Here is a 121,896-nt window from a genome sequence, read left to right as displayed (position 1 = left end):
AATGCAGCCAGGTATGGCCCCCCCAAAATAAAATCCCCCCAAAAGGAGAGAAAAATCCTCTATGAAGAAGAAAGAACTTCTGCTTCAGCTGCCTTGGGGATCTGGCCCAGTTTGGGGATCAGCCAAGGAACCAAAAGTCCCCAAAACTAGCAATCAGCAAAGCGATCGGGGCGTTTTATTCGCTGGAGGAAAGGGGTGTCAAGGAGCTGATTCAGTTCTGGGCAACAAAGCCTGGGGTGTGTGGCCAGAGTTTTGGCATGGGGGAAGGGGTGGAGGGTGGAGGGCCAGCAGTCCGGAGGCCAGTGTGGGGGAAGGGGCAGGAGGGCCTGACACACACACACACACACAGACACACACACCCTTGGGGCCACCCAACGGGGTTGCCACACACACACACACAGACACACACACCCTTGGGGCCACCCAACGGGGTTGCCACACAGACACACACAGACAGACACACACATACACACCCTTGGAGGTCACTGAAGGGGGTTGACACACACATACCCCACACTCACTGGCTCTGCTTTTATCATCATACACACACACACAGACGGACACACACAGAGACACAGAGACATACACACAGAGACACAGACACACACACAGAGACACACACACATAGAGACATACAGAGACACATAGATACAGACACAGAGATACACACAGAGACACACAGAGACATACACACAGAGACACACACACACACAGAGACACACAGACACAGAGAAACACACACAGAGACACACAGACACAGAGAAACACACACAGAGACACACAGACACAGAGAAACACACACAGAGACCCACACACATAGAGACACACATAGAGACATACAGACAGAGACACACAGACACAGACACACACAGAGACACACACACAGAGACATACAGAGACACAGACACACACACACAGAGACACACAGACACAGAGAAACACACAGAGACACACACAGAGACATACATAGAGACATATACACACTGAGACACACAGACACACAGAGACACACACACACAAAGACACACAGAGACACACATAGAGACATAGAGATAGAGACACACAGACACAGACACACAAAGACACACAGAGACATACAGAGACACAAACACACACACAGAGACACACAGACAGAGAAACACACAGAGACACACATAGAGACATACACACAGAGACACACAGACACAGACACACACAGAGACATATACACACAAAGACACACAGAGACACACAGAAACACAGACTCACACAGAGACACATAGACAGACACAGAGCCACAGAGAGACACACACAGAGACACACCCTTGGGACCACCAAAGGGGAAGAGGGTCGCAGATTGTTTGCAGGCCAACGGGGAAGGGGCCGGGAATCCCGCTCACCACGCCCACGAGCGAAAACCACGCTCACCACCAACAAGCCACGCCCACATACAACCACGCCCACCGCGGGACTCTCCCGCCCCTTTCCGCCGAGGAGCACTCCCATTGGCCAGAGCGGCTCCCTGCCCCGCGCTCATTGGCCAGCGCCCGCCCGGGTCCCGCGGCCACGGTGGCGGGCGCGCAGTCGGCGGGCGGGCGGCGGCGGGGCCGGAGCGGGTCGCCGCGCGGCCGGGTAGCGGGGCGGGCAGCGCGCGGCGGGCGGCGGGCATGGCGGGCGCGGGCTGGCGGGCGCTGGCCGGGCGCTGGCTGCCGCGTGGCGCTGGCGGGCCTCGAGCCGCGTCGTCGGCGCCCTCCTGCCCGGGCTGCGGGCCCCCCGGACTCGGACCCGGACCCGGACCCGGACCGGGGCCCGGCGCCCACTGCCCCGGCGCGCCCCGCTCGGCGCCCGCCGCGGAGCCCGGCGCGCAGCTGTGGGCGCGGTACCAGGACCTGCGGCGGCTGGTGCACGGTGGGTGAGCCCCGGGGGTCTCTGGAACGCGGGGCCGGCGCCCTTCTCCCAGCCCTTCGTCCCCCAGTGGGGCCCCAAGGCGGGAACAAAGCCAGCGCAGCTCCCCGGGAGGCCCGCAGAACTTTCCTGGGCACCTCCAGGTGGCTGCTCTTGGGGCTCCCCGCACCCCCAGGGCAGAGCGATCAGCCTGCAAGGAAAAACTGAGGGGCCCCCAGGCCCCCCAAGCGTCCTCTTGCCCCTGAGGGCTGCTGCAGGCTTGGCCCACCCACAGAGCGGCCTCTCTGTGCAGTCCCCGCTGCACCCCTCTTGCTGCTGCTGAGCCCCCATCCAGGCACCCATCCTAGGGGAGTCGCTGGGGCAGACACTTGGGGGTGTCCAGGCTATTCCCAGCCTCACTCACGCCCTGCCCCGGGATGTCCCCTGGCTTTGGGTTTGGGGTTTGGGTGAAAAAACAATTGTAGGCTGTCAACACAGCCCCCCCTACACACACACACACTTTCTTTATGACTTGAAAAGAATCTGAAGCAAGAAGGATTCAGGGGCCCTTCCTGAGCAGCCCCCCACTCCACCCCCCCCCCCCCGTGACGTGGCTCGCATTGTCTGGGACACAAAAGTGACCCCGACCTTTCTAGAAGGTTCCAGGGAGCTGAGGGGTGTGGCCAAGCAGGGGCTCCATTCTTGAGGTGCTGAAGGCGGAGTCATGAAGACACCCCCCTCCCTCTTTGGGGAGAGGAGGAGGAGGAGGAGGGTCCTTGGACCCCTCTCAGAGACCCAGTGGCCAGGGGAGGGTCAGACTTTGGGTGGCATCAAGGGATCCACCGGATGGGCCTGGAGAAGATTTTCGGATTAGCAGCCTGAAAAGCTTCTCCTGCCCCAAATGGTGGTTCGAATCCCGGCATCCTGTAGGGTCCCCCGTGCCTGCCAGGAGGAACCCCTGAGTGCCGCCGGGTGTGACCCAAAAGCAAACAAACAAAAAATAACAAGAAAGAAAGAAAAGCCTTTCCTGTTCATGGGGAAGGAAACTGGAGTCCTGCTGGGTTTTTAACCTGTTAGGATGCAGTCTTCACCGAGATTCTTGCTGCTGTGAAAGGGACAAAGACGCTGTCCAGAGAAGCCACTCTTGCACCTTGGGCTCTGTCTCTGTCTCTGTCTCTCTCTCTCTCTCCTCGGTACCTAGGTTTGGGAGGCAGTGATAGAGATGCAGAGCCCTGCACGCACCACCTAGAGTCCCAAGCCCCACCTGGAGTGATCCAGGCTGTAATAGAATCCAGGAGTAAACCCCAAGCACTGCTGGGCGTGTGCCAAGAACATCCCACACACAAACACAAACGTGCTTACCAGCATGCACACACACACACAAAAAATGCCAGGTAGCTGTTCTTCACTCAGTGCGGTCACACTGGAAGGCCAGGCTGAGAGGCTGGATAGGTGATAGGTGGGGAGACACCCTATTTCCAATCTCAACTCCACTTTCTCCCGCTGGCTGATTGGAGCAGGTGACCCAAACATCCCTAGGTCTGTTTCTTCCTGGGGTCTGGGATATCGAGTGAGGATGCCAACCCTGAAGCCAGAGTGAGGACTGACCACCAGCAAGACACCCGCAGCAGTGGGGCCTGGTACCATGGGTGCCTCGAGACTGCCATGGGTCAAGTTGATGCAGTATCTTTGGCCAGGCCCATAGCTGGGGGAAGGCAGGAGTTGGCAGGCCAGTGCAGGTGGGGGGGCACGGCCCCAGTGCCCTGACTTTCTCAGTCCAGACATGGAAGGACACAGTGGTAGGGCATTTGCCTTGCATGCAGCCAATCTGGGACGGACCCGGGTTTGATCCCTGGCATCCCCTATGGTACCCTGAGCAGCCAGGAGCAATTTCTTTTTTTTTTTTTTTTTTTTTTTTTTTTTTGTGGTTTTTGGGTCACACCCAGCAGTGCTCAGAGATTATTCCTGGCGCCAGGCTCAGAAATTGTTCCTGGCAGGCACGGGGGGACCATATGGGACGCCGGGATTCGAACCGATGACCTCCTGCATGAAAGGCAAACGCCTTACCTCCATGCTATCTCTCCGGCCCCCAGGAGCAATTTCTGAGCACAGAGCCAGGAGTAATCCCTGAGCGCCGCCAGATTTGGCCCCAAAACAAACAAAAATAAACTAGAAAGAGGGTCGGGGGCCTGGCCTTCATTTTGCTTTATTCCTAGGACTCTGTGTCTCCAGGAAACATCCTCGGCCGGGGAAGGGAGAGGCAGGAAGCGATTGTGGTCTCGGTCAGGATTCTACCCACAGGGCCTCCAATGCCAAGTAGACTCTCCTCCTGGGGAGCTGCTGGAATACTCAGCCAGGTCATGGCAGAGCCCAGGAATTGCAAACTGTGGGCAGAGTCCTCACAATAGCTCATGAGGGCCATGCCGGGTGGAACCTCGAAAGCCTTCTTCAGCTGTCCATCTAGCTGTGTGATGTGCGGGGTACATTCCAGCTTCACCTGCCTGGCTACGGACAGCTGCCAGGTGTAGGCCATCTTGGAGTCGCCACTGGGACCTACTGTTCCCACACCCACACACCCCGCGTTTGACTCCTAAAGGAGGGGAGAGCCAAGGGGAACTTTTTTACTTTTTTGGTTTTTGGGTCACACCCGGCGGTGCTCAGGAGTTACTCCTGGCTCTGCACTCAGAAATCACCCCTATCAGGCTTGGGGACCATATGGGATGCCGAGATTCGAACCACAGTCCATTCTGGATCTGATGCTTGCAAGGCAAACGCCCTACCGCTGGGCTAGCTCTCTGGCCCATCAAGGGGAACTTTAAAAGAACCTCCGCAGAGCAGGGCTCTGTGCACAGAGATGCCTTGTGTGTGCCAGGCCCACTGATGCCCAGGGACTGCCCTAGGGCCTGTATCCTCAGAGGCGTGAGGGGCTCAGCCACAGGAATGGGAGCGCAGGCCAGTCAGTGCCCTGAGCACTTTCCTCTGAGTCTGCTTTTCTGTGTTCCCCTTTCCCCCATCTCCTGCTCCTTGAGTCAGAGTTGGGGGAACCAGAAGAGGGGATGGCCTTCTGGTCCTGCATCTGCTGCATGCAGCACACGGTTGGCTGTAATCACATCCTGGAGGGCCCAGAACACCCCTCAGACACCACATGGCCCGTCAACTGTCCTTAATGTTCTCAATATATGTGCCATGTGGGCTGGCGGCAGCTGCAGTTGAATGAGAGAGGCCTCACTGCACAGGCCAAGGTAGGTGCCCAGATGCTCCCCCAGCCAGCAGGCCCTGGGAAGGGGCAGGAGAGCAGAGACAAGGGTCTGAGGTCTCCGAGAGCGTGTGGCACAGCCGACACCAGTGCAGGACCCTGATCCTCGCTGTGCGACCCCCAGGAGAGTTACACCCCAACTTGAAACAGTCAGTGGCTGTCCTCCTCATCCCAGTTCTGCTCTGTTCTAGATCTGCTGCCGCCTGAGGTCTGCAGCCTGCTCAACCCCGCCGCCATCTACGCCAACAACGAGATCAGCCTGGGGGGTGTGGAGGTCTATGGCTTCGACTACGACTACACCCTGGCCCAGTACGCAGATGCGCTGCACCCCGAGATCTTCAGCGCCGCCCGCGACATCCTGATAGAACACTACAAGGTGGGCTGAGCGAGAGAGACGGTCCGTGGGTCCCGCTTGGCCTCGCCAGCAGCTGAGTCTTCGGGGCTCCTCTGGGATGGGGGTGGTGGAGATGAACATGTTTATCTCGGAGGTGCTTGACTGCACAGCCAACAGGCTGGCAGTGACTGACTTCAGCCTCCATCCCCCATAGTACCCAGAGGGGATTCGGAAGTACGACTACGACCCCACCTTTGCCATCCGGGGTCTCCACTATGACATTCAGAAGGTGAGTAGGGACCTAACAGGACACGTACGTTGGCACCCCATCTGCAGAGGGGGCTCCCCTCACCCCGCCATTTCTTCCTATGTCCCCAGAGCCTTCTCATGAAGATTGATGCCTACCACTATGTGCAGCTGGGCACGGCCTACAGGTCAGTGTTAACTCTGTCCTGTCCCATTCCTCTCTTCCAGCACTTTTTTTTTGGGGGGGGTGGCGGGGGTTGTTTCTTGAGCAACACCTGGCGGCCCTCAGGGGTTCTTCCTGGCTCTGCTTAGAAATCGGTCCTGGGAGGCTTGGGGGATCATATAGGATGCCGGGAAGCAAACCCGGGTATGTGTGAGACAAATGCCCTGCTGCTGTGCTATCTCTCCGGCCCCCTCCCCAGCTCTTGAGTCTGACGGGGTCTGTTCTCCCATACAGGGGTCTCCAACCTGTGCCCGATGAAGAGGTGATTGACCTTTACGGAGGCACCCAACACGTCCCACTGTACCAGATGAGTGGCTTCTATGGCAAGGTACTTGCCCTGTCTATCAGTGCCCAGAGCAGCTTGCTCGGGGGCTCCCTGGCAGGCCGCACCCACCTCACGATCAGTCGCGCCCTCCTCCCCGCCTGGGTCTCTGGGTCAGGGAGCGGTCATTCTGGGAGGACTCACTAAGGCCCACACCCCCGTCCTTAGGGCCCCTCCATCAAGCAATTCATGGACATCTTCTCACTGCCAGAGATGGCCCTGCTGTCCTGCGTGGTGGACCACTTTCTGCGCCACGGCCTGGAGTTCGACCAGGCACATCTCTACAAGGATGTGACAGTAAGGACTGTCTCTGGGGTGGTGGTAGGGGTAGGGTGGGAGAGTCCCAGCTCCCCTTCATCGTCCCTCCACTCCTCCCTCCACCCCAGGATGCCATTCGAGACGTGCACGTCAAGGGCCTCATGTACCAGTGGATCGAGCGGGACATGGGTAAGGATGGGTCCTGACTCGGGCAGCCATAGGAGGGCACCCCATCATCCACGCTCATGGGCCCCTTTCTTCTGTCAGAGAAGTACATCCTGAAAGGGGATGAGACCTTTGCTGTCCTGAGCCGCCTGGTGACCCACGGGAAGCAGCTCTTCCTCATCACCAACAGTCCTTTCAGCTTTGTGTGAGCATGGGCCCCGGGAGAGGGGTGCGGGGAAGGGGGTCGAGGAGGCACCACCACGGCCCCTTCCCCTTTCTGCAGGGACAAGGGCATGCGGCACATGGTGGGCCCCGACTGGCGCCAGCTCTTCGACGTGGTCATTGTGCAGGCAGACAAGCCCAGTTTTTTTACCGACCGCCGCAAGTACGGGCTGTGGGCAAGGGGAGCCTTCGGGGAGCTGGCCTGACCTGCCTGGCCTTGGCAAAGTCGGGGAGCAGGGGGTGTGAGGCAGCAAGCCCCTGCCTGAGACTGGGAGGTGTAGCCCTGCGCCTCTATTCCAGGCCCTTCCGGAAACTCGATGAGAAAGGTTCTTTGCAGTGGGACCGCATCACCCGCCTGGAGAAGGGCAAGATCTACCGGCAGGTGAGGGCCTTAGGGGGCAGCCTCCCTCTAGATTTTCGCTCTGCTCGGCGGTCAAGGGGGGCTGGTTTTCTGGTCTGTGAAAGCGGTCTGAGTTTCCTACCCCATGGCATGAACCACCCTTGCTAGAGCCACACCAGCCATCATGCCACTTCGTTTCTTTGTTTGGCTTCTGGGACCCGCCAGCAGCGCTCGGGGTCTTCTCACGGTTCTGCACTTAGGAATCAATCACTCCCGGTGAAGCTCGGAACCAGGTGGGGTGCTGAGATTAAGCCATAGTCGGCCACATGCAAGGCAAATGCCCTGCCAGCTGTGCAGTCTCACTCTGCCACCACACCTGGAAGCACTCGGGTTACTCCTGGAGCTGCTTGGGGGACCATATGGGATGCCGGGGGTTGGACTCAGATCGGCCATATGCAAGATAAAAACACTACTCAATCTGCACTCATTCTGCCCACACCCCCACTTGCTGCTTTAGAATTCTCAAGTTTGTGAGGAAATTCCTAGCCCTTTCTCATGAGTTCAGGACCTGAAGCTGGGAACGGTGAGGTCACGGACTGTTAGCAGACATCCAGGCTCACCAGGCAGGTTTGGGGGTGCATTCTTCATGTTCATTCCACTCTCTGACCCCTTCTGCTAGGTCGCCTGCTCTCATCCTCTCTACTGGAGCTTGTTTCAACAATTGACTTCTTCCCATAGCTCTGTCTGGGCCTTGCCTCTCCCTGTGGGCCCTCATCGGCTGCTCTCTCTGATGGCACCTGCCTGGCAATTGCCCCCATAACTGGGATGGGGTTCTGCCTGCCACCACCGGTGCTTCCTGCTCTTGCCTCTCCTGTCCTGCTCCCCTCTGAACTTTCCCTGTTGTGTTTGAGTCTCACTGTGCATTTCCCGTCTCTTCTCTGGCTTTGAAGCAGGAGAGACCAATGAGCTGCAGTGGTTCTGCTTCAGTTCCCTTTGGACACAGCCTTGGGAAGCCAGGAACAGGCTGAGGACGGGGGAGTGTTTCTCGTAAACTGGTGAACTCGGGTCAGGAAGATATTCTAGAGGGCTAGCACATATGCCGGAGCCTCGCAGCCCAAGTCCCTGCATGATCCCTTGAGCACAGAAGTGACAAGGATGAGGCTGGAGAGATAGCACAGCGGTAGGGCACCGGTTTGATTCCCGGCCTCCCATATGGTCCCCCAGCCTGCCAGGGGCGATTTCTGAGTGCAGAGCCAGGAGTCACCCCATGATACTGAGCCTCTGAGCACTGCTGGGCTTGGCCCCAAAACCAAAAACTATACTAAAATAAATCAAGGAACTCACAGTCACGACCTAGCCTGGGTGGGTGTGAGGGAACAGCGGAGAGAGGCCCAGTGTTGCGGGGCTCTACCAGCTCCTGTGCCCCTCTCTCAGCAGGCAGGCAGCCCCTTCTTCCTGTGTGAGGGAAGTGCGTGAGGCCAGGAGCCAGAGGCGGTGTTGAGGCCGCGGGAAAGGGCAGCCCGGCATCCTGCTGGCGGGCCTGGCCGTCTCTGGGGACCTGGGAGGTCAGCTAGGGAACAGGGCTCTGCTCTGCCGCCCCCCTGGGAACCCTCAAGCACACTCAACTCTATGCCTGTCCGTTCTCCCCTTTCTTCCCAGGGGAACCTGTTCGACTTCCTGCGCCTGACGGAATGGCGTGGCCCCCGCGTGCTTTACTTCGGAGACCACCTCTACAGCGACCTGGCGGACCTCATGCTGCGCCACGGCTGGCGCACGGGTGCCATCATCCCCGAGCTGGAACGGGAGATCCGGATCATCAACACGGAGCAGTACATGCACTCGCTGACCTGGCAGCAGGCGCTCACCGGGCTGCTGGAGCGCATGCAGGTAGGCTGCACGCTCCAGCTGGCCTTGGCCAGTCAGGGCCCGGGGGTGCCAGCTGGCATGCCCACACGGACCCCACCCTGTCTCCCCCAGACCTACCAGGACGCGGAGTCTCGGCAGGTGCTGGCCACCTGGATGAAGGAGCGGCAGGAGTTGAGGTAGGTAGATGGCATCGGGGAAGATCTGGGTCCGGTCCCCTCTGCACGACGGCCCCCTGAGCACCCATCTCCCTCCCCAGGTGCGTCACCAAGGCCCTGTTCAACGCTCAGTTTGGGAGCATCTTCCGCACCTTCCACAACCCCACGTACTTCTCCCGGCGTCTCGTGCGCTTCTCCGACCTCTACATGGCTTCGCTCAGCTGCCTGCTGCACTACGACGTGGACTTCACCTTCTACCCGCGCCGCACGCCCCTGCAGCACGAGGCGCCCCTCTGGATGGACCAGCTGTGCACAGGCTGTATGAAGACCCCCTTCCTCAGCGACATGGCCCACATCCGCTGAGGACGCCTTTATTCGTCACACGTACACAACATGAACACACACTGGCATCTGTCCACTTGGGCAATAAAAGTGCTCTCGCTCCCTCGCTCGCTTGCTCTGTGCCTGTGCCACCTCTCCTCTGTCCAGTACCCTCACTTGACCTCGAGGATCCTCTGGGTGTCCGGGAAGTTGTCCTCTAGAAGTGAGTCCTGTAAGGGGGCCAAGGGGGTTGGGGACCAGGCCGGGACCAGACCCCGGAGCCCACATTTTCCACCCCTTCCTTCCCTTGCCCTGTGACTCACATCAAAGGGCTCCCCAAAAGCATCGTGGCTGCCGTACACAGGGTTGGGGACCGAGACCAGGGTGGGGCTGGTCCCCTCCTGCCACGGGGAGAAGTCATCCTTGGCGTCTTCTTCCACCTAGGAGGAAAGGGGTTGGCAGGGAGGGGCTTTGAGCAAGTCACAGGCTTGGGGCTCCCTCAGTGCCCCCCCACTAACTCCCATCCTACCTGGAACGAGGAGAAGCCAAACCCCGTGGTCTTGCCTCGGGCCCGGAGGTAGAAGGCTCCAGCCACGAGGCCCAGCAGGGCCCCGACAGCTAGCACAGACCCGACGCCTGCTGCCACGGGTGGGGCCTCAGGTGCCACCACAGCCCGCTGCAAAGAGAACCGAGCGGGTGTCCGGGACTGGGTCGGCACCATGGTCGTTCCCCTGTGTGATCCCAGGCCCCCAACTTAACTTACAGGTTGTGGGGGCGCCAGGAGGGGGCTGGCCAGCGCGTGGATGATGCCATTGAAGGCCATGATGTCCCACACGATGACGTGGTTGACCACCACCGTCCCTGGGGCCTGGGGAGAGTGACGCTGGGTAGGACCACGCTCACGGCCATGGGGGCAGATGGGTGGCGGACTGGACGGTGGGCAGGTGGCAGCGGACTCACCGCAGGGGCCCAGGAGCTGTTGGCGCCCGCGTCCCCGACCACGAGGCTGAGGCCCGAGTGGGCAGGGAGCGAGGTGGCCCGGCTGGCGTTGGCACTGAGGAAGGTGGCGTTGGAGGCGTGCAGCTCCAGGTCGGGGCCGCTCAGCGTCTGGGGGCAGAGCGGGCACCGTCGGGCCGGGCTGCGATGGGCTGGCCAGGGGAGGCCCGGGGAGCCCCCTGCCGCCCTGGGGGGTCTCCCACCATGTTGTCCTTGAAGCCTTCGTTGATGGGCACGAAGAGCGTCTTGTAGGGGCGCTCGAGGTCCAGGAAGTCCAGGAAGGCCAGGCCCCTGGGGGTGGCGTTGGCGTAGCTCAGCAGCATCTGGGGTGGCGGTGGCGGTGGGGGACAGGTCGTGTGGGTCCAGGGCCTCCCTCCCCCGCGGGGACCCCCAGCCTGCCGCCCCGCAACCCACCCCGTAGAAGGTGGAGAAGTTGGCGGTGGCGGCCAGCACGTCGAGCAGCTTCCCGTTGCACGTGCTGGTGCCGTCGCCCACGAAGCCGCCTCGGCACTGGCAGGACACGTCTGCGGGACAAGGGAGGACAGGGAGCGGGGGCTGGGGAGGGGCGTGGTCTGGTACAAGGGGAGGGGCGGGGCCTGGTTGGAAGGGAGAGACCTGGTTGGACAGACAAGGCTGTGGGGCGGGGCCTGGTGGGAAGGAAGAGCCCTGGTTGGAGGGAAGAGGCTGAGGGGCGGGGCCTGGTTAGAAGGGAGAGATCTAGTTAGAAGGATGGGGCTGTGGGGCGGGGCCAGGTTGGAAGCGAGAGACCTGGTTGGAAGGGTGGGGCAGTGGGGCGGAGCCTGGACAAAGGGAAGAGGCGGGGCCTGGTTAAAAGGGAGAGATCTGATAGGAGGAATGTGGCTGTGGGCGGGGCCTGACAGGAGGGGCGGGGCCTGGTTTGGAAGCAAGAGTCCTGATTGGAGGAATGTGGCTGTGGGCGGGGCCTGGTTAGAAGGGAGAGACATGGTTGGGGGGGTAGGCTGTGGGGGCGGGGCCTGGTGGTGGGGGCGGGGCCTGGACAAAGGGTATGGAAGGGGCCTGGTTTGGAAGCAAGAGTCCTGATTGGAGGAATGTGGCTGTGGGCGGGGCCTGGTGGTGATGAAGAGAGCTGGTTGGAGGATCAGGGCCACGGGGCGGGGCCCTGCCTGAGGGGCGGGGCCTGGCCGCCACGCACCTGTCAGGCGGTAGCAGAAGGCGTCCCAGCGCTCCGAGCGGTTCTGCCGGTGCCCCAGGCTGACGATGCCCACCTGGCCGTTGCCGCAGTCGGGCGCGGGAGACACCACGGGGTGGGCCGCCGAGCCGTTGGCCAGCCAGCCCACCAGGCACTGGTGGAAGCCCAGCTGCGGGGCAGAAGCGACGCTGAGACCCGGGGGCTCCCCGGGGAGCCCCTCCAGGCCGGCATCCAGTGCCCCCGCACGCCACGCACCTGCTGGGCCGCGGACAGCTGCTGGAGGGAAGCCAGGGCCGCTCCCTGGGCGCCGCAGGCCGCCTCGGCCTCGGAGAAGTTGAGGCCGTAGGGGCCGCTGGGAGCCTGCAGGTGGAAGACGCCGGCCCGCTTCTCTGCAGGAGAGGGCAGGGGCGCCTGGGGGTGTCGCTCCCCTCCCCGACCTCCCGCCTTGCCCAGCTCGAGGCACACCTGCCCACATCTGGCCGAAGAGGGGTCCTTGCTTCCAACCAGGAGGGGAGAGGGGGAGAGGGCTGGGAGAGGGGGCTCAGCAAGAGAGGTAGGTGGGTAGCTGGGAGAGACAGGTGTGAAGGCAGGGCTGCTGATGGAGCAGGCTTGAAAGGTTGAAAAAGCTTGGGCCTGAGAGCTAGCATGGAGGTAAGGCGTTTGCCTTGCATGGAGCAGGACAGTGGTTCCAATCCCGGCATCCCATAGGGTCCCCTGAGCCTGCCAGGAGGATTTCTGAGCACAGAGCCAGGAGGAACCCCTGAGCACTGCGAGGTGTGACCAAAAACAAAAAATAAAAACAAACCAAAAGAAATAGAAAAGGTTGAAAAAGCTTAGGAGCCACACATGGTGGCTAGGGCCTGAATCAAGTTGATGTCTCCTGAAACCTGACTGCCTGTGGATCATTTCCTCGCTACACCACCCTGAGACCGCCGGCTAGAAGGAAGGGGTTGCAGGCATGAGGCCCAGGCTGGCAGAGAAAGGCCTCTCTAGCCATCCATCACACCATCCTCCACCACCATTAAGGACTTTATAACAGTGGGCGAGGGGGCAGGTGGTTAGGCCAAGCAGGACAAGCGCAGCAGCTGCGAGAGCTCACCCTGAAAGTGCAGGTCCGTGCAGATGGCGTCTGAATGGCACGGGCGGGGTTGGCTCAGGCAGCGGTCCACAGGCGGCTGGGGTTCCCCCACACAATGCAGCCCATCGCCCACATAGCCAGCGTGGCACGTACAGCGCCGTGAGTTCTGGGGACAGAAGGCGGGAGGGTGCAAGTTCAGCCCAGGGAGAGTTTCTCTGCAGGCCCGCTACACAGAGTCTCCCGGCTCCTGCCGGCTCACCGGGCCAGTGCTCAAGCAGTCGGCATGCTCGCTGCAGCCCCCTCGCTGCCCATCGGCGCAGGGGTCTCTGCCTCGGCAGCTCCAGCCATCACCCTCATAGTCAGGCAGGCAGGTGCAGGTGACAGCCGTTCCGTTCTGGCTGCAGGTGGCATGCTGGCTGCAACCACCATTCCCGTCCTGGCACAGATTCGCCACTGGAAGCCACCGAGACAGAGTGGTGGGTCCAGGTGACAGGAAGGCACCATCCCACCTCCCATATCCCCACCGCCCGCTCACCTGTGCACTGGTGGCCATCCCCTTCGTAACCCAGGTTGCACTCGCAGGAGTTGCCCACACGACACACAGCCTGGGGTGCGCAGGGTGGGGTGCATACAGGCTGCAACTCTGCTCCCCAGGACCCCACACACACAGTTAGTAGCTGTCGCCCTAGGTTCCCCAACCACCCTCTCCTGCCCGCTTCACTACCTAGCTACGTGAGGTCAGGAACAAATGCCAGGGCTACTTACTCAGCTGTACCTCACAGCGAGACCCTGTCCAGCCCTCGAGGCAGAAGCAGGAGCCAGAGCCCCCAATGCCCTCATCACAGGTGCCGTGGGAGGTGCAGGCACAGGCTGAGGGGGACAGGCAGGAGGGTGGGATCAGCGCAAGGAATCGTGAGAATTGACCCCATGGAGCAGGCAGGGTGGGGGGGGGAGCTGTACCGTTCCACCCACCTTGGCAATAGGGTCCAAAGTACCCCGGGGCACAGAGTTCACACGCTGTGCCCTCAAATCCTGGAAGGCACTTGCACTGCCCGCTGCCACTCATGCCATCCAGACACACACCATGTTTGTTACAGGGCCTGCTGGCACCACCTGGGCAAGCTAGAGAAGATGGAGAGACAAGAGGAGGAACCAGGGCTTAGAGGTCTCCTCATGCCTCCCCCCGTTAGGGTCTTCCAGAAGCAGATACCACCCCAAATGCCAGGTCCCTGGGTCCTAGAAACCCTCCAGGTCCCCGCTATGTCCTGTTTTATGGATATGCATTCACACACACACACACACACACACACACACACACACACACATGCACTTTCTTTTTTTAAACTTTATTTACTTACTTATTTAAACTTTACTTATTTAAACTTTATTTACTTATTGATTGATTGGTTTTTGGGCCACACCCAGCGGTGCTCAGGGGTCACTCCTGGCTCTGCACTCAGAAATTGTCCCTGGCAGGCTCAGGAAACCATATGAGATGCTGGTAATTGAACCGGGTCCCTCCCGGTTTGGCCGCATACAAGGCAGATGCCCTAACGCTGTGCTATCTCTCTGGCCCCACACATTACCCTTTAAAAGCCAAACACACGGGCCCGGAGAGATAGCACAGCGACGTTTGCCTTGCAAGCAGCTGATCCAGGACCAAAGGTGGTTGGTTTGAATCCCGTTGTCCCATATGGTCCCCCATGCCTGCCAGGAACTATTTCTGAGCAGACAGCCAGGAGTAACCCCTGAGCATCGCCGGGTGTGGCCTCAAAACAAAAAAAAAAGCCAAACACACACACACACACACACACACACACACCTTAAAAGCCAATGTTTTCCAGAAAAAGGCAGTTGCCAAACCTGTCCCTGACCTGATGGAAAAACCTTCTCTGAGACAGTGGTCAGAGGGCAGCTGTGAATTGAGAAGGGAACATGGCATCTCTGCCTCCATCAGGACTCACCTCGACAACTGCTGCCATAGTGGCCGGAGCAACAGCTGGGCTTCCAGCTGGTGGTGACACAATTGCGATGGCAACCCCTTCCCAGGTCCCAGAACTTGGGTCGGGCCCAAGTACTGCGCATGCCCTGTGAGTGGAGTGGCGGCGCTGACCAGAACTTGGAGAAGAAGCGCAAGCAGGTCTCGGGGCTGCCCTGGGCCAAGAGAAGTTAGGCTGAAAACACCTGGGCTGGCAACCTGGGGCCTTGCCAGGACCTCGCAGCCAGCTCGAGGCTGCTTACCTGCTCCTGGGAACCCTCAGGACATGGTGGCTCCATCCCGCAGATACTGCAGTCCTGGAAGAGAGGAAGGGAAGCCAGCATGGCAGGATTAGAGAACTGGGTAAAGTAGGGGTATGGGAAGTGGGGGAAATTTGGGGGATTAGAGTGAGAATGCAGAAGGAAGGGTACTTGCCTGGCATACGGGCAACCCAGGTTTGATTCCCAGCACCCCATATGATCCCCCAAGCTTATCAGGAGGGATCCCTCTTCTCATAACTAGGAATCCAACAGTCAGTCCTAAGCACCACTGGATGTGGCCAAAAATAAGACAGGAGGCTTGGGCCCCACCTCATCTGGCCCTCACCAATCGCAGCAGCAGAGTCTCAAAGCGGTCACAGCGGGCACCAAGGCCAGGGGGTTCCAGCAGTTGGTCGATGCCATAGGCCAGGCCACCGTCGAAGGGCAGGTACCTCTGCACAATGCGGGCTTCATCCTCTCCCACCAGGAGCTCACCCTGCATGTGGAGGGGGTTTTTTAGGGGAGTGTCAGGAGCTCTGCAGGGCCCCTGCCCACCTCCCTAGTGCAAGCTGCACTCACCGGCCGAGCTCGACTGCAGGAGAAGGAGATGGGGGTCCCGTGCATGGTCCGGAGGGAACCCAGGTTGGGCAGGTCAGATGCCAAAGCCTGGAAAAATAAAACCACAGTTGGAAGTGTGCAGTCAGGCTCTGTGGCACCATGGAAACCAGGGTCTGGTGGTACACCGACCTCGACGTTGCGGATCACATGACCCCGCAGGATGGCTGCCAGCTTGTCACGGTGGTCCTCGTGGTACAGCCAGGCCTGCCGATCTGGCGGCAGTGCCTTCAGGGCCAAGTCTGTGGGCCACAGCATGGTCAGGGGCCTATGGAAACCATCACGCAGCATGGGCAGGAGGCCGGCTTTCTGTTGGGGAAGAGCAGAGATGCGGCAATCCCCAGCAGAGACCAGTGGGCAAGGACAGGAAAGAAATCCCGGGATCTGGGCAACCCTCCTACCAGTCATGTCATCCCAGGTGGGCACACTCGTAGGCACTCACCTCAACTGGCAGAATATGGGTACATATGTAAGCAAGCATTCATCTTTGTGCTCACATGGGGCTGGCACAGAACATGTGCCACACAAAGAGAACAGGATAACATGGGTGCCTGGGCAGAGGTGCAGACACACAGACAGTCACCCATAAGAGCTGTACCTTCACAAGGCCGCTGAAGATCTTGTACCCAAAGCTCTCCGCAGCAGCAGTGACATTTCTCTGCGGAGAGATGCCCATAAGCCTTGGGGTCAGGCAGGAGGGAAGCAAGACCCCCGCAGACCAGACCACCTTCTAGCTCACAGAGCCATTGAGCCAGGCCCAAGTCATACCCTCGGGGTGGGCGCTGTCCTGGGCTCCCAGTGCAGGGCTTCGGGTGGCAGCAGGACACGGTCGATGAAGTGCAGGACACCGTTCACGGCCTCCTGGTCACTGTTCACCACACGGGCGTACTCATTGATGTAAATGCTGCCCTGGGAGCATGGCATGGTAGGTTGGGGGCGTCGTGTGAGGCATGGCACGATAGATTGGGGTGTGGCGTGGGGATGTGGTGTAGCATAGAAAACATACAGCACGGGCGTGGCACGGGGCTTATGGGCAGGGCATGTTGTGGTAGTGGTGGCTGAAGCCAATTGATGGGCCCCGGGGGTGGGGCCTAGATAGTGGAGAGGTGGGAAGGGGCATGTGGGCAGGGCCTGGGAGCATAGGGCACGGCATGGAAACACGGGGAGTGGCATAAGGAGTGGCATGGGAGCATGGAGCTGGGCATGGGGTGTGTGGGCGGGGAATGTTGCCATAGAGGTGAGACTTGAGGGTGGCTGAAGTCAACTGATGGGCCCTGGAGGAGGGGCCTAGATCATCTTGAGACTGGGAGCTGGCATGGGGCATGTGGGCTGGGTCTTGGGTATGTGGGCGGGGCATGTTGTCTTAGGAGAGGGGCTCTAGTTCGCTGAAGCCAATTGATAAGAATAAGGGGCAGGGCCTGATAGGCTCAGAGCGTGTGGGTGGGGCATAGGGTATATGGGCGGGGCATATTGCCATGGGAGCAGGGCTCTGGTTGGCTGAAGCTGATTGATAGGCATGGGGGCGTGGTCTAGAGCGGCTCAGGGCGTGTGGATGGGGCATGTTGATATGGGGCGGGCTCTGGTTGGCTGAAGACAATTGATGGACACTAGGACGGGGCCTAATAGGCTCAGGATGTGTGGGCGGGGCATGGGGCATGTAGGTGGGGTATGTTGCCATGGGAGCAGGGAATCTGATTGGCTGAAGCCAATTGACAGATGCTGGGGCGGGGCCTATATGGTCTCAGGGTGTGTGGGTGGGGCCTGTTGTGGGGACGGGGCTCTGATTGGCTGAAGCCAATTGATGGGTGCTGGGGGCGTGGCCTGGTTGGGTGGGTCCAGGTCCAGCACCTGTCTGTGCTTCAACTGCTAGGACAGGGCCCTTGGCATGGCCGGTTGCAACCCCTGTCTCTGCCAAAGCCCACCCAAGACTTGACACCAATCAGGGGTCTTCCACGCAGGGCCAGCCCACCTCCCGTTCGCTGAAGCGCAGCGAGTGGCCCGAGAGCGCCGTGGCGTAGCCCTCCTGCAGCAGGTCCTGGCTGCGGAGCCTCCGGCAGCCCACCACGTGGTAGCGGAACACGAGGGAGCGCTGAGCCCGAATGCGGGTCAGCTCGTCCTGCAGGGAAAGGGGTGGGATTGAGGGTCGAGGGGCTCTCCCCACTGCTACTACTAGCAGCTACTACTGCTAGCTACTCCCTCCTGGCCCTGGGGGGCTGGGGTGTCACCTGTGACAGGTTGGCCAGGACACCTGCGTGGGGCACAAAGATCGTGAAGGGCCCATCTCCCTTGAGCTCCTTGTATTCCTAGGAGGGGACAGTTTGGAAGAAGACCAGAGTCCGACACCCAACCAGCTCCCCTTCAAGTGAAGACAGAATTGGGGGCCGGAGTGGTAGCACAGTGGTAAGGCATTTGCCTTGCACGCAGTCAACCTGGGATGGAGCCAGGTTTGATGCCCAGCTTCCCATATGGTCCCCCAAGCCTGCCAGGAGCGACTTCTGAGCACAGGAGTAACCCCTGTGTACCGCAAGGCATAGCCCCAAAACCAAAAAAATAATAAAAGTAAAGACAGAACCCCAGAGAGGCAGGCCCAAGAGGCCGTGGACTGAGGAAACGGGGGTTTGTGGTCACTCACCAAGAGGTGAAGACTGAAGAACAAGGCTTGGCTGTCTCGCAGGAGCTCCTGAGAGGGCGAGCATCATCTCAGATTTGGGTGGCCACATTCAAGGCCCAAAGCTTCCCATCACCTATGGCCCAAGGTCTGGCCATAGGCAGAGATGGGGAAAGGAAGCCTGTTTGGGGTGGAGTTGGGTGTGGGGTGTCTGAGCTGGGCTCAAGATATGTTTAAGAATCCTAATTCATGAGTTAGGCCTAGAGAGAATCAAGAGGCCATGGCCACAATCAGAATCGAGATGAAAGCCGGAAGTCTGACAGAGGCTGTGGATAAGGGTGGTGGGGTGGAGTTTGTTCCAGGAGTGTGGGTCGGGGTGGCCTCATTACCAGGCTGACTCGGGCACGGCAGGTGAAACCATCCCCAACAGTTTGGGCTGGGTTGCAGGTGCAGGTCCTCTCGCCATCTCCCGTGCTCTTGCACATGGCGTAGGGGCTGCAGCCCCCATTCCGCTGAGGCAAGACAGGTGAGGGGGCATCAGAGGTGCCTCTGCTCCCACCAGCTCAACAGAAGAAACCTCCCCCCACTCGCCCTCTACCCGTTTCCCACACCTCACACCACCTGGGAATTGCTGGTTTCCTCTACACCAGGGGTCTCAAACTCACAACCTGTGGGCCACAAACGGCCCTCCGTGCAACATTTTGTGGCCCTGCCCTAGAGAAATCTTTTTTTGTTTTGTTTTGTTTTAGTTGTTTAGGTCACACCCCCCCCAATGTTCAAGGCTTACTACTGACTTTGCACTCAAGGATCACCCCGACTTTGCCTCCTGCGGCCCCCAGGTAAATTGACTTTGAGACCCCTGTTCTGCATACATGTGCAAAGAAAGGGACAGGGCTAGGGCCTGACCTGGGTGCAGGGGTCCAGGAGCTTGCAGGTCTTGATGCCGTCCCCACTGTATCCATCGCGACAGTTGCAGGAGACCTGTCCCAAGTCCTAGTCAGGGGGTGGCCTTCAAGGGCCAAGATCTAGCCAGCACCCCCTCTCCAGGCCTGGTGTGAGGGTATAGCCCACCCTGGCGGGAATGGCCCAGACACTCTGTAGTCCCCCTCCCTGCTCTCACCTGCTGGGGGCCGACGGGGATGCAGGCTGCGTGTTCATGGCAGCCCCCATTGTGGTTAAGACAGTTGTTAACTTCTGTGGAAAAGACCTGCACTCAGGGGCAATTCTGAGAAGCCCCCATCTCTGTCCAGCTGTGCGTTTAGGTGCCTCTGCCCCCCAATCGCCCATGCCCCCTTGGGGCCCTGGTCTGATGTGGGGCCCCAGGCTCACCCTGACACAGCTCCCCATCACCCGAGTAGCCATCCTGGCAGGTACATGTCCGCTGTCCGGGTGCCACCTTGGTGCAGTTGGCATGGGGAGAGCAGCCCCCGCGATTGTGGGCACAGGGGTCCACCTCTAGAGAAGATGACCCCCAAAGAGTTTTGAGGAGGGGGTGGGGAGGGCCCAGGAGAAAGGAAATGGTAGAGGCAGAGAGGAATCAAGGTAACAGCACTATAGGACCTATGGGAGTGGCCGGGGTGTACCCAGAATTCCTGGTGGGTCTGGCAGGAGCCCAGAGGTTATACCTGAGCAGAAGGTGCCATTGCCGGAATAACCCGCAGCACAGACACACACGGGGTCTGCCCCTGAGACCTGGAGGCAGCTAGGAGGGAGAGACAGGCAGGGCTCAGAGGTCTGCCCCACCCCTCATCTGCCCACCTGCCCCAAGCTGACCACTCACTTGGCGTTGGCATCGCACTGTGGGCACTGAACGCTGCTGATCTCTAGATGGTGAGAGCACGGTTCTCATCAGGATTTGAGTTCCCACCCACACACCCCCTCCCAGGCTCAGCCCCCTTCCCTGTGGGAGACTCACTCTCGTCACAGCGGAGACCCTGCCAGCCCACGTCACAGACACATCTCCCGTTCCCTTGTAGTCCCTCCTGGCACAGCCCATGGGCACAGCGACACTCTGGAAGGGGGCAGGCAGGACAGGTGTCACCCACGATGCCTCCAGCTGGCACCTGCTGGCCCTCCAGCCTTCACCCCTGCTGGGATATCCGAGATTGAAGTCTCTGCTCACCTCCGGTGCAGTTGGGCCCGTAGCGACCCACCTCGCACATCTCACAGGCTGTCCCGTGGAAGCCCTCGCGGCAGCGGCACTCCCCGTTGCCCAGGAGCCTGTCCTGGCACTGCCCATGGCCTGAGCACACGCCTCCGAGGCCCCCAGGGCATGGCTCACACAGCACCCCGAAGAAGCCGGGACAGCAGTCGGGCACCTGTGGGTGGGGGAGCACAGAAGAGACGCCCACAGGCCAGGGGAGATGTCAGGGGGGGAGACATGGTGGCATCTGGGGGCCATGAAGCCAGTTGGGCCCAAGGACATAGAATGGCCATCCACATCTGTCCTAGGAGAAGCAGGCAAGGGCCAGACCAGACCCCAGGCCCCAAGAGAGAGCAGAGTAGACCCCACTTCTCCCACTTTCTGGGCATGTAGCCCTGGGAACAACCAAACTTTCTTATCTTTTTTTTTTAAATTTTATTGATTGATTAATTGATATTTTTTGGGTCACATCCCGAGGTGCTCAGGGGTTACTCCTGGCTTTGCACTCAGAAATTGCCCCTGGCAGGCTGGGGGACCACATGGGATGCCAGGAATCAAACCGCATCCCTCCTGGGTCAGCCACATGCAAGGCAAATGCCCTACCGCTGCACTATAGCTCCAGCCCAACAAACCAAAACCGAATTTTCACCTTTCTCCTAATTCTGATTCACATCTGCCCTGAAATCAAATCTGACCACACCGAACAGTCCCCCCACCCCATCTCTGGTCAGACTGGAGCAATAGAGGTTGAGGGCAAACCTTGATCTTCCGGGCACAGGTGTACGAGCAGCCCCGGGAGAAGGAGTAGCCAGACCGGAACATGCAGCTCTTCTGGGGGGTGTTCTGAGATGGGGTAGACGTGGGTAGGCAGTGAGTGAGGGACAGACAAATGGACAGCAGGTGTCAGTGGGTGAGACTGGCAGGCAGGACGGTGGAGGAGTGAAGGAGAGCTGAGGGGGACGGGACAGGACAGAAAGGCCCCAGCCAGGCCTGGGCTTTATGCAGGAGCCCCTTCTGGGCCCTTCTCCTGGCATCTGGGTGAAGCCTCACCTCCAGCTGGTAGCCCCGAGTGCAGCGGAACTTCCGCGAGCAGTTGACACATTTCTCCTAGGGAGAAGGAGGTGGGGTGTCAGGCAGTGCCGGGATCAGGACCCCTCCTTTCTTTGTGACCAAGTGTCCCCTGTCCCACGCCTTCCAGGCCAGCCTACGCCCTCTCTCACCCTCAGGGCCTCCGCGTGGCTTTGGAGACAACGACTTGAACCCACTGTTAGAACTCCCGAAAGGCCATAGAGGGAGCAGCCAGGGGACTCCAGCACAGGGCCTTCCAGGGGTACGTGGTTCACCTCCGGCTGCAGTGGGAGAGGGGAAGGAGGAAATGGACCCCTTGATGCCCCACCACCCTTCCCCAGAGGCTGTGTGGTACTTTGTGGCTGGCCTCTCTCCATGCTGGTCAGGGTGTCTGGGACAAAGATGGAAGGGTCCCAGGGCAGGAGGCTGAAGATAAGGGGGTGCCCAGGCTGGGGATTCTCGGTAGTCCCTCCACCCCCAAACCTGGCTACTGTGGTTGTAGAAGACAAGCCAGTGGCTGGGGCCCAGCAGGGAGTTGCGATGACCGCCCCTCTGCAGCGTCTCTGTGGATAGTGCCTCGCCCAGAATCACATGGTGGCGCACGGTGTCGGCATCCTGCAGGGAGACAAGCCTCAGTTTACCCTGTGTCCCTCCAGGGCGATCCATCCTGAGCCCTTGGCTGTCAGTGGGTTCTCACCCTCTGGTTCTCCAACATCATACACACATACTCTTTGTCTCTGTCTCTGTCTCTCTATGTTCTCTCTGTTGTCTCTGTCTGCCTCTGTCTCTGTCTGTCTCTGTCTGTCTCTGTCTCTGTCTCTGTCTCTGTCTCTGTCTCTCTCTCTCTCTCTCTCTCTCTCTCATCCCCGGCCTCACCAGACTGCTGCTGTTGTCATAGGCTTCCAGTGAGTGGTTGGTAGGCACAAAGATGGTATAGGCAGTGGCAGCTTCAATCTTGGACACCAGTCCATGGCGCTGAGAAGAGAATTGCTCTCAGCCCTCACCCCATGGGGAGCCAGCCAGATGCTCTGGATCAGACACCCCCTCTCTATGCCCTTACCTGCAGCAGCTTGCCAAAGAGGTGGAAGGCAGGCACCAAGTTCAGCTGCTGCAACAGTCCCTGCCTGGCTGGTACGTCTTCTCTGGGAGGCAAGAGGACCTGCGAGGAACAAGGGGGCTGGTTAGTGTGATCTTCGAGTCCTATCAGGAAGGTTCCTGGGTGCCCCTCCCCAACTCTACCTGGCTGAGAATGTGCAGGACACCGTTGGTGGCGAGGAGGTCGGCCACGTCCACACTGGCATTGTGCACCCAGACCCTCTAGGAGACAGCAGGCAGAGTTCAGACCAGAAGGTCGCAGGGGACACTCAAGAGCAGGTGCGGGACTTGGGAGATGGCTCAAGGGCTGGAGGGGCATATGGGGGCCCTAGACTCTGTCTATTGCATCAGTGGTCTCCCAGGTACCACCAGGAGAGAGCACAGATCCAGGAGGAGTTCCTGAGCAACACCAGGTATGGACCCAAACCAAAACTAACAAGCAGAAATAAAGGTGGATGAGACACCATGGTCCCTACCCCACTCTAGCACTGCCAGGTATGCCCAGCACCAACGGGCTCAAGTGACACCGATTCATCAGACCCAGAGGCTGCTAGGCATACAGATCCCGCTGGTGACCCCCAGACTGGCCCAGACACCCTCAGACTCAGAACCTGCTGGATGGGCACAGAAAATCCACCACACCCTCAGCCCTGAGGATCAGAACTTGAGTCCAGGTATGCAGACAGGAACGAGAGGAGGCCTGGTAGGATATTCACTGCCCAGCAGCAAAAGTGCCAGCCCAGGAAGGACAAGGGGACCCAGAATTTATTCCTGGAGATTCTGGTCTAGAATAAGCAATCACCCGAGTTCCTTCATTTGCCTCATGTGCACCTCTCCTGTCAAAAGCTCTGCATAGGGACCAAGGGATGGTTGGAGAACTGGAGCACTTGCTTTGCATGTGTCACCATCACTTGGTCCCCCAAGCACCGCCAAGAATGACCCCTGAGCAAGGCACTGGGAGTAATCCCTGAGTGCCACCATGTGTATTGCCCAAAGCAAAACCCATCACATGGAGGTGGGAAATAGTTCAGTCAAGGCTGTGAGGTGGATCTGGCACCATCAGGGGTGCCTGAGTGGCAGCACCTCATGGTCCAGGGAGCCAACCCATTGGGTCACAGTAACTGCCAGAGGCCTGGCACCCACCCCTAAAACTTGCTAGGTATACACTATTAAAGAGAAAACAGATTAGTCAACGAACAAACAAAGGTTGCCAACATACCCCGCTAATGTTGCGGATCTCCCAGCGGATGGTGGGGCTCAGGGTAGCCACTTTCTGCCCACCCAGCTGGGCCAAGTCCTCCTCAGACAGGGCACCCTGGAGAAAATGGGCCCTGAGGGGCACCATGGGGTGTGGGCAAATGGTTTGTGTCACCTTCTCCATAAGTACCCACATTCCAGCCTGTGCCATTACTGGGGGAGAGAGACTGGGTTTCTCCTAGAACTCATCCCCCAGGCTCCATTGGCTGCCTACCTGACCAGCTGTGGCAGTGTTCTGGGCTGCAGCCAGAAGGCCTGGTCCTCGGAGCTCAGCCTACGGATGGCAGACTCAGAAGGCACCAGTGCGGTGACACGGCCGTCGGCGGGGAGAGTGATGCCAGCATCCTGCCGGGCACAGGTTAGGGGGGGCAGTGAAGGCAGCTACCCATTCCAGCACCTGTCCTAGCCCCTCTGCCCACCTCCCCACCTCCCATGAGCATCCAGTGTCCCACACTGTCCTACCTTCACCCATTTGTAGAAGACAGAGAAGTGGGCATTTGCTTCCAGCTCCTAAGGGGAGGCAAAAACTGGGATGGAGTCAAGGTCTTAGAATAAACCCCAGTCTGTTGCCCCCCAAGACCCCAAGCACGGCCCCTCATGCCCACCCATGTCACATACCCGGAAGATGTCTCCATAGCAGCTGAGACCATCACCGCCATAGCCAGCGGGGCACGTGCAGACTCTCTGGCCGCCCCCCACTGTCCGGCAGGTAGCCTGGGAGAAGACAGGGCCTCTCTAGTCAGCACCGTAGTGACCAGCAAGTGCCCCCTAGAGCTGTTCGCTGTGGGCCTCCATTACCCTCTCCAGCCCTCGCTCATAGGCAGGTCACTCTTGGGGGTGCCTGATCTGTTCCCCCAGATCCCTGGGCACTGCTAGGAGAAGGGTCTGGGCCCTTGGGAGCGGCTGACTTCAGAACAGGAGGAGCTAGGTTGGTGAATGGCATGGTCTGGGTAAGCTGTGGTGGTGACAGCAGAGCAAGGGGACAGGAGGGAGCTCAGAGTGGCCAGAAGGGTCAGGAATAGGGGTGTGGGGAATGGGGCTGAGCAAGGAAAACTGACCCTCCCTGGTGCCTTGTGGGATTTGGGGTTTATTTTATTTATTTTTAATTTATTTTGGTTTTATTTATTTTGTTTTTTTTTTTTTTTTTTTTTTTTTTTTTGGTTTTTGGGTCACACCCGGCAGTGCTCAGGGGTTATTCCTGGCTCCAGGCTCAGAAATTGCTCCTGGCAGGCACGGGGGACCATATGGGGCGCCGGGATTCGAACCGATGACCTCCTGCATGAAAGGCAAACGCCTTACCTCCATGCTATCTCTCCGGCCCCTATTTATTTTGTTTTAGGGCCAGCAGTACTCAGGAGTTACTCTTGGCTTTGCGCTCAGAAATTGCTCCTGGCAGGCTTGGGGGACCATATGGCATGCTGGGAATCGAACCAGAGTCAGTCCCAGGTCAGCCACTTGCAGGGCAAATGCCCTACTGCTGAGCTATCTCTCCAGTCCCCAGGAATTTGGGGCTTAGAAAGATACCTGTGAGACCCAACACCCAGAGGCACCCAGAAAGCAGGAGCTGAGCCCCTCCCCTGGATCCCTCCCACCTCTCTGGTCCCCCTCACCAAGTCATGGCAGCCACCGTTACCAGCCCGGCAGGGATCGATGGGGCTGCAGGTGTAACCATCCCCTGCAAAGCCCAACTTGCAGGTGCACCGGCTCTGCAGGGAGAAATAGGGACCCCGACCATCAAGAGCACTCACCGCACCCCAGTTAGCAAGCTCTTGACTGTCAGACTTCTCCCATCTATCGAGGCAGCACAGACCACAAGCTTGTACCAGGTGAGAGCTGTGCCCTGCATGATACCCTTGGTCCGGGGAGGTCCTGAACCAGGCAGGTTCACCCCCATTGGTAGAGCCTGAGGGCACTTGAGGCACAAAATGCTCCTTTCTTCATTTTATGTTTTTGGTTTTTGGGTCACACCCGGCAGTGCTCAGGGGCTACTCCTGGCTCTGTGCTCAGAAATCACTCCTGGCAGGCTCAGGGACCATATGGGATGCTGGGGATCGAACCCTGACCCCATCCCAGGTCAGCCGTGTGCAAGGCAAATGCCCTGCTGCTGTGCTATCTCTCCAGCCCCATGAAATGCTTTTTATAGCATGTTCCAGGTCTGAGACCTTGTTCTTAGAATCCGAGATGGCAAATTTTCCAAATCCAATTCCAAATTTTGGATTCCCGTGAGTCTAAAGACTCAGGGGATGGAGGGACAGGAGTGCGCTCAAGGGCTGTGTTAATATACGCTAAATTCTTTTTTTCCTTTTTTTTTTTTTTTTTTTTGGTTTTGGGTCACACCCGGCAGCGCTTAGGGGTTACTCCTGGCTCCACGCTCAGAAATCGATCCTGGGGGCCCGGAGAGATAGCACAGCGGCATTTGCCTTGCAAGCAGCCGACCCAGGACCAAAGGTGGTTGGTTTGAATCCCGGTGTCCCATATGGTCCCCGTGCCTGCCAGGAGCTATTTCTGAGCAGACAGCCAGGAGTAACCCCTGAGCACCGCCGGGTGTGGCCCAAAAATCAAAAAAAAAAAAAAATCGATCCTGGCAGGCTTGGAGGACCCTATGGAATGCTGGGATTCGAACCACTGTCCTTCTGCATGCAAGGCAAATGCCTTACCTCCATGATAAAGCTAAATTCAATCCCCTGTGCTGGATTAAACCTGCATTGAGTGACATGATCCTTGGTGGCTCAGCTGTTTGTCATCTTTAGGGCAGTGGGCAATTTCTGCTGCAGGCTTTACGTGCACCACATGTAAAGTACATGTGACCCTTGGGGAATGCTGTGATCACATGTGGGAGGGCATCACAATAAAGAGGGCAGCCCCTGAAACAGGGTGCCACAAACAGGACAGCAGGGAAGGCACTTGCCTTGCACACAGTCATTAGGGTTCACTCTCTGGTACCACATATGGTTCAGGAGTGACCCCAAACCAAAAGAAGTAAAGGGTGCAACCTCCAGCAGGTGTGTACAACCTTTGGTCTTATTTTTGTTCTGGGGCCACACCCAGCCGGTGTTCAGTGGTTACTCCCGGCTCTACGCTCAGAAATAACTCCTGGCATGCTTAGGGGACCATATGGGATGCCGGGGATTGAACACAGGTCCGTCCTGGGTTGGCTGTGTGTAAGGCAAACACCCTACCACTGTTCTGTCATTCTGGTCCCAGGTGTGCGCAACCTTTGGCCAGCATAATATTATAAAAAAAATAAAGTGAAAGCGAGGTGGATGGGGAGAGAAAGGGAGAAAGAAGGAAAAATTAAGATTTCTTTTTGACCTAAGCCCAGTGCAAGGTTGGCATGCACAGGTGCCTGAAGTCCTGGCATGAGCAAAATGACGGATAGCTGGAGCATTTCAGCATCACAGTATCACAGATGTCCTGTGTCTATTGGTGACATCTGAGCTTACTGTGTCTGGCACTGTGGTTCTATTCCCAATAGGGAGGCCCCACTCGCCCATCCCAGCCATTCACCCATCCTGGACACACACACACACACACACACACACACACACACACACACACACACACACACACACACACACACACACACACACACACTGGCCATTCACTTGTCCTGGGCATTGCCCTGTCCCAGTCACTCCCTGCCCTGGACACTTACCTGCCCAGGTCCCACATAGCTGCAGAGTGCATCAGCATGGCAGCCGCCCCGTGCGTCCAGCTCACACTCATCGATGGCTACGCAGACCCGGCCATCCCCAGTCCAGCCTTTGTGACAGGTGCAGTTGTGGGTGCCAGAGGCCCCAGGGACACACTCCGCCTGTGAGAGCCACCAGCACAGAACTTAAGGCTTCTGGCTGGTGGGCTGTGGGCCGGAGCATGCTACTCCCTCCCCAGCTGAGGACACAGGGACGGGGCAGACTAACGTTCTCGGAGCAGCCGCCACGGTCCGGGAGGGAGCAGGGACTGTGAGGTGTACAGGAGAATCCGTCACCCTTAAAACCATCCAGACAGACACACCTGGAGGGAGAGGCGGGGAGAGGGCCCTCTGTGAGTCATTATTATTATTATTATTATTATTATTATTATTTTAATTTTTTGGTCACACCCAACAGTGCTCAGAAGCTCAGGGGTTGCTCCAGGTTCTGTGCTCAGAAATCGCTCCTAGCAAGCATGGGGGATCATATGTGATGCTGGGATTTGAACCACCATCTGTCCTGGATCAGTTGTGTGCAAGACAAATGCCCCACCACTGTGCTATCTCCCTGGTCCCCTCTGTGAGTCCTTGAGTCTGGTTGGGAGTCTGAGAGTCTGGTAATATGGCCAGAAGGCAGAAACCCTCACCTGTCCACACCCCCCTGGCTGACGCAGCGGGCATTCGGGTCACAGTTCTGGGTCTGCTCCGAGGGTCCACAGCTTTGCGTGGACTCGTTGCAGAAGCGACCACTGAAACCAGAGGTGCACGTTCCTTGCTGGCACACACCCCCGCTGCCAGGACGGTTGTCACAGATTCCGTGGATGCAGCCACAGTCTGGAGGGAGGAGATGGGGCAGGGAGACAGAGGTGGGGGGCAGTGGTCCTTGGAGCAGAGGTGGGGCACTGGGAAAGTGCCACTAGGGCCAATTTGCCTTCAGAGTCACAAAAGCCAGAGGTCACCCCAGGGAGGCCCCTTCTGGCCATACACCCACCATCAGGAAGTTGTTCTGAGCACCCACCTCTACTGTGCCTCAGCCAGACCTAAATGTGAAGGAGACGCTGTTTTCTGTTTCCAGAGCCTCCTTTTTTTTTTTTTTTTAATTTAGTTTTTGTTTTTTTTGACCATATCCAGTGGCGCTCAGGAGTTACTTCTGGCTTTGCGCTCAAAAATCACTCCTGTCAGGCTTGGAGGACCATATGGGATGCTGGGGATTGAACCTGGGTCTGTCCTGGGTTGGCAGTGTGCAAGGCAAAGATACCCAACTGTGGGCCCGGAGAGAAAGCACAGCGGCGTTTGCCTTGCAGGCAGCCGATCCAGGACCAAAGGTGGTTGGTTCGAATCCCGGTGTCCCATATGGTCCCCTGTGCCTGCCAGGAGCCATTTCTGAGCAGACAGCCAGGAGTAACCCCTGAGCACCACCGGGTGTAGCCCCCCCAAAAAATACCCAACTGCTGTGCTATCACACCGGCCCCCAGTTCCCCAGCTTCTTTGTCGGTCTCTCTGGCCTTTACTTTTTCTCGTAGTCCTTTCCCCTCTCCCCTGCTCACCTTCCTGGCATTCCTCGCCGTGCTTGTTGGGATTGGAGCAGATGTGGCAGGCGAGGCCCTTGAAGTCTGGGAAGCAGACGCAGGCCCCATTGCCCTGGATCCCATCATTGCACTGGGAAGAACAAGAGCAGCATCAGTCATGGAGATGGGGTGTCCCACGTCCTATTCCCAACTTACTTTGAGCTCCTGCTCCCCAGAAGAGACCTTCCAGACTAATAAGGTTTTCACAGGCCAAATTCCTCACATGCCCCAGCCCCAGAGGCATCCGGGGCTGTTGTCTGTTCCATTGGAAAATAGACTCCAGGGAGCTGCCAGGGCCTGGTGCTGAGGTGACAGTGTCACAAGGGGCAAAAACAGACGCTGGCCAAGAGAGGGCTCAAGGCCTCAGGCACAGATGCATCTTGGGTGGTTTAATCTCCAAAGACACCTGATTGACCCTAAGCACCACTGGAACAACCACAGAGCCAAGTGTGGCCCAAAGGAAAAAAAAACAAAACAAAAAACAAACAAGGGCCTGGAGAGATAGCACAGCAGCGTTTGCCTTGCAAGCAGCCGATCCAGGACCAAAGGTGGTTGGTTCAAATCCCGGTGTCCCATATGGTCCCCTGTGCCTGCCAGGAGCTATTTCTGAGCAGACAGCCAGGAGTCACCCCTGAGCAATGCCGGGTGTGGCCCAAAAACCAAAAACAAACAAACAAACAATCAAAAACACAGGGGCAAGAGTGATAGTAAAGTGGGTAGGACACCTGCCTTGTATGCAGCCAACCCAATTCAATTCCCAAAACACCATATGGTCTCCTGTGCCCCACTGGAAGTGATTCCCTGAAGGGCTGGAGTGATAGCACAGCAGATAGGGAGTTTGCCTTGCATGTGTCCGACCTGGAATCGGTTCCTGGCATCCATATGGTCCCCAGAGCCTGCCATGAGTAATTCTGAGCACAGAGCCAGGATTAACTGTGAGCACTGCTCAGTGTGCCATCCCCCTCAAAAAAAAAGTGATTTTTGGGGCTGAGCAATAACACAGCATAGGGCGTTTGCCTTGTGTGTGGCTGACACTGGGCAGACCCTGGTTTGATTCCTGGCATTTCATATGGTTCCCTGAGCCTGCCAGGAACAATTTCTGAGGGAAGAGCCAGGAGTAACCTCTGAACGCTACCGGGTGTGCCCCAAAACCCTAAAATAAAAAGAAAACAACAACAAAAATAGTGATTCCTGGGACCGGAGAGACAGTACAGTGGTTGGGTGTTTGTCTTGCACACAGCTGATCCAGAATGAATGGTGGTTCGAATCCTGGCATCCCATATGGACTCCCGTGCCTGCCAGGAGCGATTTCTGAGTACAGAGCCGGGAGTAACCCCTGAGTGCTGCTAGGTGTGACCCAAAACTCAAAAACCAAGGGGGATGGGGCCGGGAAGGTGGCGCTAGAGGTAAGGTGTCTGCCTTACAAGCGCTAGCCAAGGAACGGACCGCGGTTCGATCCCCCGGCGTCCCATATGGTCCCCCCAAGCCAGGGGCGATTTCTGAGCACATAGCCAGGAGTAACCCCTGAGCGTCAAACGGGTGTGGCCCAAAAACCAAAAAAAAAAAAAAAAAAAAAAAAAACCAAGGGGGAAAAAAGTGGTTACTGAATCAAAGCCATGAGCACTGTCAAGAGTGACCCAATAACCAAAAATAAAGTAAAATAATAGAGACGCAAAGAAAAATATTAACAGGTATCCTATACAAAAATTAATGCAAAATGTATTAAGTAAATTATTTATAATTAAAATAGTGAAAATGGGATTAGAGCTCAACAATAAAGCACACGCCCCACCCCATCTCTCCCTTCTCACAGGCTGGCAGGGACTCACATTGCCTTTACCATAACAGGGGTTGGAGAAGCCCCCAGGACACTGTGCACAGTCAGGCCCAAAGAATCCTTTGCAGCAGCCGGGTTTCTGCAAGAGAAAGAGAAGTAAGGGGCCTGAGACCCAGCTGGACCCTGCACTCTTGCCAGCAGCACCAACTGCCTGGGCCCATCTCTAGTCGGGGCACGAGAGAAGAGGTTGGCGCCCTATTTTTTGTTGAGCACGGTCCCCAAACTATGTTGGCCCTGGAGAAATGAGTCCTGGCCATATTGGATGGTTAGGTCCTCCCTCGCTCTCTTGGATGTCAGGGGTCTCCCAGACTCACAGCAAGTCAATTCCCCCAACAGCACAGTCATTCTCCTCACATAGCAAGTTGGGGATCCCCCACAGCAAGGCCAGGCCCCCCATGTCAGCCTCCCATAGCACGATCAGGCCCCTCACCTGCACAGTCTGGTTGCAGTGGATGGCGCAGCCCTTCTTGAGGACGTTGAGCCCTGTGGGATCATGGATGTAGACGCACTCCTTGAACATGAGGTCCTGGGGGTACAGAAGTGGTGAGCGATGTGAGGCCTGGCTGACCCCCCCCCTTTTTTTTTTTTTTGGTGTTTGGGTCACACCCGGTAGCTCAGGTGTCACTCCTGGCTCTATGCTCAAAAATTGCTCCTGGCAGGCTCGGGGACCATATGAGATGCCGGGATTCGAACCACCATCCTTCTGCATGCAAGGCAAACGCCCTATCTCCATGCAATCTCTCCGGCCCCTTTCACCCAGCCGATCTTCCAGGGGCTTTAACCCTCAAGTCCATTCCATCCTTCCTTCATGGGGTGAAGGGTGCTGGCTTCCTGCCCACCAACCCCGGCCTCCCCAGCCGCCATCCCACTAGCTCACCAGCTTCACACTGTTTTCGGGGCACGTGCTCGTGTTTAGGGCTTGGCAGTCCACACAGGAGCCCTGTCAGGGAAGGGGGCAGAGCTCAGAAAACCCCAAGACCGAGGAGTCACAGGGTGGAGGGAGAGGTACTGAGACCACAGTCACAAAGGATTCAACAGGCCAAGGGGCCACCTCCAGCCTGGCAGATGCCAGCAGCCCTTGAGGCCCAACCATGGGTCTGCATTGGCCAGCATTTGTCCGAAGGCCTTCCGGTGCCCCCCACTCACTGGAGGAGATTGAGGGGCTCTTTCCAAGCAAACACACGCACCTCCACAATCTGGTGCCGCTCCTCGTCGCAGTGTTTGGGCAGGATGGGCAGGATGGTGGGTGGCAGCAGCACGCCATCCAGCATGTGGATGACACCGTTGGCGGCCAGAATGTCCACCTTCTGCAGCGGGACCCCCTCCGGTCCCAGCAGGATGCGTCCCTGAAGCAGAGCCGGTGAACTGTGGCCCCTCCCAGCCGCCCCTCTGCAGTCCAGGGCCCCTTGGTAGACCATGCTGAGGGACGCCTCATTCCCCTCTTCCTGGTGAGCGATCCTCTGTGGCAAAGCTGCTCATCGCCCTAGCACTGCACGCATGCCAGGTGCCCAAGAGAGGATTGGCCTCCCACCTCTGTGCTCCCCAGGCAGGCCTCACTCCCCGGCACCGCTCTCTGCAGGCTCTCACCTCCTCTGAAATGTTCACCATCAAGATTTGGTTGGCCACGGTGAGAATCCGGCCCTTGGAGACGATCTTGTCCACAGTCAGCTGGGAGGGAAGAGAGGGCGGCCTCAGGTGGGCTTGCTTCCCCTCCACCCATTCTCAGGGGTCCCCAGGTGGGTCGATGGGGGGCCTTTCCTCTCTGCTCTGTCCAGAGGGGAGGGGAGAGGAAAAGGATGATTTGGCACACATCACTTGAAGTAGGAGGATGACCACGCACCTGGCCCTGGTTGGAGATGTGGAACTTCACCAGCTCCTGCAGCTTGGACAGACCCTGAGCAGAAAGACAGACTGGGCTGAGGGGGGCCTGTGTGTGGGGAGTCCCGGAGAGTCCACACTGAGGCCCCTCCTCTCTGCCAGGCTTACTGCTGTGAAGAGGTAGATGAGGCGGCCGTCACGCAGGCTGTCCACGGCCTCGTTGCTGGGGACGAAGACTGTGAAGGGGCCGGCCCCATCCAGGATGGAGGGCAGACCACAGTTCTGCAGGGTGAGCACAGCTCAGGAAAGACGTCAGGCCCAGACCTCCTCCCAGCCATGCTCTCCTGCTGCTGTAACCCCCTCATGCTACACTTAGTGAGGAATCCTCTGAAGGGGTGAGGGTCTGAGGAGGAGAATGTGGGCCAGGCCATGTTGCCCAGACCCCAGGTCCCAGGGAGGGTAGGCACAATCCCTGTTTTTATTTTGTTTTGTTTTTGGGGGGCCACACCTGGTGACGCTCAGGGGTTACTCCTGGCTATGTGCTCAGAAATTGCTCCTGGCTTGGGATGCTGGGGGATCAAACTAGGGTCTGTCCAGGGTTGGCCTCATGCAAGGCAAATGCTTTACCGCTGTGCTAATGCTCCGGCCCAGGAATCACTTTTCTTTGAAGGGGGGTCCCCCACGATGACCAGTGCTCAGAATTACTCTGGCCCTAAAAGTCCCTGTTTCGAGGAGCACAGGCCTAAGACCTGGTCACCAACTCACCTCCAGGATGGTCTCAAATCTGCTGAAGGCCTCTGTGGAAGCGAGGATCTGGCCGATGGTTCTCTGCAGGGAGAGAGGAACAGGGGATATATGTGTGTGTGTGGACTTCCCTCGATGAACTCTGAGGAGCTGGGGGCCACCTGGTACCAGAGCAGGGTGACTCACTTTGTGGTCCTGCAGCACTGTGGGTGGGGGCTGCCACCGCAGAGGGGTGACCAGGTGAAAGACGCCGTTGGCGGCGGGGAGGTTGGTGGTCTGGACGGTGAAGGTCTGCTGCGGCTGGTCACTATACGTGTACGTGTACTTTTGCTGCGGGGCACTCACTGCTCACGCTGCTGGCCGGACCCCAAACCTGGCCCTGCCCTCCCGGACGACCCCCCTTACCAGAAAGCGGTTGAAGATGATGGTGATCTGCTGCCCCGCCAGTGTCCACAACCTGCGTGCGTTCTGGGTCCTGGGGTCCTCCAGCAAGTGCTGCCCTGCGATGACTTGCTGCCGGCAGAGCTGGCGTGCCAGGGAGGCCTGTGGGCACCAGGGACTCAGCGCACTGGCCACCCTATCCAATCAGCGGAGGGGAAAAGGGCTTCCCAGGATTGTCTGTGGAAATGCCCAAAGGGTGGAAGGAGGGAAGGGCCAGGGGCTCACGTTCACGCTCTTGGAGGGGTCGTAGACCGTCGGCACGAGCACCGTGAAGGGCCCGGAATTGGTGAGCAGCTCCTGGCAGCCTTGCTCTGGGGTGGGGCAGGGTGTGTGTGAGTTAGGTTCCTCAGGCCTTCGTCCCACACTTGGGCGAGTTAGGGTGGGGCTCTGGGTCTTGGATCATGGGGTGGGATAGCAAGATTTGGGGGCTAGCTTCTGCCTTTATCCAGCACCCTTACAGCCTACTCTGCATTTTGCAGGGGCCAGAACCTGGCTTCTCTGCAGTGTGTCCCTTCCCTCCCTCCCAGCAGTAACGGGGTGAGAGGGCAGGCCACTGTTGGGGGTCACACACCCAGCATGGTGTAGGCGAGCCTCAACCGCAGGAACACCATGCCGATCTGGCCGGTCTTCTGGACTTCATGGAGCAGGTGCCCGTAGCAGGCGCGCCCGTCCCCCACTTCCCCCTCCTTGCACACACAGCTAGGGGTGCAGATGTAGGGATGAGTCCTGGCCCTTCCCGGCCCACACCCACCTGTCCCACAGGGGCCCTGAGCAGAGGACACACATCTGCCCTGCCCCTAACACCGCCCTGCTCTGTCCCATGGGCCCACCCCGAGACCCCGTGCCCACCTGATCTTCCCTTCAGGGGTCACCTTGCAGGTGGCTGAGCGGTCACAGCTGTGCGGGGAGCAGGAGGCGAAGCAGCCGGCAGAGGCGTTCCGGGCAATGCTGAGCAAGCCAGGCTTACATGCACAGGAAGACTGACCAGGACGGCCAGAGGGGGCATTATTTGGGGAGGCCCGACCCCACCCAGAGCCCTGCCACCCCAGGGAACGGGCAGCTTGCCTTGCCCGGCTTCTGGTACAGGCACACGGTGGAGTCACTGGGGCAGCCACCATAGTTGACGGTGCAGGGGTCATGGGGCAGACACACTTTCCCGTCGCCGTGGTAGTTGTCAGGACAGCGGCACTGTGCCTGCCCCTGCGGGCTCTTGGAGCACTTGGCCAGAGGGGAGCAGGGTGATGGCCAGCAGGGATCAAGGGCTGTCAGGACAGAGAAGAGGTAGGGTTTTGGGGAGCCGGGATCTGGTAGCCCCATTTTCGTTACTGCTTCCGCTTGATAACTGGGTGAGCAGCTGATCTAGGCCATGAGAATGGCCTCTTCCAGGGGCTGGAGTGGTAGCACAGTGGTAAGGCATTTGCCTTGCATGTGGCTGACCCAGGACAGACGCAGATTCAATTCCTGGCCTCCCCTATGGTCCCCCAAATCTGCCAGGAGTGATTTCTGAGCACAGAGCCAGGAGTAACCCCTGAGCATTATTGAGTGTAGCCCCCCCCCAATAAAAGAACAGTCTCTTTCCCTCTCCTTTCCCCTTCCTTCTCTTTATGCTTCTCTTTATGCTTCTGTTGATAGGTTGGCTGCACCTGATTCTGTGCTCAAGGGACCAGGTGATCAAAGTCTGGGGCCAGAGAGAGAGACAGTGGATAGGGCACTTGCCCAGCATGTGGCCGGCCACTCCAGGTTAGATTCCTGGCATCCCGTAAAGTCCTATGACCTTCTCTGGGAGTGACTCAAAACAAAACAAATAAACAAAAACCTGTATGCAGAGCTTGTGCTCTAGCCCAGCCATCTCACCACCATTTCCAATTCTTTTCTTCTTTCTTTCTTTCTTTCTTTCTTTCTTTCTTTCTTTCTTTCTTTCTTTCTTTCTTTCTTTCTTTCTTTCTTTCTTTCTTTCTTTCTTTCTTTCTTTCTTTCTTTCTTTCTTTCTTTCTTTCTTTCTTCTTTCTTCTTCCTTCCTTCCTTCCTTCCTTCCTTCCTTCCTTCCTTCCTTCCTTCCTTCCTTCCTTCCTTCCTTCCTTCCTTCCTTCCTTCCTTCCTTCCTTCCTTCCTTCCTTCCTTCCTTCCTTCCTTCTTTCTTTCTTTCTTTCTTTCTTTCTTTCTTTCTTTCTTTCTCCACCTCCTTCTTCCTTCCTCCCTCCCTTCCTTCCTTGCATTTTTTGGGATTTGGGCCACATCAGGTGGCACTCAGGGGTTACTCCTGGCTCTGTGCTCAGAAATTGCTCTTGGCAGGCTTCAGAAACCACGTGGGATGCCAGAAATTGAACCCAGATCTGTCCCAGGTCAGCCACAAGCAAGACAAACGCCCTACAGCTGTGCTATTGCTCCAGCCCCTACTCCCATTCTTTCACCCCCGCCTCTATCCCTTCTAAAGGGCCACTCACCTTGGCATTCTGTCTTTTCCTGGGTATAACCAGGCAGGCAGCTGCAGGAGGGGGACTCGGCAGAACACTCCGAGTTCTGGGGGCAGTTCAGGTCCCGGCACACAGGTAACACTGAAGGGAAACCAAGGTAAATGCCTTCAGTGCTTGGTGATGCTGGCCAGGCCTCCCCTCTTGGACCTTGGGGGTCCCAAATAGCCCCTCCTCCCACTGGCCTCCCCTCCTGTCTGGAAGAAAACAACCTCCCACATAGCTAGAGCCCCGCATGGCTGGCCAAGTGGTGCCCTGACCTTGGTCACAGTGGGGTCCAGTGTAGCCAGCAGAGCAGCGGCAGGAGCCATCCCCCAGTGGCCCACGGTTGCATACTCCATGCACACAGTTGCATTCTGGGAAAGGGGCAGGGATCAGTGAGACTTCAGGGCATCAGACCCTGGGTGGTGGGACCCAGGCACTGACCCAAAATGGGGTTCAGTAAGAGCATATCCAGGTCTTGGAGGTCCCTGGGAAGGGGGTGTGAGGCTGAGAGGCTGGTAGAGCTGGCTGCAGGTCTGGGTTCCACCACCCTGGTCCCACCCCACCCAGGTTGCCAGCCCATCCCCCTGCCTGCCAATGCTCACTTGACTGGCAGTCAGGCCCAAAGTGGTTGGGGTCCCGGCACTCTTGGCAGGCTGTTCCCCCGAAGTTTTCCTGGCAGGGGAGTGCACCGAGTGAGCGTGGCCCCTATGTGGCCCCTCCCTGCCCACAGGGTCCTTACCTGGCATATGCAGGTTCCGTTCCTGTTTAGCCCATCCAGGCAGGTCCCATGGCCGTTGCACGGGTTCTTGGCACCCCCGGGACAGTCTGTGAAGCGCCAGGACTCAGCTCTGCTGCAGAGCATTCAGTAACCCCTGACCTCCGCAGTTCTGGGGAGCCACAGGTTAAGCCTCTTCCCCCAGGAGAGCCACCAGAAAGGTTCATAAGCAACTCAATAGAGGAGGGGCCGGAGATAGCACAGTGGTAAAGCATTTGCCTTGAACACGGCCGACCAGGGACGGACCCAGGTTTGATTCTTTTTTTTTTATTTTATTTATTTTTTGGTTTTTGGGTCACACCCGGCATTGCTCAGGGGTTACTCCTGGCTGTCTGCTCAGAAATAGCTCCTGGCAGGCACGGGGGACCATATGGGACACCGGGATTCGAACCAACCACCTTTGGTCCTGGATCAGCCGTTTGCAAGGCAAATGCCGCTGTGCTATCTCTCCGGGCCCCCAGGTTTGATTCTTGTCACCCCATATGATCATGCCAGGAGTGAATTCTTTTGTTTTTGTTTTTGTTTTTGGTCACACCCAGTGACACTCAGGGGCTACTCCTAGCTATGCGCTCAGAAATCACTCCTTGCTTGGGGGGGACCATATGGGACACAGGGGGATCAAACCAAGGTCTGTCATAGGTTAGTGCCTGCAAGGCAAACACCCTACTGCTTGCACCACCACTCTGGCCCAGGAGTGATTTTTGAGCCCAGAACCAGGGGTGACCCCTGAGTGCCACCTGGTGTGGCCCCAAAACAAACAAAAAATAAACAAAAACACTTAGTAGAGGTGGCACTACAGGGGGTCCTGGGCTGTAAGAAGCAAGACAAGACTCCCCATACCATAGCCCTGGGACCCCCATACCGTAGCACTGGGACCCCCAGTAGCCGGGGCAGCAGGCCTTCTGTACCATGTCCTTCCAGCACTCCATGCTGCAGCCACTCATGGTCACCAGCCCATCCCCCAGTTGCACTTCATAGCTGTAAGCAGAGGAGAGGCAGAGCGCTGGGAAGGGTCCCTCAGTCGGTCCCCCACTCATGATCTCGGGCCAACACAAGGTCTGACCGAATAGCCACTGACAGCCCTCACGCTGCCTTGTCCCTGAGGGGCTGACAGATGAGAGACGCCTGGTCCTCACTCTCCAGACCCCCACTGAACCCCAGCGGGAAGGGGCTGGGGTTTTGCACCTGCAATCCTGGGAGATCTTCAGTGGGAACTGTCGGATCCAACCAGGCGGACACACCCGCTTCTTGATGGCAGGACACGCGGTACAGGGTGTGTGGGTGACAAGCTTGGTCTTCACATCGCAGCGCTTGGACTGTGCCTGGTTGCATGGGTCTCGGAGTCAGGCCTGGACCCTTTAACCCCCCCATTATGGGGGGTCTCTGAGTCAGGCCTACATCAGGCCCTGTCCTCATGGGCCCTCTCAGGTCTTGGGTCCTCCCTGCCCTTTTTTGTTTGTTTGTTTTTGGGCCACACCTGGTGATGCTCAGGGGTTATTTCTGGTCTGCGCTCAGAAATCGCTCCTGACTTGGGGGACCATATGGGATGCCAAGGATCAAACAGTGATCTGTTAGCGCATGCAAGGCAAACACCCCACGGCTTGCACCACTGCTCCAGCCCCTTGGGTACCCTTAGATCCCCTTTCCAAATTGACTCTTTGGTAAGCCTGTGGGGCCCTGTCATAGCTTGTCACGAGCAGTACATGCCCAAGTCCCTGACCGTAACCCTGCAGCCTCAGTCTTTACCTCCAGGAGGCTACGATGACAAATCACTTTGTTCCAGTCCATTTCGAAAGAGGAATCCCAGAAGGTGGCTGTGAACAAGCTGCCACCAGGGGCCAGAACCTGCAAGTGTCTTCATTCTTTCTCCCATTTAAAAATAAGAAGGGGTGGGGCTGGCGCGGTGGCGCTAGAGGTAAGGTGTCTTCCTTGCCAGCGCTAGCCTAGGACGGACCACGGTTCAATCCCTTGGCGTCCCCTATGGTCCCCCAAGCCAGGAACGACTTCTGAGCACATATCCAGGAGTAACCCCTGAGCATCACAGGGTGTGGCACCCCCCCAAAGAAAATAAGGAGGGGTGGAGCTGGAGCAATAGCACAGCAGTAGGGCGTTTGCCTTGGCTGTGGCAGATTCAGGAGGGACCTGGGTTCGATCCTCAGCATCCCTGAGCCTGCCAGGAGTGATTTCTGAGTGCAGAGCTAGTAGTAACCCCTGAGCACCACCCGCTGTGGCCCAAACAACAACAATAAAAAAGTAGGAGAGAATGTACAGTGGGAAAAAGATGCTTGCCCAGCATGTGGCCGACCTGATTCTGGGCACCTTATATAATCCCCCGAGCAATGCCATGAGTGATCTTTGAACACAGAGCTAGGGATATGTCCTAAGAACTGCCAGGTTTGGCACCCCTGAAAAAAAAAAGCATAAAAATAAATAACGGGGGGGGGGGCAGGAAGGTGGTACTAGAGGAAAGGTGTCTGCCTTGCAAGCGCTAGCGTAGGACGGACCGAGGTTCGATCCCCTGGCGTCCCATATGGTCCCCCCAAGCCAGGAGCGATTTCTGAGCGCATAGCCAGGAGTAACTCCTGAGCGTCAAATGGGTGTGGCTCAAAAACCAAAATAAAATAAAATAAAATAAATAACAGGGGCCGGAGAAGTAGCATGGAGGTAAGGCGTTTGCCTTTCATGCAGAAGGTCATCGGTTCGAGTCCTGGCATCCCATAAGGTCCCCTGAGTCTGCCAGGATCAATTTCTGAGCATGAAGCCAGGAGTGACCCCTGAGCGCTACCGGGTGTGACCCCCCCAAAAAAACCCAAAAATAAATAAATAAAATGACAAATACTGCCGGAGTGATAGCACAGCAGTAGGGCGGTTTGTCTTGTTCGAATTCTGGCATCTTGTGCCTGCCAGGAGTGATTTCTTTTTCTTTTTTTTTTTTTTTTTTGGTTTTTCGGCCACACCGGTTTGATGTTCAGGGGTTACTCCTGGCTAAGTGCTCAGAAATTGCCCCTGGCTTGGGGGGACCATATGAGACGCCGGGGGATCGAACCGGGTCCTTCCTTGGCTAGCGCTTGCAAGGCAGACACCTTACCTCTAGCGCCACCTCACCGGCCCCTCCAGGAGTGATTTTTTTTTTTTTTTTTTGGTTTTTGGGTCACACCCGGAAGTGCTCAGGGGTTATTCCTGGCTCCATGCTCAGAAATTGCTCCTGGCAGGCACAGGGGACCATATGGGATACTGGGATTCGAACCGATGACCTTCTGCATGAAAGGCAAATGCCTTACCTCCATGCTATCTCTCCAGCCCCCCAGGAGTGATTTCTGAGTGCAGAACCAGGAGTAACCCCTGAGCACTCCCGGGTGTGACCCGAACCCAAAAATAAATAAATACTATAAATGAAGATCTGGGAGGAACAGGCGAGTGTGGGCTTTGCATGCACAAAGCCCTGAGTTTGACCCTTGGCACTGCTTAACACCAAAGAAGTCCCATTGCCTGGAGCCTGTTTGCTGCTATCCCCTAAGCTCTCCATGTAGTCAGGCACCTTTCTATGACAAGGCTGTCACTCGGGGTCTCCCCAGGAATGGGGAAGACCCTGGTCCTGCTTCCAAGTGGGAGAACAAATACGGATGGGAGAGAGTGGCTTTGTTGGGGGCTCTCGGACAAGCTAAGCTGTTTGCTTTCGAAAGCTGCTAAACACAGTGTGTTCAGGAGAGAAGGCTCCCAGAACATCTCTTTCCAAGCACAGACTGCAGCTGTACCCCTCAAAGCGAGAGGTAAGAAGAACAGTGCCCAGCCCTGTCTTCGGCTGAGCACGGGGGCCTGGCACAACTCTGCTGTGATTTGCTCTTTTCTGCTCAAGACTTTCTGCGGTCTGCAAAGAGGGAAGTCGCTTTGCCTGGCCTCAGCTCCAGGCTGCTTGGTGCTGGGTGTTGCGGTCGCATTTGTTCTCTGCCCTGCTCCTCTGTCTTTGCTGAGCCAAGGAGCCTCTAGGAAGTTGGGAAATTTGTGGTGGGAGCGCTGCTGGCTCAGGGCTAAAGGTACCAGCGGGAGTTGGGCTCCCTTGAGCGCCACCTGGCCAGCAGGGCACAGCGGCCACCTGGGGCCTGTGGGCCAGCTGTGAGAGGAACTCCTGGGACAGTTCTGGGATAGGATTTTAGGGCTAGAGGCGCTGATGCTCGCTTGCTCAGTGGAGCAGGTGAGTGGGCGGACAGGCTGCTGTGGCTGTGAGTATGAGTATGTGAAACAGTGACAGGCAGCCAGGCCCCAATGTCCCCTGCCTTCCAGAAAGCGGAATCCTGGCTGAGTGCTGCATCTATTTTATTTATTTTTTTATTATTCTTTATTTCTTTTTTTGGTTTTTGGGTCACACCTGGCGGTGCTCAGGGGTTCCTCCTGGCTCTGTGCTCAGAAATCGCTCCTGGGATCTCGTGGGACCCTATGGGATGCCAGGGATCGAACCCAGGTCCGTCCCAGGTCTGCCACATGCAAGGCAAATGTCCTACTGCTGTGCTATCACTCAGGCCTAAGAGCGTTGCATCTAATTCCTCCTTCACAGACTCCTCAGGACCCCTTGACCCAGAGGTGCCGCGGCCCCCTGTCTGCCTCCCTGTCTAACTCTGGCATTGATTTCATAACCTTTCCCTCTCACACAGCTACTGAGGAAACGAAGGGACTATTTTCCTGTGAGAAAAGGTAGAAGAAATCCCCCAAAGCATAGGTGGGGATCTAGGTGGAGGGAGATCCCAGAACATACACAAACTCTCAGGAATGGAGGTTACACTCCTCCACCCATTTCTTCCTGCTTTAGGTCAGAGCAGGTGCTGAAAGGGGCCAAGGTCCGTCTGCCTTTATTTATTTTTTTGGTCTTATTTTTTGGAGGGGGGCCCAAACCCCGTGATGTTCGGGGGTTACTCCTGGCTCTGCGCTCAGAAATAGCTCCTAGCTTGGAGGATCATATGGGATGCCTGTCGGGGATCAAACCCGTCAGCTGCTACCACTCTGGCCCGATCCCCTCTGCCTTTAAACTTCCATCACATGCCTAGTACATGGGGAGGCTCTGGGGTAAGGGTAAGGGCAGTGGGTAAGGGCTCACCTCTAGGAAGCCTTCCCGGGCTTCATAGCCGTTCACAGCTGTGAGACCTGTGGCTTTCCCTTGCTGGCTGTGTGGCCCCACAGAGCCCACTTGCTAAAATACTTTGAGGCCCAGGGAAGGCAAAGGGCTGAGGAGGTGGGTCGGGCTACCTGTCCACAGGCCAAGAAGCCTAGATCCCTTCTCTGATCAGCGCTGCATCTCAGGCCCCAAAAAGATGGAGGTGGTCGGAGCCATTGGATTCAGATAAGAGAAAATCAGTCAAATGCTCCTTCCAACCCCCAGAACACAAGGAGGTGGCGAAGCCGGTGAAATAATTATTTTATGCATACACGTGAGAAAAGAGGAAAGTGTGGGCCCCACCTTCAGGGCTCAGCACGGACTGAAAACTGTCAGCTTTGCCAACGGAGACACCCCCCATCACTCCTTTTCACCTTGTGGGAGAGGAGTAGGGCTCCTGGTCCCAGTTCTGTGAGGGGGCAGGAAAGGGGACAGCCATGGTCCCGAAGAGAGGCAGCCTCCAGACCGGTGAGTCAGGCTCCGCAATTATGGCAAGGAAAGGGCAAGATTCACAGCCCCCCACAGCTACCTCAAATCGGGTTCCTGTCTGCCCCTCCCACAAAGCCTGACCATCTCCTCCTCCCCCCAGGGTCTTAGTTCCCTCGTTAGACCCAGCGTTAAGGGATTTGGGAGATTCAGGGCCGAGTGCTGGCTGTGCCCAGTGCTATTGTGGTCTGTCTCCAAATACCCAGTGGCACTCGTGTCCCAGGCCCAGTACACAGGTTCAACATAAATCTGAGCCTGGCGCTGAGAAACCTGGGACGATCAGAGGCCGAGAACCCCAGGAGCGCCAGATTCTCATCTGGGCAGGGAAGGGAGAATGGACTCTGGCCCCCTCAATCTTAGGCCGGAAGACCCCAGGGCAGCTATCCACACTATGTGGCTCGCCACTGAGCAGTTAAAGGTGGGTACCTTGCCACCACTCGAGGTAACCAAGACAGGTCTAGGCCAGCTGGTACTCGGGTATAGCTCGTACAATGCCAGTCCCCAGAGTCGAATCCAATTTGTGTAAATGCTGGGTCTCCTCATCCCTCCCTAATCTGGCCACACTCACCTTCTGGCTCCTGACAAAGCTGGGGCCTGCCAGGCAGAAGGCGAGGACGCAGAGCGAGAGGCCCCAACTGCCCGGCATGGCCGGTGGCTGCCAGGCGCAGTGTCCAGGGTAGAGAGGGCCCGTGTGGGGAACCGGCCCCGAGAGGCAGGCACAGCGCAGGCAGGCGGGACGGGGCGTGCAGTTGCTTTAAAAGCAGACCGGAGGCCCCGCCAGTTCACCCCCACAGGAACCCGCCAGGATTTCCTTCTGCCTATCAGCGGTCTGCAGGCGGAAGGGAAGGTGGTGGTGTTGACCCCCATGTGGGTGACCCGGGCCCTGCTGGGGGTTTCCCTGGCCAGGGACCCTCTTCTGGGCTCTCAGGCTCCGTCTCCCCCACCCACAGAGCCCACCTGGGGGCCCAGTTCCACTGAGGTTGCAAAGGGAGGTTTGGGAAGGGAGCTTGGCTTGCACACACAAGTCCATCCTCAGCATCCCTTAGGTGAGTCCTTCAGCCCCACCCACGGAAGTATTTCTGAGGCCAGAGGCAAAAATAGGTTCTGGAAAAAAAAAAGTTTCTGAGCACCAGATGTGGTCCCCCAACAAACAAACAAACAAACAAACAGAAAGCATGTCTGCAACCAGTCATTCATCTCATTCAGAGGTAGTTCTGGAGGTGGGACAGCCTTAACTCGGCCCTCTCTCACTCATCCAGTCAGTCCCATTCGGTTTTGAGACTCTGGATGTTTTATTTATTTTTTTAGTTGTTTTGGCTTTTGGGCTACCACTGACGTGCTCAAGTCTTATTCCTGATCACTTCCTGGAGGGCTGGAGGGGGGGAATCATATGAGATACTAGGAATTGAACCAAGGTTGGTCACATGAAAGAAAAACATCTTAGCCACTATACTCTCTCCAGCCCACTGGGTTTACTTTAGTTTTCATTTGTTTTGTTTGTTCTGTTGTTTTTTTTTGGGGGGGGGGGCACACCCAGTGGTGCTCAGGGTTTACTCCTGGCTCTGCGCTCCGAAGTCGCTCCTGGCAGGCTCGGGGGACCATATAGGATGCTGGGATTCGAACTGGGGTCCTTCCTATGTTGGCCAAGTGCAAGGCAAACGTCTTACGCCTTACAGCTGTGCTATTGCTCCGGCCCAGGTCATTCTTTCAGTCTCAGAGGTTCTGGGAATTCTGGTACACTCAAGTCAGAGCTGTTTACCTGGAGCATTCCGGAGCTGAGGGCACTCCCAGGATCCTATTCTTGCCAGGCTCTGCTTGGAGGACAGCCAGTGTCTTCTCAGCTGCTAGCCACCCCCTGCTGGTCCTGTGGACTCTACCTTCACACCCTCATTCACCCCCAGTTCCGGAACCTCCTCTCACTGCTGCAGTGCCCTTCTTCTCCTAACTCAGCCTTACACCCCATGCTCATCTCCACTTCTGCCTTTCACCATGCCAGCCCACCGCATGCACCCACTCTGTGCCCCTCACCCATGCTGCTTTGGCATGTTCCCAGACAGACCCCCCTTAAAACTGCCACTGTCCAGAACCTATCTCAGGCCACCCAGTGTCCAGGCTCAGCGCAAATACTGTCAGCTCTCGTCTGGTAAGTACTGCCATCAGCTGACACTGGTTTCATTTCTGTTCCCTGCTGCTGGCGTGCCAGCTGTGGGACAGTGGCTGGTTATAGAATAGATAGATGCCCAAAACATTCTTGGTTTGGGGGTCATGGCAGTGCTCAGGGATCACTCCTGTGAGGTTTGGGGAACCTGGTGCCAGAGAACAAACCGGGCTGATCATGACCAAGACAAGTGCTTTACCCACTGGACTATCTCACCAGTCCCTCAACACAGATTTGGGATGGAACGAAGGATATATGGAGGTGATGACCTCTACTATCCATTGCTGGTAGGATAATTTGACTCAGGAGGCTGAGTAGCTGGTCTTAAGTCATTTGGTTGCAAATAGGTCCAATGCCAAGTTTACTAACTGCTCTTCGAGCCCAGCTTCCCCCTCTATCCCTGTCCAGTTTTCAAGGACCAGGCTAGGGTGACCACTACAGTTCTATGGGGGAATGCAGTCTGCAGCACAGGTGGTATACCCTATGGACCAGGCCTAGGCTTAGTGAAATAGCTGACAAAGGCCACTACCCTGCTCATAGATGTTGTCATTGAAATGAAGAAGGCAGTAGCCATTTGGAACAGGCAGGGCACAGGAAATCTCTATACCATCACCCCTTCTTGGAAGGCCCCTTCTCTTCCTACTAGCCTGAGATCTGTATGGGAATATGGCTCAGGGATAAGTAGATCACCTGCCTTGCATGTGTGATGTCTGGGTTTCAAAGAGAATTCAGGGAACTATAGAGATAGTGTGAAGGCAAGGGACTTAAGTGCCTTACATGGAGTGATCCTGATTTTTAGCCTTCCTAGACTATGCATATGGTCCCGTAAACATCACCAGGAGTGACCAATGAGCAGTCAGGAGTAAGCCCTGGATGTGGTCCAAAACCAAAAGAAAAAGAGAGTGTGTGTGTGAGCGTGTGTGTGTGATGTGTGTGTGTGTGTGTGTGTGTGAGAGAGAGAGAGAGAGAGAGAGAGAGAGAAAGAGAGAGAGAGAGAGAGAGAGAGAGAGAGAGAGAGAGAGAGAGAGAGAGAGAGAGAGAGAATATACATGCATGCTGCTAGAGGCCAGGGTTTAATTCCCAGCACCACATGGTCCCCTAGTCATTGCCAGAGACAGCCCCTGAACGCTGTTGTTTGTAACACAAAACGCAAAACATTTTCCAATGTGGGGACCTACAGGGGCGTGACTCTTCCCTCACCTCATAGGTGGTGGCCTGCCTGGCAGGAATCCTACTCATGGCACTGATGGAAGCAGAGGCCTAGGGGATGGGCTGGTCACCCCCTCTATCTCTCCTAGCTCTGCCTGGCCCAGAGAAGCCCCAAAGGTCTGGGGACTCTGTGGGCCAGGTGTACCACAGATTAAGTCCCAGAGAACCCAAAGAGTAACAGACCCAATATTCTGCTGCTTCTGGAGACACTGAGCAGAGTGACAGCTGTGCTCAAGGCGTGGCCAAGGCCCTCACATTGCCCTGTAATCAGTGTCTGTCACCGAACCAGCACCTGTCCTGGAAGAAGCCTTCTTGGCCCTCCTTACCCTCCTCCCTTTCTCCATTTTCCTGCACCTCTTATTTCCTTCAGGGACCCCACGACCTTTAAAATGAAAGCCCCAGCCTGTGTCAAACTCTGGTTTATTGGTATAGAGAAAATAGGCAACAGAGCCCTGGTAGGCACTGGCAGCGCTAGGTCCGCTGCCCCTGTATGTCTCAAGCCCAAGGCATGGGGCACAGACACCCACCCCATAAAGCTCTCCCACTTGTCTGGACCAGGAGAGGCCTCCACTTTGGAAAAGTGCACAGGGCAGGACCTTGCAATGTGCATTTTGCTACCAGCTTCATGATTAGCAGCAAATAACCACGACGACGACAGTAACAGCAACAAGACTGAGACGGTTCAGGAAACAGTCAAAGTAAACAAGACCCATAGAGCCACGTGTCAACAACAGTTCCGTAACAGAAGACACTGGTGGGGCTGGTGGCAGAGCCCCGGGGGCTGTGGACAAGCACAGCCTGGAGGGGCCTGCGGGGGGCACATCCAGCATCGGGGAGCAGTAACTCAACACATGTTCATAGTCAAATGGAGGAACCAAAGGGGCAAAACACTGAAAAGAAAGTCTGCGTCCCGCCCTGCCCTGTGTGGACCAGGCGAGATGCGGTGGGGGACTTGGGGGCAGCAGCTTAGCCAGTGAGCTCCACGGGTAGCTCTCGGCCACACAGGGCCTCCCACTGACGGGCCAGCAGCGAGATGAGCTTCTCTCGGCTCTCAGCACTGGGGACGAACACCTGCCATTGGACCTCCCGGCCCTGGCTGACGCGGGCTGGACCACCCGGCGCCTCCCCAAAGTGGTCCAGGGTGACACTGCCCATGAGGTCATGACCCTGCACATCGTCGAAAACGAGGGTGAGCGCCTGTGGGTAGGGCTGGTAGCCCATGAGAACACGGTCCAGGTCCCGGACGCGGCGGCCGTCGTCCAGGCGGTAGCGGTCCCTCTGTGGGGGCTCTTTGGCAAACTCGGGCAGTGGGTAGTGGACAAAGTCCTCGTCCAGGAGGAAGATCTCGGTGCTGGTGAGCAGGAGTGTTTTGGGGCGCAGCATGCTTCGGCTGCGCCCGGAAGGCGGGGTGCCCACCTGGAAGGCCTGCAGGTATAGAAGGATGCTGAGGGCAGGTGCCTTCCCCGGTTCGGCCGTCCTCTGGGCCACAGAGAATGTCAGGTCGCCGACCTCCTCTTCACTGGGGTAGGTGAACTTGACCCGGCTCGAGTGGATGAGCTCATAGTTCTCCATCTTTCCTGCACAAAGGGAGAGAGAGAGACACCAGCCAGGGCTTGAGTGTGGCCTGCACGGGGGCGGCAAGGCATGCCTGCAGCTCCTGCCACCCACATAGTTGGCAGAAGCTGCTGGAGAGTGTGTGCCAGACAGGAACGTGCTGGCCAGCGCAGACACTTGTGATCACCTGCCAGCTGGCCAAGAGATGGCTGATGGGGGGCCTCGCTAGGGAAAACCGTCCCGAGAGGCACCAGAATAAAAAGAGAGAGAGACATGGAGAGGCTCCAGGTCTACGGGAGAGGAGCAGCCCGAGCTGGGCCAGGGTACCTGTGGTCTTATTCCCAAATTCCGAGTAGAAGTCCTTGTCCACAGGCTCGGGCGAGGGCGTGCGTTCCAGTGAGGAGAGCACAGTCATGAGGTGCTGGAGGAAACAGTGGGTCAGGTAGCTGTCGCGAGTCAGGCAGGTGACCACTTGAGCTGGGGAGGTGCCTGTAGTGGAAGGCGCTGGTCAGTGGCAAGCTGAGGGCCACCCCCTGACCCCACACCATCCCCTCCGGAGCCGCCTGTGGTCAGCCTGAACCTGAAGAGCCAGGGCCTGGGCATGCCACACGGGACAGCAGCATAGCCTGAGGGGACAAGCCTGAGAGGACAGTCCGGAAGGGCTGTGACACTTTTTTGAAAGGGACAGAGAGGCAGTAGGCAAAGAGCTTAGCTGTCTCTCATCAGGAAGAGATGAGTCAGAGACATCCTGCCGCGATCCCAGGTCCCACCCGGCCTGCCCGGCACTGCTGTCCCCCCCACACCGCTGTTCCCCGCCACCCCCCACCCCATGGGCCCAGAGCTGCACTCTCAGCAGTTCCTGAAGCAGCTTCCTCCACCCTGGGGAACTGGCTCAGAGCAGAGAGAATTCCGCCTGCGATAACGCACCCATACATAGCTTGGGGGTGCTGACACACTGGAGATGACTGTCATCACCTAAAACAAGACGAGGAGGCAAAGAGGGCCACTCACCTGTCAGCCGGAAATACTGGTCAAAAAGGCCGACATTGACTGCCTGCAAGTCGCTGAGCTTCAAAACGAAGCACTGGGAGATGTGGAAGGGACTATTGTTGTAATCGGTGTTTTTCTGATGCCAGAAATCTATGAAGGGACAGAAAGGGAGTTGAGTGTGATAGTGGCTGCGTCAGGGGACACCGTGGTCCCAAGCACGCAGCTGTGCCTCATAGGAACGGGTCCCCGCAGTCAGCTGGCGAGGCCTCGCCAACACTGCTCACTAGGCCTGGGGTCACTCTTAGGTCTGTGCTGTCACGGAGTGGTGTTGGGCCCCAGATGTCCACAGATCCCACTCCCCCGTCATCATTTGCTGAGTGAGGGATCACTTCAAGAGGCCCAGGCGCAGAGAGCTGGTACTCCTCCTCCCTCACTTGCTCAGACAAACGAGATTCCCTGGCCCCAGTTCGCTGCTGGGGCTTACCCTGTAGTGGCTCTGAGAAGTAGTGGCGGAGGCCGTCATGCAGTACAAAGTACACGGCCTTGGTGGAGAGCAGCACGCAGGCGGTGACCTCCAGCCCTGGGGTTTGGTAGAACACCACGGAGGACCAAGTGAGGTGCCTCAGCTCCTCGTTCTCCACCTGCACAGAGGGGCTGTATGTGGGCTTACGTGCATGGAGACGTGAGCCCTTCACTACACTGCAGGGGACAACAGGCTTATGGACAAGAGGACAGGAAGGAGTCAAGAGTGACGGGGGGTGGAGGGGAGGGCATGGAGAGATAGCACAGCGGTAGGGCGTTTGCCTTGCATGTGGCGGATCTGGGAGGGACCCAGTTTGATTCCCGGCATCCCATACGGTCCCCCACGCCTGCCAGGAGCAATTTCTGAGTGCAGAGCCAGGAATAAACACCTGAGCGCCTTCACCGCCAGGTGTGGCCCAAACACCAATCAATCGAGAAAGTTAAAACAAAAGCAAAAACAAAAACAAAAGAAGAGTGACGCCTCAAATTCAGCCCTGCCCTACCTCAGCGATACTGCTGTGGAACAGCTCAACGATGGCTCTGCCCTGCAGGCTGGCGATGTGGCGCAGTGAAGGGCAGGCTGGCAGGTGTGACGGCATCTGGTTCTCCTCTGAGATGCTCTGGACCAGATGCTGACTTGGGTACTGGGTGGGGGCCTCTGCCAATGTCTCCTCTGCACCTGGGGTCTCCACTGGGGTATCAGCTGGTGCCAAGGTCTCAGCCGGGGCTGGGACAAGCTTCTCTGCTGGGACTGGAGCTGGCACTTCTGCTGGCACCTCCTGGAGTTGCTGGTCATTGCTGCACAATCAACCCCACCCCCCACCCCCGCCAAAAAAAAACCCTATATATTAATGTGTTAATACCAAAGCAGAACGGCTGAGAATCAGGGATCGTTTATAGCAGACACACACCCTCTCTGGTTCCCCCAGATTTCATCACTGGCTCTCAAGAAGGATGGGACAGCCAAAGAGGTCAGGCCCTTTCTGGGGACTGGCCCTCTGGCAGACAGAGGCCCCCTGAATTAAGAACTCATTCTGGGAAGAGGCAGGGAGACCAGATGGGCTTTCCTGGAGTCTAGTACAGAGCAAGGCTAGACCAGGAGCCAGTCGAAGCCACAGAACCAAAGTTCCTCCTGCCCATCAGTTGGTCCTCAGGAATGAGAAGTCCTTCCCCGAGCCAAAGGGGGTCTCTTTTGGACCTGCCGCTCTCAACTGGATAGTCTAACTTGTAAAAGCATCCGGGGTCTCATCTTGTACTGAGTATGATACCCCAACACCTCTAGGTGTATCTTCTTCGCTGTCCTGGGGTTGAGATGTGCTTGCGGGAGAGGGGGGAAGCAGGGCAACCCACTTTATGAACATAGTTCCCATGATGAGCTGCATGTATAGGTTTTGGGGTGCAGGAAGATAGAAACAAGGTCTCAACCCCTCGAGTCTCTACACCAGAGTAGTGAAATGGGGAAGGCTGCAGGGACCCCCCCCCCATGTGGCACCAATGCCTGGGGGTATCAGGGTGTCAATACGCGGAGGGCCTGGCACTACTGCCCGAGGAGTCGCCAACTCAGCAGGGGAATGGAGCCCCTCTGGGGGCAGAGGTTGGGGTTGGGGCTGGGTTGGAGGAACATCTGTCCTTGGTACAGATTGGGGTCAAGACAGGCTCTCCAGAACGGGGAGGGGACCCTGATCCTAGGGCTGCGGTTCAGGCTGCACATGCAGGCCTGGTACCAAATGGATCCCGAGCACTGCCGAGTCATCCCAACACTGGGCGATAGTGGGTTCAGAAAGAGACCTGGGAGGGAACCAGAGGAAGCACAGCTCAGAGTGCGGGGGCCGCAAGAGGGGCGCAGAGCCCTTCTCCCACTCCAGACCCGTCTTCCCCCAAAGAACACCAACGTCCTAAGGTGCTGTACCCAGTTCGCAACGGTTTGCTTTTGCTTTGGACGGGAGGTACAGCCGCCGAGACTTTCCTCAAAAGGGCAATCACCCCTCGAGGGGGCAGGTGTCACAGGACCCCGAGCTCGGACTCGGCTGGGGCAGAGTGGACAGGGCCTGGGCTCCCTGAGCCGAACCTGCAGGAAACGGGGCAGCCTGCCTGCGGCCAGGCCCGCCAGGCGTCGGGGGTCTGCGGCTACTGGGTCTCACCTGGCCCTGGCCTGGGCAGGACGCTCGTCCGCGGCGGGGCGCTTGGCGATGACCACGGTCTTGAGGTCCCGCAGCGAGGCCCGCAGCTGGCCGTAGACGCGCAGGAAGTGGAACTTGTCGTGCGGCAGCACGAAGACGGCCGTGACGAAGCGGTAGCCCACGAGCAGCTCGAGCGCGTGGCCGTCGGCGAAGGCGCCCCTTGGCTGGGCGGCGCCGTGCGCGGGGTCCAGCAGCACGGCGGCCAGGGGCGCGCGGCTGAGCTGGAAGCGGTCGCGGGGGCGGCCGCGGGGGGCGAAGTCGGCCTTGAGGACGTGGAGGTGCCGGGCCGTGAGCAGCAGCCAGCGGGGCGCGGCGGCCGCCGGGACGGCCGAGCACAGGGCGCAGGTGGCCCACTCCATGTGCGATGTCGCCGCGCGCGCGTCACCGTCGACGAGGCAGACGGGGAAGCAGCCGAGGCTGCGCTCCTGGCCGCCGCCCGCCGCCTTGGCGCCGGCGAGCAGCTGGCGCAGGAAGTCGTGCAGGCTGGCGTGGGCGCCGTAGAGCCGCGGGCCGCCGAGCGGGGCGGCGCGCCGGGGCCGCGGGGCGAGGCGGGCGCGCAGGGCGGCGTGGAAGGCGCGCAGGGCGGCGGCGTCGGCCAGGGCGAAGAGCGCGCGGTCGCCGCGCCGCGCCCGGAGCGCCAGGCACAGCTCGGGCACCAGGAAGCCCGGCTCGCCGAGCTCGCCGAGCGGGACGCACGACACGAAGCGCGGCGCCGCCGGGACCGGGACGCGCGACTGCGGCGGGACCTCGAAGACCGCCACGCCCACGTCGGTGAGCACCAGGCAGGCGGCGAACTGGCGGAGGCGGAGGCCGCCCTGCGCGTGCACCACGAAGCACCACAGCGCCTGGAGGATGCGGATGCGCCCCGGCAGCGCGGCCTCGTCGGCCCCCAGCGCCCACGCCAGCGCCAGGCGCTCCTCCTCCTCCTCCTCCTCCTCTTCTCCGGGGCCTCCGTCGTCCTCGTCCGCGTCCGGGGGTCCCATCTCGAAGTAGCGGTTCTCGGCCACGTCCTCCTCCTCCTCCTCTTCTTCCTCCTCTTCCTCTTCCTCCTCCTCCCCCTCCTCCTCCTCCGCGTCCTCCTCCTCCTCCTCGCCCAGGCCCTCTCGCTGGTGGGCGGCCTCGATCCAGGCCGGCAGCTGCCGCTCGATGGCCTGTCGGATGAGCGTGCTCAGGCGCTGGAGGAAGTCCTGGTGGGTGGCGGTGTAGCCGATGCAGGTGAAGGGCAGGAAGATGATCTGGCCCGACCCGGGCACCACCTGGACCTCCGGCTCCGCGTGTTCTGGGCTGTGCAGGGGTGGGGTGAAGTGGGACGGGACGGGACAAGAAAAGCTGTGTCAGGGACGTGCTGTCTGGGGACGCCAGGCTCTTCTGCTGACCCGAGACCCAAGGAACCGATCGGGGGTCTCCCACATCTCCCCAGTCTAGCCTACTTTCAGAACGTGTGTTCTGGCGAGGAGCTGAGGGGCCACGCACACCCTCGGCCAGTCCTGTTCACACTACACTGGCTTCCCCAAAGGACCATCAAGATGTGCCAGTCACGCAAATGTAGACTCTGAGCCCCAAACCGAGAGGTGGGCTACAGCACAAACTCACTGGCTGACTCCAGGGGCACCCAATAGCTAATGAAAACAAGAGGAAAGAGGTGAGTGCCTTTTGGGAGCTGTACGCAGCTACTTCAGCGACTCCGGTGACCAGTGTCCCTGTAAAACATAGCAAGGGACTGGGAAGCCTTCATGCTAGTAACTGTAAGAGATGGGTTGAAAGCAGGAGAGAAACCTGGAGGGGTTTAAATGGCAAACAAGCCCATTCCTGAGGGAGGCCACTCATGTGTGGTAAAGGTCACCGGATACTGCTTCCCAGGGCCGGGGGCACGAGACGTGAACACACATCAATATAGCCGCATTATACTGTCTTTTCTCTTTTCCACCCTTGTCAAGAGTGAGGGGCCGGAGAGAAAGCACAGCAGTAGGATGTTTGCCTTGAGCGCAGCTGATCCACAACAGATGGTGGTTCAAATCCCGGCATCCCATATGGTCCCCCATGCCTGCCAGGAATGACTTCTGAGCAAAGAGCCAGGAATAACCCCCTGAGCACTGCCAGGTGTGACCCAAAAACCAAAACAAACAAAGAAAGTCCAATAAAACAAACTAAGAACAAACACTGTGGGGGCACACTCAGTGGCGCTCAGGGCTCACTCCTGACAGGTTCAGGAGACCCTTTGGGATGCCAGTTATCGAACCTGGGTCAGGGGAGTGCAAGGCAAACACCCTGCCTGATCTACTATTGCTCCAGCTCCCATGACCTGATGCTTAGCCCAGAACTGCCTTCTGCCTGCTGACCTGGGGAGGTCGGATCTGGAAAAAGCAGGGATTGGACTTTGGAAGCTGACCAAAGTCTACCTTAGCTGCGCTTATGCAGTGAAAGGCTGAAACAGCTCTGAAGGACTTTCGTGAACAGGAATTTCACAACATTGAGCTGGCTGCTGTGAGCCCCCAGTTGAGTGTGCAATGACCCCCCAGCACCACCTCAGACTGACTTACCTTTCACCCCCAACTGCTCCTGGCATGTCCCTGAGATCATCAGCAGGGGCCTGGCAGAGAAGAAAATGTGGTCATCCCCCGGGGATGCAGCTGCTCCTGGGCCTCTCCAGATTCTGGCCAGTGGGCTGCCCACCCTCCCTCGTGGCCCCACGAAAGGCTTCTCTCCAGCTCCAGGCCCACTTAAGTGGTTTCTGCATCAGGAGAGATGGACTCCCACAGCTATCCCTGCACAACTCAGGAGAACTGAGATTCCCACTCTCTCTCTGTTTTTGGGCCACACCTGGCTGCGCTCAGGGGTTACTCATGGCTCTGGGCACAGAAATTGCTCCTGGCAGGCTCAGGGAACCATATGGGATATCGGGGATCAAACCTGGGTCCATCCAGGGTTGGCCACATGCAAGGCAAATGCCCTACCGCTGTGCTATCACTTCGGCCCCACTCACTTTTCTAACTCTAGCTCATACTCTCCCACACCACCATCTCTGGCAGGATCCTCTGCAGCTCAGTGTGGGCCCTGGTCCAGCTTTCATGGGGCCTTATGCCACCACAGAAGATGAACGTGGACAGTACGCCCATCTGGGCAGTGGGGACAATCAGCACCTGGGTGGAGCACTGAGAACAGAGGGAGGCTGCAGATTCCTCTCTCCTCCTGGGTCATGACCTGGGACTCAACAGACAGGCCAGGAGCCAGGTACCAAGCCCAGATGCCCCAGGCTCAAGGCAGGCAAGTCCCACATGCTACCCTGGCCTTCTTTCTTTCTCTCCTTCTTGGACACAGGGAGCAGCTCTGGAGCACTTGTCAGCAGCCAGAGGAGCTCACTTAGCCTCAGACTACTCCAGGGGCATGAGGGCAGGCAGAAGAATAGCCAGGTAGAGGGGAAAAGACTCTCCAGGCCTGGAGCCAAACAAGACCCTCCCAGGGACCTTTGAACTGTTTTCTCAGGTGGCTAAAGGTCATGAGGCTTTGTCCCCCAGGGTCCAGTGAGAAAACTGTGTTCTCATGGAATGAGGATTGGGGGGGAAGAGAGAGGAGAGGAAGAGAGAGAGAGAGAGAGGAGAGGAGAGAGGGGAGAGAGAAAGAGAGAGAGAGAGAGAGAGAGAGAGAGAGAGAGAGAGAGAGCACATCGATAGGACATTTGCCTTGCAGGCGGCCAACCCAGAATGAACTTGGGTTTGATTCTGCACCCCATATCCTATATCATGCCTTGAGCCAGGGGTGATTTCTGAGTGCAGAGTCAGGAGTAACCCCTGAGCACCGCTGCATGTGGCCCAAATATGAGAGAAAGACAGAGACAGAGGCAGAGAAGAGGCTGAACATCCATAAAAGGTGTGAGCACCAAGCAGTGGCTTCAAGGGACACTGGTTAGTTCACCCCTTCCTTGCAGACAGGCTCTGGCTGTAGAGATGATGGGCCCTTAACTGCAGAGGGGTTACCTGTCCGGCAGGGATGGACTCTAGGGCATCGGAGCAGCCCGGGGCAACGGGCCGGTCCTCGGGAGCCAAACTGTTGGTGGATGAAAGGCTGCTGGCCAGGGCCTCTTCCTGCACGAATATGATTCCTGGAGAGAGGGGGAGGAAGAAGGGGGGCAGAGCAGAGGGAAGAGGGCAAGGAAAGCAGTGGTTCAACAACTGGGGTCGGTCCTCCAGGTCACTGGCCTGGCCCCGGGGGATAGTCAGATCCCCAGTGCCAGCCACATAGGTCACAGAAAAAGTCAAAAGCTCAGTGACCTGGAGAAAGAGCAAATGTCTGCTTCTTCAGAGTAAGGGCAGGGAGGGCTCTGAGCATAAACACAAAGGGGAAAATCGAGGTGCAACTACATGAAAGCTCAACCATGACTGAAAAAGAGAATCAGAAATAAGACGAGAAAAACATGACGGCAATGTTAAAGGCTTAACATTTTAATCCATAGAAAGCTCTTACAGATAGGAAAACCGGGGTAAGGATGAGGGGTGGGGCGCTGGAAATCCCTTTAGGGGTCTGCAAATAAATCAGGCCTTCTCCAGAAGGAGGCAAAGGAACAGCACGGGCAGGGCCAGTCTTCTGGAGCAGTCAAGAGGGCAGGCAGGTGGCAGCCTAGCACACAGGCCAAGGTCTGACCACACGGGGCCCGTACTCGGCACAGGTGGGCCCTAGGGTGCAAGCAGCATGTCCGTGGGAGAGCAGCTTGGCAACATGTCCTTCAAGAGCCTTCAAGGTACTTGTTCTTGGGGCATTGTCCTGGGGACAGGGCTGAGGGGCGGCACACTCGCCTGCAGTCTCTGAGGGAGGGCACAAGACCCTTCCAGCAGGTCCTGCAGAGCCGGCGAGGCCAGCCTCGAGTCAGTTCCCCGAAGAACACACACCCCTCACACAGACAGCACACGGACACATGCACCCGAGACACCACCGTGTTTGCATCCCATACACTGAAGCTGGATGGGATCCCTGCTTTCCTCCAGAGTTTTTCAGACTGCCAGAGGTTAAAGTTTTTTCTCACTCGTTTTTTTCTTTCCATGCCAGATTTCATGTATGCAAAGCATGCACATCCCTGAGCTGGAGGATAGATTTTTTTTTTTAAAAGCTGGTTGGGTAACACTGGGCATCAACCCTCACCCCAAAGCCCCCGCACTTCCAAAGAGGTTCGGCAGCACCCAGGCTTGGCCTCTTGGCGCAGCGAAATGAGTCAGGGCTTCAGAGATCAGAACCTGGTCTTGCTGGGCTGCTGCCCAAGGACAGGCAACTCACTCACACACCCAGGTCCTTCCTGGGGAGGCAGGCAGAGGACCAAGCCAAGACACCCCAACAGCCAAGCAGCAGGGGCTGCACAGGCGGGGGGCGGGGGGGGGGAGGGCAAGCACACAGCCATGCGGAACACCAGCAGGCCCACGCTACACCTTTGCTTCTGCCGCACTCACTCACCAACCTCCTCCCACAAAGCCTCCAATCGCACGCACCCATCTTCTGGACTCACCTCAAGAACTACTTCCGCTGCATAGGATCTGCTGCTTTAGACAGAACCTCTCTTCTACAAGCGTCCCCAAACCACTCTTTTATCTCCCCAAGACTCCAGATTCCTCAGGTTAGCGTGAAACACCCCGCCCCCCGGAAAGGCTGCAGGAGAGGAAACCCCTCCTTGGCCACACTATCCACGAGCCGGGAGCAGTGCTTAGCGCTGGCCCCAATTCAGCTCATGCACCCCTCTTGTTATTTACCCCAATTCATCAAATCTAAGATGCGTGGACGAGGCGCCATCTTGGTCTTAGTAGAAGGTGTCCATGGAAGGTCCCACACGTCTCCGGCAGGAATACCAGCTGGCCAACAGTGACTGAGACGCCACTGACTGAAAGATGCGGCTCGGTCTCAGAGAGGTCACAAGGGGAGGATGGGCGCATCTTAGACTCGATGAAGGAGGGTCTGTCCAGACTTTACAGTTGAGGACACAGAGCTCGAGGGAGGTGCCACAGGGCTGGTGGGTGCGGGGCCAGGGAAGTTGGGAAGCAGTGCCAGCTGGCCCGCTGGGGTGCCAGCTCCCAAGGGCCGCTCTAGTATATTCTCTCGGTCCCAGGCCCGCCCAGCAGGAGAATTAAGACGCAATTCTGCACAGCTCACCCTGCCCTGCAGAACCCTTCGGGGCTCTTGACAAGCAACTGATAATTCCCAGATGATCAGTGGCCTCGTGTCAATGCCTAGCACCTCTGCAGGCCGATCCCCCTACTTTACTCCCAAGCTCGCTCACTTTATGGGTCTCAGGCTGGGAGCAGAGCTGCTCCCACCTGGGAGAGATCCCAGGCAAGCAGCAGCAGCAGCAGCAGCAGCGCAGGCCTGAGCACCAACCTCTGCAGGCTCTTCCACAACTGGGGGAGAAAGCATCGTTCCCTCATCAGTCCCCCCAGCCTGGCCCCATCCAGGGGTGAGGACTGTGGACAGTCTCTGCTTCTTTCCTGGGCCAGGGTGAGCAGTGCAACGAGTGATCTGAAGGGGCCGTTCAGAGGGTGGGCTGAGAAGGGAGGTGGGGGGGTATGTAGGAAGGGGCCCAAGCCTTGTGCTTGCTCCCAAAAGGGAAGAGATGAGCACACCAAGACATCCACTGCAGTTTATTTATAAGAGTATGGCTCTGGAGACAGGTCCAACACCCAGGAGCCAGAAAGAGGACAGGCTTCAGGCGCCACACCGAGAAAGGGGGCTGAGCTGGACAGCACTCCCAAAGGGCAGGCCCCTCCCCACCCAGTTCTGCTCCTTCCCGCTGTTCTCCGCCCGCACATTCACTCCTCATCCACGCACCAGCTGAGGACCATATTCCCTGGCTTCTAGGGCCCTGCGGGATTTCTCTATCTTTGCCTGAGTCTGGTCCCACGGAACCCTCCAGGCCTGCCAACGCAGAGGAAGAGAGTTTTGGCCCTGCAGCAGGAGTCAGGATTAAGGATGCTTCCTCACAGTGTTAATACAAATCCCCCCTTTCCTTTTAGGTAGAATAAAAAATAAAAGCAAGAATTCTTTGTCAAGAGTGTTGCAAAAGCAGGGCCAGAGAGACAGCACAGCGGGTAGGATGCTTGTCTTGCACGTGGCCGATCCAGGTTGGATCCCTGGCATCTCCTAGGATCCCCTGACCACCGCCTGGAATTAATTCCTGAGAGTAAAAGCAGGGTTAACCCCTGAGCATTGCTGGGTATGGCCCCAAAACAAAAACAATAAAAAAAATTAAAAAAAAAAAGCGTTATGAAAGCAAACAGCTTGTCACTCTGGCAGCAGAGCTGGTCGTGGTGGTCTCCTAAACTCCAGGCTGGAGCCCTGGTGCCCAGCCTGCACTGGGCCTGCTGTCCTACGCCTCTTCCCGGTCCCTACCCATCCTCCTTTTTGTCATAAGGCGGCAGACAGAAGCCCCGTAGACGACTTCCCTTTCCGTCACATGTGACACCAGCCACATCCTGTGCTTTGCTAGCTTCGACACTGCAGTTGTGTGCAGGGCCCTCCCCTGCCCGGGATCTTATCCTGCTAAGATAAATTCCCCACCAGGTCACAGGGTGGGAACACTTTTTGGCTCTCAAAACACAGGGTCAATCTGTTTTCCCAAAACCTCACACCAAGTTCTCCGTCTCCAGGAGCCCGGGCGGGCGGGCGGCGTTCTTTCCTGCGTGTCCCGAGCCTCGGCTCCACTTGGGACGGTACACCCTCCCCTCTTCCGCGGGGGCTGGGCCAGCAGACACTCATGGGACCCGCGTCACTCACTTATCTCCGAGGGTGCCTGGGTTCAGAGGTGAAAGCCCTTTGAAAAAACGCCACGGTGGTGGCAGCAACAGGGCCCAGGACAGCCCTCTGGACCCCCCACACAGTGTTGGAGGGCTGGGCTGGAGATGACAGCCACCAAGATGAAATGATGGTAAAAGCAAGCTCCTCACAGCCGGGAAGAGGGGGCCTGACTCAGAAAGAGGCCGCTTCCCACAAACAGGAAATAACCTCCCTCAACTACTTTGGGGGACACATAGCCAAGTCAGGATTCCCACCCGTTCAAATGGGAGCCGGGGGTCCTGTCAGACACCCTGTGGGGTTCCAGAGGAACTGGACACGGACGTCAGAACATCTGGAGGTTCTTACTAAGCAAACAACAGAGCTGCAACTGGAGGTCCCCTCAGCCCCCCACAGCTAGCATGGTGGCCCCACCTGAGCCGCAGGGAACAGGGCGACCAGAGCAGCGGACAGGCAGGAGGAGAGTGCGTGTGTGCAGTTAGTTACCTTGGTTGGAGAGGATGGGCTGGGGCAGGGAGGCTGAGGTGGGAGCCGCGGCGGGAGGGGAGCTGCTGGGCCTGACAGAGAGAGCAGCTGAGAGGCGGGAGTCCTCGGCGACCTGAGGAGGACACGGCAGCCCAAAGGGAAAGAGAAAGCTTGCTCAGAAAGAAGAGCTCAGCAGAGGGCCGGTGCGATAGCACAGTGGTACATGGTAGGGCGTTTGCCTTGCATGTGGCAGATCCAGAACGGACCTGGTTCGATCCCCGGCAACCTATATGGTCCCCCAAGCCTGCTAGGAGCGATTTCTGAGTGCAGAGCCAGGAGTAACCCCTGAGCGTCACTGGGGATGTGAGGGGGAGGAGCTGGGCACAGAGGAGGATGAGGGCAATTTCACCAGATTCTCAGCACCCTGCCACACAGCTACTGGCACTGCCCACATCCGTCTTCAGCCGGCACTGGTAGTACTCAGTGATTCTGATGGCCCAGGCCCATCCCCACGACTTGCCAGCTCCTCCCTCAGTTGGCCTGCACCCCGCCCGTTCCCATCTCCTAGTCAGACCCACCTTCCTCTCAGGGTGACCACTCAGCTTGGACTTGACCTCTTTGGCTTTCTGAATCGCTTTCAGCACTTCCACGGTGTCCAGCTCTTTCTCTGTGGTCACTGTGTTGTCTAGACAGACCTACGGAGTGCAGACAATGGCTATTGGCATGGATCTGGCAAACCGCAGGCTGAGGGGCAGGGGAACTATCGCGCTGTGGACCTTGCCCCGTAAGGATGCAGAGGATGCAGGAGGCCACGGGAGGTTTCTTCCACTGCCAGGAAGCTCTCCACTGCCTTCCTAAGGGAGCTGAGACATCCCCACTGTGTGGAACAAGGCCCAGGATCTGCTAGGGGGTTTGAGGGTAGCTAGTGTTGGGGAAGTCTGATTTTCCCAATTTTGTTGGTACTAGGTGCCCAATTTCAGTAGAACGTAGGTCGGAAAGTGGCAAAGGACAGGGTGTGCAGGAAAGAATCTCCATCTACCAATGCAGGAAGAAGTGGTGGGCGCCTGCAGGCAGTGGGGAGAGCAGTGTGGTTTCGGGTCCACCAGGGCTAGAAGGGGAGGAGACCTAACACATGTGGCCGGGAGGTCTCCCAAACCAGAAGGTGGTGAGAAGAGAGAGGACAACTTGTCATCAACATTGGAAGCAGAAGACGGGGATGGGACAGGTTGGGGAAAAGACCCAGAGACTGGGGGAGTTGTGAGTGGGAGGTCAAACGGTGACCTTAAGGACCTGTGTAGCTGGCAAGGGACCATCAACTGGCAGCAAATACCAGGCAGGAGTACAAGGAAGAGGTGGGCAACCCACTGGATTTGCAGGTAGATATTCTGGCTACAGATCGCCAGGATCTATGATTATTTTAACTACTTTATTTTCTGACTCCTGAGAACATCGAGTGTTACTTAAGAAGACCCTGGGAGGACCTTTCCACATGTAGCTTGTGTGGGCTGGATCATGCAGGTCCCTCCTGGCCTGATACTCTGACAGAGACATGAAGAGAGCCCCCAGAGATGGGCCTGGGAAGAATGGAGTGGTGAGGGAGGTTTTTCCTCCTTGAGAAGGAAGAAAGACTGAAGTTTCCAGAACCCAAAGGCCCAAAGGGTCAGGATGTTCTTCTGAAGCCCAACAGACCACTCCAGCTCTGCCACATGAGAACCACCTTGTCCCCCAAAAGAGCCAGAAGCCCCCCGACTTTACCTCGGAGGCCCGCTCTCCGAACTGGGCTAGCAGCTTGGTCCGGTAATCGGGGATGATGCTCAGAGGGTTGTTTCTCAGGGCCACGTGCTCTAAACACGGAAGGCTGCCGATGCTCCTGACCTCCTCCATCTGCAAGGCAGAGCCCTGGTCCCGATCCTTCCTTCCACCACTTTGCCAGCGTAACGATGCGACATGGCTTGTACTGAAAGGAGGTCTGTCCGCTTCCATCAAGCGACAAACCCCCAGGGCACCCCCATCCCAGGTGCCCTTGAATCCTTGAGGATTCACTCACCTGGTGGATTCTGTTGTCACTAAGATCCAGGTTGACCAGAGAATAGAGCTTGTGCAGGCCACTCAGACTCTCAAGCAGGTTACCTGCCAGGTTCAAGGTCTTAACATTCCCCAGTTTGGTGTGAACTCCTTCCAAGGAGGACAGCTTGTTGTAGGACAGGTCCAGATGCACCAGGTTGTAGAGGTGCTGTGGCGAGACAGGGGAGAATGGTGTGGGTCTTTCAAAAGGAACCGCCCCTGGCAGGGGTCAGCCCCGTCCCCACTGAAAGCAAGGCGGGGAGCCCATCTCTTCATAAACACAAACACTGTCCAGCAGCACCTCCTACAAAGGTAGCACACACATCAGGAAGGGTGAGCTTTCAAAAGGAACTGCCCCACGCTGGGGAGGCAGCTCAGTGGGAAAGCACAGGCCTGCAGGTATGAGGCCCTGGGCTTGATCCCTGGCGGCACAAAATGTAAAAATAAAATAAAGCAGAAGACGCTGCTGCTTGCCCATCCCCATGACAACACTACAGTTTGCTTATTCACATGCGTATTGGGCGCCTTTTTTGTAGGCCGAGAGCAAGAGTTTTTTAGTGCATCACTAGGACTCTGAAGGGTGGCAGCAGCACCGACCCTATAGACTATAGGTGTGTCCAGACCCCTTGGATGTCTGTGAAAGAAAACCTCCTGGTCTGGCCAATCCCCAAGAGTGCAGGCGCCTCGGGAAAGCTTGTGGGATGGGTCCTGTGCAGTCCATGAAACGTGTATTTGAGAAGCATGCAGGTGTGGGGCTCTCCAAGCCACGACGTACCTGCAGATTGTCCACGACCAGCACTCCATTGTGACTCAGGTTCAGGAACTCGATTTTTGGAATCAATTTCTTAGGAAAGAAAGACAACAGCGGCCATTACTCCTCCAGGATAGACATATTGTGGCTGCTGGACCTGGCAGATGGCAGGCAGACACTTGCTTCTAACAGACTTCAGGGCCGGCTGTCTCTGCATGGCCTCTGAGTGCGACACACCTTTCAGTGGCCACCCAGCACCACCCCCACAGGAATTTGCGGGGACTCCAACACTAAAGAGCACCCACCCAGGCTTAGAACCCATTACGTATGGCGAAAACCAAGAGCACAGACGAAGTCCATCCTCCAACCCTACCCAAAGCCACCATACGGAGCACCAGCGCTGCCTCACCCTCCAATGTCCAAACACCACCCAGATGTCACCCTCACGCCCTCCTTGGGAACAAACCGCATCACTGGGCGTGTTCCTTTTATCAAGTGGACACACAGTTAATATGTTTGTCCTCATTTGATCCTAAGAATGCCCATGACAATTAATTAAGCAAGCCCATCCCTAAATCAATTAAATCTGCAGGCAAGGATCAGCGTGCTGGACACAGATCGTCAGTGGTCCTTCTAGATACACCCCCAACCTCCAGGTCTGGCAAGGTCAGGAAACCCCGGCACCTGCGGTGGAGAACGTACCACAGACTCGTCGATCTCTGAGATGCTGTTGTGGCTCAGATCGAGGGCAGTCAGCGCCTGCCATGTGGGGATGATGGCGGTCACAGGGCCGTCCAGGGCTGTGCCTTCTGGCTCCCACTCATCAAATTCCGAGGCTTCGGGAACGAGAACTTCCTGTGTAAGAACATCTGTTGAGCACACATGTGGGCCCTCACGCAACGCTCACTCGGGAGCACATTGCAAAATTTCAGGAAGGGCCTGAGCAGATTTAGCTTGTGGAAGTGAACTTGCATCTAAATGGGACGCCGGTCCATATGTCTTTGGAGGATTGTGAAATAACTGAAAAGCTCAGCAACTTCAACACCCCTTGGCATAGGCACTGGTCCTGCTTCCACAGCAAATGCTTTTCAGAGCCATGAATACTTTTTGCCATGAAGTGATACCATTTCTAGATTAAATCTCTGTGGCTGGAGGTCAGGACCCAGAGTGGTTCTAGCAACTACGTCTCCCAAGCTGGCACTCGGATCCTCAAGATGAAAAGCAGAACCTATTAGTTTGTTAAAGGGCCAAGATCCAACAAACTATGGTGCCAAGAGCGTAGATAGCAAGGATAGCAGCAAAAAACACAGTGACACCATCAAAGAGAGGGAGGCAGCATACTCCTTTGACTTAAGACCTCTCCTAGAGGGACCAGAGAATGCATAACAGTAGGGCGTTTGCCTTGCACACAGCAGGTTCAGGACAAATGATGGTTTGAGTCCCAGCATCCCATAGGGTCCCCCCAAGCCAGCCAGGAACGATTTTGAGTGCAGAGCCAGGAGTAGTCTGAGCGCCACCAGGTGTGACCCAAAAAACATAAAAAGACCTCTCTTCTCTTAGTGGATATTAGAGCCCTGACCCATGTGACATGGAGTCACTTAAGAGGCAGGCTGCCAGACACCCCTGCTGTCTACACAAGACTCCTTTCAACCAACTGCCTCGAGACTTCTGTTTGTTTGGTTTGGGGCCAACCTAGTGGCGCTCAGGAGCTCTGTGTTCAGAAATCATCCTGGCAGGTTCGGGGACTATCTGGGATGCTGGGGATCAAACCAGGTCAGCCATGTGCAAGGCTGACACCCTACCTGCTGTGAAATCATTCAAGTCCCCTCAAGAGAACTTTTTTGTTTGTTTTGGTTTGGGGCCATACCCGATGGTGCTCAGGGGTTACTCCCGGCTCTCTGCTCAGAAATCACTCATGGCAGGCTCAGGGGATCATATGGGATGCCGCCGATGGTGCTCAGGGGTTACTCCCGGCTCTCTGCTCAGAAATCACTCATGGCACGCTCAGGGGATCATATGGGATGCCGGGATTCGAACCACCATTGGTCCTGGGTTGGCCGCTTGCAAAGCAAATGCCCTACCACTATGCTATCTTTCCAGCCCCTTCAAGAGACGTTTTAACAAAGCAAACTCTTCATCAGACACGCTAAGGCAGAGGCATAAAAGTCACCACGGACTTTTCTATACAGCAGTAAGGTACACTATATCAAAAGGTAAACATGGGGGCAGGAGAGATAGCATGGAGGTAGGGCATTTGCCTTGCATGCAGAAGGATGGTGGTTCAAATCCCAGCATCCCATATGGCCCCGCAGCCTGCCAGGAGCAATTTCTGAGCATAGAGCCAGGAGTAACCCAAGTGCTGCCAAGTGTAAGTCCCCCCCACCCCCCCAAAGGTAAACATGAAAGAAACCTCAGACTTGGAATGTAGCTCAGTAATGCAGCACTCACCTCGCTTGTGGAAGAACTTAGGTTCAATCACCAGTACTGCGCAACCGAACCCAGACACCTCTGTCACCACAGTGGTTTTCTTTCAAGGGTTGGGAAAAATCCAGCTCCTAAAAGTTCATGTCTAACCATACCACTCTCTGTTGAAGAGGCAGACTAAAGCAACCCCCAAGGTGCCTAGCACTGGGAGTACTGAGTGTGGCTGCCACTGACTCTCTCAGACCTCAGCAGGGAGTGTCCCCACCGTTACCCTGCAGACAGCACCCACACTGGGAAGGAGGGAATGAATACTCACCTTCATGGAGGTAGCTGAGTAGCAGACGCTCATGGTGGCTAAGGTGGGCTTCGATGCTACCAGCCCCCGGATGTGCTTGGCATTGCAGTGACTTATCTGAAACAAGAATCGGTTGTGCCTCAGAACATCGTCACACACTCACCTGTCCCGGCACCCCCACACCCAAGCACAACCAGGAGGAGCCAGAGTGTGGACAGTGGACAGGGCAGCTGTCTTTTTTTTTTGGTTTTTGGGCCACATCCGGCAGTGCTCAGGGGTTACTCCTGGCTGTCTGCTCAGAAATAGCTCCTGGAAGGCACGAGGGACCCAATGGGACACCAGGATTCGAACCAACCACCTTTGGTCCTGAATCGGCTGCTTGCAAGGCAAACACCGCTGGGGCACCTGTCTTTTATCCCCTCAATTCTGGGTCAATTCCTGGCATGACATATGGTCCCCAAAGCATTGCCAGGAGTCGATCCTGAGCACTGTGGATGTGTGGCACCCCCCCCCAAACATATAGACAGAAAAAAAAAACAGGAAGAGAAGGCAACTCAAAAAGCTGGAGCACATTCCTTGCAGGCATGTGGCCCCAAGTAGGGGCCTGTGATATTTGGTAGCCCAATTGGGGGAGGCTTCAGACCCCCCCTCCCAGTATCACATGAGCTTCACAGCATAGGTGGGCTCATTATCAGTGGAGTGGCTCCACGGTCCCCAAGGAGCACTGAGGAAACCCTCCCCTCTCAAAAAAAGCACATCCGTGGGGGGAGCCTAAATCCTTAGAAGAGGAGGTGAGCAAACCCTACATCTCTTTTTCTCACGTGTTAGTGACTACTGCACATTCTGAGACAGCAAAGTAAAGCCACAGGAGCTGTGAAGAGCCACTGGAGCTTGGCAGACAGACAGGCAGTGGTCCCTTGGAAACCCCTGCAGAGGCAAGGATCTCCCTACTGCAGAGTGGGGGGCAGGGGGTGCTCCTGCTCATCCTGCAGTGCGGAGTTGGGGACCGCTCCCCCGCCAAGTCATCAGACAGCCAGGACTGGGTTCCAGTTCCAGTTCCTGGTGAGGGAAGCAGTGATCCTTTAGTCTCTGAGGCCGACCCACGTTCCAAGCAGACCCAAGCAGAAAGGGGAGGAGAAGGTCTGTAGTCAGGCTGGGCTTCCTGCCAACTTTAGCTTTCTCCTATTAACTGTGTAGCCTTGCCAAAAAGTCTTGCTTCCTGGAAGCTCCGTTTTCTCAAATGCCAAGTAAAAATAAAGATGCTCATTACTGGGGGGCCAGAGCAATAGAACAGCAGTAGGATATTTGCCTTGCACACGGCTGACCCAGGATAAACCGTGGTTCAATCCTCCGGCGTCCCATATGGTCCCGCAAGCCAGGAGCGATTTCTGAGTGCAGGAGCGATTTCTGAGCGCAGAGTAAGAAGTAACCCCCGAGTGTCACCGGGTAGGGCCCAAAATCAAAAAAAAAAAAAAAGATGCTCACTTCTCCGGGCTGCTGGAAAGATTCCATCAGGCAATCTGCATCACAGGGGACCACACTGAACAGAAAAAAAGCTGTGCTTGAGACCTCAGACACTTTGCTTGCTTGCTTTGGGGCCACACCGAACAGTGCTCACGGTTACTCCCGGTTCTGCACTCAGGGATCACTCTAGCTCTTCACTTCTGGAGGTACTCGGGGGACCATATGAGATGCCAGGGATAGAACCTGGATCCACATGCAAGGCAAGCGCCTCTACTGAACTGTCTTCTCAATCTAACTCAGATACTTTCATGCTTTATTACTTGCTATTCTGTCCTTTTTAATTTATTGAAAATTTGTTTGTTTTTTTTTGGGTGGGGGGGCACATTCGACTGCACTCTGGGTTACTCCTGGTTCTGAGCCCAGAAATTGCTCCTGGCAGGCTCAGGGGAACCATATGGGATGCCAGAGATCAAACCTGGGTCTGATCTGGGTCGGCTACGTGCAAAGCAAACGTTTGCCCTAACGCTGTGCTATCACTCTCACCCCCACTGTGCATTTCTGGGGCAGTTTTTATTTACTTATTTATTCACTGATTGGTTTTTGGGCCACACCCTGCGGCACTCAGGGGTTACTCCTGGCTCTGTGCTCAGAAATCGCTCCTGGCAGGCTTGGGGGACCATATGGGATGCTGAGATTCGAACCACCATCTGTCCTGGGTCGGCTGTGTGCAAGGCAAATGCCCTACCACTGTGCTATTGCTCTGGCTCCTTATTGGACAAGGGTAACAATTGCTATCTTGTTTTGCATTTCCCTGATAGTAAGTAACAATGACCATCAAGTTTGCCGGCAATCCAACTCAGGTCAATTGTGTACTACGAAAGCTCCCTACTGCCATAATCTTTCCTGTCCACAAAGGTTTTTTCATTGGGGGGGTGGGGGTTTGGGTCACACCCCGCAGCACTCAAAAATTGTTCCTTGGGGCCAGAGAGATAGCATGGAGGTAAGCTATTTGCCTTACCCTTTTTGGGTGTGACCCCCCCCCCCCAAAAAAAAAGAAAGAAAGAAATAGCTCCTGGCAGTACAAGGGACCATATGGGATGCTGGGATTTGAACCAATGTCCTTCTGCATGCCAGGCAAACGCACCACCTCCATGCTATCTCTTCGGCCCCAGGTTTCTTCATTTTTAAATTCTATTTGAGGCATCACAATTTGTATTACTGTTAATGATAAGGTTTCATGCAAACAAGGTTACAACACTATATTCTCTGCCAGTGTCACCATCCCTCTACCACTGTCTCAGGTCCCTTTCCAGACCAACTTCCTACATCATCATAGCTCAGTTGTAAAGACCAGTCCCCATGTTCTGCTGCCTTTGGCAATGTATTTTTCTCTAATTGTTTCTTTTTGTTGCTGTTGGTGGTGGTGGTGGTTTGTTCTTCTTCTTCTTTTTTTTTTTTTGGGCGCTACACCTGGGTTACTCCTGCCTCTGCACTCAGAAATTACTCCTGGGGCCAGAGTCATAGCACAGCAGTAGGGTATTTGCCTTGCATGCAGCCAATCCAGGATGGATGATGGTTCGAATCCTGGCATCCCATATGGTCCCTTGTGCCTGCCAGGAGTGATATCTGAGTGCAGAGCCAGAAGTAGCCTCTGAGAGCTGCTGTGAAGGAAGGAAGGAAGGAAGGAAGGAAGGAAGGAAGGAAGGAAGGAAGGAAGGAAGGAAGGAAGGAAGGAAGGGAGGGAGGGAGGGAGGGAGGGAGGGAGGGAGGGAGGGAGGGAGGGAGGTATTACTCCTGGCAGAGCAGGCTTGGATGACCAAATGGAATGCTGGGGATCAAACCCAGGTTGGCTGTTTGCATGGCAAACACCTTATCTGCTGCACTATCATTCCAGCCCCACCTATGTTTCCTTATATCCCATATATGAGGGAGATCATTCTGTACGAGGAATTCTCACTGATAGTGTCTGGTGTCTGTTTCAACCTCTGAAAGATAGTCATGGAGAGTTCTCAAAATAAAGTTCCCTATGACCCAGTGAAGTGATTCCACTTCTTAATCTACCCTCCAGGAGCCGGAGAGATAGCATGGAGGTAAAGGCGTTTGCCTTGCATGCAGAAGGATGGCAGTTCGAATCCCGGCATCCCATATGGTCCCCACTGCCTGCCAGGGGCGATTTCTGAGCCTAGAGCCAGGAGTAATCCCTGAGCGCTGCCAGGTGTGACTCAAAAAAAAAAAAAAAAAAAGAAAAAAGAAAAAAAAGAATCTACCCTCCAAACACATAAACACTAATTCAAAAAGATATATGTATTCATTGTTCACTATATTATTATAGTAGCCAGGGTAAGAAGAAAACCCAAATGTTCAACAGCTGAAACTATAGATGAGCAAATTGTAGTAGATACACACAAATGAATACCATGCAGCTCCAAAAAATTATGAGAACCTAAGTGTTTGCTGCAACTTAGATAAAAGTGGAAAGTTATCTATTCACTGCTAGTGGGAATACCAACAGGATCAGCCTTTTTGTCAAGGTAATATGGGGAGCAGAACAATAGCACAGCATGAAGGTCATTTATTTGCCTTGCACGCAGCCAACACGTTTGTTTGATCCCCAGCATATCCCATATGTTCCCCAGGAGTAATTTCTGTTTTCTTTTCTTTTCTTTTTTCTTTCCTTCCCTTCCCTTCCCTTCCCTCCCCTCCCCTTTCCTTCTTTCTCTTTCCTCTCTTTCTCTTTTCTCTCTTTCTCTCTTTCTCTCTCTCTCTCTCTCTCTCTCTCTCTCTCTCTCTTTCTCTCTCTCTCTCTCTCTCTCTCTCTCTTTCTCTCTTTCTCTCTTTCTCTCTTTCTCTCTTTCTCTCTTTCCTTTCTTTCTTTCTTTCTTTCTTTCTTTCTTTCTTTCTTTCTTTCTTTCTTTCTTTCTTTCTTTCTTTCTTTCTTTCTTTCTTTCTTTCTTTCTTTCTTTCTTTCTTTCTTTCTTTCTTTCTTTCTTTCTGGTTTTTCGGGCCACACCCATTTGATGCTCAGGGGTTACTCCTGGCTAAGCGCTCAGAATTGGGGGGACCATATGGGACACTGGGGGATCGAACCTCAGTCCTTCCTTGGCTAGTGCTTGCAAGGCAGACACCCTACCTCTAGCGCCATCTCAAAGGCCCCTCCTTTTTTTTTTTTGGGTCACACCTGGCAGCACTCAGAGGTTACTCCAGGCTCTATGCTCAGAAATCGCTTCTGGCAGTGCTCCGGGGATCATATGGGATGCCGGGATTTGAACCACCTACCTTCTGCATGCAAGGCAAACGCTTTACCTCCACGCTATCTCTCTTGCCCTGCCAGGAGTAATTTCTGAGCACTCCTGGATGTGGCAAAATCCAAAACAACAACAAACAACAACAACAACAAATAAGCAAACAATAATACGGACTTTCCTAAACAAACTAGACAGCAAAAACAAAACAAAACAATAAAACAAGAAAGCTTCCATATAATCCAGCAATACCACTCCTGGGAATATATACTAGAGTCCTAAAACACAGTACAGAAAGACATCTGCACGCCTATATTCACTGTAGCATTCTTCCCAATAGACAGATTTTCTAAACAACCCAAGTGCCCTAGAACATATGAGTGGGGGCTGGCGAGGTGTCTGCCTTGCAAGCACTAGCCAGCCAAGGAAGGACCACGGTTCGATCCTCCGGCGTCCCATATGGTCCCCCCAAGCCAGGGGCGATTTCTGAGTGCTTAGCCAGGAGTAACCCTTGAACATCGAACGGGTGTGCCCCCCCCCCAAACAAAAACAAACAAACAAACAAAAAGAACATATGATAAAGAAACTATGGTACATCTATACAACGCAATAATGTGGGGCCGGGCGGTGGCGCTGGAGGTAAGGTGCCTGCCTTGCCTGCTAGCCTAGGACGGACCGCGGTTCGATCCCCCGGCATCCCATATGGTCCCCCAAGCCAGGAGCAACTTCTGAGCGCATAGCCAGGAGTAACCCCTGAGCGTCACAGGGTGTGGCCCAAAAACCAAAAAAAAAAAAAAAAAAAAAAAAAACAACGCAATAATGCCAATTATTAGAAAAAATGAAGTTATAAAATTTGCTTATTCATGAACAGATATGGAGAATATCGTGCTGAGTGAAATGAGTCAGAGGGAAACAGAGAGACATAGAATGATCACATTCATTTGTGGGATATTGAGAAAAAAAAAATAACAACGTAGTATGAGAATAATACCCAAAGACAACAGAAACGAGTGGAGTGTCATTAGGACAGAGAAGGGACCATTATGACAATAGTACTTGGAAACAATCACTCTGGGCAAGAACTGGGTGCTGAAAGGAGGTAAAATGATACGTTGATACCCTTTCAGTAACAGTATTGCAAATCACGGTGCCTAAAGAAAAAAGAATAGAGAGAGGGAGAAAAGGCAGAGAGAGGGGGACTGGGAGAAAGGAAGAGGGAGAGAACAGAGGAGAGGGAGAAAAGAAAAGTGTAAAAGAAAAGTGTCTGCCATAGAGGCAGGCTGGGGGACACACACGAGGGGAACTGGGAAAATTGAAAAGTTGAAGATGTATAGTAACTGTACCTCACCACTCTCCACTTCAAAGAATTTGGGGGAGGGGGGCAGAGAGATAGCACAGAGGTAGGGCGATTGCTTTCCTGATCTGGGAAATACCCGAGTTTGATTCCTGGTATCCCATATGGCCCCCCCAAGCCTGCCAGGAGTGATTTCTTAGCACAGAGCCAGGAGTAATCCCTGAGTGCCACTGGGTGTAGCCCAAAAAACAAAAACAAAAAAATTTTTTGGTTTTTGGGTCACACCCGGCAGCGCTCAGGGGTTACTCCTGGCTCTAAGCTCAGGAATCGTCCCTGGCAGGCACAGGGGACCACATGGAATGCCGGGATTTGAATCACCGTCCTTCTGCATGAAAAGTAAACGCCTTACCTTCATGCTATCTGGCCGGCCCCCCAAATATTTTTATATAAATTCTTTATTTAAGCACCATGATTACAAACATGAGTGTAGTTGGGTTTCAGTCATAAACAGAACACCTCCTTCACTAGTGCAACATTCCCATCACCAGTGCCTCCCTCCCCCCTTCCCATCCCCTGCCTGAATTCGAGACAGGCAGTTTACTACAGTTATATTTAAAAAAAAATTTTTTTTAATGGAATCACTGTGAGATAGAGTTAAAAAGTTGTCGGTGGTTGAGGTTTTGTCATACGATGTGTCAACACCCATCCTTTCACCTATCTTCAACTGTTAGAAATATCATAAATATATTTATGAGAGTAATAAAGAATGTTTTGGGGGTCAGAGTGATAGTATAGAAGGTTGACCTGCTTTCAATCCCTGGTACCCCATAAGTTCCCCCAAGCACTGCCAGGAGTTATCCCTGAATACAGAGCTCCTGACTTCTTCCTCCCTCCGAACTGGCTGGTAATATAATAAATATATCTGCCTTGCACAATGCTGGCCAGGGACCCCCAGCAGCTGTTCCCCTTAGTACTCCTTAGTACCACCAGGAGTAATTCCTGAGCACAGAGCCAGGAGTAAGTCCCTGGGTGCAGTGCCCTCAAACGCCCTCTCCAAAAGAAAAGGTAACTAAATTGTCGTGGTCAACCCAGGAGATTATAGTGGGTCTTTTCCTGTTAGATGGGGCCCAGCAAAGGATAGAAGTCACAAAGCCTGTGCTGATGAAACTCATGCCAAAGCCTGAGGATGATTTTCTTAGCACTCCAGCTTGAACAAGGAGGCGGCCTGGGAGGAGCCAAGGAAATCACGCTGACCAGGCCAGGAATGGAGGCAGGTATAGCAGCCAAGTACAGAGGCCCTCTGGACAGGCCTGGTTTCCTCTCGTTGGAACCCACCACACACCATCAAAGGGACTCTTCCTATTCATATGGACACGGGCCATCAAAAGTCCACCCTCCCTCCCCCAGAGACAGAAGCATAACCATTCCCATGCTGGGATCACCCCACTCTGTGTCAGGAGCCCAGGTCTTACCTCCACCTGATGAAGAGACTTAAATATCGACAGATCGAAAGGCAGGAGCTGCTCCTGAATGTTGCTGGTCCCGAAAGGTCCTTGAGTGCCAGAAACCTATGGTCAGGGAGAGCAAGCTTGGACCAAGCTATCAAGGACTTTGGACTGCTATCAAGGCCGTCCTTCTCCCCTCTACCTCCCCGGCCCAATCACTTGACAGTGCTCCAGCAGCAGCCAGACCCTACAGGAAGCTCTGCTTGGCAACGTGGGCATGGTGACCTACACCCCCTCAGGGCATTTCCACGGTCCACAAAGCGCGCGCGCGCGCGCGCGCGCGCGCGCGCACACACACACACACACACACACACACACACACACGATTAGAATCAGTGGCTATTGGGCCATGACTGCCCCCTAGTGCTCACATCAGAACCGCGGTTCTAAGAGCCTGACGTGGCCTTCCTTTAGGAGCAAGGGGGCCTAGTTTCCTATGGAAGCTTCCAGTCAAAATCCTGGATTCCACAAGCTGCACACCCACACAAAGAAACTCTCCTGACCAACAGGGTTGCTATGGCTTTACCTTCAGGTACTTAAGGCGACAAGTGAAGTCCAGAATGTGCCCGAGGTCAGTCTTGGCATCCCCACTGGCACACGTGGGCTTTCCTTGCTGCAGCTGCTCGGTGACCGCGTAGAGTTGTAGAGGTCCAATGGCAAAGACCTCACCAGCCCCCAGGAGCTGCTCTCCTGCAACACATGCCCCAAGAACCCATATTATGAGCATTTTTTAGCATCAAGATGAAGCCAAGGCCTTGGGCATGGCAGCAGCTGCCCTTTAGAGTGGACACTGGGCAAAATGAAATGACAGGCCCAGGACCCCGGAAGGGCTGTGAGAATGTGTGGTTTTAGAGCTTCCCTGGGTGAGGCAGAGTCTAGCATGGAACCACTGAGTCAGGTCAAGGCATGAGGCGGCACGGCAAACACAGAACCATGTCACAGCATCTAAGATGCACAGGCCCTGAGGTCCAGAAATGGCGTTTGGTTTGTGCCCTGCTCCTCCCAGCCATATTCTCTCAAAGAGGTTTGGGGGTTTCTTGCTCGCAAAGCCTAGGCAGTGCCAGATTGAGCCCGGGACTGGAACCCAGAAAACACTCATTCTTGTTAGCTAGCATCCCAGGCTCTCTATCAGGATCATGGCAAAGGCCGGTGCTTGTTGGCCACCTGAATGGTCCTTTTAGGGAAGGATACACCATGTACAAGATGTCACCAGGGGCCAGGGAGTTGGCACTGAGCCTGGGATTCCTCAAACAGTGACTGGTCCTATGACAGAGATCGCAGCATGTCTGGACCACTGCCTACATACAGCTTGCCCGTGGGCCATGTCTAGACATGGGGGCCCTGGGAGGACTCACTTGGCACAGCACAACAGATGATGCTGAGCCACTGTGGGCCCCTGACCGCTTGACAAAGGACCTCGTTGTCCTTGTATTTGAATTGTGCCTGGCTACATACCTTTTTCAAAGAGCTCCTCAGCCAGTGCAGCGGTGATGCCATTGATCTCCTGCACCAAAGCAGAACCCAGTTAGAAAGTCCATGCACCCAAACACACACCTCCTGCTAGCGTCCCTGTCTGCAACTGCAATGCTAGCTTTCAAAAAAGTGAGGCAATGTGAAGGAGTAAACCTAGAGTCAACTGAAGTCTTTAAAAAGGGGAACCATGGGGTGGGGGGCAGAGAGAGAGCACAGTGGTAGGGCGTTTGCCTTGCACGCAGTCGACCTGGGACAGACCAGGGTTCGATCCCCGGCATCCCATGTGGTCTCCCGAGCCAGCCAGGGACTATTTCTGAGTGTCGAGCCAGGAGTAATCCCTGAGCACTACTGAGTATAGCCCAAACCCCCAACCCTAAAAAAGGGGAAACAAGGAGCCTGGTGATGGCTCAAAGCTCTGGAGCGCTGCACGGGGTTCGATTCTCGGGCACAATACAGTCCGGTCCTATTACCACTGGGCCTGAGCAGCAAGCACTGCACTGCAAGGAGTGAGTGGCTCCCCACCTGGGTCCCCGAGCAAGGCTAAGAAGAGTGAAAAGCAGACCACTGAGGACACTCTAAAATACATGTAGTACCACAGGTGGGCACTGCTCCATATCGCAGGCCCAGGAGAATGGCAGAACAAGGCGATGTGAAGGGCTGGGCTGAGAGCCAATAGATCCCCTATCAACCAGGGGAGACCTTAGAGGAGTACAGCATGGTGAGGAGCCAGCCCTATTTCTTCTGAACAAAAGATTCAGTCATCCTGGTAGGTCAAGGACCTTCTGGTATCACCCCTCCCAGAGATAGGTCTTTCATGTTGCAAAGCTGAGAGCAGGGGCTGGAGCTATAGCACAGCGGTAGGGCATTTGCCTTGCAAGTGGCCAACCCAGGATGGACCTGGGTTCGATCCCTAGTATCCCATATGGTCTCCTGAGCCTGCCAGGAGTGATTTCTGAGCACAGAGCCAGGAGTAACCCCTGAGCACCAACAGGTGTGTCCTAAAAACCAAACCAAACAAACAAACAAAACTGAGAGTAAGAATTTGTTCCCTAAGCTTCTCCATATGGTCCTGTGACAGTCTCTGACCCAGGGTCCTAAAAGTAGGAAAGGATTCCTTTTACAAGGATATGTGAAACACAAAGTTTAACAAGGACAAGCCTTCTGTCCTGAACAGCGACTGTGCTGGGTGTCTTAAACCTGTTGAACAACAGCAAGTTACATACTCACTCTTCACTGGCTCTCTAATTCCTCAAAAGCCCACGCAAAACGATGCTTTTGGAACTCGGTTTCTTAAACCAGACAACTAAAGGCTGTAAAAAAGCAAGAGCACAACCCCAGCCTGCTGTCAAGCTGGAACCTTAAAATACTTTACAAGGCACAGCCAACTGCCCCAGCACTATGTGGGTGTGGCTGGCAGGGCCTTGGGGCACTCAGCCTCACCTTGCCTGGGTAAGACTTGACTGAACGGACAGATGCTGCCAACAGGAGTGAGTCAACAGGTGCAGACGGAGGGAGGCTTTGAGATGGCCTTCATAACTCACAGGAACAGGACATGCAACATGTTTATGGGACTCGTGAGGCGCCGGGCTTCAGGAGACAGGCTGTCCTTTTCCTGTTTTCCTCTCTGGCTGGCTGTTTCTAACTATGATAGCTAGATATGGAGGTTATTTATATGCTGCAGCATCTTCTCTCTCTGTGCAAGGTCTTTCCCCCTTGTCCTTGGGAGTCCAAGGGGGAGGAGGGAAGAGGACACCAGCAAAAATTTTTCATACTTTTTTGTTGATACATATAGTGTGTGTGTGAAGCCGGGTCATTGTCATTGAATGAAATTTTCATAGAAAGTGAGAGGACAGAATGAGAGGAATAGGAGTTCAAGAGGAAATATGGAGAAAATATGAAAATTCTCCGGAGTGGAAAAGCAAGCAAGGAAAGATACATGATCAGGGAAGAACATGGACTTGAGACAGCAAGCTAAGGTTTTTTGTTTTGGGGCCACACCCAGTGATTCTCAGGGGTTACTCCTGGCTATGCGCTCAGAAATCGCTCTTGGCTTGGGGGGACCATATGGGACAATGGGGGATCAAACCGCCAAGGTCCGTCCTAGGTTAACCATGCAAAGCAAATGCCTTACTGCCTTACCTCCGACCTCAAGCTGGAAATTTTTTTATGTTTATATAAATCTGTTATCATTTTCCTTTGTGACTTTCTCTACTCCCACAATTATAAAAATCTTACCATTGTTTCTTTTAGACTTTTGTGGCATTTTCTTTTTTAGGGAAAACAGACTCAGGGCAGGCTCAGGGGACCATATGGGATGCTGGGATTCAAACCACCAACCTTCTGCATGCAAGGCAAACGCCTTATCTCCATGCTATCTCTCCACCCCCTTCCCCAAATAAAGTTTAATCTCTTTGGGTAGTGCCAATCCAGAAAGACATGAGGAAACCAACCCTCTATTGCCAGCCCTGGCAAAAAACAGACTGGAATATCTCAATATCTCTTTAAAGAAACAGAAAGCTAGTGTACTGGGCGAGAAAACTGTAACGCCTCTCTATTTCTCCCTGGAGCACAGGAAGTGTTTTGCACGATTGCAACACTGTCTACCCAGTTTCCAAACTGATTTTTTTCACACTGGTCAACTCTTAATTAGAAACAAAGAAATGCCTTCATTTTATCCCCAAATCTAGATCATAGGTCTCCACAGATAAGAGTTCTGTTTTTCTGCATCCTCGACGGTTCTGGTTAAATTGTGGCCTTGTGTGCAGAGCAAGGGTCAAGAGAAGCCAGGGAGAGTGGTGGCCTCTGGTTTAATCTGCCAAGATAATCTTGGGGTCATCTCTGGGGAGCGGGGACAGCCTCTAGCAAGGAACCGGAAGAGCTTCGGTTCTTGAAATGCCACAAATGCCTGGCTTGAAATTGATTTTATTTATATTAAAAAATAGGTTTAAGGGGGAGGAAGAGATAACACAGAGATAAAGGAGCTTGCCATGCACACAGCTGACCCTGGTTCAATCTCTGGAACTGGAGCAGTCCCAAGTCCTGCCAGAAGTGATCTCTGTGTACTGCTGGATGTGGCTCAAAACCCCAAACAATATGCAGATATACACATACAAATAAAATAGAAATAATAATCATACATAAAATAAAAATTTTTTACATAAAATAAATTTTAACCTGCCTTTTAATTTTGCGGTGCTGGAAATCGCACTCCGGGCTTCACATGTGCAAGTCAAGTGCTCTTGCACTGAGCTACATGGCCAGCTTGAATTTTTTTGTTTGCTGGTTTTGGGGCCACACCTGATGACACTCTGGGGTTACTATTGGCTCTGCACTCAGAAATCGCTCCTGGCAGGCTCGGGGGACCATCTGGGATATGCCAGGAATCGAACCAGGGTGCGTCCTGGGTTGGCTGCATGCAAGGCAAAAGCCCTACTTCGGTGCTGTCTCTCTGGCCCCTTGAAATGTATTTTTAAAAAATGTTCTCTGGGGCTGGAGCACGTACTGTTTTTGCAAGTCAGGGTTCAATTCCTGGCATGACGTAATCCCCTGAGCAGCTCCCCACCCTCACCATCTAGACAACCCAGCCAATGATCAACACTAAACACAGGTACGGCAAAAATTTTAAAAAAGAAGAAAATATATATGATGTTTGAGAAGAACAGACGGCCTTTCCTTATTGGCAAAGGGAAGATGAGCCGCTGGCCACAGGTGGTCATAGCCTTTAATTTTCCTGCAGATCTCTGGTGAGCCTCAAGGACCTAATGTCATCACCTCAAGCTTACAAAAGAGGAAATGGGACCCGAAAGGAAAAACAACCAGCTCAGAATGAGAAGGAAGCCACAGGGAGGGGAAACGGACTCAGCTCGCTCTGCTTGTCCCTCTTCAAGATGGCCTCACCGAAGATCAGACCCAAATGGCCAGCTGGAATTCTCTGTGAAATGCCACTTCGCTGAATTAAAACTCAAATGCCTCTTCTCTAGGGAGTCTGGAATAAGGTTTGTCACGGAAGGTCCAAAAGCTGCTGTGGAATAGCCCAACAGATCCAATGCTAAGGCGTGCCTACTTGGGGCCAGAGCAATAGCACAGCGGTAGGGCATTTGCCTTGCACACTGCTGATCCAGGACGGATCCAGTTTGATGCCTGGCACCCCATATGATCTCTGAGCCAAGAGTGATTTCTGAGTGCACAGCCAGGAATAACCCCTGAGCATCACTGGGTATGGCCCCAAAAGAAAAAACAAAAACAACAACAACAAAAAGAAAAAACTAAAGGTGTGCCTGCTTACTACAATAAGCAGAAGGGCTGGCTGCTGGGCTCGGGACCGGTGAGGAAGAGATTAGTGCTTTCCTTACTCATCATTGAAAGCCATATTTCGGGGCTAGAGAGATAGCACAGGGTGGGGCATTTGCCTTGCATTCGGCTGACAGGGGAGGGACCCTGTTCGATTCCCAGCAACCCATATGGTCCCCCAGCCTGGCAGGGGTGATTTCTGAGTGCAGAGCCAGGAATAACCCCTGAGCCCCTCTGGGTGTGGCCCAACAACCAACCAATCAATCAGAGTGATTCCTGAGTGCAGAATCAGGAGTATCCCCAGAGCATCTCTGGCTGTGGTGCAAAAATAATTTTTAAATGGTATTTTATTTTTTTATTGTCCAAGCCAGGGACAATTTCTGAGCGCTTAGCCAGGAGTAACCCCTGAGCATCAAACGGGTGTGGCCCCCCACCCAAAAAAAAGTTGCTCCTGGCAGGCAGGCTCAGGGGACCATATGGGATGCCAGGATTCGAACCACCGACCTTCTGCATGCAAGGTAAAGCCTTACCTCCATGCTATCTCTCTGACCCCAACCCAGGAGCGATTTTTGAGCACAGAGACATGAGTAACCCTGAGCGCTGCCTGGTGTGACCCAAAAACCAATAAATAAATAAATAAATAAATAAATAAATAAATAAATAAATAAATAAATAAATAAATGAATAAATAAAAGATCAACTAGTGGGGCCGGGAATGTGGCGCTAGAGGTAAGGTGTCTGCCTTGCAAGCGCTAGCATAGGATGGACCGCGGTTCAATCCCCCGGCGTCCCATATGGTCCCCCCAAGCCAGGGGCGATTTCTGAGCGCATAGCCAGGAGTATCCCCTAAGCATCAAACGGGTGTGGCCCAAAAACCAAAAAAAAAAAAAGATCAACTAGAGAACAAGATAGTTACGGGGTTAAGGCATTTACCTACATGGTCCTAGAGCACCAGTGTCAGGAGTGAGCACTGAGCACAGAGCCAGAATTAAGTCCTGAGCATAGCTGGGTATAGTCCAAAAGCCAAAAAGTAAAGAAAAACTAGGCTGCAGAAGTACATGAAGGTTAAGGTAGGCAGCAACCCCAATTAGTTTGAGAACTGCCCAGGGTGATCCCAGCAGAGCTGGGAGTACACCTGGCTAGGTGTGGCCATGAAAAAAAATAAGCAAACAAATAAAAAAGGGTTGAAGTGTCTGTCTTTTTTTTTTTTTTTTTTTGGGCCACACCCGGCGGTGCTCAGGGGTTACTCCTGGCTGTCTGCTCAGAAATAGCTCCTGGCAGGCACAGGGGACCATATGGGACACCGGGATTCGAACCAACCACCTTCGGTCCTGGATCGGCTGCTTGCAAGGCAAACGCTGCTGTGCTATCTCTCCGGGCCCGAAGTGTCTGTCTTATGTGCGGCAGTCCTGAATTCAATCCCCAGCATTCGATGACCTCTGAGCACCACCGAGTGTGGACCACTAGCACTGCTGGGCAAAGAATTGTGAGGAGTGAACCTTGGGCCTCCCTAGCATGCCACATGACCCCACAAAATATACTTTTTGACTTCTGGCATACATTCATCAGAAGCAAAACCATGTCCACACAAAAATTCACTTAAGAATTTAGTTACTGGGCCCGGAGAGATAGCACAGCGGCGTTTGCCTTGCAAGCAGCCGATTCAGGACCAAAGGTGGTTGGTTCGAATCCCGGTGTCCCATATGGTCCCCCGTGCCTGCCAGGAGCTATTTCAGAGCAGACAGCCAGGAGTAACCCCTGAGCACCGCCGGGTGTGGCCCCCCCCCCAAAAAAAAAAAAAAAAAAGAATTTAGTTACTGGGCCAGAGAGCTAGCACAGCAGTAGGGCATTTGCCTTGCATGCGAACAATCCAGGACATGGTGGTTCGATTCCCAGCATCCCATATGGTCCCCAGAACCTGCCAAGGGCGATTTCTGAGCACAGCACCAGGAATAACCTCTGAGCACCACTGGGTGTAAACCAAACAAGCAAACAAACAAACAAAAAATAATTTAATTACTCAGGACAAAGAGAACTCAATAGGTAGAAAACATGATTTACATACATAAAGTCTAGGTTTGCTCTCCAACCAGAGCCAATAGTAGCCCTGAACACCTGTAACCCAGTAAGGCTCCAGAACCAAAAATTCATTCTTCATAAGTCAAAATGTGGAAGAGAGAACAGAGCAATAGCACAGTAGGTAGGGCATTTGCCTAGCACCTGGCCGATCCAGGTTCAAATCTCAGCATCCCATATGGCCCATGAGCTTGCCAGGAGTGATTCCTGAGTTCAGAGTCAGGAGTAACTCCTGAGCACAGTCAGGTGTGGCCCAAAAACGAACAAACAAAAACAAAAGCAAATGTGGGAGGAGGGGCTAGATCAATAGTATAGCAAGTAGGGCACTTGCCTTGCATGTGGCCAACCCAGGTTTGATTCCTAGGAACCACGCAGAGTTCCCCAAGCCCACCAGGAGTGATTGATCCCTGAGTGCAGAGGCAGGAGTAAGCTCTGAGCATTGCTGGGTATGGCCCAAAAAAACAAAAAAACAAAACAAACAAAAAAAAAACGGGCTGGCGAGGTGGCGCTAGAGGTAAGGTATCTGCTTTGCAAGCGCTAGCCAAGGAAGGACCATGGTTCAATCCCCCGGCATCCCATATGATCCCCCAAGCCAGGGGCAATTTCTGAAGAAAAAAAAAAAAAAAAAGGAAAAGAGGGCCAGAAGATAGATCAACAGATGGAGCAAATGCTTTGCATGCAAGAGGCACAATTTCAATCCACTACATGGTTCTCTGAGGACCACCCGGAATGACTCTGAGCACTAAGCTGGGGTTTGCCTGTGAGACCACTAAGTACGGTTTGAAGACAAAAACAAGTGGGAACAACCCAATGCTTATCAACTGATAAACAAAATTATGCTATTTCCAAACAGCACAATATTAATGGACCCAAGACAGCCCAACAGGTTGAGTATGTGGTTCAATCTTTGGCAACACGTGGTTCTCAAGCCCACCAAAAGTGACCCCCCAAAAAACAGACTGGATGTAGCCTGTGAGCACTGCCATGTGCAGCTCAAAAGACAATTAAAAAGGAGAATCAAACAACAAAGAACTGGGCTGGGCGGTGGCGCGCTGGAGGTACAGGTGCCTGCCTTGCCTGCGCTAGCCTTGGATGGACCGCGGTTCGATCCCCCGGTGTCTCATATGGTCCCCCAAGCCAGGAGCAACTTCTGAGCACATAGCCAGGAGTAACCCCTGAGCGTTACCGGGTGTGGCCCAAAAAACAAACAAAAAAAAAAAAACCAAAAAAAAAAAAAACCAACAAAGAACTGATCCAATGTTCAATATGATTAACTTTAAAACATCATTCTAAGGGGAAGCAGTAACAAAACATCATCTATTACGAGTCTGCTTAGTGAAATGCCTAGAAATAGTCAACCTAATACAGACAAAAGAGATTAGAGATTGCAGGCCAGAACAACAGTACAGCAAGTATGGTGTCTGCTTTGCTTGTGGCCAGCCCAGGTTCGAACCCCAGCACCCCATATGGTCTTCCATAGACTGGCCAGGAGTGACCCTAATCACAGAATCAGGAGTAAGCCATGTGCACTGCCAGGTGTGGCCCCAAACAAACAAACAAACAATCAAACCAAAATAAAACAAAAAAGATTAGAGATTGCAAGACAGTAGAGGAGGAAGTGACTCCTAATGAATGGGTCCTTTTGATAAATATTCCAGAATTAGAAAGCAATCATAGGGCCCAGAGTAACAGCACAGCGCACATCGGTAGGGCGTTTGCCTTGCACGGGCTGCCCAGGATGGACCTGGGTTCAATTCCTGGTGTCCCATATGGTCCCCCAAGCCAGGAGCGAATTCTGAGCGCATAGCCAGGAGTAACCCCCGAGCATCACCGGGTGTGGCCCAAAAACCAAAAAGAAAAAAGGAAGCAATCATATATAATGCACAATTCCATAAATACATTAAAAATGAGGACAGTTCACACTTTTTTTGGTAGGGTTTTTGGGCCACACCTGGTGATGCTCAGGGGTTATCCCTGGCTATGCACTCAGAAATCGCTCCTGGCTTGGGGGACAATATGAGACGCTGGGGGATCAAACCATGGTCTGCCTTACCACTTGTGTCACCGCTCCGGCCCCCAGTTCACACTTTTTGAAAAATGCATTTTTGGGGTCTGGGGAGGACTCAATGACATAACAGGTGCCTCAAATCATGAGACCCTCCATTTGAGGTCCAGTACTTCTCTCCAATATTAAAAGGGAAAATTATGTATCAAAGTGAAATCCACACTTTAACCAAATAAGTAACCTGGATATACCTTCTAAAGAGATGGGTCAGGTCTGGAACCATTTCTGAGGACACGACTGAGACAAAGTTTACAAGAATCATTACCTACAGAGCTCCCAGTACAAAGAGCAACACGTGTTTGTTTGAATCATTTGGAAATTCTAAGGCCTTGATTCTCAGTCAACTGCAACCGAGCCCCTGGCAATGTCTAGAAACACTGGCAAAGGGACTTGCCAATGGCAGGGAGTAGAGACCAGAGATACCTCTGAACAATACATAGTCTCCACAACAATCCAGAGTCCAAAATGTCAGTGATTCCACAGTGAGGAAAGCCTGACCCCCACAAAAAAAAGATAAATAAGTAAATAAATAAAAACACTCAAAGAAAAACTTTTAGACCTATCTAGTAAGGTGTCTTTCCGAGAGGTGGAGTCTTTCTGATTCTCAGCCCAGAGAGTGAAGTGTCAAATATCCAACCATTCATTACCCCCCAGATACATACGTTTAGCACCTGAGTGTCTAAACCTATAGAATTTTCCCAGCCAAATATATTCAAACATCCCTTTGATAAAGCTATAACTGAGACACCGAGGACAGCTTTAGAGACTGCTCTTAACATAGTCATGCCCTTGCTTCCCTGTGTCAGCAAACCCACAACCACAGCACCACGGCACTGCATTCTTGGCTTTTTGTTTCAACCATGCAATGAAGGTTCCTGGCTGGTTCTTGGTATCTGCTACAGTCCTGGAATGCCCTTTGTCCCTGTATCCTCTCGCAATTACTTATGGAGAAGCAGAACTACATTGTCTGACGTTGGGGAAGTCTCATGAGCCATCCTGTCCTGGCAGCTAAGCAAGATATTCCTGGCCTGTGAGGGAGGACAGAGCAGCCTCTGCACCCTCCCTTTCAACCATTTTCCTGGGACAGTGTTTGCCCTCAGCCTCAGCACTGGGCCCTGACAAGAACTTCAGAATGCGACCTTCTGCCGGCAGCTCTGACCAGCTCCACACCAGTTTACGCCAGATGTCAGCTGCTTCTAAGGCAAACTCACGCAGGTCAGCTTCACTAAATAACATGCCAAGAATGTTGTGGTTGTGGGTTTGCTGGTGAAAGAGAAAACCCAAGAGGAACTTACATAAAACTGAAAATGCAAGAAGTGGGCCAGAATTCTGGGGGCCACACTAGGGAAGGCAGCCAGGAGGGTTTGGAGATAGACTTCAAGATCCTTCTCTCTCTTTTCTACCAAGCTTCTTGAGTTTTTTCCAATGATCTTTTTGGGTGGAAGTAGATTTTTATCGATTTTCTTCTCTGCAACAAGCTGTAAGAAAACAAACAAATAAACAAATCAACCACTTGCCAGACTGTGCAAGTCTAAAAAGTAAAAAGCTAAGTGGCCTGAGAGCAGGTACTGGAACTTTCACCTCCGCCACAATTCCTCTTGGCAGGAACAGCAGAATTCAAGATCAACCTAGTGCATCTAGAGAGCCAAGAGCTAAGGCAAATGGCTAACCTTGGTTTGTATCCCTGAACTGCATGGTCATGAGTGGGAGCCGGGAGTAAGCCCTGAGCACTGTTAGTGAGGTCAAAAACCCAAATTCTCTCCTTCCCAAACTAAAATGCCTGGGATTTGGCCTTATCCTGATGTACATCTTTGTACATTGTATCATAAATACAATTCCAGGCAATGAGTTCTAGCTGGAGACTTCAGAAACATTCAGAAGCAACCTCCCATCTCTAAAATCACCTTTCTCAAAGTAGTATGAAACGCAACCAGGTTGGAACCTATCTTTAAAATAATACTTGAGGGGCCAGAGCGGCGGTGCAGGGCATAAGGCGTCTGCCTCGTGCACGCCTAGGATGGACTGCAGTTCAATCCCCCGGTGTCCTATATGGTCCCCCAAGCCAGGAGCAATTTCTGAGTGCATAGCTTGGAGCAATCCCTGAGCGTCACCAGGTGAGGCCCAATCGCTCCCCCTCCAACAACAACAACAACAAAAAAAAAAACACCACACTTCTGAGGGGCTGGAGATAGTAAAGTGGGAAGGGTGTTTGCTTTCCTTGCAACTAACCCGAGTTTGTTCCCGGGCATGCCACATGGTCTCCTGTGCACCTCTAGAACTAATTCCTGAGTGCAGAGCCAGGAGTAACCCGAGAGTCAACTGGTGTGGTCTCAAAATAAAAACCAACAATAACAACGACAACATAATACATAATACAATAATAATATATACATAATATAATACATAATACAATCAATAAGGTGCTTGCCATGCATGAGGCAGACCCTAATTCACTCCCAGTACTGTATATCGTTCCCTTGAGCACTGTCAGGAGTGATCACTGAGCACAGAGCCAGGAATAGCTCTAGGGAAGCTAGGTGTCCCTCAAAAAACAAAACAAAACTCATGATGTAAAGGACCCAGAGAAAGGCAGCTCTCTCTCCAGAAGCAAATGAAAAGTATTGGCTTTGAAAGCTATATTTATTTAGGTGAAACAAATTCAAACCTATTTCCTCTCCAAGAAACTGTCCCAGCATCCTACATCCAAGTTTGGACTGGCAATCTTTATATTTTTTTGTGGGGTGGAGGACACCCAGCAATGTTCAGGGTTTACTCCTGGAGGTGCTCAGCAGACCATAATGGGTACCAGGGATCGAACCCAAGTCATCCACATGCACACCAAGTGACCTACTCTCTGTACTATTTCTCTTGTCCCAAGGACTGGCAATCTTTTTGTTTTGTTTTGTTTTGTTTTTGGGCCACATCTGGTGACACTCAGGGGTTACTCCTGGCTATGAGCTCAGAAATCAATCCTGGCTTGGGGGACCATGAGATGCCAGAGGATCAAACCATGGTCTGTCCTAGGCTGGCGCGCAAGGCAGACACATTACGGCTCACACCACCACAATCTTAAGAAACTGAAGTTCTAGGGACTGAGGAGACAGTACAGAGGGTAGAAAGCTTGCCCTATACGTGGCCAACCCAGATTCAAGATCCAGCATAACATATGGTCTTATGAGTTCTGCCAGTAGTGATTCCTGAGTGCAGAACTAGGTATAAGCCCTGAGCACTGCTGGATATGGGCCCTCCAAAAAAAAGAGGGGGCTAAAAAAAGACAGTACAGCTAGTAGGGCGCTTGCCTTACACACAACTGACCCAGATTCAATCCTGGACATCCTATATGGTCCCCTGAGCATAACCAAGAATAATTCCTGAGTGCAGAACCAGAAGTAACCTGAGAAGTGCTGGGTCTGGCTTAAAAAAGAAAAAAAAGACAAAAGGGGTTAGAGTAGGGGTCTCAAATTCAATTCACCTGGGGGCCACAGGAGGCAAAGTCAGGGTGATCCTTGAGTGCAAAGTCAGTAGTAAGCCTTGAACATTGGGGGGTGTGACCCAAACAACTAAAACAAAACAAAACAAAAAAGATTCCCCTAGGGCAGGGCCATAAAATGTTGTATGGAGGGCCGTTTGTGGCCTGAGTTTGAGACCCCTGGGCTAGAGTGATAGAAGGGCGTTTGCCTAGCTTGCTGCTGAACTAGGATGGACCTGAGTTTAATACCCGACCCCTTGAATCTGCAGGGAGGGATTCCTGAGTGCAGAGCCAGGGACGCTCTGAATGCTGCCGAGCGTGGCCCCAAAACAAACACACACACACAAATAAAAATACACAAAAACTGAAGTTCCAGGGGTTAGAGAGAGCTCAACTACTTAAGTGCAGCTTTGCATGTTAAAAAGTCTGTGATCCCTTATCCTGGTACAAAGGATTCCCTGAGTTTTGCTAGAAACAATCCCCAAGCACAGAGGCAAGAGTCACCAGCACTGCAGCCAAATGTGGCCCAAAGATGAAAAAAATCCACTGAAGTTTCTGGACCAGGAGAGAGGATAGAGATTAGGGTGCCATGCACTGAGTACCACGTAACTACACCCACCTCGGCATAGCCGGGTACAGCTTTGAAGTCACCCAAGCACTGCCCAAGAAGGCCCCGGTGGTCCCCGGCTCCGACAAGGTCAAAGCAGCAATGCATCCTCAGGCCCAGTTGGTCAAGATTGCCAACAATGGTCTGCCTCCCCTGAGCAGCACTTACGAGGCCCCCACAAAACGTCAACAAAAACCTCTAGCCCCAATCTGCTCATTATGACACTGTCTCACATTAGAGTCCAACTCCCAGGAGCCACCAGCTTTTTTGGGGTATCAATTACGTTAATTACTAAGCCTGTTTATCAAAGAACTTCAGAAACAAGGAGCTTGTTCTGTTCTAATCACTGATGATGGCGCAATGGGAATGTGGGCGGCCTTAAATGTCCCTAAAAAGCCTTGAGACTCAGACCTCTAGTTCTCAAAGGTTACCTTTTCGTGCAGGTCGTGGAAATCGCTGTACCGGTGCTTCACTGTCCATTCGTGGTTGCCATCAGTGACTTGAATGATGTAAACCTACAAGTGAAAGCCACAGCCCTTGCTGATGCAGAAACAAGAAGGGTTCTCCCTTGGCAATGGCTGTAGGACCAGAACCACTGATGACCCAGGCAGAAGTTTTGCTACTCTTGGGGATGGAGAGATAGCATGGAGGAAGGGCATTTGCCTTGCATGCAAATCCCAGCATCCCATATGGTCCCACCGAGCCTACCAGGAGCGATTTCTAAGCGTAGAACCAAGAGTAACCCCTGAGTGCTGCCGGGTGTGACCCCCCCCCCCCCAAAAAAAAAAGAAGTTCTTCTACTCTTGCCCACCAGTTCCTGCTTGTCAGGCCCCTCTCTTGAGCAACAGGGGTTTCCCTCACCCCCAGCCTCCTCTATAGTCCCCATCCTGGTAAGAGATATATCACTGGTATGATCCACAGGGAAAGATGGAAAAGGCATCTCTTTAGTTTATTGGTTTTTTTTATGCTTCCGATTTGAGCGGAGGCAAAGTCTCACCTTCCAGCTCGGCCTGGGAAAATGAGTTTCTCTGTCGTGTTTTTCCCCAGCTCTGACTGTATCCTGGAAGCAAGACCTTCCCAACCCTTCAACTGTTGGTTCATGGCTGTGCATTCTGCAGCTGAGCAGGGAATGAAGGTACTGAGAAGCTAATAGCAGCGTGGAGGGAGGGCCAAGCTGGGCACTCCAGCCTGAAAGCAAGGCAGTATCTTAAGTGGTGAGAGAAACAGCCCTAGTTCCAAACCCAGTCTCCACACTTCGAAGCAGTGACTTAAGGAGTCACCTATGTAAAATGATCTCTGGATCTCTGACCCTCATCTCCCAATCTCTAAATCTGACAGGTTTAAGATTTTGATCAGATAACTGCATGCAAATATTTGAATCAGGTAATTGCATTTGGAGTCCAGGGCCTGATGTAAGAAGGGTGTCTGGAAAATGGTTTTAATAACATTCAACAGCAAACCCACAGACAAAATAGTAGCACTGGCAGGGTGCAATACCTCCCCCACAGCCTTTCAGAGGGGCTAAAAGGGGAACAAGGCTCTTCTTTGGAGATGACCCTTCAGCAGAATTGGCCCAGGAATGACCCAGCCATGAACGCATGGAACCTGCTGGAAGAGGGCCTCAATCCTCTATCCTGCCCCTCTCTGCCGCAAGCACAAAGGGGGAGGCAAAAATCAGCAACTCAGTCAAAAGCCTCCAAGAGGCCAGTCGTTTTTTTCCAGATGCCTGTTGCTCCAGGCTCTGCCTCCAGCCCCCCTTCCAGCCTGGCAGCTTTCCTGCTGCTCCCAGGCCAGAGGCATGACCCTCAGGAGAGGTTAAGAATCAGAGCCAATTAGGACTGTGGGTGGAGAGGGGGGAGAAGAGCCGCCATAGTGCTCCCAACCCCTCCAGAACAAAGAACAGAAGGGAAGCACTCCGTGTACCCCCACCCTGGGGCTACCTAGGGCCAGCCCAGAAGGGCGTCCACCTCCATCAGCATCCTAAAGCCCCCCAATTCTGCCATCCATTTCCCCTACAGCCCTGACAAGTGTATGACTGCAGGTGCTTGATGCTCACCCCCACAGGGCTTCGCTGTCATCCCTGAGCGACCCCCTTGCTCCCATTCTTGTCTCCATCAGACACTCCCAGGCTTCCTAAGGCCTACCTCCCTTTTTTTTGTTTGTTTGTTTTTTGCTTTTGGGTTGCACCCGGCAGTGTTCAGGGGCCACTCCTGGCTCTACACTCAGAAATAGCTCCTGGCAGGCTCGGGGGACCATATGGGATGCCAGGATTCAAACCACTGTCCTTCTGTATGCAAAGCAAACTCCTTACCTCCATGCTATGTCTCCAGCGCCCCCCCCCCCCTTTCTAAAGCGGATCTCAACCACCATCCCCAGCACTCTCCCAGCAGGGCTTCGTGCCTGGCCCTCTTCACATGGGGGCGGGGGAAGAAGACCCTGACTGCTTCCCAGATCTGGACTAGGGCACCCCACAGCCCCCGCATCCTACTGGTAATAGTCAGCCGCCTGTCATGTCTTCCAAGGCCAGCCAGCACCCCCACCAAGCCCAAGGATGCAGGATGAAGGGTGCAGGATGGAGATCTGTCCCAGGGCATCCCACAAGCCCCTGTATCCTGCTGAGAATAGTTAGTCGCCTGTGGCGTCCTCCTAGGTCAGCCAGCACCCCCACCTAGTCCAGGGATGTAAGGATAGAAGATGCAGGATGGAGATCTGGCCCAGGATACCCCACAAAACCCTGTATCCTGCTGAGAACAGTCAGTCGCCTGTGGCATCCCTCCAAGGCCAGCCAGCACCCTACCAAGCCCGGGATGCATGCAGGATGGAGGATGCAGAATGCAAGATGCAGGTTGCAGGCAGCAGGATAGAGGATACAGAATGGGGATCTGGCCCAGGGTTCCCCACTAGCCCCTGTATCCTGCTGAGAATAGTGGCCTGTGGGGTCCTCCAAGGCCAGCCAGCTGCCCACCAAGCCCAAGGAGGCAGGAGGCAGGATGCAAGATGCAGGATGAAGGATGCAGGATGGAGGATGGAGGATGGATGGAGGGAGATGGATGGATGGATGGACGGAGGGAGGAGGATGGACAGCCCTGCCTCACGCCCCCCCACCGGGCCTCCGCAGCCGCACCCCCAGACCCAGCCCCTGCCCAGGCCAGGCCGCCCCAAGACCCTCTTCTGGAACCTTCCCAGGCCAAGGACCCCAGAATTTCCCACAATGCCCCGCGGCCCCGGCCCACCGGCCCACGCAGGCCCGGCCCCGCCCGCCTCGCGCGGCTCCCCGGCTCCCGCTCGAGCTCCCGCCACCGCCCGGGTTCCGAGCCCGCGCCGGCCGGCCGGCCTGCCCACCGTGTACGTGTCCACGAGCTCGGAGCCCACGACGCGCGCCTCCTTGGCCGGCTCGGCTTCCCGCTCCGAGCCGAAGCTGCGCGCAGCCGCCGCCATGTTCGCCGCCGCCGCCGCCGCAACTGGCAGCCGCGGGAGGGCGGGACGCCGGAAGGCGGGGTCGGCAGGAAGCCCCGCCCTCGGCCCGCCTACGCGCGCTCTTATTGGTCACGCCTCCCAGTCGCCACGCCCACCAGCGCGTGATTGACAGTCGCCTCCGGGGACGCGCGTGCGCAGTGAGAGGAGACGCTTGCGTAATGCTTTTTTTTTTTTTAAGAACTCTATACTATTTTTTTTAATATATTTATTTACGCATCATGAATCCAAATATGTTTGTGGTTGGGTTTTAGGTATTAAAATAGAACACTCCTCCCTTCACCAGTGCAACCTTCCCACTCACTCCCAATGCCCCCCCATTTCCCTCCTGCCCCAACCCCTTGCCTGTCTTTGACACAGGCCTTCTTCTATTTCTCTCTCTCACTACCATTGTCATGACAGTTGTCAGGGTGGTTCTTTCTCTCACTGCACTCACCACTCTTTGTGGTAAGCTTCATAGCCTTCCAGCCCTCATCTCTATTATCTCTGGGTATTATTGCAATACTGTCTTTTCTTTTTCTTAAATCCCAAAGATGAGTGAGACTATTTTGTGTCTGTCTGTCTGTCTGTCTGTCTCTCTCTCTCTCTCTCTCTCCCTCCCTCTGACTTATTTCACTCAGCATAATAGTTTCCATGTTCATCCACGTATAGGAAAATTTCATGACATCATTTCTTCTGACTGCTGGCTGCATAGTATTCCATTGAGTAAACGTACCACAGTTTCTTTAACCATTCAGCGACATACCGATCGCTGCTCGGAGCCTTCTTCCTCTTCTTCTTCTTCTTCTTCTTCTTCTTCTTCTTCTTCTTCTTCTTCTTCTTCTTCTTCTTCTTCTTCTCCTCCTCCTCCTCCTCCTCCTCTTCCTCTTCTTCCTTCTCTTTATCCTCTTCCTCCTTCTCCCCATCCTCCTCCTTCTCTTTTTCTCCTCCTCCTCCTCTACCTACCCCTCCTCTTCCTCCTCTTCTTCTCCTCCTCCTCCCCCTCCTCCTCCTTCCCCTCCTCCTCCTCCCCCTCCTCCTCCTTCCCCTCCTCCTACTCCTCTCCTCCTCCTCCTCCTCTTCCTCCTCCTCCTCCTCTTCCTCCTCCTCCTCCTCCTCCTCCTTCTTCTTCTTCTCCTCCTCCTCCTCCTCCTCCTCCTCCTCCTCCTTCTTCTTCTTCTTCTTCTTCTTTGCTTTTGGGTCACACCCAGCAGCGTTCAGGGGTTACTTCTGGTGGTGTTTGGGGAAACTATATGCGATGGTAGGACTCCACTCTACGTGAGACAAGCTTCTTACCCCTAATACTGTCACTCTGGTCTGAGTTGAATTTTATTTTATTTGTTGCCAAAGTCAAGCCTAGAATTGCTTACATATAACTCCTGGCTCTGCCATGCTACTTCACAGCTTCTATATATACAGTGCTGGAGATCAAATTGAAGTTGGTTGGCTGCAGGTAATGCAGGCTCTGGATTTCCTGTGGTATCTAGCTTTCTGCCAGAATGATATTGAGGAAGGGAAAGGGATGATGTACTCAAGGTTTACTTATGGTTCTGACTCAGGGCTTACTCTTCAAAGGGCTTAGGTCCACCAAATATTTTTTTTTTTTTGACAACACCTGGAGGTGTTTAGGGTTTACTCCTGACTCTGCGCTCAGAAATTGCTCCTGGCAGGCTCTAGGGACCATATGGGATGCCAGGAATCAACCCAGCTCCATCCTGGGCCAGTCACATGCAAGGCAAAAACCCCCTACCGGGCCCGGAGAGATAGCACAGCTGCGTTTGCATTGCAAGCAGCCGATCCAGGACCAAAGGTGGTTGGTTCGAATCCCGGTGTCCCATATGGTCCCCCGTGCCTGCCAGGAGCTATTTCTTTCTTTTTTTTTTTTTTTTTTTGGTGGTTTTTTGGGTCACACCCGGCAGTGCTCAGGGGTTATTTCTGGCTCCAGGCTCAGAAATTGCTCCTGGCAGGCACAGGGGACCATATGGGGCGCCAATGGGATTCGAACCAACGACCTCCTGCATGAAAGGCAAACGCCTTACCTCCATGCTATCTCTCCGACCCCACCAGGAGCTATTTCTGAGCAGATAGCCAGGAGTAACCCCTGAGCAAAACCGGGTGTGGCCCAAAAACAAAAACAAACAAAAAAAAAACCCAAAAAAAACAAAAAGCAAAAAACCCTACCGCTGCCCTATCTCTCTGCCCCCAAATGATATTTTTTTTTTTGGTTTTTGGGCCACACCCGTTTGATGTTCAGGGGTTACTCCTGGCTATGTGCTCAGAAGTCGCCCCTGGCTTGGGGGGACCATATGGGACGCCGGGGGATCGAACCGAGGTCCTTCCTTGGCTAGCGCTTGCAAGGCAGACACCTTACCTCCAGCGCCACCTACCCGGCCCCCCAAATGATATTTTAAAATTTATTTATTTACATTCTCTCGCAGTCCCTTCTTTTTGTTTTGGTCTTTGGGCCATACCCAGCTGTACTTAGGTTGCTACCTGTTAAGAGAGGTGCTTGGTGGACCAAGTGGTGAGAGGTATCAGGCTGGGCCTCCCACTTCAGCCCTCTGGACCATCTCCCCAGCTCTTCCCTTCCCTCCTGCTAATAGGGTGTGATGATCATATCCGGCTGTGGTACTTGCTGGTACTTGCTGCTGAATTGCACACCAGATTTTGGTGCTCGCACTCTGAGGCACAGTGGAGCTGGGTGTGCACCCTGTTTATTCTTCTGGGGAATTGTACTCTGAGCTGAGGCACGTAGTATAGTTGTGGTGTTTACTGGGGCTCACATACCTGTTTACCAAGGGCTTGGACTTCCCGACCAAGATCAGTCACCCCTGGACCTCCCTTATGACAGAGCATTCTGGAGCCAAGCCTACAGAGGATCCAAGTATCCCTTTTGTAGTTCTCACATACATTGGACTAGAGTGTGGCTGGAAATCACTTGCCAGGATAAGACTGGTATGTGTGGGACCTTGGGATCTGAATTCAGAGCCATATTCTTTCAAGGTAGGAGCTCAAAAACCCTGTGTTGTTCCTCTTATTTGCTATTCTTCAATTATTTGTTGAATGATTGAGGGTGGTTTTCCCCAATCCCAGAGCAAATTCTGCTTTCCCTGGGGACTGGAGAGTCATAATGGCTAGCTCCTACACCCTTGCTGAAGGTTCTCAAGACTTCTCTGTTGTAAGGCAAGCTCAGGGGCTGACTTGAGTGACTTCTTCAGTTCCTTCCCCCAGCACTGAACTCTTGATCTTGACATTTGGGGTCCCCATCTCCTGGTCTCTTTGCATCTCCTTGCATCTGATGACCCTGCTCCGGGGACACAGCTTCACATCGCTACTGCCAACTCAGTCAGAACTCCATGTGCCTCTGACTTCTTCTCTGGAGAGGGGAAGTGGGATTACCCATGCCCCCCTCAATTGACAAGTGGGTGAGCTGTGAGTGGGACAGACCCACTACCTTGCAGTTTCTACCCTGTTCTGACTCATTTTGGCAAGAAATCTTGATTTTATTTGTTTGCTTTTGTTTTTGTTTTCAGGCCACAACCAGCAGTGCACAGGGGGCTTACTCCTGTTTCTGCTCTCAAGGATCACTCTTGGTGAGTTTAAGGGACCACATGGGGTGCTAGAGATTAACCTGGGTGGGCTATGTGCAATACAAGCTCCTTATCTATTGTACTATATAGCTCTGCTCAAGAAATCTTTCTGTTTTATGGGGATCCTGGGGACAGAGGCAGAGATCCCTGGTCGGTCCTGGCAGCCAACTCCTGCTCTGGGGACACAGGTCTTAGGAGACCGGAGTCCTAGTGTCTGTGAACTCAGCCAGGCAGCCTGAGATCATCAGGGCGGGGGAAGTGGGGGCTGCCACTCTCAGGGGTGGGCTGGGCCGGAATGTGGGGGTGGGGGAGGTATTTAAGCCTAGGCCCTGCTGGCAACCCCAGCAGCCTGCACTGAGAGCTTTCAGCATGGATGACATCTACAAAGCTGCGGTGAGTCATGGCCCCAGGGGCTTAGGGGGCATGTCCAGGGGGCAAGACAACTTGAGGGGGACTCAGTTCAAGATAAGGGGGGCATGTCACCCTGCGGTAGGGACCCTACGCCCTTAAGAGGATGGCTGGTCTGGCATTCCTGGGTTTGGATGGATGGATGGATGGAGTAATTCAGGGTCTTTTTTGGGGTGGTCACACCCAGCAGTGATTAGGACTTTCTCCTGGTTCTTCGCTCAAGGATCACTCCTAGTGGGGTTCGGAGACCATCTGAGGCGTCAGGGATCAAACCTAGTTCACCAGAGAATCACCCGTTGTACAATTGCTCTGCTTCAGGCTATGGAGAAGAGCTGTCAGAGAGGGTGAAGGAGGCCTGTCCCCATGTCCCATGATCTGAGTCAGGCCACTATTTGGTTCCTCTGGAGTCTCTGGTTCTTCTCTTCATGTCACTTCCATGTTTCTGCCTCCTGAGTTCTCAGTCTCTGCTGCTGTCTCCTTGACTCCCTCTCCTGCACCCCACATTTCACTTCTTGCATCTTTCACTCACTGTCCCCTCTTGACTGATTGATGTTACTATTACTATAGGGCTGAGGGGGGCAAGGTTTTGCAGAAGGGACTGAAAACCCTAGATCTGAGTTGGGGAAAAGGCTTTGAGGTGTGAGACGGGCAGGAGTAGGGTTCCAGGAAGAAGGAACAGAAGTGGGGTCCCTCACAGACTCAAAGTATGGTGCTTTTAGTCAGAGACTGGGGTTGATAAGAGGTGCTTCTACAGTGTGTGTGTGTGTGTGTGTGTGTGTGTGTGTGTGTGTGTGTGTGAAGGGTCCTTACCTCTCCTCATCTCAGAGACTCCTGAAATACAGGCTGTCCCCCATTAGTCCCATCCTTGGCAGGGAAAGGCTGTACTGGACCCTGCCAGTGTCCTGGCCCTGGGGAGGGGACAGACAGCCCTCCGCCTTGTGCCCATATAAGTCCTGCTGGGCCCAGGACTAATTTTGGCTTCTGAGAGACCAGCAGGCCAGGCACCAGATAACACTGGCCCACCCCCTACATGCCAAGTCCCCAAGAACAATCACCAGGTTTAACTCTGGCCCTGGTTAAAAATAGTCCAATAGCTGCCCTGCTCAGGTTTCATAGGGGGCAGCTTTACTTGCCCTGCCTGGTTTTATTGTCCCAGCCTGGACTACAGCTGTCTCTGACCACCTGGCTAGGGAAGGGTTTCTAGTTGACTCTAACAGTTGCATTCATAGGTCACATCCCTGGAATGGGTCCACCTGCACCCTAGCCCTGAACCAGTCTTGGGAGGCCTTCCAGGGTCTGGAGAGGACAGGGAAAACCCTAAGCCTCTCCTCTGTGATGGAAGCAGTGATGTCTCTTGCTCTGTCTCTGCTCTGTGGGACAGAATGTCTCTCTGGGACAGGGACCAAAATCCTCTTTTCCCTTCTAGGTAGAGCAGTTGACAGAAGAGCAGAAAAATGGTGAGCCTCCCCCCCATACTCACAAAGTGGATGACAGGGTTGGGTGAGGGAACACAAGGCTGGAGACTAGGTTCCTCTGCCTAGTACTCTGTAGGGAACTCAGAGGGATGCGGACGAGGTGGTGGGTGGCCTTAGGATCTGGCTCATGCGTCACTGTACTCCCACACCCCAGAGTTCAAGGCTGCCTTTGACATCTTTGTGCTGGGCGCTGAGGATGGCTGCATCAGCACCAAGGAATTGGGCAAGGTGATGCGGATGTTGGGCCAGAACCCCACCCCGGAGGAGCTGCAGGAGATGATCGATGAAGTGGATGAGGATGGTGAGTCCCAGAGCCCCTGTTTGCTCTTCAGCCCAGCTCTACTTTTACACTCCTGCCCTGGTTTCCAGTGGGTGATTTCTGGCTGGGCACTGAACTGTCCACAGCAGTGGTGCAGCCTCAGTGCAAAAGTGTACTTGCTTAGGTGCTAGAGTGATATCATGATATCATAGAAGGAAGGGTGTTTGCCTTGCACATGGCCAACCCAAGTTTGATCCCCAGCATCCTATATGGTCCCTTCAGCCTCCATGAGTAATTTCTGGGTACAGAACCAAAAGTAGGGCCCGGAGAGATAGCACAGCTGCGTTTGCCTTGCAAGCAGCCAATCCAGGACCAAAGGTGGTTGGTTCGAATCCCGGTGTCCCATATGGTCCCCTGTGCCTGCCAGGAGCTATTTCTGAGCAGACAGCCAGGAGGAACCCCTGAGCACCGCCGGGTGTGGCCCAAAAACCAAAAAAAAAAAAAAAAAAAAAAAAAGAACCAAAAGTAACTCCTGAATGCTGTTGGGTGTGGCACACCCCCCAAAAAAGAGTACTCGCTAAAGCAAGCAGATTTTCAGGGGATGGTGGCCAGATAAGTCTGGAACCTCTCCATTAGCCTCTCAATGGGACCCATTGTAAATGGGTAAAAGTAAATAGGTGCCCTGTTTTGTCTGCCCTGGCCTTCTGGGCAGGGTGGGAGGACATGGGACATGAAGGACTGGGGATCTTCATCCTGACCCTTCCCCTCTGTTGGCCTCGGTCTCTGCCCCAGGCAGTGGCACAGTGGACTTTGATGAGTTCCTGGTCATGATGGTTCGTTGCATGAAGGATGACAGCAAGGGCAAGTCAGAGGAGGAGCTGTCTGACCTCTTCCGCATGTTTGACAAGTGAGTGCATGACACTTGACCTCTGGTCTGACCCTAGCAGAGCTAGGAGGTAGGGGGAACATGGGGTATCCTCAGTCTCCCTCTTCTGAGCCCCTGGCCTCCCCATAGGAACTCAGATGGCTACATTGACCTAGAGGAGCTGAAGATGATGCTTCAGGCCACTGGGGAGACCATCACAGAGGACGATATAGAGGAGCTCATGAAAGACGGGGACAAGAACAATGATGGCCGCATTGACTATGATGGTGCGTGGGGGACAGACTGCACATGGCCCCCAGCCTGCCTGTTGCCCCCCTCACCTGCCTGCCTCTCTCTCCACAGAGTTCCTGGAGTTCATGAAGGGGGTGGAGTAAACCCCCACTGTCTGCAGCTGCCTGTGCCCACCTTTCTAGTTCAGCCAACCAGAAACCTGAGTGCGGATGTGCCCCTGTCCTGGAGCCCTGATGTACTACCCAGCCCTGTCCTGGGGAAGCAAATAAAGTCTTGCTCCCCAGAAGCCTGGAGGCCTTTCTGGGGACTTCTCTAGAGACCTTGCCTCTTTCCTTCTAAGGACCTGTCTCCCCACCTCACACAATACACCCAAGGGTTCCATTCACTTGAGACACAGCCCCCAGGCCTGCCTCAGCCACTCAGCAGCTGAAGTCCCATGTTCTTGGGCAGGGCTAAGCCCTCTGTCCACCCCTGGGGCTAATAGCCCCAATTCTTTCCTGGGGTCCTGCGCCCTAATTTACCAGCTCACTTGATATATTAATTAAATTAATAAAATACTTCACTCACTGACTTGAATTTTCCACTGGCCACATAACGGGTTACCTTACCCCAACCCCTGTCTGAGGTAGATGCCACGATCCAGAAAGGACAGACGATATCAGTTCAGATGGTGTCTGGGGCACAGCCAACCACCTGGCTTCTGGCCCAGGGCCCTTTCTGGTGGCTTGGACCATATGGACATAAACTGCAGCTCTATGGAGCTCTGGCTCCCTGCCCAGGCTCCTCCATGGCAGGGAAGGGAGATACCAGGCCCTGTGACTCTCACCTCAGTATGGGTACCCGGGGCCAGGACTGAGGCTGAACTGTGACACCAGTCACGGGGGAAGGCCAGTTGCCTGCAAAGCGCTGGAAGTGTCTGCGATGGTGCCTGCAGGAGGGACAGCTGTCCCTGGCTGGCACCAGAGCTCCAGCCAGAATGTCAGCAGCTGTCCTTGCCCCACCCAGCCTCCTCTCAGTCCCCCACCTGTGGCTGGCCTTGGCTGGCCTCCACATAGCCTGCATTCCTGGCATGGTCTTAGAATTCTAGGGATGCCTCTGGTACAGACAGGAGCCAGCAGGAGCTCCTCGTTCCTGGTGAAACTTGGAGTGAGGGAGGAGAAGAGCCCCTCAGCTGCCCATTAGAACTGGGGGACTTGCAGGAATGCCTGCAAACCTGGGAGAATCCCATGGTTGTATTATACACCCATCCTCTGCCTCATAGGTTGGGTGCTGGAACACTACGTGTGAAGGAGCCTCCTCTCAGGGAACAGACAGTCACTTAGGGGGATTGGAGTGCTAGCACAGTGGTAGGGCATTTGCCTTGCACTCAGCTGACCCAGGACGGACACAGTTTTGATCCCCGGCATCCCATATAGTCAGTTCTTCGAGCCAGGAGGTTCTGAGCGCACAGCTGGGAGTAACTCCTGAGCACTGCTGGGTGTGACCCAAAAACAAAAACAAAAACAGACAGTCCCTTAGGGACATGGGAAGATGTGTGGTCTAGAGCTGGCTCAGAGAGTTCCTAAAGGAGCTTTGAATAGGTCAAGGGAGGGCCTGGAGAAAGAGCCCCAGGCAGATGGAGAAGCTGGAGTGTCTAAATCAGAAAGGTGAAGGTTGGGGGAAGGGGTACTTCGTATCCTGGGAGACAGGCTCAGTGTTGTCCCACCTTGCCCGATCAGCCCCCATTTTCAGGAAGCTTTCTTGAGGTGCTCTGGGGAGAGGAACTGGCTATGGTGGTTGTGGGCTGGGTGGGAGGAATCCTGAGGTGAGGGTTCACTGGGCAGAATGTGAGGGGGAGAGAAGAGCACAGGCTCAAGGCTAATAGAATTCACTGGGAGTGGAAGTGAGGTGTGAGAAAAGGGAATCCAGGCAGCTTGTATTTCAAGGATAAAACTACTACTTTCTAGATAAGGATGCCGGGGAGTTGCACAGTCCCAAGGAGGCACAGAGAAGCCAATGTTCCTATATTTCCTTTAAAAAAATTTTTTTTAACAATCCTTAGGTTTTTTTTGTTTGTTTTGAAATTCCCAAGTTGCCAAATAAGTACAAAGAATGCTGGATACCCTCCTGGATACAATGAAGGGTCAAGGAACAGGTGAGGTAGAAGTAGAACCTTGCACATAGAAAACCCAGATTCAATGCCCAGCACCACATAAGGTTTCCCGAACAGTGCCAGGAGCAAGCTCTGAGAACCATAGGTGTGGCTCAAAAACAAAAACAAGGGGCTGGAGTGACAGCACAGCACAACGTTAGGGCGTTTGCCTTGCAAGCAGCTGATCCAGGACTGATGGTGGTTCGAATCCAGGCATCCCCTATGGTCCCTGGAGTCTTATGGCTCCAGCCCCATGCCAGGAACGATTTCTGAGTGCAGAGTAACCCCTGAGCAATGTTGGGTGTGGCCCCAAAACAAAAACAACACAAAACAGAACAAAATTAAAACAAAAAACAAAAAACAGCCACAGGACACTGCCCAGAAAATGAACACAAAGAGCCATTACTATGCACTGGTTCTTGCCCTTTTCAAGCTCTCTTTCTGGACTGGGATCCCCAAGTCGGAAGCACAATGTCCCCTTGTCATACTGTCCTACCCTCCTGCTAAGCCTCGTCTTTCTGAAAAGAACAGGCTGATTCTTGGTAAAATATCCTGAAACTTGTCTCTGAATACCATGAAAAATGAAACCTGAGATCACAGAGCCAGGAATAAGCCTTGAACACAGCCAGGTGTGACCCCCAAAACAAATGAAGCCTGCACTTTGGAAGGCTGGAGCAATAGCACAGCAGGGAAAACATGTGTCTTGCACACAGCCAACCCAGGTTTGATCCCCAGCATTATTCCATGTTGGCCCCAGAGCCTGCCAGGAGTGATTTCTGAATGCAGAACTACAAGTAAGAGAGCCACAGGAGTGGCCCAATACCAAAACAAAATAAAACAAACAAAACAAAACAAAAAAGGAAGCTGCAGTTTGGATCTCCCTGTTATCTCCTTAGAACTAGATCCTAGGGGCCAGAGGGATAGCACCAAGGCAGGGCATTTGCCTTGCACACAGCAAATCCAGGACAGACCTGGTTTGATCCCCGGCATCCCATATGGTCCTCCCCGAGCCAGGACTGATTTCTGAGTGCATAGCCACCGGGTGTGGCCCCCCCAAAAATCCACCCCCCAAAAAAACTAGATCCTAAGTATACTCTGGTTGTTGTTATGTTAATAGGGGTCTTATCTAGCAGTAGGGGGGGGCGGGGGGAGGGGGGAGGAGGCATCAGAACCACTCCTGGTGGTGCTTGGTTGGGAGATGGGCCCATGCTGTACCAAGACTGGAACCTAGGGCCTCTCTCATGCTGGGCCTGTCTATGACTTGGCCCAGCTCTCCAGCCCCCAGGTTCTGCCTCTCTGAGATGCACAGATTCCCCCCCAGGCCTACAGGAAAGGATGTCAGTCCTCTGCTTGGGTCAGAGTTGAGGTATTGCTGGCCCCCAAGTGGAGTTAAGAGAGGCTAGGAGGAGTGCTAGCTTCAGAAGGGCTTTCCCAGCCCAGGACAGATGCCTCAGGTTTCTGTCTGGTGGGGCTGGGGAGAGTCCAGAGTAATTGAGGGGATCCAGGAGGCAGGAAAGACAGCTAGTATTCTTGTTGTTAGGGTCCTTGGAGGGCCTCCAAGGCCTTGGCTGCCTGGACCTGAGGTTTCATTGGTCTGATGGGCTGGGAACCTGCTGGAGAGGGAGGAGGGAATAACGTAAAGTGAGATGGCAGGAGTACGCAATGGCGGTTGCGGATCTGGGAACAGAAAAATGGGCTGGAGTTGAGGGGTGCAGTGACTCTGGGGGGCTTACTGAATGTGAAATCATGAGTGGGTAGTGTGTTCCACAATCCCCAGAGAGGGAGAGGGATTCCCATGCCCCCAATCTGGGTAGGATAAGAAACACAGGTCCGGCAGCAATTCTGACATAGGAAATAATCCACACACGTTTGGGAAGGAATAACAGGCCAGGAACTCATGCCGCAAGCTGTTCACCCACAAGCCAGTTGCTCCACCACGTGGACCTAACAGCCAAGATGGCAGCTTCCCCTCCAGGCTGCCAAAGCAGCCTTTACTGGGAAAACAAAGCCCACCTCCAAGGGTGGGAACAACTAGAGAAGAACCAGCTGGTCCCAACAAGTGAAGCTAGAGTTCCCAAGGTAGCTTGAATGCTGATGGGAACAAGATGTGGAAGATCTGAAGAAAGTGGGAGATTCCAGAAGCTTTCATAGGGCTCCTAAGGGCCCAGATCCATGGTCAGCAAAAAGAATGGGAACTAGTGGGGCTGGAGAGATAGCACAGTAGTAGGGCGTTTGCCTCACACGCGCCCAACCCAGGAGGGACCTGGTTCAAATCCCGGCATCCCATATGGTCCCCAGAGCCTGCTGGGGGCATTTCTGAGTGCAGAGCCAGGAGTAACCCCTGAACTGCTGATTGTGGCCCAAAACCAACCAACCAATCAATCAATCAATAAAGTATAAAAAAAGAAGGGGGCCGGAGATAGCACAGCGGTAGGGAGTCTGCCTTGCATGTAGAAGGACGGTGGTTCAAATTCTGGCATCCCTTATGGTCCCCTGTGCCTGCCAGGAGCGATTTATGAGTGCAAAAGGCAGAAGTAACCCCTGAGAGCTTCTGGATGTGGCCCAAAAACAAAAAATAAGCAAACAAAAAATGGCCTCCTGAGGTCCTGCTAACTCCAAGAACTCTGCTTTGAAATTGGGAGTAAAATGCCTCGACTCTTATTTGGGGCTGGTGAGGTGGCACTAGATGTAAGGTGTCTGCCTTGCAAGCGCTAGCCAAGGAAAGGACCATGGTTCGATCCCATATGGTCCCCCCAAGCCAGGGGCAAGTTCTAGGCACTTAGCCAAGGGGTAACCCCTGAGCATCAAACGGGTGTGGCCCCAAAAACAAAACAAAACAAAAAAAAACCAAGAAGGGTAACTAGTGGTAGTGAGAGGAGAGCAGCATGGAATATGGGGATGGACCTCTCATGTCTCCATTGTCGGGGTTTGGGGGAAGGGGACAGTTACATCGTGGGAGGGCTGGAAGTGAGTTGGCAGTGAGGAGGGCAGGGAGCTGAGAGGCCATGCTTGTCTGTGGATGAAAGAGAATGTCTGGGCCAGCTTCATAAGGCAGCCGGATGATGCCTTAAATACAGGGTTCCCAGAAGGATAAAAATCCTTGGGGAGGGATGGGGCCAGAGTGGTGGCACAGCAGTATGCCGTTTGCCTTGTGTGCGGCTGACCTAGGACGGACCATGATTCGATTCCCCATGTGTCCCATATGGTCCCCCAAGCCAGGAGCAATTTCTGAGCTCATAGCCAGGAGTAACCCCTGACTCACTGGGTGGCTGCTCCCAAAAAATCTTGAGGGGTGTTGTCTCGGAGTTTATGTCCTAGAATAAGGTCGGTGGGCGGGAGAGGGAGCAGCATTTGTCCTTCCAGGCATAACACCCACCCCAGGAATCTGGCTTTGAGAGGCTGGTTGGACTCTCCACATAACTTATACATACATACCATGACAAGAACACACACATCTCACGTCTGCTGATGAGGGCTCAAAAGCTGCCCACCCCCTAGTTTCTGGTACTGTACAGAGTGTCATTTCACTCTGACTGTGCTAGCAGCCCATTTAGGCCTTTGTGCTGTAGCATCCTTTGCCGGAAATATTGCTTTCTTCAAGAAGTCTTTCTTAATTTTCTCCCTTAGGGGCCAGAGAGATAGCACAGGAGTAGGGTGTTTGCCTTGCATGCTGCTGACCTGGGAGGTATCTGGTTCGATTCCTGGCATCCCATCTGGTCCCCTAGCCTCCCAGGGGCAATTTCTGGGTGCAGAGCCAGGAGTAACCCTTGAGCACTGCTGAGTGTGGCCCAACAACCAATCAATAAAAATTTTTTTGTTGTTGTTGCTTTTTGGACCACACCTGGTGATGCTCAGGGGTTACTCTTGGCTCTGCACTCAGAAATTGGTCCTGGCTTGGGGGACCATATGGGACGCTGGGGGATTAAACCGTGGTCCGTCCTGGGTCGGTCGATCATGTGCAAGGCAAACTCCCTACCACCTGTGCCACCACTCCAGCCCCCAATAAATAAAGTTAAAATTTTTTTTCTCACTTGGAAGCAACCATTGGAATATCTTCCATGCCTGGCCTCTTCCTATTGTAGTTACATCATCACTGCCTGCTTCCACACTACTACCAAAAATACCATATTTTTCGTACCATAAGATGTACTCCCCTCTCCCCCAAAGTGCGTCTTATGGAGAGAATGCCTCCTGGAGCTGAAGCCTGAGTGCAGGGGATGAGAGCATCAAAAAACTATGTGTGTCTTATGGTCAGGAGTATCTTATAGGGTGAAAAATATGGTATCTGTGGCATCTTCTGAGGGACTCCTACCTGAACACACCCAACAAGGCAATGAATGACTGAACAGTTGGGACTGCCTGAAGTGTCTACTTCATCCACTAGATGGCACAAGCTGCCCATATCTGGGTCCTTGAGAAACCTAGGCACATCCACCCTTGCAGGAGTAGTATTTCCTTTTTTTTTTTTTTTTTTTTTTTTTTGGTTTTTGGGCCACACCCGGCGGTGCTCAGGGGTTACTCCTGGCTGTCTGCTCAGAAATAGCTCCTGGCAGGCACGGGGGACCATATGGGACACTGGGATTCGAACCAACCACCTTTGGTACTGGATCGGCTGCTTGCAAGGCAAACACCGCTGTGCTATCTCTCCAGGCCCTGTTGTTGTTGTTGTTGTTTTTAAAGCTACATCCAGAGGTGCTCAGGGGTTACTTCTGGCTCTGCGCTCAGAAATCACTCCTGGCAGGCTCGGGGGACCATATTGGATGCTGGTAATTGAACCCAGGTCTGTCCTGGGTTGTCTGCATGGAAGACAAATGCCCTACTGCTGTGCTATTGCTCTGGCCCCTAGTCAGTCAACTTTTTTGTTTTGAGGCCATCCCCAGCAGTGCTCCCAGAGGTACTTGTTGAGTATGTATGGTGATGGGAATTGAACCCTTCTGGGGGTTCAATGCAAGAAAAGCCCTAAATACAGTACTATCTCTCCAGCCCTGCATCAACATCTGACCTCTGCCATCTGATCTTCTTATCTGGAATCCTACATCCTACACACACACACACACACACACACACACACACACACACACACACACACACAACTGGGCTGTTGGCTGTGCCCAGCAGGTGCTCAGTGGCTGTGACTCCTCTCCCGGCCCCAGCCACCAAGCCTGGAGGGGCGGAGCTGGAGCTGTCGCCTTATAAGTGGAGGCGCCAGCAGAACCAGCAACAAACTCCAGCCAGCCTAGAAGCTGGAGGAAGGCAGCTCCGCTGGCTGACAGCGCTGAGCTGCTGCGCTCCGCTTCTGGGCATGGCCCCCTCGGCCTGGGCCGTCTGCTGCCTCCTGGGGGGGCTCCTGTTGGGTCGAAGCAGCCCCAGCCCCGGCCCCAGCGTGCCCCGCCTTAGGCTTTCCTATCGAGGTATGAACCACAAGTGTGTGTGTGAGTGTGTGTGTGTGTGTGTGAATGTGTGTGTGTGTGTGTGTGTGTGTGTGTGTGTGTGTGTGTGTGTGTGTCTGGCTGCCCTGGGGGACCCTAGTCAGAGATATGCAGTTACCTCCTCCCCATGGAGTCTTTCTCGGAGTGGCTTCTGTCTGCTGCTCCCGTTGCAGGTCAGAAGGGGCAGGGAGGGTCCAGTCTTGGGAGGCACCACGTGGAAATGGGAAAGACAGAAACAGGACTCCTGAGAAACAGGGAACAGTGGGACAGACTGACAGCTAAGAGCTAGTTCTGTGCAGGGCTGAGGCTGGGAGGTGGGGGGGGGCAGACAGCACCAAGGTCCCCATCCTAATTCTCCTGCCTGCACCCCTGCACCTGGCACCCCCAGGGCTGCCCTGGTCTGCTCTGCAGCCGTACCCACCTGGCCCCTGCGTGCTCTACAGAGCTCCCCCTGCCCCGTAAGGAGCTGCGCTGCCAGCCCAGACACAAGCACTTGGCAGATTCCTGGGGCAATCAGAGGAGTGATCCTGGGAGATCTGGATGTTTTGGTGTGTCTGAGAGGGCAGAAGAAGAAAGATGGGTCTCTGGAGAGTTTGGGTGTATGCTGAAGAGGGAACATGGGCTGCCTTGGGAGCTGTGGTTTGGGGGTGAAACTCAGGCTATCAGAAAAAAAAAATAGAGGGCCCGGAGAAGATAGCACAGTGGCGTTTGCCTTGCAAGCAGCCGATCCAGGACCAAAGGTAGTTGGTTCGAATCCCGGTGTCCCATATGGTCCCCCGTGCCTGCCAGGAGCTATTTCTGAGCAGACAGCCAGGAGTAACCCCTGAGCACCGCAGGGTGTGGCCCAAAAACAAAAAACAAAAACAAAAAAAAATAGAGAGAGGCAAAGTATTTGTAGCTCTCTAGAGAGTTTCTTAAGAGAGGCTATGAATGAGTTGGAGAGGCTGTGGGTACTGCACCCAGGAGGATCCTCTAGGAGTCTAGGTAGACAAAGCATACCCCTGCTGGCCCCTGACTTCATTTTCTATCACCTTCACCTCTCTAGGAGGTGATCCCAGGAACTCTCAGAATTTGCAGCCAGTCTGCCCCACACCCCCGTGGTGGCAGTACCTAGGCAGGTTGCAAAGTTTGGAGACAGTTGGCCTTGAGAGTCTTTCAGCAGCTCTCTGGGGGCCCTGCCCTGCCAGCCTGCCCACCTGTCCTGCTGAGTGGGCACACACAGCACAGAGGTGACTCTCCCTGTCCCCTCCCCACACTTCTCCTAACACTCACCAGAAGTTTATGCAGGACACATAAGCCCTAGGAAGAGATATTAGTGGAAATGGTGTGAAGTCATGGAGACATATGGGCAGGCTCCTGGGACAGAGGCTCAGAGACCCCTGTTCCCTTTTCCCAAACCCACCACACACCATACACTCAGGAGCATTTCCCTGAAGTCCTTGGGCAGCCCAGAGCATGGGAACATTTTCCAGATGTGGGTGTGTGGGTGTGTGAACCAGGGACCAGGCACCTCCTTGCGGCGAGGCCTACGGGAGCAGCAGCCTGTCCCCCTCCCCATTCCTCCCAGACCTCCTGGCTGCCAACCGCTCTGCCATCTTCCTGGGTTCCCGAGGACCCCTGGACCTCCAGGTCCTGTACCTGGACGAATACCGAGATCGCCTTTTCCTGGGGGGCCGAGACACCCTCTACTCCCTGCGGCTAAACAAGGGTTGGCCGGATCCCCGAGAGGTGAGCTAAACCGACAAGGGAGAGGAGGGTCTGTCTGATTGTTGGGCAGATGGGGAAACTGAGGCTGGGAAGCCCCAGGGTCAGCCAGACTCTGTTTCAGGTCGTGTGGCCGCCTCAGCCTGGACAGAGGGAGGAATGTGTGCGGAAGGGCAGGGATGCTTTGGTGAGTAGACGGCACACACACACACACACACACACACACACACACACACACACACACACAACTCACCACATCCGTTCTTATAGTTGATCAGTGAGTCAAGGCTAAGCCAGAGCCTAGATTTGTGGGGCGACCCCTCACCCTCACCCTCTCTTCCCCGTAGATGGAGTGTGCCAACTTCATTCGGGTGGTACAGCCCCACAACAGGACCCACCTGCTCGCATGTGGCACGGGCGCCTTCGAGCCCAGCTGTGCTTTTATTGCCGTGGGGCACCGCGGGGAGGTGAGGTCAGGCTGGAGCATGAGGCTGGCAGGGGCAAAGGGGTCAGGGGGGCCTGAAAGGAGCCTTTGTGGCAGGATCTGATGTGGGGGTGAAGCCTGGAGGCGGCCTCCGCCTTCCCCCTCTCCGGCCGCACGCGATGGCCACTGCAGATCGCTTTGTCTGTCCCTCTTCTCCTTAGCATGTGCTCAAGCTGGAGCTGGGCAGCGTGGAGAGCGGGCGAGGCCGGTGCCCACATGAGCCTGGCAGACCCTTCGCTAACACCTTTGTAGGTGAGTGACCAGCTCAGGAACATAGATGGGGGAGCCTGCCCTCTGGGAGTCCTGGTTACCCACCCAATTCTCACTCTCACCAGGCGGGGAGCTGTATACTGGCCTCACTGCTGACTTCCTGGGGCGTGAGGCCATGATCTTCAGGAGTGGGGGTCCCCGGCCTGCCTTGCGTTCTGACTCAGATCAGAACCTCCTTCACGGTGAGCCTGAGTGCTGCTAAGTGTGAGGCTGGTGGGGATGTTTAGATCGCTGACATGGGGTGAGGCCAGAAAGGGCCCCATACCTGCCCTACACTCTGGAACTCCCATCTCCTCGTTTCCCTGTGTCTCTGCATTGGGCTCAGACCCCTATGGCCCCTCTAAGGTCCTTCCTACCCGTCCCAACTCTCCCCTCACAGACCCCCGCTTTGTGATGGCCACTCGAATCCCTGACAATTCTGACCGGGACGACGACAAAGTATATTTCTTTTTCTCGGAGACGGTCCCAGCTCCCGACGGTGGCCCCGGGCGTGTCACCGTCAGCCGTGTGGGCCGAGTCTGCGTGGTGAGAGCTGGGGAGGGAAGCATCCCATTTAGGAAATGAGCCAGGGTGCCAAGCAGAAGAGCATGGGGAGAGGCCCAGAAGCAGGACCCTGTCTGATTGTCCCCCACTCTGCAGAACGACATGGGTGGCCAGAGAGTGCTGGTGAACAAATGGAGCACCTTTCTCAAGGCTAGGTTGCTGTGCTCGGTGCCCGGCCCGGGAGGGGAAGACACACACTTTGACCAGCTGGGTAAGCGTGGGCAGGAGCCAGGGTGGGGCAATAAGTGGTCGTAGGACCTGGACACAGCCAGCGACACTAGTGTTGTCTTCCCTTCTCTCACAGAGGATGTGTTTCTACTGAGGCCCAAGTCCGGGAGGAACCTCGAGGTCTACGGGTTATTCCGCATAGTCAGGTGGGCCCCCGTCTACCCCACCCTCACTCTCTCTTACTCCATGGGTCTGGCTGGGGTCAGCCTCAGCTGGGACTTCCTGTGGTCTGGGTCCTTGGCTCTAGTTTGTAGGCCTTAGGGTGTCTCTCTCTCTTTGGCCAAGCATCCAAGTTCCTTTCTCTTTTTTGGGGGGGAGTTTGGATCATACTCAGTGGCCCTCAAGGGCTCTTCCTGACTCTGCACTCAGAAATCACTCCTGGCAGGCTCGTGGGACCATATGGGATGCTGGGTATTGAACCGGGGTCTGTCCAGGGTTGGCCGTGTGCAAGGCAAATGCCCTACTATTGTGGTATCACTCTGGCCCCCCCCCCCCATGTCCCTTTCTTTTAGTTTCTTTTTTGGTTTTTGGGTCACAACTGGCAGCGCTCAGAGATTATTCCTGGCTCTACGCTCAGAAATCGCTCCTGGCAGGTTCAGAGACCATATGAGATGCCAGGATTCGAACCACTGACATTCTGCATGCAAGGCAAACACCTTGCCTCCATGTTATCTCTCTGGCCCCTTCTTTTAGTTTCTCTCCCCTTTGTCCTGGCAATGGAGCCAGACTGCCCCTTCCCCCTCTGGACACAGCCTACCTAGCCTGACTGTCCCCAATCACCCTACAGTGCCGTGTTCCAGGGCTTTGCTGTCTGTGTGTACCATATGGAAGACATCTGGGAGGTCTTCAAGGGACCTTTTGCCCACCAAGATGGCCCCCAGCACCAGTGGGGGCCATACGGGGGCAAGGTGCCCTTCCCGCGCCCAGGGATGGTGAGTGTCTACCAGAGTCAGGCCAGAGACAGTGCCGATGTTAAGGGGACACTGCTCTAGGATGCCTGACCACTGAGGTTTGGGGTGGGAGCCCACGTTTAGGAGTCCCTCGAGAGTTTGGGTGCCCATGGAGACAGGGTGTGGAGATGGGGACACTGGGAGCCCCCGGACTGCTCAAGCACTGCCTTGTGCTGCCCACAGTGCCCCAGCAAGATGACGGCACAGCCAGGGCGGCCCTTCGGCACCACTAAGGACTACCCAGACGAGGTGCTGCAGTTCGCCCGTGCTCACCCACTCATGTTCCATCCTGTGCGACCTCGAGGGGGCCGTCCGGTCCTGGTCAAGACCCACCTCAGCCAGCAGCTGCGCCAGATCGTGGTGGACCGCGTGGAGGCGGAGGATGGCGCCTATGATGTCATCTTCCTGGGGACTGGTGGGTGGGATCCTAGATAAGGTTGAGGGGTGGGGGTCTTCCCCAGGCCACTCCTCTCAGTTGACCCCATGTCTGTGCCCAGATTCAGGCTCCGTGCTCAAAGTTCTGGCACTCCAGGCAGGGGCCTCAGCTGAGCCCGAGGAGGTGGTTTTGGAAGAGCTCCAAGTATTCAAGGTGAGTGAGGGGCCTGAAAGGAGGAGTCCCCTCAAACCAGAGCGATTGGGGTCTGTCTTTACCCACTTTGCAGCCAGTGAGTGTCAAAGGGCAAGGGTTGGAGGTCATTGGCTACTGCAGAGGCCTTGTCAATATTTTAGAGGGACATGGGGGGACTGGGGATGCTGTGTGTGAGCAGAAAGCTGGGGACCCCAGAGAGGGGTTGGCTAATGGGAGCATCCTTTGATGGAGGCCCGTTGGACTCCCATTGCTGTGTGCGTGTGTGTGTGCGTGTGTGCGCGCGCGCGCGCGCGCGTGTGTGTGTGTGTGTGTGTGTGTGTGTGTGTGTGTGATACTGGGGTCCTGAGATCTCAGTCCCCAGCAGATTCTCTAGTGCTCTGTAGAGCCACCCAGGGTGGGGAGGGAATGTGTCTGGGAGTGCCTCCCCTGTGTGTGTGTTTGGGGGGTGGGTTGGACAGCTGCCTCCTTGCAGGGGAGAGGAGCTGTGGGAAAGGATACTGAGCTCTCTGCACTGTGCCAAGCCTGCTGCTTAGAGGCCTGCCAGGGTCCAGGGCCCTTTTTAACAGCCCATGTCTGGGAAAGGCCGTCTGGGCCTCGATGCCAGTGGGTGCACTGACCCAGGCTGAGAAGAAGAGGGTTCCTGCCTGGTGATAGGATGTGGGGAAGGTCTTGCCCAGGCCCCCCACTCACTGAGGCCCTGTTCCCTCCAGATGCCAACCCCCGTCACTGAGATGGAGATCTCCGTTAAAAGGGTAAGAAAAGGGAGCCAGGGAGATGATGCAGTGGGTAGATTCCCAGGTTCAGCCCCCGCATCCCACATGTTCCTCCAAGCCTACCAGGAGTGATCCTCGAGCACAGAGCCAGGAATGAGCTCTGAGCATTTTATTTGTGTGTGTGCTATCCCCAACAAAAGTGCTAAGAAACAAACTTCTGATTTGGGGGCTGGAGAGATAGCACAGTGGTAGAGTATTTGCCTTGCATGCAGCCAAGTCAATCCAGGGCAGATGGTGGTTTGAATCCTGGCATCCCATATGGTCCCCTGTGGCTGCCAGGAGCGATTTCTGAGTGCAGAGCCAGGAGCAACCCCTGAGCACCTTCTGGTATGACCCAAAACCAACCAAACCAAACCAAACCAAACAAAAACATCTTTTGATTTTAGGGGATCCACATTTTAGAGGTCTGGTCCGTGTCCTTTTTCAAGCGGCATCTGTCACCTCCCCACGTTTACGTGATGCTCTTTGGACAAATCCCCACTTTTGTCCTGGAAGAGCTTACCCCAGGGAATCTGGTGTGTGAGGCCTGTTTTACATTTTTGGGGCTGCCTCTGCAGGGCTCTCAAAGACCACTGACAAAATGCAGGGCCCCTGGAAATCCCCTGGAAGCTGGGAGCCTGCCTGCTTCTGGGGCAGCTCAACCCAGGCCCTGTGCACCCCTCTGTTTCCAGCAAATGCTGTACGTGGGCTCAAGACTGGGTGTGGCCCAGCTGCAACTGCACCAATGCGAGACTTATGGCAGTGCTTGTGCCGAGTGCTGCCTGGCCCGAGATCCATATTGTGCCTGGGACGGTACCACCTGCACCCGCTACCGGCCGGGCATCAGCAAACGCCGCTTCCGCCGGCAGGATATCCGGCATGGCAACCCTGCCTTGCAGTGCCTGGGGCAGAGCCAGGGAGGTGAGTGGTAGCTCATGGGGGTACCACCTGGGCTCTCACGGGGTCTTGCTTACAGCCCTGAGAAGTGTGGTCCTGTTGTCAAAGTCCTCAGTTTCCCCTCTTGCTCTATAGTGGCAGAGTCTTTGTTGGGTGCCTGAAATGGGGGCAGAGTGGGTTGGAGAGATAGCACAACAGTAGGGTGTTTGCCTTGCATTGCACCTGATCCAGGATGGACAGTGGTTTGTTTGTTTGTTTGTTTTTTGGTTTTTGGGTCACACCCGGCGGTGCTCAGGGGTTACTCCTGGCTGTCTGCTCAGAAATAGCTCCTGGCAGGCACGGGGGACCCTATGGGACACCGGGATTCGAACCAACCACCTTAGGTCCTGGATCGGCTGCTTGCAAGGCAAATGCCGCTGTGCTATCTCTCGGGCCCTGGACAGTGGTTTGAATCCTGGTATCCCATGTGGTCCCATCCCGAGATTGCCAGGAGCAATTTCTGAGTGCAGAGCCAGGAGTAACCCCTGGGCACCACCCGAGTGTGACCCCAAAGCCAAAAATAAATAAATAAAATGGGGGCTGACGGTCTTTACACTGCTATGGACCCCGGGACTGAGGACTTAGTAAGTAGACATGGTCCCAGTGCTTCTGAGCTGGCTCTTCTCTGCCTCCCTCCAGAAGAAGCTGTGGGACTCAGCGGGGTGACCAGCAAGGTCTATGGCACAGAAAACAACAGCACCTTCTTGCAGTGTCTGCCCAAATTCCCACAAGCTGCCGTGCGCTGGTTCTTGCAGAGGCCCGGGGCCAACAGGCTTGAGCAGGTGAGTGAGCGCCCACCTCCAACTCCCAGGTCCTACACCTAGAGAGCTAACTCTAGCTGGGGCTCTGAGGGGAGCCTAAAAGATCAACCCAAGAAAGTAAGGTCCTGGAGAAGCCCGGAAGGAGGTGCCCTACCCTTGGCATCAAAGAATGACCAGCCACATATGACAGCCCAGGTCTAGGTCAGCTCTGAGGGATGGGAGCAGGGATGGGAGATGAGGGGAGGAGTCATCTTACTCCCTGAGGGGAGCAGGAAGCATGTGGCTCACTGTGGTGTCTTTTGTTTGTTTTCTTTTGGGGGGCCATATCCGGTGACACTCAGGGGTTACTCTCAAGGGTTACTCCTGGCTATGGGCTCAGAAATCGCTCCTGGCTTGGGGACCATATGGGACGCCGCCGGGATCAAACTGTGGTCTGTCCTAGGTTAGCGCGTACAAGGCAAATGCCCTACCACTTGTGCCACAGGTCCAGCCCCTGTTTATATTTATTTTTGTGTCACATTGGTTATGCTCAGGGCTTACACTTGGTGGTGTTTAGAGGGCCATATAGGATGCAGAGGATGGAACCCAGGTCAGCTGTATGCAAGATAAACATCCTCTCCGCTGTACTATTTGTGGCTCATTTTTTAAATTTTGTTTTGCTTTGTTTTTGGGCTACACCCAGCGGTGCTCAGGGGTTACTCCTGGCTCTGAGCTCAGAAGTCATTCCGGGCAGGCTCAGGGAACCATATAGGATGCCAGGGATCGAACCCGGGTTCATCCCAGGCCGACCGCATGCAGGCAAACGCCCTACTGCTGTGCTATCACTCGGGCTCCTCATCTTTTTTTTTTTTTTTTTTTTTTTGGTTTTGGGGGTCACACCTGGCACTGCTCAGGGTTTACTCCTGACTCTGCACTCAGATATTACCCCAGGTGGTAGATCTGGAGACCATATGGGATGTCAGGAATTGAACGCAGGCTGACCACATGCAAAGCAAGTACTTACCCGCTGTACTATCGCTCTGACCTCATGGTTCATCTTTGAAAGAGCCTTTACCCAGGGGTTCTTGATTCTCCTGTGTCCCAGGCCTGGTCCCTTGTCCTTGCTCCCCACCCCCCCTATACACACACACACACACACACACACACACACACACACACACACACACACACACACACACACACAGCCTCTTCACACTTCCTCCCTGTGCAGGAGTCCAGCTGCCTGCACGGGCTCGTCCTCCCCCGTCCGGAAAGGTCTGTCAATTGAGATGGCTTCAGCCTGGGCCTGGGGTGAGCGTAGGAGGGGTCTGGTAAGGAACTGTCCCAAGGCAGGGGAGGAGCACTGCTCTCCTTCCAGCCTGGGAACTGGGGGAGGCCAGTCTTGGGCCAGCTGTGAGACTGGGCACTGGAAAGTCTCCCCCAGAGGGCCTGGGGCTCAGCAAAATAAGCAAAAGAGCCACGTAGCACTAACGGTCTCAGCACATCTTGCCTGGCTCACAGATGCCCAGGCTCCAATTCATGCTGGGTCTCTGCCCAAGCCAGTATGAGCCTATCCCCCACAGTCTGGAGATGCTCTGCCCCTATCTAGCTGTGGGACCCTGCTCTGCAGGGGTGGGGATGGAGACCACCAAGAGATTCAAGTGTAGTTCCAATCTGGGGCCTCTCCCCTTTCTCCCCGTTAAAGCTCAGAAATACCTAGTTTTGAGGTTGAGTAACAGAAAGTACAGAGGATGGAGGCCAGAATGGTGGCGCAGTGGTAAAGCATTTGCCTTGCACGTGTCTGACCTAAGATGGAGCACAGTTTGATACCCTGGTGTCCCATATGGTCACCCAAGCCAGGAGCCACTTCTGAGAGCAAACCAGGAGTAACCCATGAGTGTCACAGGGTGTGGCCCAAAAACCAAAAAAAAAAAAAAGGAGAAAGTACAGAGGATGAAGGCCCTTGTACAGAGCCAGCTCTGTTCTGATTCCCTGGACACAAATGTGACTTAGCACCCTCTAGGTCCTAGGAGGAAATTCTGACACTGTTGCCAGATGTGGCATAGAGAAGAGAACCTGGCTTGTTTGTTTATTTTTATTTATTTATTTATTTATTTATTTTTTTGGTTTTTGGGTCACACCCGGCAGTGCTCAGGGGTTACTCCTGGCTGTCTGCTCAGAAATAGCTTCTGGCAGGCACGGGGGACCATATGGGACACCGGGATTCGAACCAACCACCTTTGGTCCTGGATCGGCTGCTTGCAAGGCAAATGACGCTGTGCTATCTCTCCGCGCCCTTGTTTATTTTTTTTAACCTGCTGTTTTTGTGTCACATCTAGCAGAGTTCAGGGCTTACTCCTGGCTCTGTACTCAGGGATCACTCTTGGCCATGCTCAGGAGAACATATAGGATGCTAGGAATTGAACCTAGATCAGCACATGCCAGGCAAGTGCCCTACCCTCTGGACTATTATTGCTCCAGCCCCATTTGTGTGTGTGTTTGTGTGTGTTTTTGGGCCACCCAGTGATGCTCAGGGATTACTCCTGGCAATGTGCTCAGAAATCACTCCTGTTTTGGGGACCATGTGGGATGCCAGGGGATCAAACTTCTATTCGCCCTGTGTCAGCAGCATGGATGCCTTACCTCTTGTGCCACTTCTCGGGCCCCTCCAGCCCCATTCTATCTGCTTTCTGGGAATGTCTTCCAGGGCGTCAGTAGATGCCCAGAGATCTGCCTCTGGTCAGTCCAGTCGTGGAAAAGTCCCTTTTAGCAGCCTGCACGCTGCCTGACTCAGCCTGGACCCAGTGTTCCAGGTTACAGGCCCCCTACCAGGAGGGACACACAGAGTCAAGGGAAGTGGCTAAAAGTGGCCAGTGGGGCAGTGTGGGAAAGGGACTGAGTGGAGTGTAGTTGGGGGGCTAGTGCATGCCCTTCCATGCACCCCATTCCTATTCTCCCCTGTGCCTGGCAGGTGAAGACGGATGAACGAATCCTGCTCTTGGAGCAGGGGCTGCTCTTCCGCCGGCTCAGCCGCCTGGACTCTGGCACCTACATCTGCACCACTTCGGAGCATGGCTTCTCCCGCACGGTGGCTCGCCTGGCTCTGGAGGTGATTGGAGCGGAGCAGCTGAGCAGCCTATTCCCCCGGGGGTCAGCGTCAGAGGAACCCCCAGGCCGGGACTCTGTGTCCCCCAAGGCTTGGTACAAGGACATCTTGCAGCTCATCGGTTATGCCAACCTGCCCAGGGTGGATGAGTACTGTGAGCGCATGTGGTGCCCCTCTCGGAACCGGGCCAAGCAGGCCAAAGGCAAGACCTGGGCCGGCCTGGAGCTGGGCAAGAAGGTGAAGAGCCGGGCACAGGTGGAGCGCAATCGGACACCCCGGGAGGTGGAGGAGACATAAAAGAGGGTGGAGAAGGGGATAGCCTGGAGGGGCCTTATGTGCAGCAGCCTCTGAGTCTCCCAGCCACTCAGCTAGAGCAGCAGGGGGGACCACATTTCTGACCTCCTTAGTAGGGGGGAGCCTGACCCCCACCCCCTACTGTACTACTGCAGAAAAGGCTGTGAGCCCGAGGGAGTGGCTGTGCCCAGGGCTATTCCCTGCCCCTCTCAGTGCTGTTAGTCCCAGACTGGAGCCAGCACACTTCTGGCCACCCCCAAGGCTCTGTGGGGTTGCTTTTTGTTCTCAGAGATGGCCCCCCAGAATCCATTTCCGGGTGTGCCCACAGGCAAGAAGACTGGTAGTTCTTTCCCAGCCTGCAGAACAATGGGCATTCTGAGTGACCTTAACTACGTGGGCGTTTGGGGCTCTGTGTGTTGGGGGTGGGCAGAGGGTAGTCTGGGGAGTCAGCAGTGGGAAAGTAAGTGCCTTGAAGCCAACTGCTGAGACCCTCTCTGAGCTGAGGAGGAAAAGTGGAGGTGCTGAGAGGGTGGCTCTGTGGACACCCCACCTCCTCCCTTGCCTGGAGTCTCAGATATTGGTGGCTCTTGAATACTGCCCACCACACTGTCCACCACATAATCCCAGCAGCATGGGCTGCCAGAGTTCCTTGGGCCCCCCCATAAAGTTAGAAGGGAGCTCCCTCAGCCTCTCTTGGGCCTCAGAACTATCGCTTGAGCCAGCTTTCCTGGAAGTACAGTCCCTCCTGAAGAACTTTTTTCTCCTGCCTTGTTCCCAGTGAGGGGGCTCTATGCGGATGGGCCCTTCAGGTGGGTTCTAGAAAGCCATCCCCTCCCTCTGCTGACTGGCCATGGGAAGATGGAGCTGGGCAGGCAGAACAAGTGTCCACATATGAAAGGGTGGGATTCGGCTGTGTGAGCCAGCTGCAGGGGGGCAGGGCTGAGGTGTGGAATTCGGGAGGGCCAAGGATGGGCCAGTGAACCCAGAATAGGCTTCTGCAGCTCTCCAGGAGCCAACGTAAGAGCCAGATGGTTCCCGCTCTGGAATTTTGGGTTTCTTTTAAATATGGGTTGGTCTGGATAGCTCATTTATGAAATGTTTTTTTTTTCTTTGAAGGGAAAAAATGTACGGTGGGGTGGAGGGTGGGATAGCATTAGTTCTGCTGATTTGGGGATTGAGGCTCAGGTGGTGGGGCAAGGTGTAGGAAGGTATGTTTGCCATTAGCAACAATATATTTCTTGGACTGAGGAGCATAAATATGGTGTAGAGGAAGGAGGATTAAATGAAAAGTTGTTCCCATCCATGGGGCCAGAGTGATAGCGTAGAGGTAAGGTGTTTGCCTTGCACGTGGCAAACCCTGGACAGACTTCAGTTTGATTCCCAGCATCCCAAGCCTGCCAGGAGTGATTTCTTTTTTTTTTTTTTTTTTGGTTTTTGGGCCACACCCTGTGACGCTCAGGGGTTACTCCTGGCTATGCGCTGAGAAGTTGCTCCTGGCTTCTTGGGGGACCATATGGGACGCCGGGGGATCGAACCTCGGTCCGTCCTAGGCTAGCGCAGGCAAGGCAGGCACCTTACCTCCAGCGCCACCGCCCGGCCCCCAGGAGTGATTTCTGAGTGCAGAGCCAGGAGCAACCCTGAGCACCATCCATGTGACCCCCTCCCAAAAACAAGTTGTTTCTATCCTGTAAATGAATGCTAGTGGAATACAGAACCAATTTCTCTACAAAGTTTCTTCATAAAAAAAGATGAGGAGGGAGGAGCAATAGTACAGCAGGGAGGGCTTTTGCCTTGACATTGGCCAGCCCAGGTTTGTACCCCAATACCCCATATAAAGTCCCCTGAACCTGCCAAGAATGATTCCTGAGCCCTGAGTTCTGTTGGCTGTGACCGAAAACCCACAAACCGAAGGAACAAAAATCAAGATGAAGAAAGGAGGGGGAGGAAACAGACAAAAAAAAAAAAAAAAAGTAAGGTAGGGCTTCTGATCCCGTTCAATTCAAGTCCCATACTGTAATGTGCTTTGCCCTTCCTCCCACCAGAGCACAGGGGTCTGAAAGCATCCCTTGGACTGCTTCGAGACAGCACTTGGGAAATATGGGAAACCATCAGGCCTGGGGTTGCTTTGAGGTTGGGGTAACAAGGCATGACAGGGGAATGTCAGATATCAGTCTGAGAAGAAGAACAGAGTCAGGACTGGCTCTGCCCTCTTCCCCAAGGGGCCAGAAAGAAAGCACCAGGTTGATCTGGCTAACGGTGACTCCAGCCCAGGCCCTCTGAGAAGTTATGCTGGAAAAGGAAGGGGGACAGGAGCAGCAAATCCAGAAAACACCTGTACTTGGAAACCGTGAAGGACTTCCACCGGTGTTCCTTACTCCACGGTACTGTGCCTTGGAAATGTCTCTGTGAATTCTATTTTTGTATTCGTGTGTTGCGATGGGCCTTGCGATTTCTGTCTTCAGAGCACATTTGTCGTATTACTTTGATTTTTATTGTCGTGATTCCCCGCACCCCAGCCCCCAGTGCTGGTGAGCAGAACTCCGTGGTCTACCAGCAGCCTTCGGGGCAGGGGTGAAGCTCCTCTCTATACCTCACATAATTACATCATTACTGAATCTGTGTTTCTGTACTCAGTTGACTGATGCCATCTGTGTGAGCTGGAATGGAAGAGCCTTAGCTTTCGTTCCAGGAGGGTGATAGGCCACCCAGGGCGGAATTTTCTGGGCGGGAGGGAGATGGGTATCAGGGGAAGTCAGAGCTGGAGGGCTTTGTCTGTGAAACTGAGAGGGTTTATTGAATTAGGAAAATCCTGCCCTGAAGATTTCTAGTCCTGACCTTCCTAGAACTTCAGGAGGCGATGGAGGCAGGAAAAGAAGAAGTACTGGCAAAGGGCAGCTGGGCGGGCACGTAGGCAGCTCTGATCCTTTAGGCACAATAACGCTTGACATTTGTAACAGCAAAATTTGGCCTGGTGCCTGTTTTCATCTCAAACCACATACCAACCATACATTAAGACTGCTGTGCCCTAGCCTGGGGGGATGAAAGGGTGCTGCAGATTCTGGGGGGAGGAAAGGCCTTGAGCATCTGGCCCATGGTAGAAGCTCCTGCTTCCCTGGACAACATGCCTTCACAAAGACACAGTTATTACTGATGTTGCAGTCAGAGAAAAGTAGGGGTGCTTTAATGAGGGGACAACCATCACCCCACCTCCCAGGGAGGCTTGCCTGTTGCTTGGAGGAACCCTTTATTCATGCTGTAGACTTGGGAGACTTTTTTGTTTTGTTTTGAGCCACACCTGGCAGTGCTCAGGGGTTACTCCTGGTTCTGCGCTCAGAAATTGCTCCTGCCTCGGGGGACCATATGCGATGCGGGGGATGGAGCCCGCTTGTGTCCTGGGTCAGTCACATGCAAGGCAAACACCCTATCACTGTGCTACCACCCTGGCTCTGTCTTTGGGGACTTTTTAAGCCATTAGGGTCTGGCATGCACTCCTCCTGTCTTCTGGCCGTCACCATACCCAGGTTCTGCAGAACTTGGATGCGTCTAGCAGGGCCATAAGCCACTGTCCTTGCCTGAGAAGTAACCTCAGGGCACCCAACAGGACAGCCAGTTGGTTTTTGTTTTGTTTTGTTTTGTTTTGGGGCCACACCCTGTGACTCTCAGAGGTTACTCCTGGCTCTGTGCTCAGAAATCACTCCTGGCTTGGGGGACCATATGGGATGCCGTGGGATTGAACTGCGGTCCGTCCTAGACTCGCACACGCAAGGCATACTCCTTACGCCCTGTGCCACCACTCCGGCCCTGCCAGTTGGGTTTTTAACTTTGTTTTGTAGCCACACATGGTGGTGCTCTGGGGTTACTTCTGGCTCTGCACTCAAAGATCACACCTGGCAGGCTACAGCGACCATATGGGCTGCTGGGGATTGAACATGGGTCAACCACATGCAAGGCAAATACTCTACTGGCCTAAAGAGAGCGAGTTGCATGGAGCTGTGAGGTGTTGTCTTCTTCCCAGGGAACAAGTGCCTCTAAAGACCCCCCCAGGATTCTACATTTTACCCCCAATATATTGCCTGAGTAATTTAAAGGTTTCCTCTTCCGGCCTTTCTCCCTAAGTCTCCTGCTCCCCGTGATCTTTGTGATTACTCAAACAGGCGTAGATTTGGAAATGAGCTTCAAGAAAGGAATTAGGGAGAGTTTCCTAAAGTGATGTCCCATGGAATCAACACGAAAGTAAACACAGGAGTTTTTGCACCCTGAGTCTCATGGTGCCCTGTGCTGCCGATGTGTGCTTCTTTTTTTTTTGGGGGGGGGGTTTTGGATCACACCCATCAGCGCTCAGGGGGTACTTCTGGCTCTGCACTCAGAAATCGTTCCTGGCAGACTTGGGGGATTCCAGGATTCGAACTGCTATCCGTCCTGGATCAGCTGCGTGCAAGGCAGACACCTTACTATCACTGTGCTATCTCTCCCCATGTGTGCTGTGTCACCACTTTTGTTCCCCAGAGAAGCGAGCACCAACTGCTTCTAACGTTTTGAAGAGCATACTTTGGGAAATTGCTGATTTGAACAATAGCCTCCCTTAATAGAGAGATTAATTCATTCATCTCTGGCTGCTTGGCCTAAAAACTGTGGAGGCCCTAACCTGCCAGATGGAATGTTCACATCTTGACTTCTTCTGGTCAATACCAAACCATAATTCTCTACGCCAGGACTAGGGTTGCCAAACTTAGTCTTTTGTCCTGGTGCCTGGACTCTGCTGCCTCTTCCGATACACAGCCCATTGGCTTCTGGGTTTGGTCTGGGCCTCTGTGGAGGACTAGGGTTCACCCAAGCCTGAGACTGTTCTGAAATCCAACAATCTAGTTTGTTAAACAAGGGTGGGAGTGAAGGAGGAATGGAAGGAAAGAAAACAGCCCTTTTCTCAAATTGGCTTCTATGCCTTTTTTCACTCAGGTAGGTCCAGGTCAGGGGGCCAGATTGATAGTACAGCAGGTAGGGCATTGGCCTTGCATGCAGCCAACCTGGGTTCAATCCCCGGCATTCCATATGGCCCCTTGGGCCTGCCAGGATTTCTGAGCACAGAGCCAGGAGAAACCCCTGAATACCATTGGATGTGACCAAAACAAACAAACAAATAAACAAAACACAAAACAAACTAACAAAAAAGCCCAGGTGGGGTCCCAGGCACCCCTAAAATCTAACTAGTGTGAGAAGACATGAGCCACTTGAAGCTTGGCCTTTCCCCTGCCAAGCTGTGCTCCCTGGGGGCCAAAAGCACTCTACTATAGCTAGAGCAGGAAGAGCCAGAGATTGCTGGTTCACATGTCTCTCCTCAGACCTGACACAGCTTCTCAGAAACAGTCCAGTTGCCACCTGAACAAAAGATCCAGCTTTGCCCAGGCTCTGGTCCGTGGGAGGATTCTGCAAGGTGAAAGTTTACCCAGTACCCAGATGGAATTCCCTGGGGGTGCTGGGACCGCAGACTTGGCCCTGGTGTGGAGAGAATGGGTGGGTGGGGCTTACTTTGGATACAATACTTGATAAGGAGCCTGGGGATTTGTGGGGCTCCCCACCCAGGCTCCTGGTTCCTGAGTCACCCACACCCTGCACACATTAGATGAGGCAATGGCAAAGGTGGCTGTAGGCCCACTTCCTTAGAACTTGTGCCCTAAGGAAGTCTTTCAGTTTTCCCACTGGATTCTCACTAAAGAAACCCCTGGGCTCCCAGCACAGCCTTCTAAAAAGCTTGTTCTTGGATACAGAGTTCAGTGGGTAGGGTGTTTGCCTTGTAAGCGGCCAACCTGGGTTCCATCCCTGGAACCCCATATAGTCAGTCCCCTGAGCCCACCAGGAGTGACTGAGCATGGAGTCAAAAGTAAGCCCTGAGCAGGGCCAGGTGTGGCCCCCAAACTAAAAATAAACCCACCCACCAATAACAAAACCAAAAAACCTTGTTCTTTTTTTGGGGGGAGGGGTCACACTCGGCAGCGCTCAGGGGCTCTGCGCTCAGAAATCCCTCCTGGCAGGCACGAGGGACTATATGGGATGCCAGGATTTGAACCACCGTCCGTCCTGGATCGGCTAAGTGCAAGGCAAATGCCCTACCTCTGTGCTATTTCTTCGGCCCCCCAAAACCTTGTTTTTAAAGGCCGGATATATAATATAGTAGGGAAAGAATGCTTGAATAAAGCCCTAAGCACTGCCAATTTTGGCTTCCAAATAGAAAAATTTTAATAAAAACAAATAAGTAAATAAATCATTCTCCACTGGGGATGGAACTGCTGTAGGTCTTAGGGAGGCCCCCAAAAGCTTACAGGTTCCCACCCTCACACAGTCTCCCAGCAGCCATGGTTGTCTCAGAAATCTGCTGAGGAGGGGAATGGTCTTGACCTCTTCTCCGTCAGGGAGGAGAACGACTGACTGAATCTTAATGCACTCCAGAGTTGTATGTCTCACTGCCATTGGGCAGAGGAAAGACCAGGGCAAGAAAATAAATGGGAGCTGAGGAGGATGAGATGAATCATCAGACTAGGTCAGGAATGCCTTCAAATAGAGGGAGCATGGGAACCACTGAAAGCCCATCAAGGTTGGCTTGCTGGAAGGACATGGAGGGCTCCACTCTCCCAGATGGAGCCAGAGAAGAATGTGGCTGACCAGCAAGCTTGCGTTATGGGCATGACCTCATCTGCTCACACTGCAGCCCCTTTAGCTGATAAGAATCTGCTGCTGTTTCCTGTAGTCCAAGAGTCTCAGACAATGGTGTGAACGGCTG

The 121,896-nt window shown here is 54.6% G+C and overlaps 5 protein-coding genes across 7 annotated transcripts; 3 read left to right on the top strand and 2 right to left on the bottom strand.

Annotated features, from left to right (window-relative positions):
• Positions 1-1,646: 1,646 nt before the first annotated feature.
• Positions 1,647-9,698, top strand: NT5DC2 (5'-nucleotidase domain containing 2). Its single transcript, XM_049777456.1, has 13 exons — positions 1,647-1,887; positions 5,311-5,495; positions 5,668-5,742; positions 5,832-5,887; positions 6,157-6,250; positions 6,413-6,541; positions 6,631-6,691; positions 6,770-6,872; positions 6,951-7,052; positions 7,190-7,271; positions 8,889-9,116; positions 9,207-9,271; positions 9,352-9,698. The coding sequence occupies exons 1-13, from the start codon at positions 1,647-1,649 to the stop codon at positions 9,611-9,613; spliced, it is 1,683 nt and encodes a 560-aa protein (XP_049633413.1). The 3' UTR covers positions 9,614-9,698.
• Positions 9,573-43,506, bottom strand: STAB1 (stabilin 1). Its single transcript, XM_049777464.1, has 69 exons — positions 43,371-43,506; positions 38,356-38,492; positions 38,033-38,148; positions 37,135-37,220; positions 36,998-37,067; positions 36,671-36,766; positions 36,384-36,494; positions 35,005-35,201; positions 34,789-34,919; positions 34,511-34,638; positions 34,165-34,250; positions 33,904-34,041; positions 33,685-33,828; positions 33,520-33,582; positions 32,923-33,036; positions 32,777-32,830; positions 32,524-32,604; positions 32,124-32,282; positions 31,814-31,876; positions 31,367-31,462; positions 30,929-31,015; positions 29,079-29,190; positions 28,179-28,365; positions 27,761-27,854; positions 27,496-27,654; positions 25,451-25,546; positions 24,459-24,554; positions 24,303-24,350; positions 24,055-24,185; positions 23,803-23,914; positions 22,728-22,805; positions 22,549-22,647; positions 22,365-22,463; positions 21,972-22,103; positions 21,641-21,769; positions 21,471-21,527; positions 21,180-21,263; positions 20,400-20,595; positions 20,193-20,288; positions 20,058-20,100; positions 19,903-19,979; positions 19,607-19,732; positions 19,398-19,471; positions 19,184-19,258; positions 18,667-18,789; positions 18,302-18,349; positions 17,895-17,972; positions 17,639-17,785; positions 16,438-16,578; positions 16,268-16,327; positions 15,802-15,978; positions 15,634-15,720; positions 15,401-15,550; positions 15,058-15,111; positions 14,781-14,970; positions 13,789-13,938; positions 13,582-13,686; positions 13,352-13,459; positions 13,076-13,269; positions 12,838-12,982; positions 11,994-12,127; positions 11,742-11,907; positions 10,982-11,091; positions 10,771-10,890; positions 10,532-10,678; positions 10,335-10,439; positions 10,101-10,247; positions 9,895-10,011; positions 9,573-9,801 (listed from the first exon to the last, which is right to left on the bottom strand). The coding sequence occupies exons 1-69, from the start codon at positions 43,446-43,448 to the stop codon at positions 9,745-9,747; spliced, it is 7,695 nt and encodes a 2,564-aa protein (XP_049633421.1). The 5' UTR covers positions 43,449-43,506; the 3' UTR covers positions 9,573-9,744.
• Positions 43,507-46,572: 3,066 nt separating this feature from the next.
• On the bottom strand, positions 46,573-90,156 carry NISCH (nischarin). 3 transcript variants are annotated; one of them, XM_049777459.1, is made up of 21 exons: positions 90,006-90,156; positions 87,095-87,178; positions 83,883-84,065; positions 74,139-74,187; positions 73,210-73,373; positions 72,651-72,746; positions 65,200-65,295; positions 63,162-63,314; positions 62,484-62,552; positions 61,692-61,877; positions 61,400-61,528; positions 60,223-60,339; positions 59,666-59,777; positions 55,390-55,514; positions 53,956-54,005; positions 51,377-52,699; positions 49,739-50,033; positions 49,198-49,354; positions 48,735-48,863; positions 48,051-48,212; positions 46,573-47,746 (listed from the first exon to the last, which is right to left on the bottom strand). In XM_049777459.1, the coding sequence occupies exons 1-21, from the start codon at positions 90,099-90,101 to the stop codon at positions 47,136-47,138; spliced, it is 4,386 nt and encodes a 1,461-aa protein (XP_049633416.1). In that variant the 5' UTR covers positions 90,102-90,156; the 3' UTR covers positions 46,573-47,135. The 3 variants fall into 3 exon arrangements, with proteins under 3 accessions (XP_049633416.1, XP_049633414.1, XP_049633415.1); XM_049777457.1 differs by lacking the exons at positions 46,573-47,746; positions 48,051-48,212; positions 48,735-48,863; ... (3 more) ...; positions 53,956-54,005; positions 55,390-55,514 and adding an exon at positions 56,988-57,275; XM_049777458.1 differs by lacking the exons at positions 46,573-47,746; positions 48,051-48,212; positions 48,735-48,863; ... (3 more) ...; positions 53,956-54,005; positions 55,390-55,514 and adding an exon at positions 58,098-59,177.
• Positions 90,157-94,075: 3,919 nt separating this feature from the next.
• Positions 94,076-97,108, top strand: TNNC1 (troponin C1, slow skeletal and cardiac type). Its single transcript, XM_049777463.1, has 6 exons — positions 94,076-94,099; positions 95,541-95,571; positions 95,744-95,890; positions 96,641-96,755; positions 96,864-97,000; positions 97,077-97,108. The coding sequence occupies exons 1-6, from the start codon at positions 94,076-94,078 to the stop codon at positions 97,106-97,108; spliced, it is 486 nt and encodes a 161-aa protein (XP_049633420.1).
• Positions 97,109-104,354: 7,246 nt separating this feature from the next.
• Positions 104,355-115,531, top strand: SEMA3G (semaphorin 3G). Its single transcript, XM_049777455.1, has 16 exons — positions 104,355-104,507; positions 106,093-106,253; positions 106,354-106,416; positions 106,577-106,696; positions 106,875-106,965; positions 107,049-107,165; positions 107,363-107,508; positions 107,623-107,737; positions 107,831-107,900; positions 108,542-108,686; positions 108,888-109,119; positions 109,202-109,293; positions 110,004-110,045; positions 110,738-110,966; positions 111,621-111,763; positions 114,693-115,531. The coding sequence occupies exons 1-16, from the start codon at positions 104,399-104,401 to the stop codon at positions 115,122-115,124; spliced, it is 2,307 nt and encodes a 768-aa protein (XP_049633412.1). The 5' UTR covers positions 104,355-104,398; the 3' UTR covers positions 115,125-115,531.
• The last annotated feature ends 6,365 nt before the right edge of the window (positions 115,532-121,896 follow it).

The sequence above is a fragment of the Suncus etruscus genome, chromosome 7, assembly GCF_024139225.1.
Source record: "Suncus etruscus isolate mSunEtr1 chromosome 7, mSunEtr1.pri.cur, whole genome shotgun sequence".
Lineage (NCBI taxonomy): Eukaryota > Metazoa > Chordata > Mammalia > Eulipotyphla > Soricidae > Suncus > Suncus etruscus.
This window is presented reverse-complemented; position numbering and strand designations above follow the sequence as displayed.

Coding starts and splice junctions, on each gene's coding strand:
- NT5DC2 (XM_049777456.1), top strand. CDS start 1,647: ATGGCGGGCGCGGGCTGGCGGGCGCTGGCCGGGCGCTGGCTGCCGCGT. Junction 7,272..8,888: donor AGGGCAAGATCTACCGGCAG/GTGAGGGCCTTA, acceptor CTTTCTTCCCAG/GGGAACCTGTTCGACTTCCT. Junction 9,272..9,351: donor AAGGAGCGGCAGGAGTTGAG/GTAGGTAGATGG, acceptor CTCCCTCCCCAG/GTGCGTCACCAAGGCCCTGT.
- STAB1 (XM_049777464.1), bottom strand. CDS start 43,448: ATGCCGGGCAGTTGGGGCCTCTCGCTCTGCGTCCTCGCCTTCTGCCTG. Junction 34,920..35,004: donor TGTACCAGAAGCCGGGCAAG/GCAAGCTGCCCG, acceptor CGTCCTGGTCAG/TCTTCCTGTGCATGTAAGCC. Junction 31,463..31,813: donor CCGAAAACAGTGTGAAGCTG/GTGAGCTAGTGG, acceptor CTGTACCCCCAG/GACCTCATGTTCAAGGAGTG.
- NISCH (XM_049777459.1), bottom strand. CDS start 90,101: ATGGCGGCGGCTGCGCGCAGCTTCGGCTCGGAGCGGGAAGCCGAGCCG. Junction 87,179..90,005: donor AGCTCGTGGACACGTACACG/GTGGGCAGGCCG, acceptor TTTCACTTGTAG/GTTTACATCATTCAAGTCAC. Junction 50,034..51,376: donor CCTGCCCAGGCCAGGGCCAG/GTGAGACCCAGT, acceptor TTGATTGTGCAG/CAATGACCAGCAACTCCAGG.
- TNNC1 (XM_049777463.1), top strand. CDS start 94,076: ATGGATGACATCTACAAAGCTGCG. Junction 95,572..95,743: donor GACAGAAGAGCAGAAAAATG/GTGAGCCTCCCC, acceptor CCCACACCCCAG/AGTTCAAGGCTGCCTTTGAC. Junction 96,756..96,863: donor CTCTTCCGCATGTTTGACAA/GTGAGTGCATGA, acceptor GCCTCCCCATAG/GAACTCAGATGGCTACATTG.
- SEMA3G (XM_049777455.1), top strand. CDS start 104,399: ATGGCCCCCTCGGCCTGGGCCGTCTGCTGCCTCCTGGGGGGGCTCCTG. Junction 106,254..106,353: donor GTTGGCCGGATCCCCGAGAG/GTGAGCTAAACC, acceptor ACTCTGTTTCAG/GTCGTGTGGCCGCCTCAGCC. Junction 106,697..106,874: donor CCGTGGGGCACCGCGGGGAG/GTGAGGTCAGGC, acceptor TCTTCTCCTTAG/CATGTGCTCAAGCTGGAGCT.